At 41.2% G+C, this 144,179-nt stretch overlaps 4 protein-coding genes across 8 annotated transcripts; 2 read left to right on the top strand and 2 right to left on the bottom strand.

The window, feature by feature from the left end:
• Nucleotides 1-43,965: 43,965 nt before the first annotated feature.
• Nucleotides 43,966-52,736, bottom strand: abhd5a (abhydrolase domain containing 5a). Its single transcript, XM_053431947.1, has 8 exons — nt 52,550-52,736; nt 51,902-51,943; nt 50,297-50,382; nt 49,778-50,153; nt 47,967-48,121; nt 47,543-47,654; nt 47,180-47,366; nt 43,966-46,200 (listed from the first exon to the last, which is right to left on the bottom strand). The coding sequence occupies exons 1-8, from the start codon at nt 52,579-52,581 to the stop codon at nt 46,111-46,113; spliced, it is 1,080 nt and encodes a 359-aa protein (XP_053287922.1). The 5' UTR covers nt 52,582-52,736; the 3' UTR covers nt 43,966-46,110.
• On the top strand, nt 52,662-79,342 carry ano10a (anoctamin 10a). Of its 3 annotated transcripts, none has more exons than XM_053431946.1 (14): nt 52,662-52,837; nt 55,524-55,679; nt 55,751-55,948; nt 56,599-56,733; nt 58,070-58,189; nt 59,014-59,198; nt 59,396-59,780; nt 61,423-61,478; nt 61,576-61,650; nt 61,774-61,962; nt 62,097-62,288; nt 62,627-62,755; nt 73,806-73,922; nt 77,992-79,342. In XM_053431946.1, the coding sequence occupies exons 2-14, from the start codon at nt 55,541-55,543 to the stop codon at nt 78,031-78,033; spliced, it is 1,962 nt and encodes a 653-aa protein (XP_053287921.1). In that variant the 5' UTR covers nt 52,662-52,837; nt 55,524-55,540; the 3' UTR covers nt 78,034-79,342. The 3 variants fall into 3 exon arrangements, with proteins under 3 accessions (XP_053287921.1, XP_053287919.1, XP_053287920.1); XM_053431944.1 differs by lacking the exon at nt 52,662-52,837 and adding an exon at nt 53,212-53,300; XM_053431945.1 differs by lacking the exon at nt 52,662-52,837 and adding an exon at nt 53,371-53,427.
• A 2,511-nt stretch (nt 79,343-81,853) lies between these two features.
• snrka (SNF related kinase a) lies at nt 81,854-118,615 on the bottom strand. Of its 2 annotated transcripts, XM_053433090.1 has the most exons (8): nt 118,374-118,615; nt 116,835-117,548; nt 97,108-97,249; nt 88,543-88,755; nt 85,356-85,487; nt 84,314-84,512; nt 84,048-84,151; nt 81,854-83,761 (listed from the first exon to the last, which is right to left on the bottom strand). In XM_053433090.1, the coding sequence occupies exons 2-8, from the start codon at nt 117,421-117,423 to the stop codon at nt 82,594-82,596; spliced, it is 2,547 nt and encodes an 848-aa protein (XP_053289065.1). In that variant the 5' UTR covers nt 117,424-117,548; nt 118,374-118,615; the 3' UTR covers nt 81,854-82,593. The 2 variants fall into 2 exon arrangements, with proteins under 2 accessions (XP_053289065.1, XP_053289066.1); XM_053433091.1 differs by lacking the exons at nt 116,835-117,548; nt 118,374-118,615 and adding an exon at nt 109,208-109,329.
• Nucleotides 118,616-121,620: 3,005 nt separating this feature from the next.
• On the top strand, nt 121,621-133,764 carry pomgnt2 (protein O-linked mannose N-acetylglucosaminyltransferase 2 (beta 1,4-)). Of its 2 annotated transcripts, none has more exons than XM_053433385.1 (2): nt 121,621-121,922; nt 130,208-133,764. In XM_053433385.1, the coding sequence occupies exon 2, from the start codon at nt 130,279-130,281 to the stop codon at nt 132,085-132,087; it is 1,809 nt and encodes a 602-aa protein (XP_053289360.1). In that variant the 5' UTR covers nt 121,621-121,922; nt 130,208-130,278; the 3' UTR covers nt 132,088-133,764. The 2 variants fall into 2 exon arrangements, with proteins under 2 accessions (XP_053289360.1, XP_053289361.1); XM_053433386.1 differs by having other exon boundaries at nt 130,205-133,764.
• The last annotated feature ends 10,415 nt before the right edge of the window (nt 133,765-144,179 follow it).

The following is a 144,179-nucleotide window of genomic DNA, read 5'->3' as shown; positions in this document are numbered from 1 at the left end:
AAGATAGGAATCAAATGTATGATAAAAAATGAACAACGAGCCTGGTCATGAATTTGTGATGCTGTGTCCTTTAGGCTGTAAACCGGCTGCAGGGTTGGCGCCACCGGATGTGCGTGAGGGTGTGATCGAGGGAAACTAGTGCGAGACAGTGACGGAGGAGGTCGCAGGGTGACTGACTGGTTGTCTGCCTCAACGTGAGCTGTCATCGCACAGTTGATCAGACTCGTGTCCATTCACTCACTTTCACCTGGGGATGATGCTGTTCTCTCAACAGTCAGATTGGTGGATTGCAAACTAGAGCTGTTTAGGCTCATGAGGTTATGTTCATGATTCAGTCTTGTTCGCTCTACATTAATCGGATTACTTTACATGAGTTGAATCGATTTGTGTCGTTCTTATGGTATTGTTGTGACAGATTCAGCAAATGCTTGTATCTTAAGAAAGGTATGTAAATGATGTGGGTAAAAATGGGTAAATTTGCCCAATTAGCGCACCAATGAAACCATATAAGGCTTCTTCCTGCCCCATATGTCAGAAATGTTGATTCATGGAAGTGACATCAAGGAGTAAAAAGAAGTTTGGAAATGAAGTCCTGCTTTCAGAGATCCAGACAGGGAAGTCGATAATGTTATATCAGAAAACTTCTTTATCTGTGGGTCACACAATACCACTAAAGTAAGGAGGAACTGGGAAAATGATTGTGAAAATTATCCCTATAACATTGTCACAAATGTTTTTATGAAAAAAAAAAGAGCCTTTTTATGAATTTGGGCCCCTGCCCCTCTAACATCCTCTGCATGTCCCTGTTGGCCGTTGCCTGCTTCTAAATGCTGCAGAAGGATATGCTAATGTGGCTATGTCAATGTGTGCATCTGTGTGTGTGTTTGGGAGGGTAAAGGTGGTGTGACTGAACGAATAACTACTGAACCGTGAAGGAAGGTGAGTCAGAAAGGGTACGTGTGTGTGTGTGTGTGTCTGCGTTTGAGAGAGAGAGAGAGAGAGAGAAGGAGAGAGAGAGAGAGAGAGAGAGAGAGAGAGAGAGAGAGAGAGAGAGAGAGAGGAGAGAGAGAGAGAGAGAGAGAAAGCACTAGTCCAGCTTCTCTTCCGGTAGTAAGTGTTTGCCTGGTTCGATGTTCATTTCTTCTAAATGATAAGCCAAAAAATGGCTGTACTGGTATGAGCACATTTATTAGGATTTTTAAAAAGAAAGATATTTCTGTGACATAAGAACTTACAATTGTGGAAAAATGAAAAATGATTCTGTAGCATACTTTTAGCTTTCAAATCTAGTTGCTAATCTCTTTATTACTAACAGTGGCCTACATGTGTGTTCATCATAGTTAAAATAAGTAAAATCAGAAGAGATAACTGTGGATGACGTCGGCTACAGTACATTGTACTCACATAATGAAACTATTTATACTGTTAGATTAAGTAAGATTTGAATAGGAAAACAAGTTGTAAGTGTCCACATCTTTGTCCTCCATTTACATCTTAAACAATAACAGAAGACGTTAGTTTGATGTTCAGAACTAATCTTTTCACTGCTTTTGCTGTTGAATCAAACCCAATTATAACAATGAGCATAGCTATTATCATTGTCATTAAAACAACCAGACAGTGCTTAAACACAACAGGAACAAACCACTGCATCATCAACCTGCAAATTATTCTCTCCTCTTTTTCTCTCTTTCCCCTCACTTCTCCTTTCTCCATTTCTTTGACCTCAACCCAGGCAGGTGCCTTTTTCTTAAGACAATTTGGCACTATATAAATAAAGTTAAATTAAATTGATACGTTACATTGGAGTTGATATCACTCGTCAAACCTTGTGCCACGCGGAGTGATGCAAATTCCCAGCTGCCTTCGAGATGAGATATCGATTACCAATCCACCATGAGCCGTCACAGTGGAGTGTGAAATTAGTTCTGCCTATATCACCATGTTCAACGGACAGCCACTAGCTCTACATACTTCTGAATAATTAGTTTCCTCCTGTTTAATGGTAGAGAGATATTCAGAACCTCTAAGTGCAACACATTGCAAGTGTTCAGTACTTTTTAATAAACAAAGTCTTCATTAATTCAATTTAATTGCTCGGGTGAGCACTGAAGCATCCTGGCTGCTACAGACTGAGGCTTCTGGGAGAATTCCCATGACATACTTAACACTTCTTCCTTCTTCTCTCTTCGAAAATAATTTTGTCTGTGGTCTGTGCTTTCTCTGTCTGTCCTCACTGAAAGTATCTCTGACTTTAGAGCTGCAGGGTCCAGAGTTGTCATTATTATCACATTAAAATTAAACTATAACTTCATTTTCACTCATTGGACTAACTGATGAAATGTTTCAGCTTCATAATTTCATGTTGCAATTTCAAACTGCTCAGAAATAGAAGATAAACAGAAAGTTCTCATTTTTAAAATCTAAGTATTCATACCAAGTGGATAGATTAGATGCTTTTCAGTACTTGACTCAACATACAAATGAGAACGCATACAGCAGATTCCTTCCAGCCTCTAGCACCATACGGTGCAGCTAATGGGTACAAGGGCTCATTTCGACAGGCTGTGTGATTGACAGACGCACGAAGAAGCCCCTGCAGTCTCGCTGCCACTTAAACGACGCCATGTTTCGTAAGAGGAAGGTCGGAAACCAACTTTTATCTTTCCTCTTGTGTAACAAATTGTATCATTAACCTGTTTTACCTTCATCAGCAGCATATTAGTTATTAGCTCTGCTTGAAGAAAACAACACTGTAGGAGGCTTTATTCTGTCAAGTGTTTCCCAAAGACTCAGATTCAGTCACACAATACGCCTGTGGTTTTCTGCTGCAGCACCACAGCACAGACACAGTGGCCTTACGTGTCAAACTGTGTGTATTTTGAATCACACTTCAGAGGTGTGTGATTGTGCACATGAACTTATTATTGATCTGCATCTGTGTCAAAAGTATATCAAGAGTGCATTGATGTCTCTTCTGCTGTTTTTCAATTTTCTCATTATGTCATTTATCAACTCATATCAACTCCTGGACAGCTGACTCAATGTTCTATATGATTCCAAGATGATTATCATGTGCACACAAGATAAAATAATATCACCTTTCAAGGGTATGGGCAGTCGGAGTGCAATGTTCCTTGCTCTACAGTAATGAATTTGTGTAGTTGTAGTTATGAAGATATTGCAGCACGTCTTTACTAATTTTTATTAATGCTAAATTCATGATAAAACCTACGGTGTCTGTCACAATAGAAATGCCTGCAGTTAAAGCTAGGGTTGGTAATCCTGGAAAAGTTAGCAAGAGGAGGCCACACTTTGAAACAATGCGACCGTTACACCTGGTCCCCACCCATCGGTCCTCTCATCGAAGCCACGCCCACATGAACATGTCCTGCCTGACACCTGCACCAAGCCGACATTCCCTTTCCTAACTTCTTTGATGACTGTTTTACAGCATGTGTTTGAGAACTACAGGTATACCATGGATCTAGCCTCCTCTGATTTACTACCTTCCCTTTCAAAGGGGAGACAATGTCAATGGTTGCTTGCAATGAAGCTTCTGTACAGTTGACAAAGCCATCAACTAATGTTGAAGAGTGAAGTTTTGGTAACTTTACTGTACCTTACTGACATGTCACTGACAATTATTTCCTTAAATTTGTTTACTCTATTATCTTAATATTCAGACCATAATTCATGTTTTGTCCTAAAATGTCCCAAATGTCCAAAATCTGTGATAATTATTGTAAAGTAAAATTAACAATAGAGGTCAGACAAAAGAGGGTTTGGGGGAAATATTAATAAAGTTCAATATGGATGCAATATGGCAGAACATTACTAAGTTTGAGAGTAAAACAGTGAGTGGGGTTATTTGCATGGATAAAACCACTTAAGTCTATTTGTGAATTGAGGGCAAAACTAAGACTATCATTAGCAACATCTATATGAATGTTGAAATCACCTATTATAATGACCTAAGAACTAGCTCAGATAAAACGGCTGACAATTCATATATGAAGAAGCAGGTGCACGATATATAATAACTACTTGAGCTGGTTTTTGTGATCACCAGCTTGGATCTACGAGGCTGAGGATTACACTTGTGTGTAATGTTAGGAGACTCTTTTCACATTCACATTGTATTGCTGTAAGACAACCTGGACAATCCGAAATAACAACTTTTAATCAATACTGATCATGGTGTTTTGTAGCTTGCGGAGTGGTGATTGTGTTTTGAGACCTCTGGAGAGAGAGCCGCTGAAGAGGCTGTGAGGATGGAGGGGGAGGAGAAGAAAGGTGTTATTTTTACACAAACCTATGATACATCTGCAGTATAGACACCACTCAACAGAGCATCTCTCGTGTTTTACCATCTCTGTCTGTCCTTGAATGCGTACAGTGTGCAACCATTAACTGAAAAGGGTTTCTATAAATTGTGTCACAATGGGCCTGTGTAAACAAATACATACATTTAACCGTGATATTTGAAGAAAAGCTAAATAAAACCCTTGACCCAAAAACTGCGGTTTTGGTTCAAGACATACATTTAAATATTTTAACAGTTTTTGATTTGTGTCCTTCAGAGCAGCTTCAACTCAACAAAATATAAGTAGCCACGTCAGCAAACCATCAAGTTGTTTGCATGAATATTTTTTTCTGTGTGTGCAGTGCTAGTTTGTGCATGTACCCACATTTCATCTCATTATTAATCCAGAAATTTACATTGAAGAGGCCATTAGGAGACTGTGAACCCACTCCTCTGCCTGTGTTATGATTACACCAGCTAGCTGCTATGCACTTACCCATTAGGAACATTGCTAACAGGGCAGAGATAAGAGAAGTGCGAGTCGGAAAGATTCTGCTCACGCTGTAATGATGGACCGACTGTTGTCGGACTGTTTTTGTCCATTTCCCATATTTACCAAATGTGGCTTTTAAGTAAAAATAAGTGTGTTGTTAAATTGTTTACCTGGACTTTGCTGTTATGCAGCCTAAAAGCCTGTCTTTTATTGAAATGACCTGTTTCTTGCATTAAAGTCAGCCAGGAGGTTGCCTGTAGTTGTAGTGCAAACACAAAATATCTCCCTTTTAGAAGCCTGAAAGCTAAATTAGATTGCATCCATTTTTTATTCAATCTGGCGCATTTACATGTTATTGTTTTACGGTTTTTGCACCGAACTATAACCCTAAATTTAGCTGTTCTTTAAATGTATCAAAACTAATTCAAACATTAATTCACATTAACATGAATTAGTTCAACATTAAAAAAGTTGTCTTCACTTGACATTTAGTGTGAACACAGTATCATAAAACAGGTTTAGTTGTTTTTAAAGAATTAAAATACTTTGTAGCCACACCCTTTCTCAACATTGACAATATCACAAGGGGTCAAAGCACCAAATAGTCATTCATATTATCTCTGCCATCTCTTATTGTGCTTTGCATTTTTCAACTGCAGTCTCTCCTGGTTGACCTAATTCTAATGCTACCTCCAGTTAGTTGTACTGATGTACAAGCAGGAATAATTGTCTACCTGGGCACGGTCGCATAATTAGCTAACGTTGACATTTTGGCATCACAGCCATGCTACTTCTGCCTAATTTAAAGTTTAGCTGTAGCCAGGGTCCAGCGGGTTCATTCAACATACGCTCTCACATCTTTTACTCTGCTCTATCTTTTGTCAGTCTGATCACGATTAAGATAAATGGTGCCTTCCTTTCTTTTTAAACAAACGCCTGTTTCAATGGACAGACTGTGATTGACAAGTCAGCGATGTACAAAAATGTGTGACTAGTCATTCCTGTTGGACTGTGCTGTGGGATTTAATGATCACAGGTTCATCTTTATGAAGACAAAAGGTAGGGTATAGCCAAACCATGATTTCTGACAGGCAGGGATAAAACCTCATTACTGCTCTTCATCGAGGCTGGAGTATGAACCCATAAGAGGTTGTTCACAGACTGGCTGAGTCATACAGGACACACAGGAGGAAGACTTGTTCAAGCTACAGTAGGGGGGGCTGAGGCCACTGGCATGTCAATTAAAGAAGAGGGGAGATAATGTGGAGCAGCATGAAGAGGATGTCTTCATCTGTGTACTAAGTGATATCATCTCATTGTCCTTACAGCTACAGGCAGAGGGAATACAAAAAGCCTCAATTACTTTAAGAGTTACAAGAGGTGTTTGTGTATTTTGATGTATTTCCCTTCACACCTATTTTTGAGTGAGGACAATAAGAACCATGTCAGCTGGGAATGATGTGAACATGTATTCCACTGGTGTTTGGCCACATATGATATCCTCATTAACTTAGCTTATAACACTTAGTTATTAATGGGTATTTGAAATTATTCATCTTCGAGTCAAACCATATACATCACAAGCATGCAGTCTTAACCTTTTAATTTGTTGGTGCATTGCTACATATGTTAGAATATTAAGGTCAGTCCGTGAAATTGTGTAAAATCATGGGTCGATCCATTTATAACATCACTTGTATTCTCATGAGCTTGATCTGACAATAAGTAAAATTCAAATGCAACAGCTTAATAGAGGTTCTGGAGATTAAAGCACCAACAGGATCATATTATTATTGGAATTCCTTTTTCTTACCAAGTTGAAAGAATCTTCAAGAATCTTCTGATCATCTAATGTGGAATGAAAATTTGGAAGAAGACAGAAATGTTTTTTACCACAGAATTGCTTATGAATACAATCTGAACAGTATAAGACACTGGGGATCGTGGTTGCCTCAGGCCCAGTTAATGGTGGTGGGCAGGCATCATGAGACAGGATCTCTTAACAGGAGAATCCCCATTTTTCTTCAATTGAAATTAATCAAGTAACAAACACTCTTCACTTATGTTGAAACTAAAACGTTGCCTCGGGGTCATTGCATTATTGCCAAATACATTTCAGATATCTGTTTGAGCATGGACTTAATAGAAATGCTATAATTTTCCATCTAGTTTGCATAAAACCAGGGTTTCCCCCAGTTCTTTATAGGCCTGGCGGGCCGCCAGGCTTTTCTCCCCCCCCCTGCCAGGCTAAGCGTCGCTTGTTTATTTATTAAAAAAAAAAAAAAAAAATGTTATGCACCAGAAACATGATACCAAAGACGGCATTGCGCTTTTAACCGCATCTGGTGATACGGTTGAAACCGTAATGGCGACATCTTATGGTCAGTATGTGAACCCATAAGGTAAGAGGTCAGGTGTATTTTCCATCACCTGAACCTCCAAAACACGACCTGTCTCTACCACGCAACAACTTTCACGTAGAAAGGGTCAAAAAACCTTGGACTCTTTCTTTTTCCGGAGTCAGGGGAGCACTGGAGGAGACGATGAGGCAGCTCTTTCCCCCACGGCCAAGCGGAGAGCATCGCCAGCGAGCCGACCGAGCCGCGGCTCGATGATGAGCCAGAGCTAGTTAGCGCGTATGTTAGCGCGTCGGATGTCAGCATTTCGAATGTTAGCTTGTCGGATATTAGCACGTCGGATGTTAGCGCGTCGGAGCAGCCTGCTGCGAGCCGCGATGGGAAACATCGAGGTAGCGGATTTAACCCAAAGTTTAACCCAAAGACCTCAGGAACAGGCTGCAGGGGAAAAGCCTAACTGCCTGCCTCCGTATAAAAATAAATGGTCCCTCTGTGGCTGATCTTGACTACAGTAAGGCTCTGGAGGAGTTCTTTCAGAAGCTGAGACGGATCACTTGCAGTGATCCAACCTGCACCCTGTGCAAGAAGTATAAGAGGTCACACAGCATACCTCTTCAGGCCCTGAGTTCCCTGTTCCCCCTTGGCCATGTTTGCACTTTTTATTTATGTTAATTTATTTTACTTTTAAATATGACCAGAAATGGCTTGTTTTTTTAGATTCACTTAGATTTTACTTGAAAACGAATTGATAATATTTATTTTTATTTTATTTATTATTTTTTGTGTTTGTAAACTGTATTATGTAATGTTAATAAGTATTGTTAATAAATGTCTTACAATAACAATTGTCATACTTTCAAAATTCCTGTCAACTTTTAACTTTTTTTTTTTACAAAAACACGGTCGGCCGCCGGTCGGCTTCTCTAGCGGCCCTACCACCAGGCTTAGCAAGTTTTCTGGGGGAAACCCTGATAAAACCTTTTCATTAGAAATTGACAACATGTTCTTTAAATATGTATAATATGAATAACAGTTCAACAAATGAATTAAAACGGCTATTGAAGCCCTGTGTTGTATCTGCAGTGTGCAGTGATATAATGCTGACAGTGAAACCCACAACTGCATCACCGCAAGCGAAGCCACCGGTTATATTTTGCAAACATCCCTCCAAGAAGACCACAGGTGGTACTCTCTGTTGTGTCTGGGTGTCCTCTGCCTTTAATATGAGACACCAGCTGTCCACTTGTAAACTCCTTTACCTTCTCACCTAGTGGTGAGTCAGCCTCCCCCATTACCCTGAAGCACTTCCCCTCCCTCTTTCTCTCTCTTTCCCCCAGCACACCGACCTCTGTCTGTGCCATATCAGTCACCGTGTGATCAGAAGTGAAGTGGCGATTAGTACAACTGTCATAAGAAAAATCAGCATTGTCACTATCATCAGCATCATGGCCAGTAAGAGAAACAACATCATCTATGAGTCAGATCACTACGTCACCAGGCTGAAGAATACTGTATGATCCACTTTGGGTGATTCAATCTCAAACAACAGCAGATACAAACCTTGTGCTTGTGAGCTCATGTCCACTGGTGTTTTACTTAAACATCTGTGTCTCTCCAGATGTCAGTAAAACACTCCAATAATGAGCTAGTTGCAGCTGCAATCTTCAAACTATAGCCCTCAACCATCATTTACATATGTACAAAATAGGCTTCTTTCACAGCAGGCATGCTCACTGGGGGGGAAAAAACAGACGTAATTATGAATAAACACTTATAAAACACAAATAAAATGAATGATGACAACATTTTGTTCCTCTTGCCACTCTGTTGGCTCATCAACCACCGCTAAGACAGGGCGGCAGAAACTACACTTACTTCTGGCTTTGCAGACTGGTTCTATGGGTACATGGAATGTCCCCTCTCTTATGGAGAAGGTAAATGGTAAATGGTTTTGTTTTTATAAAGCGCTTTTCTAGTCTTGATGACCACTCAAAGTGCTTTACAGTACAGTTTTACATTCACCCATTCACACACACATTCATACAGTGCATCTATTCGCAGCACTTTGTTATTCTATGGGGGCCATTAAGGGTTCAGCATCTTGCCCAAGGACACTTCGGCATGCAGATGGGTCAGACTGGGGATCGAACTGCCGACCTTCAGGTTGGAGGACGACCAATCTACCCCTCAGCCACATCGGGCGGCTGTGGCTGAGTGGTAAGGTGGTAAAGTGGTATAACCACATATAGTTGGGTTCACCTCTACGGGGTCCTGGCAACATAGAAAACTCCTGGAGAGAGGCTGGGTTCTCTCATTTTCTGAGTTGCCGTAAGGTGACAACCACTTGTGAGTGAGACTGGAGATACAAAACTCCATCAATTTAAGGAAGGCACGGGTAATGAGTATAAATTGACTTAACTGTTTGTGAGGTGATGTCATGGCTTTATGTTGGTGACCTCGTTCTCCTGTCTCCCTCTGTGGAAGCACCTTAAGCAAGAGCTAGACATGTCAGAATAAGGCCTTTTAAAATACATAAAATAAATATAAGTTTAACCAAATCTGGGATTCACCTACCTTGGTAAAACAGCCAGAGTAAGTTTCTACTTGGCAATAAATGCACTAAAAGAAACCCACTGACCAACCAACCAACCAGCCAACCAGCCAGCCAACAAACCAATTAACTAACTAACTAACCTGTCCATTGTGCTATATGGTGGTAAAGTATAGTCCCCATAACATTTTATATAACAGAAAAAATCAACAAATACCCTTTGAGCAAAATTAGGCAGGTACCCGCTGATAATTAACATTCAAAGAGGAGCACTCAAGCTCCTGTTGTCAGTTGGTGCAGAGACTAATTGCCCTCTCTCAAACACACTGACCTGTCTCACGACAACACTCCTTTCCAAACACCAGTCAGAGTAAAGCGGATTATAACACAATGTAAAGAAACCAATTACAAACACTGGGTAAAAGGCCAAAGTAGACCTATCATGTCCCTATGATTATTTCTTAACTGTCAGAGACACAAAGCAGAGAAAGCTCCCGGCCAGGTACAGGCTCAGCAACCACAAACTGGCAAGACAAGGAAGACACAAAATCTATTGGCAGCTATTGCTAGTCGACTGGTGAGATCGAGATAGAGATACACTCCCTCTTAATATGTAAATCAGTTAATTAAATTGGGAACATTTACCTTGATCAATTTAATGAGCTAAATTACATCTCAAAATAAAAATACTCCTAGGAGGAGACAGGGCATTTCTTACCGTCTAATATTTTCCATCCAATGAAACATGACAATGAAAGAGGTCAACGCACACAACTAATATTTTTTTTTACAAAGATGGTTTCTGTCATTGTAAGTTATTGTTATCAAACTGATGTATTTTTAAGAATTCATGTTCAAGTTAGGTTTTATGTTTGATGCCATAAAAATGGGGTGAAAGGTCTTGATTGACAGCTGAGACTGACTCATGTTTGTTAGTTGGGAGAAAGTGAAGAACCTCGAAACACACGTCTCGGATTCCACGCGATGTCATCGACTCAAGAAGACAGCAGGATATTTTGGCTCTATTTTTGTACAGTGGGAGGAGACGCATCTTTCCTCTTCATATACAGACATTATTATATACTTTCAGCCACAGTCCTATAATACATGTATGCATAGACATAAAATCGAATTTTCAAAAATGTATGGGAACTATATGATTTGTTACTTATTATTTTATTTTTAACCGCAACCAATGTGATTCAGCTACTTGAAATACTCTGCATTTCATGCCATAACTTGCAAGAAGCAACACACTGGAAACAATCAATCGAGTCCGGCAACACACAGGGCAGCAAATGATCCCACTGTGAAGCACACTGGGTTTGACTGCGTCTGTGTTTTTCACCATCTAAACTGTCGGTTCATCTGAGAGAGACAACCTTGAGCTCATTCCTCTGCAGCATTCGTACTGAATTAAGCATACAAAACGTTAAGACTAAATCTGTCACATATCACCTCATATTCTGAAGATTATTCTACTCACACATGGTCTGTGAAAGTCCAGAGACAGAGTCATTGCTGGCTGTGCAAATATAAAGCTCTAATGTTCTTTGGCATAAAACCATACATCATATTAAAAGTTTACCTCCTTTGGTTCTGTGTTTTATCTGTTTGTAACTGCAAGGCTTCAGAGTGAAGGATCAGTGCGAGTCTGACTGGCACAGAGAAAGGGCTGAATCACTGGAGCATATCTGTGGGCCAAACACGTGTTTGAACAACACACACACACACACACACACACACACACACACACAGATACTCACACACTAACATTTGGCATATTATAATTTTTTTTTTTAGAAAGATATCATCTCTTTAATCTATTGGTGTCAGGAGAAACAAATCCCAAAATCTAATTTGGGGATTTGGATTTAAATCTAAATATTACAATACAGGATAGTCCTCTCTAAATAATAACTTTAGTTTTATGGAGGTATATTGTTGCCACCCCACCATGATAACGAAAAGTCCGTTTTTTTTACTAAGCTAGATGAATGAGCTACCTGCTAAAGTACAACATTAATCAAGTCCTTTTAGTGTTTTGATATTCTATTTATGTTTCTCCACTAAATCTGTCTGTGTCTGGGTCACTTCCTGTGATGCTATGACGTAGCCTACGCGTAAATGTGCACCTCTCTAAAAAATGTTACTACAAGTCGAGGTGACACAGACCGCGAGAGCTGTGATTGGTAGCATCCGATTGATTTGAGTTGAAGGAACGAACATGGACGATGTCTTTTTTTTCATCAGTACAGTTCGTTATGAAAAGTAATTGCTCTTCAACATCCATCAGCTCCAAAGAATTGTACTACTTTCTTGATTCTTGTTATTCTGGGTTTGTACAATCTGGGTTGAATGCACTAAGTCGCTTTGGATAAAAGCCTCAGCTAAATGAAATGTAAAAAAAGAAAATGTAAAAACTTGTCCACGAGATTAACAGCTTCCGTTTTGATCCTGAAGACATTGTGCAGTACTTCCTTGGTAGTACCCTTCCCTCACAGGCATTGGTCGCCTACGATGCAAAGTACCATAGAGACCTGGCTACCCATTGACCCAGAGCCTTTGCTGCCCAGCCCCAACATCCTTCAAACCCCAAGTGAATTTAACACCTGGTCTCCACTTGGCGGCCAACCCCTGATAATGTTCTCCAATCAGTCGCCCCCGCTCATGGCTTGCCTGAACCTAGGTCATTCATCTTTGTTTTCCACCTTGCTGACCCTGCTCAACCTGATACACAGCTCGACCTACGTTGACCTAGGTCAGTAACAACCATATTATCAGAGTCTTGCCCAATTATCACCCGGTTGTTATTATTTCCAATCTTGTGCAGGGTCCTAGGTAACTGCTGCCCTTCCCAGGTCACATTTACAGTAATGCAATATGAGGTAGACTTGGATAGGTCACTTAACGATCACAGTACCAGCACAGGCAGTATGATATGGACAGACAACCCATAACACTCACATTTACACGTGTGGGAGTTTTAAAGTCTGTGTTCAGTCACTTATCAATATGAGATGAATTTCAATAAAAGGCAATCGTTTGTGATGAGGGAGCTGCAATATTTCCACAAAAAATCCTCAAGATTCAGTCAGCCACAACCATAAACATAACAAATTATACTAAAGTAGCAACACCCTAAAAAAAAAAACATCCTTGCCATTGTCACATGACGCAGGAAATCAGAACTGCAATCACCACTTGGCAGAGCCAGAGAGAATAGAGGATAAGAGAAACAATTATGTGGAGACACGGAGTAAGAACAGAGACGAGGGGAGATTTAGAATTAAGGAAAGTAAAGATGCAGACAAGGGAGATGTGGAAGACGCAGAGAAAACGAAGGAGGGAGACACAAAGAGAGAGAGGGGGAGGTGCAGCAGACTATAGGCTAAAACCGACTGCTGTGTTTAATTGCTGTAAAATAGGCAGTAAGCTTCTCTTCCCACCTACTCTTAGCTTTGTTAATATGCTGTTAGCCTCTTCTCCTCCTCCTCAACGCCCGGTCTCCTGACACCACACACACACGCACACACACACCAACACACACACACACACACACACACACACACACACACACACACACACACACACACACACACACACACACACACACACACACACACACAGCCTATACTTACATGCATGCACTCACAAATAGACATATTCTGAAGTAGTGACACACTCATATACCGGCTCGCATGTGCATCTTTAGAAAGTCAAAAGGGTCAAATTGACTTGCTCAGGCTTGTGGCTTTCCATGCACAGTGCACACACACACACACACACACAAACATATGACACCTATGTGTGTGTGTGTGTGTGAGAGCCCAAACTCACAAGTTTGAGTTTGGGCTCTCCAGTGAGTGAGCTGCCTGAGAGCAGCCTTTATGCAATAGGTGGCTGCTGCCGCTCCTCTTGTGCATCCACGTCCATTCTCCTTTAGGTGCCCGCCTCGCTCTCATGTCTCTCTGCAGACACACACATACACACACACACACATAGGTGGATGCACATCCACACACGTGCATTCAGTTTATTTTCTCCCTGTCTCTTGTCTCCCTCTACCATCCACCCACCCTCCCTTCCTCTCCTCTCCTCCCTGCCACGCTCCCACTCCCCTGCATGTTAACAGAGCCACAGGATGCTGAAGGCTCTAATCAACGCAGCACAATGCACATAGGCCTCTGTGGTGGAGATCGCTTTCCCTTCCATCTGATCCGCCCTGCTCTGACTGGCTGCTGTTCCTGCCATCGGAATTTCGCCTTGAAATTGGAATTCTTCTCACCTCATCTCCTGCATCTTTCTCCCTGCATCAAACTAAAGGACATTTCCAGATAAATGGCACATCAGCATTGATAACGTGCAACCGGCCAACGAGACATTTGGCACTGTTGTGTATGTTTTGACCTTGGTGTGCTACATAGCGTGTGATAATTTTATATTTAGAGTCAATTCAAGACTACCTGTTTCATTTGCCGTTACAGTAAATTTGGCACAGTTGTTTTTAAACTTTGTTCGTAATATGGGTCATGCTTTTAAAATAGCACACTAGACTATTTATAGAGATCCTCACAATACTTCTTCACTTTCAAGCCTTGAACAGAGTCCACTGTCATTCTTCTTTTACATTTTTCTTTTTACGACTGTGCCCCTGTAACTCTAAACCTCCAACAAATATGCTTATGCAATACGAACTAACTAAATAAAGCTAACACAGAACATGTTGAAAAACAGAGAACATACAGTATCACCAGACAGGACATTAGGTCATTGTCCTGTGTGTAGTACAGGAACATATAAGTCTACTGGGAAAAAAAGGTTGCCAGTGTAGATAATCCATTCAATTATGGAATCATTTCTTCAGGTATTTAAAAAAACAAACATTTCCTGTCATTGTAGTTTCTGGTTTTCAATCATTAATCATTAATTCCTGTCTATGGCGCTTGCCTTTTTGTTTTTCTGCCTGCTCCTTGCCTGTTCTGGACTGAACAGGCAATAGTGAATAATCTTTTTGACCATGAGTAAAGACATTGGCTTTTTTATCTGAGCCCTCATTACTCTGCCATTGTCACAAACTAACAATGTTATAATAACAATAATACTTATAATATGATAATAACAACACAAAAATACTACAACTAATAATAATCTTGACAGTGAATGTTGTTTTATATGAATTAGGTATATATGTTCTTTTCCCTCTCCCTGCACATAATTTTTCTTTTGTCATCTGTTTGTCATTTCAACTTGTACACTTCTTGTAAAATAATAACTTAACCCCCTTTGAGTCTTGCAGTATATTAAATTTCTCGCTTTATTTCAAATTTCTCAATACCAAGAACTCTCCAGGTGGTTACAGCTGGGCATTAATGGCACATATGCTGCAGACAAACCATACACAGTATATGTATTATACTGCATTCCCTCTTTAGCACAGGGAAAAGCAATGTAATTCATCAGATCTCAAAAATAATATAAAATCCCCTTGCAGAACGATGCTGGAAGAATCATGAGCCCAGAATAATAATATAAGGTTTTTCCCTTTTCTTTTCTGAACTTTCAGCCAATAAACCTTCATCGGAGCATACATACACCTAAATATCTATATTTATTTTATTTTTATATTCACTGTGTTCCAGCTTCTCTTCGTAATTTACAACAAATCTGAGTTTCATCTGTATGTCTCACATGGGGGCTGTACCACCAGGGTGTGTAGTGCACACTGCCAATGATTTCACTGTGACTGTTTATCTTTGCCTGTCTGTTCATTCTTGAGTTAGACTGATGCCTTGAAAATGTAATTTGCTGACGCTGCACCGTGCATCCTGGAAGGAGTGAATGATTATCTCATTGTGCACTTGTGACTCTGCATCATAACCTTAACCACAGCGCCTTTGTTGCACCCATCATCCCCCCGCCCCTCCTTCTCCCCTCTCTCCACCCCATCTCTCTGCGGCCTTCTATCACTTTCACTCCCTCATTTGGAGCTTTGACAAAAACAAGTCATGCTCCTTCACAGCGAGCCACATCCAGTCGGTGGTATAGACTTGGGAGACGCCTCTTATTGTGTAACAGGCTGTCTGCCCATCACAGTGCTGTGTGTAGGTGTACAACACTGTGGCACTTACATATAGGAATAGTTCACTGCATTAAAACAGCCCTGCACACATTTCCTTTAGAAATCTATACAGCAGAGGAGGCATCTTCCCCAAAAATGTTTTCTTTTCTATGCAGTCATATAATAAGGGTCAGAAATATCAGCCTGCTGTATATCACCTTCAGTGTGAGTACGCATTCACGTATTGGGTGATTTTGATAAGAAAAACGAATTCAAGTGTGTGCGTTTGTGATAAAATGTTATAGCCATAAAATTTTGGTTCCACTTTTACTGCTGTCCTATATGTCATCTGTTTTTTTCAATCATTGATCACGGTTGTCCGTATTTTTGTGTAAATGTTAAATTGTGCTGAACATGTTCGAAGACTCCGATACACACTCTGAAATCATTTTATTATTATTTTTGTTTTAGAGGAGGTTATTATTATTTGATTATCTCACTCGATCACAAAGTTTATCGCCCGTGGTGCTTCAATGCCCCCCTGCACGTCTGACATGGTAGAGCAGGAAGACAATGACAGTGACTGTAATGAGCTCGACAGATTAAATGTACACAGGAGTCTGTTATATGAGTCCGTGGGTTTCTACAGTGTTTCTCCAGCTGGAGCAATTTAAATCAGAAACTGTCAGATTATAAATGAGTAAAAAATGTATTATATAAAGGTGTTATTGTGTGCACTGGGGAAACTACGGTGACCCTGAGAGCTCAACGAACAGCAACTTAAGAAAACACAAGTTGACAAAACACAAGCAAAGTAAGAAAACATCTTCATCAATTTCACAACACAACACAACACATTACAGAAACGCGCAGCAAATAGACAAACGTGCTGCAAATAGACACACGCGCAGCAAGTAGAGGAGAAAACACAACGGAAGTGTTTCCAGAGGACAGCTAAAAGTGATGGACCCCGCCCCCTCTTCTGAGCGTGTGGGCGGGGTCGGAGCCCAGGGAACGGTGCGCTAACACACACACACACACACACACACACACACACACACACACACACACACACACACACACACACACACACACACACACACTCGCCCACTCCTGGTATTTCATGATGTTCTGATACGATGATGATTAAAAAAATGAACGTGACGTTCACTCACGTTCATCATTACGTTCACGTTAATAATATGAAAACTGATTCGCTATGTTCAGCGTTCGCGAAACATATGCACAACACTGAACTGTACAACCACACACAGAGGGGCTGAAGAGCCGCGTTCGGCTCCAGAGCCGCGGGTGGCCGACCCCTGTGTGGAACCGAATTTGTATGGTGTATTGGACGTTTTTGTGGCAGCAGTGTCCATCACTTTTAGCTGTCCTCTGGAAACACTTCCGTTGTGTTTTCTCCTCTATTTGCTGCGCGTTTGTCTATTAGAGCGCGTTTCTCTATTTGCAGCGCGTTTGTCTATTTGAAGGGCGTTTGTCTATTTGCTGCGCGTTTCTGTAATGTGTTGTGTTGTGTTGTGAAATTGATGAAGATGTTTTCTTACTTTGCTTGTGTTTTGTCAACTTGCATGTGTTTTCTTAAGTTGCTGTTCGTTGAGCTCTCAGGGCCACCGTAGGAAACACAGGCTGCAGACACACAGCACTAATCTGTTAAGAGTAACACTGAAAGCTTCAGTTTACATTACTGACAAGCTATTAGTAAGATCAACAGACAAACCGTCCAAGGCACTTCATTCACCGAGCTAAAACTGAGCTTGCACGTTTTATCAGTGATTTCCTTTGTGCACGTTCTGCAGACGAGGTGAAGATTTCCTCAGTACTCTTATTTAACCAGAGCATGAGCACACTTCACTGACAAAACCAGGATGCCGCGCCTGAGAGACTGCTTGTAACTGTGTTTGATACGTGGTATTAACTGTGATTTACTCCTAAGCGTTCTAATCCATCTGCTTTCAGTGATAATTAAAGCTTGACAAATGTAAAAGCAACCGTCATTAGTAATCATTTCAGCGACCTCGAGACCAGCAGCTCCACTCCACCTGCACTATTGTTGACATACTGGACTTTCTGGTTGCTGCATGTCATTGTCACTGTAACCTCAAGCTAAATGTGATCGAGATTTATCAAGATGGAATAACTATTCCCTGGGTAGAGACAGAACTTTGACATTTCCGTACATAAGGGGAGAAAAGGACCTCATAGATTGTTTGGTGCCATTAAAGCTCAAAACTAACCGATCAAGACCAACACATCTGTGTAGAAGAAGAGAAATCCACTTCTGAGTATTGTTGTGAAAGACGCGCTCTGCTTGACTGAAGTGCTGTGAAAACAATGTGTGACTCAAAATGGAAGAAATATTCCACAGAGGGTTTTTTTTTTTCTTCAAAAAGCACAAAATAGGCTACGAGCCCACGACAATGCCTTTCCCCGCCGAAGAGTGGAGCCTGGATCTCAAACAAAGCCCCAACAATTGCAATCAAAACACCACGGCTCGCCTCAAATCCAGCTGGTATAAAATGCCTCATTGCCTCTGTAAGTCCTGTCTGAATACAGTATTCACCCTCACCCCCCTTCCCTCTCCGCATCTCATGGATCTCCTATCTGTCTCACAAATCTCATTCCCAGTTTGTATTCAGTGATCTGAGGGAAGTTAAATAGAATATGTGGCTCCTCATCGAAGCTGGGGGGGCCGAGCGGGCTGTGGCGTTGTGCTGCCATCGCCGCCGCCACTGCGCCCGTGATGTGTCGCCATTTCACAGCAGCGAGGGCAGCTACTTGGGTGAAATTATGGGGCTATTGATTTCCGAAAGAGAGCAGTTTTACTGAGAGCAGCAGAGCAGGACCAGAGGCAGGATGGAGGAGCAGAGTGCTCCTGCTTTATTAGCTTATAGTGTGGTATCCACAGCGCCCTCCTCCAGCCTGCTCTCTCTTCCTCTTCTTTTTTATCTCTCTCTTGCCATCCATCTTTTCCTTTCTTTAACCCATGCACCACCTCGTATTTTTTTGCAGACCTCTCATAAAGTGTCAATGGATCCATCCCTGCCTTCATTAGCTAAAACACTTCCTTTTACTCTCTTGTTTTGCTTGAAAAGTCGTTATGATTCATCTGAGCCTGGGGACATCGGCTGCGTCTGTCTCATTTCTCTCTCTGTTGCTCACACAGTTCCTTCCTTTCCTTCCCTATCTTCTTTATCTCTCTTCTGCTACTTGAACCTTTAAAGTTGTAAGTTGCGCATCATTCCAAAAAAAGATTGTCTCGTTAGGTCCAGCGCATTTTCAATTGCTCTTTTCTTTTGCCCAGTAACACAGTTTTGTGCCACGCCCGAGGTAGGCTCAATCACCAAGACGCACACTCATGAGAACCCTCACATAAAGGCAAACAACACAGTTTATAGCTCCCGTATTTTTTTATGTTAAACGCTCCGACCCAATCACAGAATGTGGTGTTTTCCGTGATGGACTTGAAACATACTGCTTAGGGCAGCAGGGACGCAGTCAGACAGACTTTCTCCGTCAGTGTCAGATGCTGAAACCCAATTGTCTGTATCCTCCCAGATATTGCATAACATGCAGCGAGAGAGCCGGAGCAGCCACAGTAATTAGCCCATTAACCCTAATGTGTCTAAATCATCTGGACAGGGAAACGGCTTAATGTGGAGCAGCAGCAGAGATTCCACTTTACAGAGCCCGCTTCGACCTGAAAACACACATTATGACCGACATGAACCCATCTTGGGTTTATGTGACCTCCACTTAGGGTTGTACCGCTGCGTTGACCGAATCATTTGTCCATTTGTTTGTTTAGTTTTAAAGTAATTCTGATAATTGATGAATGAGCGTGAATTTAAGTATCAGGCTGAAATGTTAATATATTTTATTTTAGAAATATATATCCATAAAGATAGGCCAAACCACACTTTGTTCCTAAGCCAAGAATTAGACTCACAGAATGTTACCTTTTATATCTCACTTCTTAAGACACATCTTTATATTAAGCTTTTATCAGGCAATGTCTATTGCTTATATTATCTGTATTATTAAAAAATATATTATTATTTCTATTCAGATTGTTGGTGAGTTGTTTGTTGTAAAGCACTTGTATTGAAAAGTGTACTTTGGCATTGAATTTGCGTAGGTTTCTACAATATACATATATTAAATCCTTCAGAATAACATCGTTCCAAACATGAAAACATTTTGTACTGCTGGATGTTCACTCTGAATGGACAATTTTTTCATCATGTGTTTTATTTTCATTGCAGTGGATTAATCTTAAAATCCGAAAAACCTAAAAATGATGACAGTCTTGAGATCCTATTTTTGACAAAAAACCTGACTTTAGCTATTTTACATAAATGAAAAAAATCATACCAATGAATTAAGTAATGCTTTACAAGATTACAAACATGTATATATGTATTTAAATTTTAAAATCTGGTCTCAGCAAGACAGGATCAACAAATCAACAATTATCAAGGTGTCGCAGTAAAAGGATGAAACTCAAACCTACTGTCCTTTAATTATATTTGCATTACAGGACCCCCTCACCTCCAACCCATTCCCCAACCACGGCTAATATTACACAAACACATAGGCAGACATGCATACACTTCCACCCCCTCTCTAGTGATACATCCATTTCCTCTCCTCCCCATCGCTACACTCTTAGTTGGGGTGTGTCCTTCCATCTCAGTGTCTGGCTGGGCTCTCGGTGGGTAACGGGGGCTTCCCATTGCACTCAGCAGCAGAGCTGTCCAGCCAACACTCTCCCTCATTACCCCCATGCCTCGTCTTCCTGAAAATGCACTTTTAAAACACCTTAATTGCATTGGGGAGATAACCCCGTGGGCGCAAGACAGGAAGCCTTGACCATATAGAGCTTGAGGGGCTGGATGAGTGTGTGCGTGTGTGTGTGTGTGTGTGTGTTGGGATGGGTAGGTTGGAGGGCTGAGTTCTTTTCGTCAAATCAATGGCCCATCCAGCGGCTAATGCAGCTCTGGGCAACTCCTCAGGAAGCATTAAGTCTATTAGTGCAGGCCTGGCAGTAACACATACTCTCACACACACACACACACACACACACACACACACAGATGCAGTGGACACACACTTAACCTATCGAGGATGGCTACACACTGATGCATTCACATTATCTGAAGATGCAGAAGAGCTGAAACAATTGAGATGTTGGTCAGAAATGCACTTGCAATATGTGCTCATGCTTGTTATTTTCTCATACTAGTGTGTGTGTGTGCGTGCCTGTGTGTGTGCCTTTGTGTTCTTGGGTGTAGTAAGACAATAAAGCCAAAGCTCAGCCCAAACCAAACCTACATATATGGTTAGCAATTGAAGCTGGGACTGACATATTGTTGGGTCTGTGTTTGTTAATTTGATTGTACGCATGTACACAAAATAAATTAAGAGTTAAACTGCATTTATAATTAATAGGGCTGTGAAATGATTAAAATTTTTAATCAAATTAATCACAGGTTTCTATGGATTAATCATGATTAATCACATTACCGATTTTCTCGGAATATTTTTGTGAAAACAAGATTTATGACATTTAACTTTTCTTTTGTGCTGCAACTCAGCAGTTCTTCAGCAGTTATCATTGCTTTTCCATATGGAACATTAATATAATCTTCATCCTAAACAATATTCGGGCTCCTTAGCCATTGTGTGGTTGAATAAAACTTTTTTTTTTAAAATCAAACAGAAATTATTTGAGCTTCTTAGCCATAGGATGGTTGACATTTTTTATATTTTTTGTCACACAACCATTAACCACACCATGATACAATCTAATGCCTCTAAAGGCCCTCTTAGCTACTCGTTCTTTAGCCAGTTGGTGAGGCAAACTAACTTGTTTAAATTCTCTGACAGTAAAGCTGACCGCTTCTTTTGCACAATGTGTCCGGCGAGTGAGTCTGGTTTGGCGCATTCCACTTGAACGCCCCTCGCCGACCAACACATGCTTCGCGTTGCGGTGGTTAGGCGGGTATTGCTACGGTGAAACGATAACGTCTTCTCGCAGAGTGTGCATATCACCTTGGTTTTACTGAATGTTCGATCTTTGTTTTTTTGGAACACGATCTTCCCGTCCAGAAGGTCCTCAGGTTCATCAGAATTATCAGAGCTGCCAACTTTTCAAAAAACCTTGGAGTGAGATTTTGTCGGGGGTGACCAACATTTTGCCGCGCACACAGCCACACACGTTGGTGGCTCAAATATCAGGGAATTGTTGGAATTTGGCGTTGTATCCATGTTGTTCGCTGCATTCTGGTGGCCTTTGGGGCCCGAAGTCGTTGATAGGAGCGGCCGACTGGAGATGGACAACATTGGTTACATTCTGTGACGCAAAGACATAGCTGAAGGTCCACCCCCAGGAAATGTTGGTTTAAGTAGATGTTGTTTCCTGCATTCTAGTGGATTTTTGGGTGGTATGCTAAAGATGTGCAATACCTGAACTTCTTCTGATTCATGTTCCTCTGATCATGACTTGTAGGGCCTTCTAGCCTTGAGCTGAACATTCAACCAGAAAACTATTGTTGTGCCTCAATGACCACAATATAGCCTAATTAATAGACCTTTGTTTAAGATTTGACCAAGGTAGGTTGATTGACATTTTGATTACAATGGTTTTCAACTAATTCTGAACTGAAACCTAACCTATATTTTAAATAATTGTATTCTTAAGAGCAGTTAATGATTTATGTTCGCCTCCCACCACACTTTCTATCAGACAAAAAAGTGCAACAAATAAAGTGCTTAAACAGTAGGCTTTTTAAGCAACACAATGGACCCTCTTCCCCAAAATAAAATTTGTCTGGAGCCGCAAAACATATTTGATAACAAAGCTAATAAAGTTTTATATAAAGTTATACTATACTAAACTATGGTTTGTTGCATTTATGAAATTATCGAACAACAATAAAGAAAACTGTTGACATTTGATTGATATTTTTACCTGTTACAACAAAGGAAAAACCAAACGCTTATGAAGAGAAGAAAATACACAGGCAAGTGTCGGCCTACTTTGAAATAAATTAAACACAGACCTTTGTAGGGTTATTTGAGTCCTCCCCGTATTTGTGGAAAATGTATGAAATAAGAAGTACCCTATTTTTAAATAAATAAAAACATATAGCTGCAGCCTAATAGCTTAAAAATATATATTTTAGTTGGCGAAATATTTAAACGAAAAGTGAGAGCAGGTCAGGCTGGAGGCGGACACAGAAACTGCAGCTCGGTAGAAACCAACTGCAGCTTCTGCTCTGATCAAGACGCTGAGCTCTGATCAGCTGAGACCAGAGAAACTCTGTGTTTTCACTGTTTCCACTGAGCAGCCGGTGAGTCAGTGACCAGCTCCTCCACGTGAAGGAGCTCTGGTCTTGTGTCTCTGAGCGAGTGCGCGGGGCGGGGGGCGGAGCCTCGGGACCGGTGCGCTATCTGGGGCACACACACACACACACACACACACACACTCGCCCGCTCCTGGTACTTCATGACGGCCTGATACGATGATGTTTTAAAAAATGATCGTGACTTAGTCAACCACCAACATTTTCGTCTCGTCTCGTCAACAAGTTAAAATAGATTTAGTCATGCGCTTCACTTCAAAGATCCAGGTTTTTTTTGGCGTGAGAAATTGGATGTGTGGCGTGAGTGCGTGTGAAAACATGCAAAAGCGTGTGTCACACGGCGGAAGCGTGAGAGTTGGCAGCTCTGGAATTATCCATGTTGTTTGTTTGTTTGAATGGCAGCTGCCGTCTGACTGCATTAGAGCGGCAACTAGTGCAGAGGCGGCGGAATTGGAAGGTCCTTCTGCGCATGCGTTAAATGCGTTAAAAAAAACGAATTAATCCTGTAATTTAATCATAACGCGTTAACGCGTTATTTTTCACAGCTCTAATAATTAATAAACACTATACATTGTTTTAGTCTGTGTGATTTGTAGAGACAGTTGTTCTGCTCTAGTGGTTTATGTGCTTTGCAAATACGGCAAAAGAAAACAATCCAAAATCCCTTGATCAGTTCCAACCCTCTCACCTTTAAGGCGTAAAAACTAGAAATAAGTTAACCAACAAACACACGTCAATACATTATGTTTCTCTGAACTGTGAGATACTTAAACCAGTGAGATGTTAACCTGCCTTACTTCATCTGTTCAGGCTCCTTATGCGAATAAAGCATTTCAAGGAATAGTTTGCTGAAATTTTTTAATTCACTCATTATCCACTCACCACTATGCTGACGGAGGAGTGGGTGAAGTGTTTGAGTTTACAGTGGGTAAAGGGTAAACAGTGACTCTAGGTAGTATGGAACAATGTAGCAAAAACATCATGAATATGTTAATTAGCCAATAGCAGCATTTAGTGGTACTTAGTTCAGGCTTTAGCATCATTTTAACTACATCTTCAATTTCACACATTGACAAAACATGGTCCACACACACACACACACACACACACACACACACACACACACACACACACACACACACACACTCGATTGTAGTCCTGTTTAGTAGAAATAGGCCCTCAAACACATCTGAATGTGGAGCAGTGCAGTCAGAGCCGGACTCACTGAACAGCCTGGCAGAAGTGAGGACTGAGCCTCGCCCCTCTAACCAATTAGAGAAGGCCAGAGTCAGGGCTGGGAGCTCTCAGCTGTCATTCAGTGTGCGAACCCACTTATCGTCTGCTTCTCTCTCATCAAGGCTTCCAAGTCCAGTTGTGGCAGTAAAGGGCAAACGTGAAAGAAGGTGCACTTCCGAATAAGGTGAGGATCTGGATGCTCTGCTGCTCCGACCAAATGCACACAATGATAATGATTGTGTTAGAAAGAGGTTTGTTGGATCTGCAACAGCTGGACTCCTGAGTGAGCTCCTGATTCCTGGATGAGGGAAGATGTAGGTGGAAAGAAATCATTTCCTCTAATGACTCATTTGTTCAACATACGTCATTTGCCAGGTTATTTCAATGAGACGGATTAACAATATTATCTAATTAATTTCTTCTTTTTTCCTCCATGATTTGATTGATGATTATTCACATATCACATAGGATGGAATTCATATCTTAATGTATTGCCTGGGTTGTTTCATTTATTGTGCGTCCCTTTGCAGCCATGAAGTGCAGAATTTGAAACATCACTGAGCAATAATTGGATATTTGTGGATGAACGTGGCTCAGGAGGCGGAGCGGATCGTCCACCTCCTGGCTGGAGGTTGGTTGTTCAATTCCTGGCTCCTTTTTACACCAAATTATCAGCCAACTCGACAGCTAACATAGATTTTTTTAACATTGTGGAACTCACTGCAACATCTTATTGGCTTTTTGATAAGAGTTAATCAGTTGCTAGCTTTAATCAGTCTGCCTTAATGACCTCTATTTTACCACTTGCCATCATGTAGCTCACTGCAGCCGGTAAAACATATAGAGGTTTGTGTGTCTGATGAGCAGAGTTGAAGCTGCAGTCTAGCAGCTGAGGGCTAATTTGCATTATCATAAAACTCTGAATACTAAAAAGGCGAGGCGAAAGGCTTAATAGTGCATGCACACTTTTTCCAACAAAGCCTTGCTGCACATTTGAACAGAATATGTATTCACACCTGGCTATAGTAAAGCCAGCAGATTGGAATTTCAGTCAGACATTTCTCAAGCAGAGATGCTATGGATGATGAAATTATAGATTCATGGAAAAGGTGAAGGTCCCACGAAGGTGACGTTGGCATCTTGACATCTATGACATATTTACATATCCTTTAATAATCAGATAAAGAGTCCAAAAGCATAAGAGTTTATATTTTATTGCTGCATTGGCTACTTATAGGAATAACTTATTATTGAAAATAATGTTTTCAGTTATAATAATATCTCAGCAAATAATAAAGAGACCATCTACAACACATTGATCAGAAAATGATTCCCCTTCATATGAAAGCGTGTCTCTGAGGATGTATGCCTCCACCGACCAGTGCAGTTTCAGTCTGCATTGATCTTTTTCTTATGTAGTGTGATTGTATAATTAAAAGGAATTTAAGGTTTAGTGTGTAGAATTTAGTGACATCTAATGGTAAAGTTGCATGTTGCAGCTGAATACCAATACTGAATACTCAACCCTACCCTTCCAACCACGAAGGAGAACCTGTGGTGGCCTTCAGTTGTCATAATAATCTCAAAAAGAATATGAGCTCAACAAGTTAAGCTTTGAACCAAATTTAAGGATATTTCCTCAAGGTATTTCTGAGATTCTGCATTCACCAGACCAAATTCACACCTTGAAATTTTCCTTGGCATAAAAGGTAAACATTGCATTATATACAGTGCATGTGATGCTACATCGCTCCTCCGATGCCTTCCATTAGGTGTTCTGTTACTCTCCTCCCAATGAAATTAAGTCCAATATTCACTCTCCTGTTAGCTCTGTTTTAGTCTCTACCAACTCTTTGTGTGTTCAAGACTCCATATGCTCCACTATGTCTGCTCTTTAAAGCTGATTTGTGATCATAGACATTCTGAATGCATGCTTAGTCTAGATAAAACATTTTTGTTCTTTATGCCAATCCAACAGTGCACCAATACTTTAGTACTGAAAGTTTTGCCGGTCACTTTCATTATCTGTACAACCTTGTTAGCCAGTAAGAAATTCTCTGTTATCCTGAAAGTCATGCCAGCAAGGCAGCAGAATGTCTGATTATTCCAAGGATACTGCATCCATATAGGAAAGGCCTTTTCTTTCAGCCGATACCTCTTTGGGTAACAATACAGGAAGTTATATATTCCATAGGCATTCTCTAATAAGTGACACAAAATGCTATACTAGACAAACCAGATCCACTGGTGACCTTATGCTACAATATATTAGACTATTGAAAAATAGCCTTTTTGCTTACATACACATTGTCTGTACCTTAGTACACATGACTAAATACCCACATAAACTAAACGTTGTGTAAATGCAGTGTAACACAGCTAAATGTCGAGACATTACTAAATCTATTTGCAACATTACATTTAAATCATCTGCGTATGTTCTTGTGTGTGGTCCACTGCACAAAAAATACTGTCCATTCAACAGAATGACCTCACTGCTGTTCACAGATGAAGCAACTGTGACCTAACAGTGTTTAGAATGCCCGATATGTCTTTAAAGCAGCCTTAGGGTCATACCAGACCCCATCGACCTCAGTGTGAATGGATACCATCAAATTTCACGAGCGGAGACGTGCATTCAGTTCACAATTAATTATATTTAACAATGGTGGGGACTACAATGGAGGACCCAAGAAAGAAAAAGAACAAACAAAAAATTGGTAAAAAAAAACTGTATTTAGTAATTTTATAAATGCTAATAATAACAAAATAACAATGACTGAGACCACAGTGATACAACACACTTTAACCTCAATAGCGTGGACCATTATGTAGGCAGCGTACTTAGCACGGGGAGATTCTATCTCAAACCCCCCATAGACACAACCACGTGAGCACACGGTGAACACTACCAGTGCAATTCACCTCGAAAGGACAAAACCACAACACACTGTTCAAGTGACCACCGCCCTTCAGGCCCACCACACTACATGCAAAGTGCTGTGAATCGCACAACTGCTCCCCGTTGGTCGTCCAGCTGCCTCAAACAAGGAAAAGAGTGAGAGTCAGCTTGCTCAGGGTCACAATAAAAGATTTATAAAAAACAATCAATACAAATTAGAGGTTGAACTGTCCATCTGGATTGTGATCCACAAGTTGTCGGACCAACAGTATAAAATCAATCCAGAAACCAGTGGTCAGACTGTCAGACAACACAGGTGTAGGCGAAGCAACAGTCTGGTACTTAGTCTGCAAATAGGGGGAGACAAGGTCAGTCATCAAATTGCAACCAAATATTACATTTACTTTACATTTCATTTAGCTTACGCTTTTATCAAAAGTGACTTAAAATAAAGTGCATTCAACCATAAGGGTACAAACCCAGAACAACAACATCAAGAAAGTACAATTTTCAAACGACAAAGTGCTATATATAAGTGCTATTTAAGTGCTACTAAGCGCCACTTTTTTTTCTTTAATCAAGGTATAGTCGGAAGAGATGTGTCTTTATTCTGTGATGGAAGATGTGTCGACTTTCTGCTGTCCTGATGTCGTTGGGGAGCTTGCTCCACCATTAGGAGCCAGAACATCCTGAATCTTCTCTCAAGCTGAGACACAGCCACCAAACTGAATATATGAGACACCTCATTAGATATCAAGCAGAAAAATGTAACATCTCTTTCTCCCAGTCTCCCTTACCTGCACAAACACCAACGTCTGCCAGGCTCGGACAAGATGCAGTAATTGATCGCACCAATCATTACAAAGGCGGGGAGCTCTCCAATCCCACCTATCAGGGCGGGGCTCCAACGCCTAGCTGTCAACCCTCACGCAACATTTAAACGATATGACATTATGTCATGACTTTTCCATCATCTGCTAAAGAGCCAGTTGTGTAAGTCAAAAATTGTAGATCGCAGGGTTCATCACAGGTATGATTTTAAACCTGCTACATTAATTCATATTCTAAAATAAAGCGAAAGAGAAAACTTGTGAATAGTCACCGCTCGTGGAGTCAGCGGGTGCTGTAGAGGGTTTGTGAGGTCTGCTCTGTAGTCAGGGGTTGCAGTGGATGTCGTCAGCACAGACCTCTCTGCCTCCTTCAGAAGAAGTGTGATGAAGGGTTATCCTGACATCAAAGATCACGCTGACCCTTGCAATGGTCACGCTTTGTACTTGACACATTCTTTCTCATTTTGTCATATTCTTTAGTTTGTGCATCTATTACATCTATTACAGTACACTCAACATTCATGAGGGGCCATTTTAGGGGTTCAGTATCATGCCAAGGACACTTCGGCATGCAGATGGGAGAGAGTGGGGTTTGAACCGGCAACCTACTTGTTGGAGAACCACCACTCTAACCACTAGGCCACACCGCCCCTTTCTATTTATAGTAAAAGAGCCTCAATGCATTTTGTTGACCAAATCACAAGTTGACAATTCCTATGTCACCTGAACATAAGACATGGCATTTGATAGAACACTTACATCGTGCAGGCCAAGTCGTGATCTGGAGTAAACAATGGAAGGCTGACCCCTGTTTTCCCTCATTGAGAATGTAGTTATCAGTAAGACAGGAAAGCTTTACTCTGTTCATATTCTGAAGCACTTTCTCAACTACTGTTATAAATATGGCATCTGCTGTGGCATTTATGGTCTTAGCTGCTGGAATGCTCTGCCAGATTTCACTAGATGAGCTCAAACGTTAAAAGCAGATTAAGAACTTTTCATCTGCAGATTTTTATTTAGCTTTGATTCATTGTGGTTGTGTCTTTAACTTAATTTGATTATTTCGACTGTAATAAGTACTCCATGTAGACTTTTGCATATTTTTCTGTCAATCACTTTTATATTTCCTTTGAAATTGAAGGTTTTTAGAGCTGTTTCTATAAAAACAGCTTCCAGCTGTGGCTGAAAACAGCATCACGAGAGGAGTGAGAGTGAGGCACGGCCGTATAGTTGTGGTCTGGACAGACAATCAATGAGCTGAAAGTCTCTATAAAGCTCTGCAAAGCTGAGGTGAGCTGCAGATTCAGCTGATAATGCCCTGTAAGTTCATCAGTAGCAAAGACACCTTTCACTTTTCTTTTTTAACATTGCTTCCATATTGTCACCTGATAACCTGATATTAGCTGAAGGAACTGAGTGAATATCTGAATCAGCCTTAAAAAAAAACATAGATTGTGATATAGTGCTATAGTTTGTGTGTAGCTGGGAGCGTATATTACAGTTTTTCTCGATTGCTTAAGCACGATTTTCAAAACAGGGCCCATGTTTTCAAAACACTACATACAATTAGCACAACCACACACCCAATTAGCAAAACACTACAGATCCCTTGCAAAATTAAACACTATTGTAAAAACTATACACTTCTTTTTAAAAACCACACTTTGTTACCATATGAAACACACACGTTTCACATTACTATACTCTGTTTGCACGAGTTACACTCTGCTGTGATAAACCTAAAACACTTTTAGCACTTCTACTTCCCTATGATTAGAGTAGGCTACTATCAACAAAGTACAAATATAATGTAAATTCACCAAACACTACACAAGACCAATGTTGCAGACTGAAGAAACTCATTTATTTCTCAACACGCCCAAAATGTTGACAGAGATTCATAATACTGTAACCAAACGCAACTTTACGTATTGTAAGTTCAAAAAAAAAAAACTCGACATTGTCTCTTCACCTAGCTGGGTCTGGCCAGAGAATTTCATCAACATCGCAGGCAATGTTGTCATTAGAAAGACACCTTGGAAAGAAACGTCTTGAGTGACAAATCCATCCTTGCATTGCTGCTACCTCCATCTGGTCACAGGCCTCCTTAATGGCTTGGATGAGGGGTACCTCAGCCTGGAGACGGAGATCATATACCTTCCACCGTCATGCCGAGAAAAACTCTTCTATAGGGTTGAGGAATGGAGAGTATGGTGGAAGATATAGGACGGTGAAATGTGGATGTTGCTGAAACCAGTTCTGAACCAGAACAGAGCGGTGGAAAGACACATTGTCCCAGACAACAATGTATTGCATATGATCGATTTGATTTGCTGCTGTTATGTTGTGCAATTGGTCCAAGAATGTAAGTATGAGTGCTGTGTTGTAAGGGCCCATATGGGCATGGCGGTGGAGGACCCCATTCTGTGTAATGGCTGCACAGTGTTATATTACCCCCACGTTGCCCTGGGACATTGACTATAGCCCTGTGGCCAATGATGTTTCTTCCCCTCCTTCGTGTTCTCTTCAGGTTGAACCCAGCCTCATCTACGTAAATGAACTCATGCTGGATCTCCTCTCCATCCATTCGTAAAACTCCTCGTTCTCCTCGTTCTCCTCGTCCTCCTCGTTCTCCTCCTCATCCTCCTCCTCCTCGTCGTGCTCTTTCTCTGACTCTTTCCATTGTGCTTGAAGAACGATGAACTCACCTGCTACTTTTTATAGTGCTTACACACCTGATTGGTGTGTCTACAATTAAGCAAACGAGTGTTTGCACACCGGATGACTGTGTTGAACCAATTGGTTGGACGGTGTGGTAATTTGACAGTCAGTGTTTTGGTATTGCAAGGACGTGACTTCATGATAGATTTTTGTGTGTAATGTATGTTAAGTGTGTTTAGTGTTTTGCAAATCACTGTGTGTAGAGTTTTGCAACAAGTGTGAGGTTGACGATGTGCTTATAGTTGTGCAAATATGGGCTGATGTTTTGCTTCTTGAGTGTAAGGTTTTGCTAATAGTGTACTACTTTTAATTTTAGTGTGTAAGCAATCCAAAAAAACTGTAAAACATGACCTATTGTCCTCTATGTTGGCTACAACCCCTTTGTTATAAGCTTGATTGTTGCATGCTGTAACTGTCTTATAAATCAAACATTTTGGCTTTTGTTCCTTCTTTCGATCAATGTTGGTTTTAGTTTTTATCCCTTTAAGTGCTTGTGGAGGCTCATCAGACACAGGGAGGAGAGCCAGCCACCTGAAAGAGGTTATGTGTCAGGCTTATATTTCATGTATGATTGAGGTACTGAGTTCATGTTTGTTGTTTTGATTTTTGATTAATTAAAAATTATGAAACCGGTGAGTGTCCGTCATCTGGCTTTTGTTGGTAGACCCACAGTGGCAAGTGACTTTGCCACGAGGCTTTACTAAGCTAGTGATCAAATGTCTTTTTCTAATTTCTTGCAGGGTCTTTAAGTGTTTTTGTTTTTTTCAATATCTTTGCCATATCAAAAATCTGGTCAGTGATGGTTCTTCATCATAAACTGACACTTTGACTTTGTTTGGTTCTTGCAGCTCTGCAGCAGCAACAAGGCTCCTTGCTCACAAATACTCCCTCTGGATGAGATTTCAGCTTCTTAGCTCATTCACCAGAAAACCAGCCTAAGTAACATTGTCTATATGTTGGAATGTGGTCTTGCCAAAAGTGCTTGGTGGTTAGAAGAAAACCACAATGTTTTCCACTGTAATGACACACATTGGCCCTTTCCATCAGAAAAAACGTTTTGTGGCAAACGAGTAACAGTGGTTTTTCTCTTACGTCAACAAAAATATGATTATTTCTCCGTAAAAGCCGGGCCTTCCACATGTACAGTCACCACGATGCATGTCAGTGACGATATTTAACTCTGATGGATAGATAGATCCCATCTGATGCATTTCTCCCTGGCTGCAACTTGTCTAGCTTTTCTTTTACCTGCATATCTGTCTCCACACCTACAGCACCTGTCTTCCTGTCACCAGCCAACATCCCTGCTCTCAGCTGGGACTCCCTTGGTTGCTATGGCAACCCCACTCGCGGGGCTCTTCGAGCGCCTCACCTGAGCAGCTCCAGCCTCAGACTCACAGACGTGCTGTGGGCAGGTGTGCACCATCATCAGTATCATCGCCGCTATATGGCGATATCACCATGGAGACCTGAGTCTGTGTCGCTGTGGGTGCTGCCTCGCCTGGCAGATGCTGGGGGGGGGGACTACACACCTCCCTACCTATACAATATCATCGGCATCATGTATTATGGATTTTTCTCCCCCTTTGTTTGCCGCTCCCCTGCTGTCGATTGTAGCTGCAGAGTATTTTTAGGAGTGTATTTCTGTTTGCACATAACTTAACACAGCTAGCTTCACATTGATTTTGGCATGCCGGATCTCGCCTGCTTTCTGTCGGTCTTCCACACCTCCCTCTGCCTCTTTACAGCGTTCCCTTTCCATTTATTCTCCTCGGATTTCCCTCCATCTGTTTCCCTCAGCCACCATCCCCATCCTTCCGACTCCTTCTCTCCGCTTCTGGCACTTTGCAGTCTTTCCAGCACTCCTTTTCTTCTATTCATCTCTCTTCTTCCTCCGCTTTCATATTCCCTGTGCCATGTCACAGCAGCTGAGGGCCTGCCATGAGCAGGATACGTGTGTGTTTGTGTGTGTGTGTGTGTGTGTGTGTGTGCGTGTGCGTGTGAGAGTGTACAAAAGGACCAGCAGTCCTGTGGGGTGGGAGGCACAAACAACGTCCACTGGGCAACATATAGTGTTTTTCCAATGTCGCTGAAACATTGTCATGAGAAGAAGTGGCTGTGAAGGTATGAGGGGAAGAAAATGAAAGGGGGAGAAAGAGATGAAAAGACGGCCAGGAGAGATGCTGCATCTTAGTTTATCTCTGAAAAACCAAGAAAAGAATAAAAAGTATAGTAATTGTTTAGTAATATTGTAGTAACGCTGCTTTAATGGATTATGTATTGCTTTGTGTGTGTCTGTGTGTGTGTGTGTGTGTGTGTGTGTGTGTGTGTGTGTTTGTGTGTGTGTGTGTAGATGAGTGACATAGCGAGTGGGTGTGTGTCTTGAGGCTTGTGACTGGAACAGAGACTAAGAAGCATATTGACTGTTCCTCAAAAGTGAAGCCAAATCATATTGATCGCGTCTTGCTGGCTGACTGCAGTATGGGTCATAATTGCCATCCCCTCCATGTTTGTGGATGGGACAAGGACCAAACTAAATAGTCGAATTACACAACAAATAAGTTTCTTTCTTGGTTGTTGATGTTCCTTCCAGGGTTAACTTTAGAAGTAAGTTTGAATTACTATTTGATGCTGTAAAAACTGGGCATGGTCTCATCAGGACCTTGCAACTGCACAGACTATGGCTTCAAGTGACGTCTTCAACGCAAGACGGCAGCATTCAGATCTGGGATATTTTGGCTTCATTTATGGACAGTGATAGAGAATCCATCTTTATATATAGCCTTTGGTTTGAAGTTAGCAGTACAGCTGAGATCTAGCGGGGAGCTGTATGTACAGTTTAGGCTGTTGGCCAGTTGATATATGCTACAACGCCTCAAGACCCAAACCTAGTTCCTGTACTCTCCCTTCTGTCAGACGCCCTGGTCTGTCTCATTACTCTCATATGCCATGACTATCGATGTTTTCAGACATGACCTCAGAAGGATCTCTACAGTTTTGTGTTCGGAGTTTGCACAACACATCAGCAGAGGATTCACAGCTCAGTGTTCACAGTACCGATGTTTACTCAACATTGAAGCCCCCTCAGTAGCTTTACTTTCTTTCCTCTGGCAACACGTCAATCAGAACATTTTGAAACAAGATGGCAAATATTGCAGTGAATTGCACAGTTACTGATAAAGGTTGCAAACAGTATGAGGAACAACACTGTGTGACTGTTTGCCCCTGACATGTGAGCCCAGCTGCATGAAATACCTGAAACCTGATCCGAAGTGACTCTGCAGCTCAAACATCCTGCTCTTTGCCTCTGCTGGGTCGATTGCAAAGGCCAGACAGAAACTCCTAGCTGTGAATTTAAATGCTTTTAAACAGAACGGAGAGAAGCATAACACACAGCTCGAGAGACAGGTTTGTGTTTTCATGTACAGGTGTGTGTGCGGGGCCAGTGAACTAATTCATTCATCTTAAAGTTTAATTAATCCGACAGTTCTCCGTGAAGTCGTCAGTGCTGTTGGCGGTGAGGAATTACAATGAGACAAACTAGGCGCTGTTTGACGGAGCGGTGATGCTCCTCTGACATCCCAGACACAGTTAGAGGCTTTCAGAAAGGGCAAGACTCTGTTTTGCAGGAAACAAGGATCGACAGAAAAAATAAACTGAAAGAACAGTTACAAATGAAGCAGAGACAAAACGGACTGGACAAATGTTTAGAAAGTCCATCGATACTGCTTATCCTTTAAACATGACAGGGAGACTGGAGTCCGTCCCGGCAGTTTGGCTGTAGCACCAAATAACATTAACATTTCTATTTCCTGAATCACAATTTATTTTTACCTATAAGCTATACATAGGTGATGAAACAAAATGAGTTATGTTAGTGATTAAACCGAAAGTAATTTTTTTTTTTTCGTTTTAGTGTCTTTGCTTCATTGTTTTGATTTTACAGTCCGCATCACTCTCATCCTGTTTCAAGCCACAGTAGTTTCTGTCTTCAGTAAAAGAAGTCCTGATAAAACCGACCCACAAACCAGCAGATGTCAGTTAGCAGCCAGTAAAGGAAATGAGTGTTTCTGGCTTATTTATCTATTAAAGCCATGTGGCCGCTCAGTAGATCAGACATCATTACCTCCAAGCCTTTTTAAACTGAACGTTTTACCATTTTAGAACATAGGACAAGATGGAAAATATGCCTTGTGTGTTCTACCGCACTGATTAATGGCCACCACCAGTTGATGTTAGGGTATGTTGGTTTATCTACCCTTTATTTAGACTGGCAGGCCCACCACAGGTTGATCAGACCTGTGTACATGTCCCTAGCATTGTGGGGCCCAGTTAGGATCTTTACTCCTGATCCAGAGCCATTGACTCCACAGGGCAAACTATTGCTGTTGGACCACGTTGCTCTGCCTCATCAACAGCTTCGTCCCAGGTTACTGGCAATTCTACAAAGTAGGCGAGGTGCAGGGTGTTGGACCAAAACTACCTATCTGCTTTCTTACCACTCAAAATCAACTTCTTCACACTTAATGCATAATGAATGAATTTTAGGTAAATGATAACCAGTGTTGTGCATGAACGAACGCAAAAGAACGCGTTCATTGAACAAGTTCACTTTTGTGAGAACGGTAAACTGAACGCAACTCAATGACAAATAATGAATTTGAACGGTGAACACGTTCATATTTCAGCGTCCTCGCTTATAGACGACAGGAAACTTCTCTCTTTATGTGTAACTTTATTAAAGTCCAGCGAACACGACACACCTCTTGTTGTAACTCCGACACTCCTGTCATCCACTACTGTGTTCTTCACTCCCCTTCCTCATTCACCCTTGACATGCCAACTCATCAGCCAATGAGAGCCTGTCATGCCAGATAACTCACCAGCCATTGGTCTACAACTCTCACTTGCCCCACCCCGACTGGTTCACTGAACCTCTGGAAATCCCAATACTTATTGACATGGTGTAGTTAGCTGATCATAAGTCATAATAAACACATAGCAGTCAAACAGAACATAAACCTAACTACCAGTCCGTTACAATATTATCTGAGGTCTAGCTAAAACGTTACGGAATGTCTTCCTTCTCCTGAGGAGAGACGCTGTCTAAATCGAATGCTTGCACCATGTCGTTGCTCAGTGCCCGTGAAATGTCCGTGATGTAGCCTAACCTGAACCAAGCAACTCAACTTCGCACTACGTTACCCCTGATTCATCGCACACACACATGCACACCAAACAAGCAACGTATTCCAAGTGTTTTCTTCTTTGGCCAGTGTCTCGGCTCCGAGCCGTAGTCTGGAGCTCGGCTCCCGGGTTATCTTGGCTCGCTGTCCGGACCGCTCCGTGAAGAAGGAGGAGGAGATGTTTCTTTACTTGGAATGCGGCCACTTTATTTCTCGGATATACAGCAGGAGCAACACTCGCATCACCTGTAGGTGCTCCGTCACTTCTCGTTATAAACACACTTTTAGGGTCTCTTCCCACAATACCCAGGTGCACTACGTCACACACTACAAACTTTCCTTAAAGGGGCAGGCCATACCTGCAACACAACAGCTCTGGTCTCTTACAAAAATTGCTCACTTTCCACCTTAAACTATGAAATGAACTGAACTATGAACTAGTTCAGAATTTAAATGGTGAACTATGAACGTGAACTATTCATATTTACTTGTGCGAACTGAACTTTGAACTAGTTCATGAGAGGTGTGAACTTGCACAACACTGATGATAACACAACATAGATTTGTCAGAGTGGGTCTGCAGACAACAGCTGGTCCTCCCTTTTCAGCGCCATTGGGCGATGTCAGCTGTCAATCACTGCCATAGACCATTGTCAATTTTAGCTCAAACATCCTGCCATCTGGGTGCCAACAGCAGTGAAGGTTAGTGATTGTCCTCCTTTGAACTAGCCACTGTAGATTGCTATAACACCTTTGATTCACATTGTGAGTAAGCTCAATCTGTGAATGTAAAGATGAACCAGACCCCATTTGACTATTTAGGGTCAAAGAGGGTTGAAAATAAGAGGAGACAAGTAGGGTAATGTGTTTAAAAGAGATAAAGCTCAGTTTAGTAAGGGGCAGGTTACTCTATGGCTTTCACAGCTCCAATCACAAACACATTAAGAAATCAGAAGCAAATACACACACGAACAAGCTACCACATCTTCGTATTCAAGTTTTGTTAAGCCCCCTGCTCCCTTGGGGCATTACAACAGCGGGTGGGTATTATTTATCTTTTTCATGACCCTCTCATTCCGTCGTACATACTGGAAACCCAAAGGGTGGTGTTGATTCATAGACCTAAGACATGGTGACATCAAATTGGTGAGGGAACAGCTGAAAATTCTGCTTAAGCAAGCATTTTAACAGCTTTTAATTTTTATTTCTGGGTGTGTGGGTCTTGGAGGCTTCACATCTCATCTGAGGCGCCTCTCAGTAACGTGCCACCTCCCGGATTGCTGTGTCACTGTGCCCGACAAAAATGATGACTGGAGCTTACAGTCATCGCACAGGGCGGTGCCACTGACCTCATTCTGCTGAGGTCACAATCGAATATATAGTGATGATGATGATGATGATGATGATGATGATGATGATGATGATGTGTTCATTTATAATGTACATTCCAGCATCTGTGTGAAGAAACAGGGGTGTATTTGAGACGGGTACAAAGATTTTTCAACTTTTAGTAAAGGTCTAAATACACACACACAAACAAAATATAACACAAAAACAAGCATGAACATAAAGAGGCATTCCTTTCCACTGTTACTAATTGAGGACACATACATTGTAAAGTCCTAAGCCAGTTATTGTGGGTTTTGGGACAGCAGGGGAGTGTAAATGGATTCGCTCATCCCCAAAAAACACCAGAAGTAAAAAGTGACTGATAGTATGTTAGTAGTAGTAGAAGGATCTATGTCCCTGGATCAGCAGAGATGTGCCGGAATACGCCACAGGATCAGGATTAATATGGCATTATCATTGCCCTTGAAGAAACAAAAGTGCAGTCATTACACAGAGAAACATGGATGATGGTTCTGTGCTTAGTCTGTTAAATTATATCAATTGGAATACGTTAATACATGTATAGTGCCCCTTTCTGGCAGATTTAGGATTCTATCTCTGTAGATTCACACCCATCTTCAAATTTCTAATAAAACAAAAAATCTCCTTGAATGAGAGACAAAAGGGTAAAACGCATAAAGCACCACAGAGACCAACACAGGGGTAGTCACATCCAAACAGTAAAACTGAACCCTATGGTGCTGCAGCACAGATATCACTCACGGATACCACTTTAAACAATACCTGATGAAGTTGTCATACCCCTGGTCGAATGTGCTCTCACACCTTGATGCAACAGCAGGCCTCTGCCCTGGGAGGCCAGAGAGATTGCCTGAACAATGCAGTGAGAGAGCTGCTGCTAAGACTGTGTTTTGCCCCAGGCTGTGTTTGAAAAACAGGTGTGGGCAAGGGACAAAATCCTCAGAAAGTCCAGAGGATCTTCGGGGTTCAGTACATGTCTGAAAGCAGCTAATGTTTGTAGAACCCTGTGGCTCCCCCCCTCGTTGTTTTTAATTTGCTATATAAATTAATCTGGCTTGACTGACTCTGATTGACCATGGATCACAGACTTCTGATAATTAAGTCTGAAAACTTTTGACCACAAATATGAGATATTATAACTTAACTTATCAGGTCTAATTACTTCTTACTAAAACTGGAGAACTGTAGTGACAAGAAATACACACTTTCTACACTTTTAATCTGTGGCTATAAACACATGCAAATTAAAAAGGAAATATGAATTTACAAAGATTAAGAGTAAAATACAAAATGTGTCCCTCTGTCTGCTCCAGTTTTATTCACATCAGACTGAAACACATGGTTCCTTCTACAGAACCTGGCGTACATACATTTCTGATGAACTCAACATTTTGATATCTGGGGAGAAAATAACATGCATAGACCTCCTGGTTTATTGATTATATAAAACATGAATGGACATTGATCGGATTCAAAATAGAAATGGTGATTGTCGAATAATTCAGGCAATAAGCAGAGCAATGTGCTTTGTAGAGAAAGGCTGATGCATCAACATTTATGGTTCTGCACTGTATAGCAAAGCGAGACAAAGTCACAGTCTAAATGGTAATGCATTTGTGTGTGTGTGTGTGTGTGTGTGTGTGTGTGTGTGTGTGTGTGTGTGCGTGTTTACATGTGTGTGTTTTGTGCGCTTGGTAAGTCACAGAAGGTCTAGTCTGCCTGAGGGTGGTACTCACTGATCGGTGTGAAAGATATGGGGGTGGCACTGCTGAACCGCCTGAGAGGATACTCTGTCTGAGTTCTGAAATGGAGGGATGATAGAAAAGACAGAGAGAAAAAGATATACCCACACATACAGGCAGCAGGGGAGTACCTGATCGAGTGAGGGGGTAAGGAGAAGAAGTGAAGAAAGGAGAGGAAGGGAAGGAGGGAGATAAACGCCTCAGAAGGGGGGGGGGGGGGGGGGGGGGGGGAGATAACGGCAGATAAGGAAAGCAGCAACGAGGCCGAAAGTGAGCGAGTGAGACAGACGCAGAAAGAGGGAGATATAGAGGAGGCGAGAGGCTGAATTTAATAAATTAGATCAGGCGCCTTGTCGGTTTCCTAGCAACCCAGACAAGATGAGGCTGGTCTGGCCTGGTCTGTGCTCCAGAATAAAGGTCTTTCTCCTGCGCCTCCTCTTCCATCTCCCTCCGCCTTTTCTTCTTCCTCTTCCTCACTTCCTGCTCACTCGTATCAGCACTAGACACAATAACTGCTCCAGTCATTGTTACAAACAAGTATATTTAGAAGCAGAGTCATGTCCTGAAGGCAAATGGTGCCATTGATTTACAACTGAGACACGGAGGCACCTTACAACATCCCTCTGTATACTTTTTATAAAATGAAATATGAATTTGTTCCTGTGAGCCCTCTAGATACATACTTTTTAATTGTACATTATTGCATACCATAATTCAAGCTTTCTTTTACATCTATAAAATACAATACTATTTCCAATACCACATTAACGTTGTCAGGGGCTTTGTGCATTGGGGGCAAGAGCTAAACTTCTGTAGGCAAATTAATCCACTGGGACGGGTCTGACTTAAAAGGCGATCAATTGTATTGTATCTGGACTGGATTGGATTAGAACGCTGTTTAACCATTAAACTAATTTAGTTTTCTGTGGACTCAAACACTCCAGCCCTCTATCGGCATAGTGGTTAGTATATGGGCACATTTTCATTTTTGGGTGAGCTATCCCTTTAAGTCTTCCCCACCTTGAGACTCTGTGATTCCACTCTGTCACCTGCGAAGACCATTCTCAACATGTATTTACCCAAACTTCCTGATATACCTTCCATTCCCATTGAATATCATCATGACTCTGTGGAGGTTTTCAGTGGTAGTGATTCAAAGAGCATGCCCTCTTCCTGCCACCCCACATACCATGTAATTGTGTGATCGAGCTGCTCCCGGGAGCCCCTCTCCCTTCTAGTTGGCTCTATAACCTCTCACATGCTGAAAGAGAAGCTATTGAAAAATACATTAAAGACTCACTAGCAGCCGTAATGGTCTTTGTCTTCTCTTCTCTGTGCTGGGTTTTACCCGAAAGGCAAAACTTTCCTTTCTTCAGTTGAAGTCTGTGGTTTAAATAATGCCACGATTAAGCACAAATACCCACATCGATCCATTAAACTCTTGAATCTCTCCAGGGTGCCACTATCTTTTCGAAGCTACACAATGCCTATCCTTTGGTGAGAATCAGAGAGGGGCACGGGCGCAAAGTTGTGTTAAATGCACCACTGGGTCACTTTGAGAATTTAGTCATGCCAATCAGACTCTACAACCCTCCCATTATTTTCATCGATGTAGCGTCTGGCTGACATATTGATCATCACTTTCCCAATGAACATGTTCACCCATGTCCGACATGCCCTGCAGTGAATCCTGTGATTCATCAGCACAGGGCTCCCATGATTCAGGAGACAAAGCGTGTGGTCCACAAACCAGAGGGTCGTCTGTTTGATCCCTGTCTCCCCCAGTCTGCATGCTGAAGTTTGCTATCGCAAGACCCTGAACCCCAAATTGCCCCTGATGGCTGTGCTGGCAGTGTATGAAAGAGGTGCGATAGAGAAAGTGCTGCACAAAGATGCACTGTATGAATGTGGGTGTGAATGGGGGAATGCAAAAACTGTTCTGTAAAGTGTGCTACGGCAGCACTGGCAGCTTTTTGGGATCCATCGTCTTAAGATTTTTGGGGTTTGCTAATTTTTGCAGCATTTTTGGTGGCACCTAAATCCTTTTACTCCCTCAGTCATGGATTAGATAAATGCTTACAACACTGAGCTGTTCTCTGTCCGTACTCTGATTTGAGATGCGTATCCGTCCAATTCTCTCTTCATTCCAGAAATTTATCCTACACAGTGGCCCTGAGAGTCAATACAACAAATTTTCAAAAGATACTACAACACTTGTGGTAATTGCTATCTATATTTTCCCCATGCACATTTCAATGCAACTATTATGCTTTTTTCTATCAATATTATCAAGGCTGTGAACAAAATAAATAAAAAAACTGAACAAACTTAATGCTTAAAGCAAAGATAATCCAGTATTTCAAGCATAGTTTCATCTGTGTGTCAAAATGCAGCATGATTGCATCACAGTGATCTGAATTGTGTTGGCGGCCCTCTGCTACTACCTCGATTAACAAGGTAAGACAACAATCCCAACTATAGTTGACTGATTTTCTGTTCATTTTATTGCATTATCCTCAAGTAACTGTGGACTTGTTGATGGATAACGTGTGTTTTTCTTAATGGCATCTGCCTGGACACTCTCTCAAATAGAGGAGCCCAGTTACTTTCCCAGGTATGGAAATCTTTGAGTCAAGAGCTAGGGACTTCGGACGGTTTACCTTCTGGTTGTCATTGCACCAATGGCTAGGCTGCATAAACAAACATCTGTAGGATACTCTACGTTATGTCGTAATTGGGTTGGGTAGAAAACTAAGACAACTCCGTCTTCAGTTCAACCAGTTGCTGCTTAATTGCATTGAAAGGAGCTAGTTGTCGTTCATTGGAGGTTATCCTGATACATTACACTTTAAGGAGACTTAGAAAAAATACACTATACAGCTAAACTGGCCCCAAAACACTTTTAGGAGGAGGTGGGAAATGTTGTCATGGAATGAAACCGTCAGCCTAATCTACTGTCCTAGCAATCCAACTTTGGACAGGCAGCCGGTTAATGGATGGCATTAAGGGTTTTGCCTAGGGTCATGTACAATAACTCAGTTAATACAGCTGGGTGTCATCTGCATAGCAGTGGAGATTTGTGTGGCGCTGGCTGATGATATTGCCAAAAGGGGCACATATCAGGTGGAAAGTATCAGTCCCAGCACAGAGCCTTGTGGGATCCCATCACTCACTTTTGTGTGAAAGGAAGAGTAATTGTTAACATGAACAAAGTAGAATCTGTAACTATGATTCAAACCAGCCGTGTGCAGGTTGTATTACTTCTACCAACATGTTCCAGTCTCTGTAATAACATCCTGTGATTGATGGTAATTGCAACACTAAGATCAGCAGTTCATAAAGGTGACTGTGGCTGAGTTTTGCATAGTGGGCAACAAGCTGAGACAGAAAGCTATCAGGCAGCATGCATGTAGCTGACAGTGCCATCTTCTGTGGAGGTTTTGAGCAGTGGACCTGCATTTGCTCCTAGTCAGAGCACAGCAGAGTAGCTCAGATCTGCATTTGACTAAAGCCGTGTGATAGCTTTCTGCTGGAGCATCTACAAGGGATGAAGCAGCAGAGAGGACAATTTCTAAATGACTGAAACTACATTGCTCTGCTCTCTTCAATTGAATCAGTATTCTCTCTGCACGCTGCTATACCGCCAAGCCTGTACCCTTATCACGTCAGAGAATTGATGGCCCACATTTGGACCTGCTTTTCTGATGATGTTGCACCTTCGCTCTGATTTGACTCCGACTGGATATGTGAAATCTCCGGCTCCACTAATCAATCCTGTGATTCATCAGTGCGATATTCTCAGACGGGTCTGTAGAGGCCCCACCCTTCCATGTTCTGCTTAATGGTCTCATGTCAGAGGGAGGATGGCATTATTGTTGCTTAATAGCGCATACCCGGAGGTGTGGTCAAAGTTAATTGCTTGATAACCAACTAATGCTATCAATAAACCACCATGAGAGGCTGAGGTTTCACAGTCTGGTTGAGAGGGGATGTCTTTCGACACAGTCAAGTGGACAGACAAATAAATTCTCAGTATGAGGCAGACACCTTGTATGATGTAATATTCTTATACAAAAGCATAGCTCTGATGAAGCTCCTTCAAGGAAAAAAACAAGAATCCTTCCAAGGCTAATCAACATTGTAAGCGAACTTCATTATACAAACAACAATCATTCCCTAAATGTCTGAGTGGGACAAAAAGTGCCTTCACTGGTTCCATATGACTTGGAAATAATTTCACTTTAGTTTGCATATTTCCCATTTATCAACTAAAGAGGGAGAATAAAAACAGATAGGATGTATTTTACGATCAATATATATATCAATTTGAAATCCGAATCTGGATGGAAACAGAAGAGAACATGTACATCTGCTTGAGATTCTCAACTTATATTCTCTTCAGATATCTTTCAGTAAGTGCCAATATGTAAACATATCTAACTGTTGGTCGTTTCCAGTTAACTGTCATTAAAAATGGAATAAAAAAGGTGGACATGGAAAGTGCCAAAAAGATGAGACAGTGGACAGAAGGGTTCCTCATCTACACATGAGTGTCCTCTAGCGGCTGGGTTGGGAAACTACAGAGGCTTTTGCACAGGACTCATTTCTCTCACTGGCAGTTGGTTGACAGCTCTGAAATGATAAGGGGAGCTGGAGGAGAAATGTTGATTCATCAGTCACTTTCTCCCCATTGAAATGAAAAGCAAAAGAGGCAGAGTGGCAGAATGAATGTGTCGCATCAAAGATTAAATACATGATGCAGACACAAGTTAGAGCTACATTCTTCATGTGTGACACAAGACAAAAGCAAGTGGACCATAACTCTACTATGGCACACATTTATTTATATTTACATTTAAAATAAGTAGAAATTTGTGAACGGTCACAAAAGGGAACATTTTTGGAGGAAAGATAAAAGATGCAATACAAATTTCTTTCCAGTTAACAATAACAGCTAAGCGACTGGCTCAGGACAATCAAAGTCAAAAATACAAAGTCCTATTTCCCTGTGACAAATGACTTCCAATATCAATTCACAGTAGGAGCATTATTGACTTACTTCCTTCAGCTTCTTTGAATGCTGAGTTTGCGTATTTAATATTATGGAATAATAACATAAGAACATTAAATTAATAAAATCACCTTCCTAAAAAACTGACAGGCCTAAACATATTCTTTCCAAAGTAGCAGCAGACGAGGTAGAGAGGCATGTGAGTCCATTAAATAAACATAGAGGCTTAGTAGACATTCCATTGTTTTCTTTAAAATGACAAGTATTTCAATTTACATTGAAACACTGCAGTTACTCCCTGTAAGGGGCACATCAGTTATTATGTTGTCAGACATATCCTGACTATTAGCCCTAGTAAGTGTCCATCTCAATCGCTAGATCCTACAATTCCCACAATGCCACCTGATACCTTGTTGAACCTTTTCATGCTTGGTATACCCCCAGAATGCAATCTGTTATAAATTTGTAGAGTGCAGAAAAATAGAAAGAAAACAGTTAAGTGTGATATGTGAAGTGTGTGTGCATACACTGCCACGTTGCACTGTCACTAAAATAGACAGACCCTTGTTATAAAGAGAAAACTCAGAAACCTATGTCTGCACATCAACCATGAAAAAAACAGGTGTAATAGTGACTATGTCAGTTGTGCTTACAGTTTACAAATAAGAAATTTCAATGAACAGTTTCTCTAAAATGCTTTAAAATGATTGTGTTTTTGCTTGAACTCTCTGAGATGAAGATTGTGTATCGAGGGCTTGTGGGAAAAAAGCATCAAATTGTGGGAATTGTTGGGTGTACATCATCTTTAAGGTCAGGAACTTAATTTGTAAAGAGTCTTGAGTAAATGCTTGTTATGATTTGGCGTTATACAAATCAAATTGAAGTTGTATTATCATTTGGCCCTAACTTCATTAATACTGTATGGATCACTTCTGTACAGTGGTAAATCTTTGGCACCTCTCTACTGACACACCGTCCCACAGGCAAACTGTACACTCTCTGCGGGCTACAGGAAAACAAAAGTTATATATTTCATAGTTTTCAGCTCATTTCTGGGCTAGACTAATACTAATCTTGATTCATTCACAATTAATGCAGTTGAAATTAAATTTTACTTAAACTACAGAGCATGAAAAAATCCCAGAGAAGAGACGCTACAGAAAAGAACATTACAGGCAGCAGATTCATTTATAGCCACTTCCAGGTGCTGATGCAGTGGAACTATATACTGATGAGTATATTTCCTGTCTGTATCAGAATATATGGAAGAACCACAATGCACAGATCAAGCTCTGTACAGGAAGTGTAACTGAGCTCTTTGAATGCACTGACATTGATTCTGTTTCAGTCTGATGTACTTTAGGGCGTACTAGTTATGATATTTTCCATATAATTTATATATATAACAGGATGAAATGAAACTCATAAATTGTTAAATGTATATTTATCAGTTATATACAAATTATTGCACATATTTGTATAAGGAAAACAGTAGGAAATATTAAAGAACACATATGGACGAAAATGTGCTCAAAGCTGACTGAAGGTTGTTTCTTCACTGCATTGGGAGGCAGTTCTGAGAAAATACTGTGTGACTAAAGCCGAAACAGATTAACCAAGACGTCACAGCCGTGGTTTGTGCTTTAGAATGTAGCATGTGACGTCTGCCCCTATCTTCGAGTAGGAGCGCCGTTAAGTAGCATTTAAGAGTGGACTTGATCCCTCATATCATATTTACCAAATTTCTAAGAACATGACTGAATCCCCTAGTCAGTAGATACAACTGGTGAGCATCAGTGTGATCCTCTTTTTAGAATATTCCTATGTACAATCACTCCTTAATCCTGCCGTGAGGAATTGGAAGCCTGTGGTTCTACACCAGCTGCCTAGGTGATGTGCGTGGAGTTACTGGTGCTCCCCTTTTTCTCCAGAGTTCAATGGCATGGCTCGTCTCTGCTTCAGGCCACTTTTTCACACGCTTGCAACACTCTGTGGTTGAAGTCCTGTGGCTGGTCGGCATACACGTAGTGTCCGGCTCCACGGATCGTCTGCACAGAGAATTTGGTGAGGAAGAGAATCAGGTGACTGGAATCAGGAAGCTACATATAGAAGCCACATGAGTGCAGTTTGAATATAAAAGCCATGGTGTCTTTGGTTTAATAATCTTATATTACAGTTCTTCTATGGGAGCATACTGTATCTTAATTGGACTTTTCACAGCAGATCACTCAGGACGGATGTTAAATCCGCCTCGGGACAGGGACTTAATAAAGGTTCAAATTAACATACCAAGTCATTTTAATGGTTTTATCTGGGGGGGGAAATGTAATCAAAAAATTCAATTTTTATGACGGACCTGAGTTTTTAAGAGAAGGAAGTAGATTAATGGAGTTCCCATCATTCACTTTACTATAGCTGTCCTTTTCCTGTTGGTACATGCCAACATGTCTCTGAAAATATATATATAAAGCTGACGTTATTGTATCAAGTGGGAGAGAAGGATTATCCACTGCATTCAGCAATGTCAGCAAGTCTCTCTGTGACTCTACGAACCGAAAACTGAACTGTACTTCCATTTGCATTCATGAGGTCCGGAGAAGAGCAATTTGTTTCAGTACAAACTGTACGCATGTGATATTCTTCAGTGTCCACAAAAACAGGCATGTTTCCCAGAAACTGCAAAAACTTTGGTTGAACACCCAATTCTTTGTATGAGCACAAGTAGAAAGTGATGACTTTTAATACATTGACTAATAGTTACATTAGCCTTAACTGTAAAGCTTTTTCTGACTTTTGATCAACAAATACAATAAATACATTAACTATTATATGCTATTTTAGTCATCAGGAGAAGATGTGTAAAAGCTTATAATATTTTGCTACAATCAAAATTGACTGAAGTTTATATATTTCTGTCATTAAACCCAAAATATCAAGGGAAACATGTTGTCTCCCCAATTAACACCATTCTGAAATATGTGCGTTAATTCATTTCCTTTTCTGTCCACCAGGACACTTTAAACTCACAATGATCTCCACATGAGAGTGTGGCCTCATCTTTTTGATGGTGGAGCCAGAGTTGCTGTCGACACTGGACCGGGAGCCGTAGATAATGGTGATGGGGATTTGCGGCTGCAGCTGGTCCATCCTCTGCAGCATTGGTCTCTTTGCCCAGCCATAGGGAATGGTCATATTCTTAAAAGCCGTTTCTCCGCTGTGAACAAACAAGCAATTGAACATGATGATGTCAAGACATAAAAGTGAGTAGTAAAACTGAAATGAAAGTCAACTACAGCAAATGCAATGAAGTGCTTTCATTCCAGTTGTTTACATGAGCAGCGAGAATGAGGCTTGTTAGGGAAACAGTAACAGAGGCAGCGAGAGACAGACCTGGGGGTCTGCACATTCAGGTGGTAGATGTACTCTGACACAGTGTTGTCACTGAACATGGAGGAGAACTTCTTCTTGAAGTCAGGTCTCAGAGTTTGGACAAGGGTGGGACCTGTAGGTGCCAAAGAAGAGATGCTGGGACAATGGGAAGGGTCATTGTGCACAACGGTACCAGGGTTTCACCTTAAATTATCTTCTGGACCAAATCATAAGAAATCAGCTTTACAAGAGTAGATGCGCATTCATGTGCTCATCATATCGCAAGTATTGATAAGTTGTCAATCACATATAAATTTTGTACAGCTGACAACATATTTGCTATTTTTCAAACATTGTCAGTCTATGCCTCAAATGTTCTCTTTTACCCTGTATTCATACCCTCTTCTTTCATCTATCTTTTACCAAGTCATTGCTCCAGTCTTACCCAGTGGTCCGACCAGTCGCAGGCCAGCCAGGGGGTTGAACGGGCTGAACATGGCTCCGAGGGCTTTGATCCACACCGGGATGGGACGGTCAGACTCTTCTGTGTCTGGGCGCTCAGGGAAACCCCAGGGCTCCACCAGAACTATCTGCTTTATTCTGCAGGTCAGAGAAAAAATACATTGTGTGCTTTTTGGACTATTTAATGTTCTGTTATGGGAAATATATTAAACAGACCTGTGAATATATCTTAAAATAAATTAAAGTGAAAAGTTCAACATTTTGAGAAATAAGGTTTGTGTAGCTTGTGTGTAAGGACTGGAAACCGGAGGACACAACAAACCTGCATGCTCTGTCTAATGGTAGCAAAATCTGCCTACAATTAGCACTAAGCTAAATACAAAATGGACAAGTTATGTCTTGTTTGATCACTGTGGACATAAAAGCTAAGAGTAAAAATTATTCTTCATCTTATTGTCTACCAGAGGTTGCCAGGCAACCATCTGACATCTCGAGGAAATCAAGTGCAAGCGAAGGTAATGGTGTCCTGGCACCAGCTTAATTAATAAGAGAAACAAGTGTGTGAGGGTCAATTTTCTCATCTTCTGTAACTTTAAGCCTTAATGCTGCTATGGCCACGTGGACCACTTTGTACCCCTGCTTCTTCACCTTCTCATACTCCTTCTTCCTGATGTTACTGTCAGCTGGAATTGCCAACTGATAGCAACTGTCTCTGGAGCCTAAAACCCCACAGGGTCTTGTTGTTCTTAACCACTTTCCATGATTGGGACTTGGGTACTTCTAATCCAAACCCAGAAGTGTCCATATCCATTCTTTGCCCTGATCTGGTTCAGGGGGTTCAGCCATATGTTGAACACGCTGGAGGTGACCTGTATAATGGCATTAAGGTTGACTTTCAGGGTTGTTTTCCCATAGCCACATTTATTTATCGATGATGGTTTTCATAGCGCTGTTAGCCTAGTAATTTAACAAGCAATCTAGTATCCATGTATAAGGCACAGAGGTTTTCTTGTAGTCAATCAAGGCTGTGCAGATTTGATCTGTCTAGTCTTAGAGATTCGGGCGATGATGACTAATGGCCTTTCTGAGTTTTGCTCACACAAATCACCAAATGACAGGAAGAGGAAATTGTGAATTATTATCCAAACTGTGGTTCAATTTGATCTACTGTACTTTTTGTAGCTGTATGAGCACAGTTTTCCTCTGCACTCAATTCTGAACTTCCACATAAAGCTGGTTTTGATGATTCAGTTAAAATTCAACCATCAGACTGCTGTTCCTTGCCTTGTCTGTTGTAGCGATCTTGTTGTGCTTTGTGAGTGCAGTTGAATTCTAATTTCATTCCTTACGCCCATAAATAACTGTGTGGAGAAAGATGGCCGCGGAAAATTATCAAGTAGTTGCCATCAGTGTTTACTGTAGCCCGTCTAATGAGAATGTGCGGTGTTGAAATCAAAGCAATTCTTAATTTGTTGTGTCATCAATTATTTTGCTATTATTTGTCAAAAACTGTAGACGACTCTGCTCTGTGCATGGCAGGATACACATATAAAACACTTGTCTGTTAGATTAGTCTAATAAACCTGCCAGCTACCTCTTAAAGTTGGCCAGAAGGTCTAATTTGCTTGCTTTGAATGTTCCAGGGTGAATCACATCATCTTAGCGTATAACTCGTTAAACTGTTATCACACTTAAAATTGCTCATATCAACCAGGTCAGCCCAAATGATGAAATAGTGTTAAGTAAAAAATATGGCTTCAGTAAGATAATAGAAATCACGTAAACTCCACCTACCTGCCTGGATACTTAATGGAGTATGACACAGCCAGGTATCCTCCCAGGTTGTGTCCCAGCAATATCATGGACTCCAGACCCATTTTAGCTCTCCATTGCTCAATAGACTCCACAAACTGGTCCTCTACCTCCTTTGTGTCTGAAGAGAACCGAGGTCTGCTGCTCTGACCAAAACCCAGCAGGTCCAGAGCAAAGACTGGCCGACACTGAGAGAGAGCATCCAGGTTCTGGGCCCAAAGACCCACACCAGCGCCGAACCCATGGAGCAGAACCAAAGGGGTTTTCTCTTTCACACGGACATTGCTTAAGGTCAAGGTCCACAGCAGGTTGTCACTGGATATGGGGACATACTTTTTGGTGAAAGAACTGTCTACACCTGTCAACACAGCAAAGAGAGGAATGACAAGGTAAATTTGAAAAAAGATGATTAAAGATAATTATTTCCTTTCACCACCTGAACTCCTACAGACGATGTGGTACAAACATGCACAACATTAGAGGCGTAGGACTGATCCTTACATCGGAGCATCATGTCCTCTGCAGCCTTTAGCTGGCTCTGAGAAGAGGGGCACCATGATGGGAGCCAACCGGGGATCCAGCACCACCTACACAGAGAGAAGGTTTATGAGCACCGTCCTCATGAACTAGAGGGTATACAGGGACACTATGTCACACAGAGATGGAGAAAAAAAGATAAATAAATCAGCTGATTTTAGGGTATGAATTCAGGAATTTTATTAAAAACAACACATTACAACTTCAGGACTGAATGTTAGTTAGTGTTTATTGTGATTATGAGCCTCAAATCCAAAATCCTCTATATCAGCTGCTCAGTGTTACTCTGAACGAGGCAGAGGGTACTTCCCAAATATCATAGACGATGGACACAGTGTGGTTTTAAAGTTGTAAAAAACATGGATGATGAAAGATATCTTTTGTTATTTGGTTCAATCTCGGACTTCAATACGATTTATCGTTTTGACAGCTCAGTGCAGCCTGATGAACTAACAACGTGAAACAAAGTTTCTGCAGGGGAACCGAAAGGCAACCATGACCTCATACCCACAGTGACTTCATGTGGTCCAGTCCACACACATTTACACCACATGGATTTACCCATTTACTACATGCATATTCTCACTATTACCTCCACCTGTAAGTGACTCTAAATGAAATTCTCAATTTCATACACACGTGCTACATCCTCCTTACCTTGTAATGTTACTGTGTCTGCACCTCCTACACAGACTCACCTGCACCACCTCTATAAATTCCTCTGCTCCATCAATAAATTCATGTGTTTAGGAAAAATTTACATTTTATGTTATCTGATAAATGTACTTTGTTGTAATTTTGTATTGTTTGCTGACTTAAAAAATCCTCAAAGATCATTATTATTCATGCATGTGTTAGATATTTCACAATGAGTGATGGATAGGTGTTTCTAATATTTTGACTACCCTCAGTGATATAACTGGACTAAACCAAATATTATTAAAATAATGAGTTTCCCAGCATCACAAAGTATGACCTACAAAATAACTAGTTTTGTAAAAAAAAAAAAAACTTCATGAAGGTAGGATTTTTTGCAGTGCTGTTGATTTTGACTGGATTCATTTTTAGCCACAGAGGAATTACCTAATAAACTGCTAACTGGAAATTGCAGTGTCCAAAGTGATAAACCAGGAAGTTAATCCAAACAATGTATTGCGGGTTCCTCTTCTCCAACACCAGAGATGGACAAATGCAAAGTACAGCACCATGTGTCCGTGTCTGATATTGTTTATTGACAAAAACCTAATTGGAAATTCACAAAATGACACATCTATTACCGTGTGTTTAGAAAGTTAGCCATGATTATGCATCAATAAAAAGTTTAACTGTAGTTCACTAAATGTTTCTCAGTTCTCTGAGAGGTCAATTACTTCATCGCACTTGTGTAAGTTACACCCTGGAACATTGTTGGAGAAACTTTGTCCTTCAGCCTTCCAGTGTCAAACTCTGTACCTATATCATTCTGCAGAGAGAACCTCCTAAAAAAGTAAGAAAACCTCCTTACTAAGAGGACAGGGACTTGATCATTAACAACAAGAGCACAAGAGATGTGTGGACACTCAGACTTACTGTATTGTTTTGTCCACGTAGCTCCACAAACTGCTGACCACACTGTGAACACCAACAACAGACATCATTCTCTGAACAACGCTGCAGCCAGATCATGGTGAAACAAAAAGTGAAAGAAGTGGACGAGGACAAACAGCAGCGGCTGAGTAGTGACAGGGTTGAGTTACAGCCTTGAACATCTCTATCTGTGCATCTCCTTTGTGCCTGTGCAGTGCATTGGCTCATATTCAATCCCTTTCACTGTATATAAAACGTTTACACTGTATGTACTAGTTCAATTTCATAAATATGTTTAATATTAGTTGCCCTATTATTACTTTACGGATGTCTATTTTTTGCTGTCTCCTCTCAACTATAATCTATGACAGATCAAGTGTGTAAACGTACATGTGAGCTCGGTATGTTTCTCCCTTCAGTGTCATGTCAGTGTTCATGTGTGTTAACTTGAACTTCAGCTGGTGCCGGACTTTTGTCAACTAGTTCAGCTTTGCCAGTTTATGACATCATGCAGGTACATTTTCCTGGATTACTCAGAACTACACAGAACTACTCAGAACTACACAGAACTACTCAGAACTACTCAGTACCGCTGTAATAACGATTAGACGTGTTGACTGTCGCTAATGAGTGTTTGGAGAAAGTACTCACCCTGTGCTCACTGTCACCGCTTGCTCGGCCATACTGCAACAACACTTCTCGCGTCACGTGTGCTGGCAGCCTTTTTACATTAGGTCACAATGAATGAAGACGTTTGATTTACTGTCTGGGGAGGAGGGGTAGGAAGGCCCCGCTCCGCACACACGCCCGGGAAGCTTCAGTCCCCGCCCGGGTCGGCGTCTCTTTTCTCGTCCGCGCTGATAAACAGGCGCACTCAGCGTCAGAAGCGTAATACGGAAGTAGCTGCGCTGTCAACCCCAAACAGAGAAGAGGGCTGCGGTGAGTAGAGCAATAACTGTTGTTCTTCATTTGGACACATGAACACATGTTGTGTTATGTCCACACGAGCAGTGACATGAACTGTAAAAGTTACAGTAAGAAGACGTTTGCGGATGTGACTGCTCCAGTCTATGGCACTGTCTCGTCCTATGGGTGCAGGAGCCTCTACACACACACACACACACACACACACACACACACACACACACACACACACACACTATAGAGGTATGACGTTTATACAACAATCTGACTGTTCACACATCAGCAGCTCAGCCGCCCCGAGGCAGGAGCACACACACACACACACACACACACACACACACAGACACACACACACACACAGACACACACACTCACACTCACACACACATAGATCAGGGTGAGAGCCAAACTACAGACACACACACACAGAGAAAAAGAGAGTACAGAGCTATACAGAGAGCGAGCAAGAGAGATCAGGGTAAGTATAAGGCTACATATTCTCACACGCACACACACAGACACACACACACACACACACACACACACACACACACAGAGAGAAAGAGAGTACAGAGCTATACAGAGAGCAAGCAAGAGAGATCAGGGTAAGTATCAGGCTACATATTCTCACAAACACACACACACACACATTAAATGTGTATTCCTCATAGAGAATGAATCCTGCTCTCTTCCCTTTAATGCTTTCGTCACTGACACGCCTCGCTGCCACATAACCCACCCGCCCTCCCCTGACTGTGTGAGTCGATCAGCTGTTTCTGTCAGTAGACTGTCTGTCATCTGTTCCCCAGGCCTCAAGCCTCACAGTTTATGGATCTGCGATAAATCAATTGACCGTGCACATATTATCATCGATTTGCCTGGTGATGATGAGCTCATGCTGTTAGTCAGAGTTCAGTGTACATACCGGGGTGGAAACACCCTGACACTCCTTCTGTAAACCTATGGTGCAGTTAGAAAAGTTCTTCCTACCTGGTTTATCTGCAATGAATATTTTATAGTCATTGTATTTCAATGAAACTGAATTTGCTTCATCACTGTTCACATTGCATGTTGTCTATTTCAAAGGTTTGTTCAAAATAACTAAGCTCTGTAATTCCGCTCAATATTAAGCTAAATAATCTGGTGGTGATTGACCATGTTGCCAACTGCTGCTGTAGTTTATCCGAGGATGTGGAAGAAGACATGATCAACTCGGTCCGCAGACTGACAGTTAGCACACTGTCATTTACTGCTACAGAGCACTGGTTGCCTGTTAATTAAATTTGTATTAATATTTAAGGAATTGCCTGTACAAATCAAACCCAACTGGGCACTACACTTCCCTGGGCATTTAACAATACTTATACCAAGTGTGAAGCAGATAAGTTGAACAGTTTACAAGATATGTGCTCTACACACAGATAGAAAGTCTGTGGAATTAATAGGTTGATTATTCCCTTTATTTTACACTTTATTAGGAACACGATGGGTAGTTCATCTCAAACGGCTTCAGTACTTCTTGTCATTGATTTCACAAGCTGTGATTCGCTGATTCCCATGCTGACGTGACTGCATCACATCATTTCTGCAGATCTCTTAACTTCAAGTTCATTCTGCCAATCTCCTTCTCTACCACATCACTAAGGTCTTACTGAAGTTAATGGAATTCCCTATCGGGGAAACAGTTTAGGTTTACTTTGTGCCATGGAGTATTATCCTGCTGGAGGTAGCCAATAAAAGATGGTAAACTGTGTCTATAAACAGGGTCAGCAACCGTACTCAGATAGGCACTGACTTTAATATGATTGATTGGGATTAAGGGTCCAAAGTTTGTGAAGAAAACATTCCCAACACCATTACATCATCATCACCAGCAGCCTGGACTGTTGACTCGAGACAGTTTGGCTCCATCGTTTCAAACTGTTGACTCTAGATTCTGAGTCCACTATCTGCAGCCTCATCAAAAATCCAGATTCGCTTCCCAGTCGTCAACTCTCCAGCTTCAGTGAACCTGTGTCCAGTGCAGCCTCAGGTTTCTGTTCTTGCAGGAGTGGAACCCGGCGTGGTCTCTGCTGCTGTTGTAGATCGTCCACCTTCATGTTAGACCTGTTGTTCATTCTGAGTACTGCTCACCAAAATTGTAAAGAGAGGTTATCTGAGTTACCGTAGCCTTTCTGGTGGCTCCAACCAGTCTGACCATTCTCCTCTGGCCTCTCTTATCAACACAGAACTGGTGTTCACTGGATGTTTTTTATTTTTGGCTGAGTAAAAATTCTAGAGATTGTTGTGGCTGATAGGATATTAATCGCCTTGTGAAAAGGTTGAGTCATTCCTGTTAGACTAGGCCCTTTGTTCCACATTATCACTGCTCTGTTATATTATTCTTATTATTTCTTTTGATTGAACTTGGTGCACACTTGGATTGTTTGGTGTTTGGTAATGAATGTCAGCGATATCAGAGAAATTCAGTGATTATCATTGAGCTCTGAACATTATGTGTGAAAAGCCTTTGTTTTTGTTTACATCAGCCCCAAAGTGTCAAGTGGTCAAATACCAACAACAACCTAATTAAGTTTCCAGAGAAATAAAAAGTGTTTTATATCTTTTTACATTCAGGAAATTACTTTAATCAGATTTATGGCTGGGAAACAAATAGAAGACCACTTCTTCACTTGTCATTTCACACTTCTTTCCTGTGTAGGCACTCAGGGAGAAGGGATGTCGCCAGAGACGCCATCAGTTGACAGCAGTGGCTCCACGTTCACTCCTCTGGTGGTGGTGGAGCTGGCCTCAGATACCAAGGAGGAGGCAATTGGATGGCTGCTGGGCAGGATAAGAGACAAACAGCAAAATGGAGGTAGAGTTCTTCTTCTCTCTCCTAACATTTAATTTTTTCATCCAGTGTTTTTAATCCTGCCATTTTCCCAGGTGCTGAGATGCTGGTGGAGCAGCTGGGCCCTGGGGTCGGGGCTCAGGAGAAGCAAAACCCCAACATGTTCCTCGTGGGGGCCTCCTGGCAGAGGCTGCTCTCTGGTGCTGAGGAGGTGGGCCTCTTCAAGGAGTTCACTGATGGATCCATGAGGGCGTTCACCTCCAACAACAAGCACAACTTCAAAGACTATAAAGGTGAAGTTTAGGGGATTCTGCATGAAGGCCGTTGTTTGGTTTCTGAATTGAACTCTGGACACTGCTGTGATGTTACGTGACCCGTAACTGTTTCACCACCAGGGTTCTTCTATTAATGGTATTTGAAAGCACCCTGATTATAAAACCCTAGTTTTATACTTATTTGTTTATTTGACCAAACAATGATAATTTATCAAATAGTGATATTTCATTTCTTGATTAGCTTGTCGACAGAATGAATAATCTTTGTCAATTTGAATTTAAGCAAACATTTTTCTCTGTTATATATCAATGTTAATCTAATCTCTTTGGTTTTTGGACTTTTGATCAGACAAAATATTCATAGATGTCTTGGCTCCGAGAAAATACAATCCATATAATTCACTTTTTTATTTTATTTTGAAGCAATAATAATTAAATCATTATTGTATAATTAAATGCTGCTGGAAATTGCCTGTTTGGAGCTTTGCTGAATTATACCCACTTTTCTAAAGTAGTATGTCTAATCATGAAAATTCTTCAAAAGTCAAATGAATTGTAGTTTCAGAACAAACCGTAGTCTCTGTAATTGTCACACTGCAGTGTTCGTTTCACTCTTACATGCCTGTCTTTTGAGTGTCATGGTGACTGTTTATCTCGGACCTGCTCAGGTGATGGAGACAGTTTCCTCAGCATGGCCGAGTGCCAGTACATCATTAAACATGAGCTGGACACGTTAAGAGCCAAAGATGAAACTCATGTTCCAGGATACACGCAGGTCAAGCTCTACCCTGGAAAGTCCATCGGTAAGTGATTGTCCACGCCTCTAACTAATTCAGGCCACTTTTGGCACCATTGGTTGACATGTGGTGTCGCTTTGGCAAACAGCAGCAGATTGCCCTTGTGCCATGCTTCCTTGCGGCCTGTGGGCTGAATGTGGAATGTGGTCCAAATCTGGGCCGAAACTCTTTTGCTAAGTGGGGATCTTTCCTAATGTGTCTGGTACAAAAGCAGATGTGGTTATTTTATCGATACAAGTTCTTTGATTCTCCTATAAATTAACTACATCTCATTATCATCATCATCACCAGAACTATTAACACTCAGCTAATCAGTTAGTCCACTCCACTTTCTGATAAATATTTAATCAGAAACATTCTCTGGCTCAAGCTGCTCTTCAGTGAATATGAATTACTCCTTTCTTCTGTTTTTGAAATTTTCATAAATATACAAAATTATGGTTTATGGTATTTGTTATACAAAATAAGTAATGTAGAGATGTCACCTTGGACCAATGAATCACTTAATGGGCCTGTTTCATTAATTGTGCTACAGACTAAACCCTGATTTACTTGCAAAAATATTCAGTGAATCAATGCAGAACAGAAATAACAGTTAAATGTTGTTCTAAATGGATAATGAATGTTTTTTAATTATCTGACACCAAACCTATTGTGGTGCATATGCATTACATATATTTAGTTATTATTGTAATGATTATAAGTTGTAATGAAATAAGGCAGTAAAACTCTGCCTTCACCAGACTAAACACAGTATGTCTGCCTGTGTCTGTTGTATGGAAACAATAAATATGCAAATGCCGCGAAATATTCCCAACATGAGATAAGAAAGCAATGAACGTTCAGTGGAGATAGGCTTCCTCTATTCAGTGGCTGTCTTTGAAAAATGGTGTTAAAGCAGAATGTAATCATTTTCGACAAATGATGCACTCAAGAAATGGCAGATAAAATGATAGAGTTTTCATGTACTTCTACTTAGTCACTCCGTGTCAGACAATAGGAATTATTGCTATATAGACAGTGCACTGTGGAGAATGGGCTAGCTCCTATAGTAATTATGTGCCTGAATGTAAAACTTATTTTTTTAAAGAAGTTTAAGCTGCATTTTTAATTGTTGAGGGAGTTCAGACAAACAAAAGTGAGGGATAAAAATGCAGCAACATCTGTCTTTAATTCAAACCTCTGAGCTAATAAGTCTTTATCAAAACACCTTATTGTGACTTTTCAGCTTATCATCATTTAGATTATAAAATAAGATCAGTTTGGTTTGATAGTGACGGTGAAGTACATTCATTACAGAAAAGTCACCACACAGGAAGTAACTATTTTCTTTCCATGTTAGTTCGCAGGATGCAGTCCAAAGGAATCTTGATCCAACTGTTTCCTATCCACGAGAGGGAGGAGCTGAAGAGACTGTCTTTCTCCTGGTACAAGAAGGTGAAGTTGTCCCTGCAGCCTCTTGGTAAGTGGAAGAAATAGCCAGAGTGTGATCTGGGAACAAAATTGGGGAGTGTGGGTAGTTTTTTTTGAAGTGTTGATTATTCATGAAAATAAATCATGGACCACAGTAGGTCTATATAAACTCTATTATTTGATAATGAACTATAATAATTTTTTTAATGACCTAACTTTAACTTTGCAGGAATATTTCAATTCATACATATTCATATTTATATATTTAATAGATATTTAATAAATGCAATATCACACTGTCCTGTCAACATTAAAATGATAGGCATTACTTATGGTCTATTGGTAAAGTAGAATTAATCCCTTATTCCATTGTTGGCTGTTTTTCATGGTGTTCGCTGAAGTGTGTTTGGATTAGAGGTTGTACTCTAGACTCTAACCTACCACCACCCATTTCTTTTAAACTGAACTTGCTGTCATGGCAGTTACTCTGATGTTGGGCTGATTTCTGGATTTATAAACCGGTTGCCAAATTGTTAGTTGAGCTGTTGTTTGCAACCTGCTGTCATCCTTTTAACAAGCAGCCTAACCGACAACTCAGGGTGAACATACATAAATGTTTATTAAGATTAGATCAGGCAGTCTTCACCAGGTTCGGTGAGGTAAAGTTGTGAAAATGGAGTTGTCCCCCCCCCCCCACCCCTATAGTAGTGGATTAATCCTAAAGCTGTTCCCCCTTTTCTACTCATGAATTGTCCAGGCAATGAGGATATATGCCCCAACCATTGACTGGGGGTCTAGAGTTCCAGCTCAGGGCTGTTCCTTACCTTGATGGATGTTTTTATTCCTCTTCTCTTATTTGTCCTCTGTCCCCAGATGACATCAGGCACTACTATGGTGAAGGCCTGGCCTTCTACTTTGGCTTCCTTGAGTACTTCACCTTTGCCCTTCTGCCTATGGCCCTCATCGGAGTACCTTACTATCTGTTTGACTGGGAGGACTACGACAAATATGTGGTCTTTGCTGTGTTTAACTTGGTCTGGTGTACTGTTATCCTGGAGGTACGGACAGTGATTTTTCAGATTTTTAAATAAACCAAATTCATACTGTCATTTTTACTACCAGTCAGCGAACTTGACTTTTAAATAATTTATATACAATGAAGTGATAATAAGAGCAGATGGATGGTGTAAGCATATTTTTGTCATAGCTTTATTGATTTACCTCAAACTGATCAGCTGAACCTCTCCTCCACTAGTTATGGAAGCGGGGCAGTGCCTCACTAGCTTACCGCTGGGGCACACTGAGCAGGAAGAGAGCCTTTGAAGAACCTCGGGCTGGTTTCCATGGTGTCCTTGGGTTCAACTCTGTGACGGGCCGCGAGGAGCCACTCTACCCCAACGCCAAGAGGCAGCTGCGTGTGTACCTTGTGTCCCTGCCCTTTGTCCTGCTCTGCATCTACCTGTCCCTCTACGTAATGATGATCTACTTCCAAATGGAAGGGTGGGCACTGACAGTGCACGACGAGGATCCCACATTCTGGACCGGCATACTGTTGTTCATCCCCAGTGTTATCTACGCTGTGGTCATAGAGATTATGAACCTCATCTACAGATATGCTGCGGAGTTCCTCACAGAGTGGGGTGAGTTGTTACTTGACACTGGAGTGTCGATACAAAAAAACATACATCAAATCAGACACTGACATCAACTGATACTCTAAATCATTTATGAAGCCAAAATCCTCGACACTATCTGTCTCCTGAATCTCAGATGTGACATTCAGCTTCTTTTAACTTAAAGGACAGTGGATATGTTCAGGTTTAGGACCTTTTGTTTGAAAAATAAGCAATTTAAAGATCTCATCTTAAAGGTTCAGTGTGTAAGATTTAGGTGAAAGGGGTCTATTAGTAGACATTTAATAAAAAATAATCCTAGTGATGTTTTCACTAGTATGTTTCCTGTAATGATTGTTCTTTTCTTTACCCTAGAATGGGTTCTATTTAAATACTTTATATTTACATTGCTAGTGGGTCCTCACTATAGAGGCCACCATCTTTTGTTACAATAGTCCAAACTGGACAATCTTATCACCTTTTATGACAACTGAAGGCTACCAGAGGTTCTACTTCAAGTTTTGAATGGGAGGGGGAGTTGAGGGGTATGCAGCTGCAACGTTCAACTTTACCACTAGATGTCACTTAATTCTACACACTGAACCTTTAAAACCTAAATAAGGTTTTGTTGCAACTCCAGATAAAATCACTTATTACATCACAAATATTGTTTATAAGCTTTTGTCCAAAGTGTTTTAAGGGTAAGGATAATACCAGCATCATGGCTTATTTGGGTCATTTGCAGAAATATTATTTTTTGTGAAAAGTGCAGAATGGTATTTTCCATCAGTGTTCTCAGGACTATTGGGACATGAACAGACGTTTCTTGACTCTTCTCTTAGTTTTGGTCTCTCAAAGTTCTCTCAGATTCATTTATTGATAATACAGCTTCCATGTTGGTCCACAAATTGGTATTCTAAGTCAAAAACCTGTGTACGTGCACAGAGGTTTTAAGGAGAAAACCATCATCCTCTTCAAGGAACCATGCACCTGCACATGTTTCACTTATTGTCACTTATTCAGAAGGATCAACTCAGGTTTAAAGTTGGCTGGAGCTAGGCTATTAGTTAAGTAAGGTCACAACTATATGCACCAGTAAGAATAAAGGAGGAAGTCATTTAATCCGGCAAGTGCAACAAGATAACATTGTGAGGGAGAAATGTAAATCCAGCCCAGTTTGTAGAAGTCATGCTACACCAGCTGCCATGAACCGGGCCACTGCCACAAGTGCAACATATTTCATTGTATCAACCCAGTCAGTGAAACACAGTTACAAGCTCTGTCTCAGGTCACGGGCTGCAACCTGTCGGAGACCGACTGCTTCATAGCTGCGCGACTAGGCTGTCCCATTTCAACGGTTCCTTCAAATGCAGCCGACAAATGGATCCTTCTATCCCAGAGACACAAAGACTCATCCACTCACACACACACACACACACACACACACACACACACACACACACACACACACACACACACACACACACACACACTCACTCAAGGGTAATAATCATCATGTGACTGGTAATAATGACAACAGCAACAACAAAATAAATTATCCCACAACTGACTATTGTGCATGATGCATTATATGAAGTAATGAGAGATGTGCTGTTTTTTGGGGCCAATCCTTTGTTTTCAAAGTCCCTGTTTCTCCCTTTGTGTTTAGAAAATCACAGACTAGAGTCTTCATATCAGAATCACCTGGTCCTCAAAGTACTAGTTGTGAGTATGAACGACTTACTTATCTTTTCAAAAATATTTCATCCTTCAGTAATCAGAGTTCAAATTATCATCACTGGCTTCATCATTATCTCTTTAGTTCAACTTCTTCAACTGCTTCGCCTCGCTCTTCTACATCGCCTTCGTCATGCACGATATGGTGCTGCTCAGACAGGTATGTCCTCCCTCCATCCACCCTTCTCTCATCCTCTCTTATTTTACTTCTGTTTCTGTCTTTCTATCTTTTTCTTCCTTCACTCACCCCACCTCTCTCGTCTTCCTCTGTGTGTATGTCCAGAGTCTGGCCACCTTGTTGATCACCAGTCAGATCTTGAATCAGTTCATGGAGGCCTTCCTGCCTTACTGGCTCCAGAGGAGACGCAACAAGAAGATGATCCACAAAGTCCAGAAGAGAAGAACTCTCGAGGACTTAAAGCTTCCTTTAGCCGACCAGGTTCGCCTGGAGGCAGAAATGAGCACGTACTTGGTATGTTTACATCCTCCCTTCTCTTATTCATTGTTATGATTTAGCAGCCTTACCCTTGAGCCTAACCTTAATCAGGTCTGTATTACTGTTTACATACGTCCATGTTGTCTTCTGCTCTTCTATCCCTCTCTTAGGGTACATTTGATGACTACCTGGAACAGTTCCTGCTGTTTGGTTATGTCAGTCTGTTCTCCTGCGTCTACCCTCTGGCTGCCGTCCTGGTGGTGTTGAACAACATCACTGAGGTTTACTCTGATGCCTTCAAGATGTGCCGCGTGTTTAAACGACCCTTCTCCGAGCCAGCAGCGAACATAGGAGTCTGGCAGGTGCGAGCAAAGACAGCTGGATATGTCAACACTTAACATTTTTAGATTCACATATAACAATATGGAGTTTTTTTTTAAATAAAGGAGTCACAGTTATACTTCACTGTGGTTAACCAAATGTTCAGCTTTATTCAGGACAATAAATTATACAGACTCCCTCTGAAATATTATCTGAGTAAGCTGTCAATGAGAACATTATACTTCCCCGGAGACAAAGTTTAGTTTAGTTTGAGTTTTAACATTTACTGTGCAGGTTGATGAAGAACAAGGGAACACTTACTCCATGCTGTGGACAAATACTTTCCATTTTTTGACTGTTTTTCTGTTTCTTTGCTCAGCTCGCCTTTGAAGCCATGAGTGTGATTGCTGTTGTGACCAACTTTGCACTGATCGGGATGTCTCCGCAAGTCAAGGCTTATTTCCCTGAGTCAGAGACCCAGCTCATTCTCTGGACAGTGGCTATTGAGGTAATTCATGTTAACATACAGTATATACACGAAGGCACTCCTATGTACATGTACACGTCATCTGAGCTGTATTTGCAGGGCATTAGTGGTATACTGATTGTTCTTGTTTGACATATTATAAAATGAAGATCAGCACAGGGGTGATGCCTACCCTATGCACTGTGCAAACACCAATCAGGCAATGCTAACTTTTTTATGTAACTAGAATGGCACTCAGGGAGCTCATTCCTCCCCCAAAGCACAACCGTCCCCTTATAAAACCACATTTAAATTCACTGGTTCCAGCTTTCTTTGAGAACTGCACTAAATTACAAAATGTTTATCTTGCAATGTAAAACAAGTGAAAAAAAAATCCTCTGTCCATCCCCGACCCAGATCAACATCAAAACCTAATTGGCTCTTTCCTTACCCATGCAACATCCTTCCAAGCTTTTTGGCAATTCGTCCAATAGTTTTTTTGTAATTCTATTATAGCTTTTAGATAGACAAACAAAACAAAATACAACCTACATGAGAGAGATAATTTTTTCATCATAATTACATAATTTATACCCTGTGGTGAAAAATGATTTGTTAATCACAAAAAAGCTGTAGATTGTGTTTCTTATCTTTTTGGTTACAAAAATTAATGCATTACTAATATAAATTACATAATTTCCTAACTTCATAATGATTTTTTGATTTACGTAAGCTTTATGTTGTGTCTATAGTCTTGAAGGAGACATGGAAACCTGAAAAATCTCTCTTTGAACTATGCATGACATCATTTTCTGACTTCATTGTGACTTCTTTATGATGTCACTTATCATGTGACATCATATGATTGTGGATAATTTTCTGATCAATAATGCCCTGCTTTTGGCTACATTGGTGCACAGACAAGGCATCACTTGTCTCATAGCAACACAACTGAAGCCCAGCCAACTTCTAAGTCTATAAGGGACAAGTCCATTTGAGTTTATAATGGGGAGACCCTTGAGAACTGTCCAGTTGGGTCAAAACAACCACATGGGGGGGTTGAGTGAATTGACTGAAACATGGAGACACAGCGCTGCTCTGTACATGTGGGTAACTTCTAGTACAATACTGTAGTTGAGGGGCTGTTGAAGATTATTGCTCACTAGATGGAGCCAGAGTCCATATGCAATCCACACAGACCTGTGAGCGATTAAGAGAGCCAAAGACAATGAGTGAGAGGGACAGATTTTATGTGCATGTGCGTCTGCATAAATACCTGTCAGACTGTTATTGTTTAGGTGTGTGTGTGTGTGTGTGTGTGCGAGCGAGGGTCACATACAGACAAATAGGGGGCTGTATTGAATGGGGTGGATGTTGCAGGGTGGGTTGTCTTTTCAGGAAATTCATACAGACACCTTTTGTTTGTTTATGCTCTAAGGGGGATACTTATTTTAACTAGTTGTTGTCTCCGAATGTAAAATGCTCCATAAAGTCCACTGTAACTCATTGTGTGGCAGTTCTCTGCTGGGGAAGAAACTGGGTCATATTGATCCACTGCATGTTTCGATTGAACGTGTGGTCCGCACTCACAGAGGTGCCTGATGAACTCCTCTGTTCATGGAAAAGTTGTTCACTATGTGTGATTTTCTTTTGCTCAGCACCTTTCAGGATGACCCTGTGTTCAATCAAACCCTCCTCTCTTTGGGTTAGATATTGACTGAGCCTCTCTCTATCCCTGAGGCCGCTGCAGGTTGAGAGCAATGAATCCATGAGTGGTGTTTTGTCCCAGGAACCCCCTTTAATGGTCCGCCGCCATTAATATTGTGGCTGTCCTGATTGCTTACACTATAGGGGAGGTGAATCATTGATATAAAACCTATGTATTCATACTTTTACCAAATGTCATAAAAATCAATACAATATCTGTTGAGATAATTTAATCAACTGACCAACAGATCCACAGCATCCTTACAAATAATATTTAATCTCTGACAGATTCATGGTGGTCTGACTCGTATGTACATTTTCAGGTGTCCACATTAACAATTGGCAGTCTTACAAACCATTAGTCCAAAATCCAGATGAGGGACTGAAAGTACCAGTTATTCAGTTATGACTATAGAGGTAAAGTGACTGTAGTTTCTGCAACGTAATTTAAAATGCTCTTGTTCAAGCGTCTTTGTCTGCTTGTTATCCAGGCTGGCCTCACTAGCAGCAGCGCCAAAGCATTTCCCACCACCGTGATGGACAAGTCATTTGAATGAGTAACTTCTTCAAAATAATGACTTAAAATAATGAGAAATCTTCCCTTTATATGGATTTGGGCTTAAAAGTCTCTCTAACTTTCCACACAGACGTAGAGAAAGCAGCTTGTAGATACTGTTGTTAAATGTGAGCTTCGTTTACAAATGACCAAGTGTATTAAAAACATGTGAGGTGTATTGGTACAGATTAATGTATAACATGTGACATTAGGTGTGACAGACCAGTTTTACAGCTGGAATGAGTTAATAGACTTTATTTAGAACACGTGAACCTTACTGGATTTTCCTTTCTGAATTCACTTTGTTGAAATACTTGATAAACTTTACAACTCTTATAACCACGGGGAGGAAGTGTCCTGGAGGTGCTGCATCCGTGCCTCTCGCAATTATTCATTATTTTCTGTTGTGAGCTGGAAAAATAGACCCTAGTGATAGTGGAGTGGGGAAAATAACCAAGTTTGAGACACGCGGCTCATGGACTCGGTTGACAAATGACGAGACATTACAGTCCCCCTTCTTAAGCAGCTTAACTGAGACCTGGTGCAAGTGTCCACTTTGTCCCATTTATTTAACTTTTCTAAACGGACGATCCACATTTCACAGCTACTTCACACCATCAATGTCCTGCTGTTCACATCTAAAAGAAGAGCCAATCCTAGCACTTCTCTCTTTAGCAGTTTTTTATTTCAGTACAAAAACATTTGTGGCACTTTTGAAAGCCGCAACACTGTACTGTACAGCCACTGCAGAGGGGTAAAGAGCCGCGTTCGGCTCCAGAGCCGCGGGTGGCCGAACCCTGTGTGGAACAAAATTTGTATGATGTATTGGACGTTTTTGTGTCTCCTGTGGCAGCAGTGTCCATCACTTTTAGCTGTCCTCTGGAAACACTGCTGTTGTCGTTTCTTCTCTCTTTGCTGCGCGTTTGTCTATTTGCTGCGCATTTCTGCAATGTGTTGTGTTGTGTTGTGAAATTGATGACGATGTGTTCTTACTTTGTTTGTGTTTTGTCAACTTGCATGTGTTTTCTTAAGTTGCTGTTCGTTGAGCTCTCAGGGCCATCCTATGAATGCCTTCTAGGGGACTGATTGAAAAAGTTGTTATCCACATTTTGTATGATATCATTGTTCATCACTTTCTATCACAGCTTATCTTTTCGCTCCTTCTTTGTGATGCTGCTATGAACAACTATAAACACATTTTTCACACAGTCTCTCTAGAGACATTCATAGTGTTGCACACAGTTATTCAGATAAAAAGCTACACAAATAGCTGTGTAACACACGATAGAGAGAGCACAAGAGGAAAGCTACTCTCTCAAGTCTGCACAGTGTAAACGGATGTGAATGTTGGGTTGTCCGTTTCGGGCAATAAACAATAAAAAGCACAGATACCTTCGGAAGAAGGGGAATAAGTCTGAACATCTGACATGTAGTTTTAAATCCAGCTTTACTCAGTTGATTTATATTCCAAATCCGGCAACTTACTTTTTATCACTTTAATGATACCGTGACCTTAACTGCCATCTTCAGAGCAAACGTAATATTTCAACCTAACAACCGAGTATGTTGAAAGAATTACAAAATCTTTAGTTTGTTGATTGCTCCATTTATTAGTTTTGTATTGTTTAGTCTGGGTTTGATGTCCAGACTCGAGGAGCTGCTAGCAGAGCTGCAGGCTTTCAATCCTGCTGATTACTCTGCCAAGGAGATGGTAGGACATGAAAGTCTCAAACTCGTGTGCTAACAGTGAGCGTATCACTGCTCATCAATCCTGTTCCCTCCATACCCTCCTGGGCCGAATAGAAGTGAACATGACTTTTTATAGCAGTAGACTGCATACTGGCCTTAGGGGTGATGTTCTCTATGTGACTTATACTCTGCCCCATCATGAAGAAGTAGAGAAGGTGAGGTGCTGCTCTGGTGAACACAGGGAAAAAAAGGAGGCCAGCACCCTGTGTTAGATTATAACCCTCTCCCTCACCATATGCATGTGCGTGTGCGTGTGCGTGTGTGTGTGTGTGTGCGTGTGGATGTGTGTGTGTGTCAGCAATCCATCCCGTATGTGATGACACATCAGATCAGTTGGACCTGTCTGTGCGTATGTGTGCGCTCTTCGCTTTAGATTGTACAACATGCCTGAGAGTGAAGGCTCAGATCGGTGTAGAGATAGAAGTGAAAAAGAGTGAGCAAATGAAAAGAAGATGCAAACAGAGGAGAGAGCAGATGGAAAAAACGATCAGTGAGGAGGGTGTTGACCGAGAAGCAGAGAGGTTGAGGGAGAGCGAGCCATGATGAACCTGAGTCACCACATGATTGTACAATCCAAGCACGTTCCTTCCTGTTACCGTTCAGCAAGATGGCTGCTATATACACTCTTCTGGAAAATTCTCTTGTTTCAGTAGCAGATAGTCAGAAAGAGGTAGACAAGAGATTAAAAAGGCATATAGAATTAAAATAGAAATAAAATAAAATTGCAGAATATGTACATAATACACCCTTCACTATGTTGTTGCTATTGTATGTAGAGCAATGGCACAGGATGATCGCACGTGGCTGTTACTGTATTTCTGCATTAGTATAAGAAGATATTAATATAAATAAATAATAGATATATGCATATTAGACTATTACTTAGGCAGTTACTTAAATAGATATAATATATATATATATATAATAGGAGTACTAAGAGGAGGGCATATGTTGCTATTAGCAGAACATCATCATCATCATAAGCCCAGCACTCTAATTTGATTAGTGCCGAGCATCAGTCACAAATGTGTTTTTCATCCAACAGTTTCAAACGTCTTTATATTTACCATTGTTTTAATCTCCATTGTTTAAATAGAAAGAGAAGATTGATTCGGAAGTCACTCAGCCCCGGTTATCGTGGTTATGGGGTTGTGGCGGGGGCAGGTGGGACGGCAGCGTCTCCTCGCTTTCCAGCAGCAGTGCTATGATACCTGGGTAATTACTTTGTAGGGCTTACACACATCACTGAGCAGTAACCAGGCAACCGGTCAGCCTGCTTCAGAAACAGAGACGCTCTTCCAGAGTCGCAGGTCTGTCTGGTATAATCTACTCATTTCGCTGCAGCCGAGCCAACAGAACTGAATAAACTGAGTCTGCTCACAAAGCTCCTCAACAGACAGGCGGTGTGATCATGACCTAATGGCACAGTAGAGTGAAAGATTAAACCTTTATATGGGATGGAAGTTGATGTGTATAAAAGCAAGAATTTTTTTACTTGACAGAAAGCTTTCGAAGACAAATTGCCGGTGTCCTGTATGTGCATGTTGCTGATGACTTGTTGACAGGATCAAGTGCCAAAAAACCTTATTATCTTTGCATCTGAACACTGAACTAAACAGACCTGCGCATGACATTAGTATGATTTACGTATATGTCAATTAACTCCAAGACATCTACAACTCACATGGTATTACTTTACAAAAATGTTCCCATTTTTTTGTTAAAGGGGACATATTATGCCCATTTTACCACAGTTGAAAGGGTTCCTTGGGGTCTTAATGAAATGTCTGTAACATACTTTGGTCAAAATACCACAAGGATCATTTAAAACAGCACCTTTTTACCCTGTCTAAAACAGCCCTCCTCAGATTGACCTGTTTTGAGTGCCCAGCCCCCCTAACATTACATTACATGTCATTTAGCTGACGCTTTTGTCCAAAGCGACTTACATTTTTAGTACACTCAACATTTATGTGGGGCCACTTAGGGGTTCAGTATCTTGCCAAGGGCACTGCGGCATGCAGATGGGGAAGAGTGGGGTTTGAACCGGCAACCTTCATGTTGGAGAGTGCCCGCTCTACCCCCTTTGCCACACCACCCCCGGTGAGCCCGGCTACAAGAGCCCCAGCTCCCCAGCGCAGCCCCGCAGTGGGAGAATTGGGAGCTTGAGCTGGCGCAGCAGCAGCATCCTTCTACACTGTTGAGTCAATGTTTAGAGGTGTCCCGGGGGTCCCTTGTTTATGCGGCCACTTAAATGTCTGACGGGTAGCAGCAGCGTTAGCTCGCTCGTCCAAGGCCATGTAGCGAGACTCCCTACATGGGCATGGTGTGACTGTGGCGTTTATTTCGGTCGTAATCCCATTTGACGCACTCTAGCGTATTGTTTCTGACACAGAGGAAACACAACAAATCGCGGGAGTTGTTTTTTTTTCAGAGTTTTTGGGACGGTAGACATGCCAGATACCCAAATTAACGTGTAGAAGCACTACAAAAGTGGAATTTTCATAATATGTCCCCTTTAAGCAAACGTGGATCATTCAGCTCGTCAACTGCTGCCATCAGTGTTGGACTATTCTCACAGTTTATCACAGCAAAACAATCACCTCAGGTTCATGGGTCTGAGCTGCTGGAAACATGCATCAGGAGGAAGAGGTGGTCAAAGGAATGGCTTCATGTCCCACAGAAAGATGACCACAGTGCTGGTTGTAATGCTGCATTTCCCATTCATATCTGTGTGTGTGGCCCAACCAAATAGTGAGTCAGGCTAACCCATCCATTGCCACGCACCTGAGTTGCAGGCACTGCTGTAACTGAGTGCGGACTAGAAATGGGACACTTAAGGGTTCATAAAGGGGCTTGTTTGGGTGCCACCAGGAAGTTAATAAGTGCTGCCATGGGACATCTGCAGCCGCCAGGCTCTTATTAAATGTTGGCAGGTATCTGTTGAAATTATAGCTCCTCTCGCTCAATGGATCCTCAGGTAGTAAAACACTTGTTTTATGCTTCTTGCATTTAAGCAGCTTGTCTATTACTGAGGGTAAACATCATATGTCATTATCGCATTTACAGCACACAGTCAGGTGTCATTTCTTTGATGCTATAGCCTGAATTAGAGATAATTAAAAAGGTTTTCCAACATATTTAAGTGATCTGGGGTCATTTCTGCTGTTTGCACCTGACCAGGTAGTGGGCAGTTAGTTTAACAGTAGGATGCATGGAGTTATCTTATATAAATGTTTATTAGAAGAAGTTACCAACATTTTTGTATTATGTTGTATAAGTTATATAAATAAGGTTTCATTTGTTATTATGTTCTTTTCATTGAATTCAGTGTGAAATATTAGCACGTTAGCTGATCCCAGCCAGGGGTTGGGTAAAAAGGTGCTGTTTTAAATGATCCTTGTGGTATTTTGACAAAAGTATGTTACAGACATTTCCTTAAAACCCCAAGGAACCATATCAACTTGTGGTAAAATGGGCATACGATGAGTCCTTTAAATCTTAAATTGAATCTAGACCTATAAAATCAAAAAGTAATATCAGCAAAGACAGAATGCTTGTTGGCACTCCACAGAAATAAAGTTCCAAATGCTCCTCTTCTCATATGTATATGTCAAATTGTCTGTATGTCCAAGGTTATTTTTAGCAGCCCACCACAGTAATTTTATTACAGACTATGTTTTAGATAATCAGATTAGTTTTAACCCACTGACATTTGTGAAAGTATCAGACCTGGAATCCCCTATGAACTAGTCTAGGGTCTTACTGTGAATGGGCTTAGGGAACTTAATCTTCCAACCTTACATTATATAACAGGACAGCCTCACAGTATTGGTTTGTTGGAAAACAATGCTTGTGTTTCTCCTTGTAGTAATGTTTTGATTATTATTGGCTGGTGTTTAGTAACACTGGGAGGAACCTAGTGTTATCACTTACATAGTTTATTCTTATGCATGGAGGCATTTTATTTGATTGTTTCCAAAATATGTGTGCTTCTGAAGTTTTTGCTCTTCAGGCTCTGAGAGTCAGTTATTTCACTTTAATGTAAATTCATGGATGCAAAGTCCTAAGTCTCAGTTTTCATTTGAGTGTGTTTACATCATAGAAAACCTTCACCTTGTAAATTCTTCCTTTAGTATTCAGACTCTGAGATTCAGCCTCATTCACTCTAATGTAAGTAAATGTACACTGCATTAAAGTCCCAGGTCTCAGCTTTAATATGAGTAGGTTATATCATAGAAAAAAAAGTAATTCTACATTAGCAGTGTCTTAGTATCTTCCGTGGTGATTGTCTCCCAGAGCTTCACTCCAGCCTCCTTCAGCTTTGATTGTGGTGAAGTGTTTCTGTCTTTAGTCTGTTCCTCGGAGATCAGGTGACTGACTCTGAGAGTGTTGAGGATATTCCACCTCATATTAGATTCACTGGAGCCATCCATGTCCAAGTCATAACAGAATCAGCACCATGTTAGAAGGACGGGGTAGTGCCATTGAGCCGCTCTTTTCCCCCCACTGTCTTCTTTCCATCAGTCTGATAAAGGATTCCCCATTCACTCCTTCACACACACATTCATAATTTGAATCTATGTGCATCACTTTCTCTATCATACATCACTCACACACTTCAGGCAGAGCTGTCAGTCTGGAGTTCAGAATGTTGCACTTTTGCATAAGGAGTTTGCGAGACAGAGATCGAACCGCCGACCTTCTGGTTAGTGGACAACCCGCTCTTTCTCCCAATCCACATCCGTCTCAACATATACAAACAGCGTATACGCAGCTTCTTTAAACTTTAAAACTTTAAATAGCCAAGTGTACTTACTTTTAAACCCTTACAGGACTGTTTTTGGACCCAGTGAATTCAAATGACCATATCACATGCTCTCTATACTTTATTAAAGACTTGATAAGACACTTTTAATGCTATATTTTATTTTAAATTGAATGTAATGAAGCCTGGAGACCAACACAAAGGCCTAACTGTCCAAATACCCAGATAGTCTCTCATGGACCATGACTGTTAGTGACAAAATAACATTATTAGTAAATGTAGTTCAGTACATTTTATGCAGTCACTGTGAAAAACACTGAGAACGATAGTTTAACCTGTGAGTTGAAATTGCATATTCCGTTCCTGTCACACATGAAATGGCAGATTTCGTTGTTCTTCATCAGTTGGATTGATGGAGGATTGAAATGCTAATTTTCCAATTAACAGTGACAGGGTGCCATGGTTACAGTATTGAGTGCTGAATACTGAGTAGTGGAAATGTCTGCCAGTCGTGTCAGCAGTTTAGTTGCCTGCTCCCATGACTCAGTGTCACACTCCTCAGGTCAGGACGCAGGCTCGTCTGAGGATGACTTTTATTCTCTGCACCAAAATGGACGAGGCAACATTTCATATTTAGGGAGTCACTTTTGCCTTAATTAGATACTTTGTCTTTTGTCTAGAGGACTCCTCAGTCATTGTGAAAGCACATGATGAATTATGTACATGAAGGAGATCAGCTAGGTCAAGTTCCTTCGAAAGCTTACTGCACTCAGTGAAGCAATGACAAAGAAAATACCTCTCAAATGTAGCATCTGTAGTTTTATCACATGCATGATGTCGGACAAAACAGAATTTATTGTCAAACCTTGAGTCAAGTGGCGTTTCACATTCTCCTCCCAGTCTTCACTCATCATCCTCTGGCTCTCTGCATAACCTTGTGCTGCTGAACGCTCCGAAAAATATAAATTAGCCCTGGATCGCATTAGCAATCAGCTAAGAGCTAGAGTGTTTATTGCGCACTTTCAATCAATATGTCAAGTCACTAAGTTCAGGGATTTCTTAGCTTCTTCTGTTTTAATTAGCTACTGTGCTGACTGGAATGACAAAATGTCTTCGTCTGTGAAATGCTGCTCCTGAGTATAAACTGTGAAACGTCTTCATTACCAGGGCTCAAAACCGTCAATGCTTTTCTCATTGAATGTTACGTGCACATAACTAGTATGTAACATCCATCATTGGACTGTTGGTGTAGGTCAGTTAAGTCAAATTAAAAGTTAAATGATGTCCGTCTTTGGAGATTGATTTCAAATTGTATATGAGCATTTAAGCTTAAAATCTTTCATCTTACTCCAATCCATTTGTTTGATCAGCTTGAAACAAAACCTTGTGTTCCACATACTGGACCATACATGAGTGCAGTACTGGGATAAGGAACAGGTTCTGAATCAGAGGAGCTGACGGCAGTTGGCTGTCCTCCAGTGGGTGTGTTCTTCATCCCTCTGTTCAGGAGGAAACACACTGATTGAGTGGTGTGCAGGTCAGCTGTCAGTCTGAGACGAACTGAGAGGAACAAGTGTGCCGAGCAAATACATGTCCAAACAAACAAGCTGCATATGTATCTGCTCATAAAACTTTATTAGCAACACAACCCAACAACACAACCCAATACTGGCTAGTTCCTTCATTTGCTCCAGATTCAAGAAGATGTTGGAAACTTTTCTCTGAGATCCTGCTCCATGTGCACATGACTGCATCACATAGTTTCAGGACAAACACACGTGTTCTTTAGCTGAGTCACTTTGCTTTGCAGAGTAAAAACTCAAAACCTGCTGAATGTTTGTATTTGCTTTTAACTGTGTAAACTGAATGTATTCATATAATGGCTGCAATGGCTGAATGCTTCTATAGACCAGAGATGAGTTTGAGGATGAATTTAAAGTTAAAACGTCTCCACACGCGATTGAGATCTGTCTGAATTCCCCCTTTCAGTGAAGATGGTTCTAGTTTAGATTCAGAGAATCATCAGACCCGAACCCAGAACATGTCATCAGACATACTCTGACCTCATGGTCTCTTTTCAGAACAATGACTATTTTTGTCCTCATTTAACTTCAAGGACATTTGTTGTGAGACTTGTCTCCCTCGTCCTGACGTCCCACTTACTCACTGTCCTTGTCTTCTGTTCTCTGTCTTTTCTCATCATGCTGTCCTGTTCTTCAGCTGAATATAAAAATTACACAATGGTTTTATTTAATATATGTTTTAGTACATTATATTGAATCTATGCAATGTGTCTGGTTGTGTGTTTTCAGCACGGACTGCTGGCCATCAAGTTCATCCTGACCTTCCTCATCCCAGACGTTCCCAAACACATCCAGATCAAACTGTCACGTCTGGAGTTCGAATCACTGGAGGCCTTCAAGAAAAAGGTAGGATTATGTGCTAGAAGTATTTCCTAATTATAATACCAATATAATTTAGATATATGTGTATATTTTTATACATGATTTTGTATATAAATAAGGAAAAATATCAGTATGCTGGTATAGCTGCCACATGCAACAGTTTTAAAGAATACAAGAGAATAGAACATTTAGTCTTATTGCAGGGTAACAAATAATGACATAGACATATTATAATAATGATTGGTTAATCTAAATAACGGCAAAAGTGAATACATTACTTCACTATATGATGTCATGTTCTGACTTCATAGTGATGTCATAATGACATTATTCCTACCATTTAGGTAGGAATTTATTTATTTTTTGATGTGTATAAACCTTAGGTCTGGTCTATCATCCTATTGGATGTAGAGATACCTGGGAAAAGGATTTTTTTTTAATTATGCATTACATACACTAGGGATACCCTGTACGGATTTTCTAATTTTTCGGTATTTTCCAAAATATTACTTAACTTTCCTTAATACAAAAGAAGATTCCCAACAAGTATTTCCAGTTTTACATTTTTGAATTTCACGATCTGTGTGTCAGGTTTTGGAAATTATAAAATGAGATATATATGTTCCGTGTGTAGGAGTTCACACATGATATCAGAGTGGACTAAGATTTGAGAGTTGCGTTGAGAGAGATGAAACCATTTTATCAGGTATTATCGTGGAGTGATTTACTCAAACATGCATTGGAACACATGTATGCAAACCCACACAAACACACACACACGCACACGCCCCTTATGAACGCTCTCGTGACTCCGTACAAACACACTGGAGTCAGTGTGGAGATCTAATGCATGTGTCCATTACATTCAGCTGGTCCACTGCTTCACATTGAGCATGAAGAATGAGCTCTTGATGCCTGTCCCAGACCACTTTGCTGAAGACAAATGGTGTGCCCTATGTTAATAGTATTGATGTGGCTCCACTGTAAAGCATTAGCTCGCTGGGCCCCGCAGACATTAGTTTGATGTGGCCCGACGGGGCTGAGTGCTTCTGTGATGAGCTCTGTGTTCATCATCCCTCTCACGTGGCTTCTGTCAGAGCTCCGTGTCGTCACAGGTTCAACCCTTCACTCAGATCCTTCACTGGGTTTATCCACAGGAACCTATCCTGTTTCCTTAAGGCAGCTTCACCATTAAATCACATGCAGAACTCAGTCAATGAAGGTCACAGTCTTTTGGAGATGGTTGGTCTAGCCGACTGATGTGCTGTATCCCACCTGCCTCAGAGTGTCAGTGAAGTTTGGTTTGATCACTGTTGTTGTTGTTGTTGTTGTTGTGGTCTCTGCAGAGGCAGCTCCATGGAGGGTGAGTAGCTCAGTCTGTGTGTAAGTTTGGATGACGCCGGGGTGACATCATGAAGTAATATTAATAATATTAATAATTATAATCTCGACTTCTTATCTAATCTAACTCCGATGTGTTTGTTGTGAACCTGAGATCTAACACACTGGGTTGTGGTTGCGAGTTTGATCCAATATTAATATCATCTGAATTAATTGTTAGATATATTAATATAATGAATTGCAGTGGATTACACAGTTTGTTTGTCGTGAGCCTTTAAAACCAGGCAGACAGAAAAGCGTTGTGAGGGAGTCAGAGCTACATGAAGGTTCATGATGAGCCTCTTGTTGTTGACAGAACTTTGGACTGTTGTGATCCTGTCATTAACGTCTGCTGTGTTTGTGGTGCACACAAGGCAGGGCAAATATATGCTAGTGCCATATTAGGGATTTAAACCATCAGAACAGTGCAAGTAGAGAAACTGCTCCTTTACCTTCATCAACACAAAATGTGTTCTGGTGATTAATTCTCCAAATGGAAACCAAACTTTGAAACTGAACCACAGGCTGAGATCCATTCTGAACCAATGGGATTGCGTCTCTCCTCTGATCAGAATCAGAATTCTTTTATTTGCCAAGTATGATTGCACATACAGGAAATTGCCTTGGTGTCGTTCGTTGGTGCACTGAACATAAAAAAGCAATATAAAAACAACAATATAAAAACAAATTAAAACAACAATATGGAACAAAAAATATACAGTACCAGAGTTACAGGCACGTGAGTTGCTAAGGTGCAGAGATTGGTGATAGTGCCAATAATATATCAAGTATAAATTATGTGCAAGGGGGTTGGGGGGGGGGGGCAGAGTCAGTGTGATGCAGGGGGCTTGTTTGTGAGCCTCACTGCCTTCGGGAAAAAACTATTCAGATGGCGCGAGGTTTTAGTCCTGATGGCCCGGAACCTTTTCCGGATGGGAGTCTCTGGAAAAGGAGGTGATGTTTGCATGAACGGCCGATCACCGTGTCACATCTGAAAAAGTAAACGGCTGAGAACAACACACAGCGTGAGAATCGTCCTTTCGCTGGATCAGTTGAGAACGAGGAGGCGTCACTGATCAGGTGCCGTCCGACTCTTCATGGATAAAGTCTAAAGAGCAGGTTAACCACGAGGAGGGTTTCAGCATTTATTGATGCTGTGAGTCATGATTATCTCTTAATCACGTTCTAAAATCACGACCAGAGCATTTTCATTTGTTTAAGAGCGATAATCTGCCGTTACACCCAGGTTGTTCCAAAACTAGATAACATACTGATGTGGGCCACTTCAGGCAATGATGTGGCCCTGCTCACCTTCTTGTGGCCCGATCAAAATGGAAGTGAGCCTTAAGTGGACACTTTGTAAAATGTGGCAAAAATATTCTAAAACAAATGTGGGATTTTTTGGGGTCAAACATGCGGTGCTCTAAACAAGGTCTTATCTGGATAGGGCCACTTTAGGTTCAATCCAGATTAGACCTTGTTTAGACCATGTGGTAAATGGTGAATATGGCCCCGAAGAGCACTTAACAAATTTGGGCCACCACCTTTAGTTGAAAAGTGGTATAGCTATGGTTAATTGTGACCACCGAAGTGCCATCATCCACACCGATTCATAAATATATATGTTTATGAATCAATAGATCCATTGCTGTGATAATCCAGGTTGGAGGCTCCCTTCTCAATGGACACTGACATCCATTCATTTTTCCCCTCGGTGGAAGTTTCCAGTCTTTCTGCTTGTTTACTGCAGTTATACGTTCCTGATGAAGTCATCCACCCCCCCCCCCCCCCCCCATACACACACACCCGGCTGGGACAGATTCTTTAATAACATCCATCTCTCCTGAACCTTAGTTCTAACTCGCCTGCTTTGCATCCAGCTCGAGGCACAGAGGATTTAATTAATTTAAAAAGTCGCTCTGCCAAGATCAGCATTCAGGGGAAAGGGTTCACTTCAACACTGTGGACTGTAATTTATCAAAGAGCAACCAGGAGCTGTAAGAGAAGCCTCGAGGTCAGCTGGACCAAAACACTGTCCTCACACACACCTGCTCAGCGCTCGCCTGTCCAACCTTCACAGACGTGTGTGGACAGATCTTTGCACCAGGATCAGGTTGTTTATTAACAGTCTAATTCATCAGTCGTCTCACTGATAAACGGGCTGTCGGCAGAATGATTCAAACAGTACCTACCTGCCAGGAAGCTCAGTGTCCCTGTGCTGAGACTCAACAGACCATGGACGACATCCTCCCTGGGCGCCCACTAACTCTCCCTTGCTTTAACAGAGACCCTGAAGGAGACAGACACTGACCTGAACGGATCTTGTTGTATTTGTAGAGTTCAGTGTGAAGGTTGGTGTGTAAACTGTGATGTTGTCATGTTCAGTGACACAGAAGCGGTCGTCTGCTCCTGGTCCTCGTTGTGTTGGACTCTCTTTAGTGACGTCGCCATGTTCCCAGATCTCGGTTTTTATTCAGGATACAAATGATTGACCAGAAAGTACAAAATGCACACTGTGATAAATAATAAGAAGAATCTGGCTAAGTGAGCAGACAGTAAATAAGACAAGGACATGATCACTGCCAACTCCTCTAACGTCCCTGTAAGGTGCAGCCACACTCGACCACACACACTCTAACACACACACTGCCCCTTTGTGTAGTGAAGCAAATGACTAACACAAACATGTTTCTGTTTGTCGTGTGCGTTTCAGAAAATGCTCGAGGCCTCGGAGCTCCGGAAGGTGGTGCAGTGAGGAGGAGAGGAGAGCGTTCCGATACTGACGGACCTCCGGCGCCCCCCCCCCGTCACAGCTTTAACACAGCATACTATTGTTTACACTGATGTGCTGCTCACACACGTTCATAGTTTCTTTATTATAGCAAATCAAAAGCTTTATTATGTCTGATTTTCTGCACAGGTGAGCTGTGTGTCTGCAGGAGCATGACAGCACCACTGAGGTTAATGGTGAGAACGGGGCAAACGGTGGTTTAGTATTTAAAAAGAGCAGACGACACAGCTGTGCGCCACACGTGTTGCTCTCCAAATGAAATGTACTGTAACGAGCTGCAGTGTTAACATGGGACGAGTGGAGAAGAGTTGGGTGAAGCCAAGTGTTCAAATCACAGAGGGATGCTGTTCTCTGACAAAATCGACTGTAGCAAACATAGAGTTTATACCAGGACCTGAATGACGAGTTGTGTGTTAAGTGTGTTTCCTCCCTTCAGTCCATCTACACTAATGGTGACTAATGACCGTGTCTACCCAGTGAACTGACCCAATAACCTGCTGCTCACTCTTCACTGTAATAAGTGATGCTGACGTCGCCCAGTAGCACATTCGCTGCTTCCACAAATCAAGTATGGAAGCTGAGAATGTTCATAAAGATTTGAATGTTTTGAGCAACCCGATGGTTATTATAGTGTTTTACCATATTCAGTCACTACCGTCTGATTTGATATCCTCTGCTTTATTCATGCTTCATATATTCAGGAAGAAATTGAAACCACTGCACCTGATTGGATCAGAGCTTTGTCTTGAAGTGGTTCTGTTCTCTCCATCATGTGATCAAACAGAAAACCTGCACATTAAACCTTCTACCTGAATTTCTAAACCTGAAAAAATAAATAAAAAATGATATAACCAAAGCAGACGAATTCAAGCTTTGAAACACACAAAGTATTTGAAGTAAAAATGATAATTGCTATGAATGACATGGTATTTAAACATTCAAGTGAACACAGTTAAGTGTTCAGTAGTGATTAATACTCAGTCATGTGCTCTGTAACTTGTATGATACAAATCATCCTTGCGTCTGTATTGGAAATATCATGGCAACAAACCGTCGAGTTGATGTGTCTTATCTCAGCATGTGATGTGAACAGGGTCTTCTATTCTAATCAGTATCGGTTTGTTCCTTCCTGTCATATATTCGTGTAACGCCCCTGGTGCCTTGAAATGCAATGCCTATCTGAATATTAGGTTTTATATGCACTGGACACAGTCCACTGGTATTTACATCCACATGTGAAGCTGTAGAGAATAAAAAGTAGATTGAAAGCTGAGCCGCTCTCTGTCGTCCTTCGTGTCGGTTTAATAAACCGATAAACAGGGAAATGAAACATGCTCAGCTGCTCCTCCTGTGTGTTTGCATGTGTTACTGCAGCAGACCTGAAGCTCTACGCTGCCCGTGGATCACAGACATATCAGCTCGGAGTAAACTTAGAGTGTGAAGCTTCTGGGAAACTTGAGTGGAGCTGAATGTGCCAAGCAGCAGAGAGTGAAGCTCCTCAGTGTCGTGTAGCGTGGAAATCACCGCTGACTGCGTTTCAACACCTTCACTGACCTGGATCACATCCTCCAGTCCGAGTCCTGCCCCTCACTCACTGCTCCCTGATAAACGGAGTGGTTTAACACTGCACTATTTTTATATCTCAGCACCAGCGACAGCCAGGGGCCGGAGGCATTATGCTGACCGGCTTTCATTCCCATTCTTGTGAACACGATATCTCAAGAACGCCGTGAGGGAGTTTCTTCAAATTTGGCACAAACATTTCCTTGGACTCGCGGATGAGCTGTCTAGATTTTGGTGGTCAAAGGTCAAGGTCACACTGGGCCTTCCGAAATATGTTGTTATTCTTGAACTTCTTGAATATCTTAAAATCAGCTTGAGGCAATGTCTTTAAATTTGATACAAAGCTTCACTAGGACTCAAAGATGAACTGATCAGAGTTTGGTGGTCAAAGGTCAAGGTCACGTGAGCTGACGATGTTAGTAATGGGACATATCAGGAATCAAAAGGGAATTTCCTTCCATCTGGCACAAACATTCACTCGGACTCAAGGATGACCTGATTAGAATGTGGTTGTTAAAGGTCAACGTCACTGCACCTCTCAAACTCGTAGATGTAATACCTCAGGAACGCCTTAAGAGAAATCTTTTAAATTTAAATTTACACTTAAAAACTCACAGATCAACTGATCAGAGTTCCGCGGGCAAAGGTAAAGATCCCAGTGACCTTAAATCCAAAAAAAGATATATATAAAAACACATCCACAGAGCTGTATTTTAGTTTTTGTGATTTAAAAGGGTCACTTGTAGTAACAAGCCCAAATCTTAAGACTGGAAGGTCGTTCTCAGCCAGGTTGATTCAAACCTCAGAAGAAGGAGCCAGACGAACACATGGATGAGACAGTACTCCACATTTTATTTTTGGATATTACCATAGCTATATGTAACATCTGACAAGTGACAACAGGTCAACTACAGAATTATACACTGAATATTCCTGTCAGTTCCAACTCAGATGTTTTTTTCTTTTTCTGCTTTTTGGTCCAGTTACATTCCTGTGACTGACTCGCTCTGTTCTCAGTGTCACTGAATGTCAAACATTGAAACACATGCACGTCATTCACCTGGATACAGCTGAGTAAGACGACAGTCAGAGACCCGACAGTATGAATAGAATCATGGTTTTTCTCACACGGCTTTATTTTTAGCTGAGACACCCATACAGTAGTACTAATTATCATAAGGCTAGATGACTGTACAGCTATGCACCAAAAGGCTCACTCTGCTGTTCTAGATATAGAGAAAGAGCACCATATTTACAACTCTATGTACATTTGGTTTTCAAAAACAAAGAAGGAAAAAAAAGAGAAAAACAAACACTTAAAACCTTTTAAAACTCCCTTTTGCCTTTTCAGCCCAATGTAGCCGTTGTGAGGCAGCACAAGTCCGGAATAAAACAAAAAGAAACTCATCAAAATATTTCTGTACAGATAGCTGCAACACACAGTATAGCTTATTGCCAATGCCCTTAAAGAATCTCCCCGTTTCCCCGTTCTGTGGTTTGTTCACGTCTTGGTGAGCTCCTGTGAAGCTGCGAGTCATGAGCTTCTCCTGCTGCTGATTTACTTCTCACAAGCTCCCATCAACATCGAAAATCAGCAGATCACTCCAAAACAAAAAAATAAGGTACACGTTTTAAAAAATAAACTTTACTGTATCTACATACTCAACACATGAGTCAATGCGCTGCGTCCACACGTGCACTGAGCTCGGGGAGGCAGGCGAGTGCAGCCGGGACTAAAAGATGGCAGCGTACATGAAATCAAACTAATACAGAGTCAGACACAACCAATGGTCTGTGTCAGCAACGACAGCAACACAACGTCCTGAATAAAAAAATAATACCTCATATTAAATATACGGACAGCAGGAACATTTCCAACTGTGGCGAGCGAGAGCCTTGTTGCTACGGTCTCGACCACAGAGGAGTCACGCACTTTTAAAAACCACCAGTTTCACGGCTGAACTGTTTCCTCGATTCAGACACCGTCCAAATTTAAAGGGTTGTGACCAACACTTTGTCGGAGGTCAAGTGAACGAATGGAGCTAAAAATAATCAAGAGTAAAATATATTTAAAAAAAAACAACATAAAACAGATTGTCTGGGTGCAATGTGGAGTCCAGACTGGGGTCAGAGGTCACTCACATTCAAACCACCGCTCAAAGAAATCTAAAGCTGCCGACAACACTCGGAGAGCAAAGCTGGAGGAGGGAGGGGGGGGGGGGGGGGGGGGGGGGGTTGATAAGCGCTGCGACACCTTCTGCTGACTACAGGCTGCAGCAGTGACAGTGGTGGGGGTGGGGGGGGGGGGGAGACAGGAGTATTAGTCTGCACTCTTAAATATATTTTCTCCATGTCAAACATTATCTTCAAATAGCAAGACCTTTTCTGTTATATTGATATTTCATTCTACAATATAACTTCATCTTGAAATGTTACAAATATTTTTTACATTACGACTTCATTCTGATATAGATGGGACATTTCCTCTAAAAATAATTTTGGTGTTTTTGATTTTGGGGAATAAAACTACACGTTAATTCTAATCTGGAATTTTTTATTTGGTTCAATACTGAACTTTAGCCAAGGCCCCCCCCCAGCTCAATCAAACCCTCCAAATTTGAAAATTTTCTAAAAGCAGCATATTGTTAAAAAGAATTAAAAGAATGTTAGAGCCACTACTCTGAAAAGCACCTGGAGACATAAAACAAAGATAAAATGAAAACGATACAAGTTAAAAGCAACGTGAACCTCAGACAGGACATGGAACAGATCAGAGTGACAGAGGAGAGGTGGAGAGAGAGAGAGCTCAGAGACGACAGCAGAAGATGTGAGCTCAGCTGTCTGCTACAGCCAAACACGGTTAGAATGTGGAGCATTACTGATTTGAACAAGAGGGGTGGGGGGGGGGGGCTGAGCGGCATGTCATCCAGGAGGGAGAAGCTCGGTTCTGAGCTCCGAGCCTCAGATGACCTGGCAGCAGGTGGCCGGAGCTGAGGAACAGAGCAGACCGTCCCTGGAGCCTCCGCCGCGCTGGATGTTCACAGAGATGGTCTTCTCGCACAGAGGTAGTTGAAGCACGCCCCGTTTCAAAGCATTCAGGTTGCTGTGAGCGTTCCTATCGGCGGGCCGGGCCTGCGAGCTGGGGGAGTGGTGTGGCCCTGATTTGCGGTGGTGGTGCTGGGCGGAGTGGGAGCGAGGCAGGGCGGCGGTGGTGGGCAGAGTGATAGTGTCCAGGCTCCCGTTGGAGCCGATGCACATCCTCCAGGCTGATTTCTCCTGGATTTTCACGCTCCCCCCAGAGAGACTGCAAGGGTCTATGATTAACTTCCCAGCTCGACCCCCCCGGCCTCCACGGTGGTGCTGCAGCTGCGAGCTGAGGCACAGACTCATCAGCTTCAGACTCTCCACCAGCTCGGCGCTGCGGCTCGCCGTGCGGGCGGAGCGGGACAGAGAGCTGGGGGAGGGGCTAGTGGTGCTACTGTTATTACAACAACTGGAGGGGCTGTCTTGTCCTTTATTACCCCCTCCTCCTCCTCCCCCATTCCCCCCGCCCCCACCGCCATCTCCCCCACCTCCGCTCCCACCCCCTCCAGGAGGACTCCCCCGGTCCGGACCAGAGGTTCCCCCTCCCTCTCCAGGAGGCTTCCCCTGCCCTGAGCTGCTGCCACCCCCATTCCCCCCCGAGCTGCCAGGCGGACCCTCGCTGCTGTCCCTTCTGTTCCAGCCGTAACTGAAGCCCGAGTCTTTATCCAGACGTCTTCGGTGGCTCTCCGAGTCATCGTCGCTCGTCTCGGAGCTGGAACACGACGACCCCCTCCCCTGGCTCTTACGCCGCTGGTATCGCTTCTGCGTGGACCCCGGGGATGAGGAGGAGCTGGCCGCTGAGCTCAGGCTGGTGGCGTTCCCTGCCATGTTCATCTTGAGGCGGCTGAGTTTGGGCGGCAGGCCCTCGTCCATGTCGAAGTCGTCGTCCGACTCCCCTTCCTCCTCAAAGATCTGGTTGAGCACCGGGGCACTCTTCCTGGAGGTGAGGCGGTTGGTGATGGAGGGAGGCTTACGGCGCAGGATCACCTGGGTCGAGCGGGGAGACGAGTCGCGCTCTTCCTCATCCTCTTCATCCTCCTCCACCCTGAACAAATCAGACATGACTTTTTTATTGCAGCAAAATATGATAACAAAGCCCACACAATGTATGTTAGCAGCACAGACCCTCAACTTTTAAGAACTATGTACCTGTCAATACCTAATGTGGTCCCCTATCTAGTAATTTTTACAAACTACAATTAATCAACAATTAGTATTTTAACATGGAAAATAATGATAATATTGAAATAATCAATAGTTTTACACCCAACCAGGTTTTGTGATCATGAACTTACAAAAAATGCTTTTTCACACAAATAAACCGAACCGACCTGAAGAGGCATGTTCTCTGCTTGGCTCCTGCTGAGGTGGAGGCACTGTGGGCCCGGACGGTCCCAGAGCCAAGAGAAGGACCCGAGGCGGCAGCACCGGCTCCCTGAAGAGAGATTTTATAAAGAACAGCCAAAAACATTAAAACTGGTTACAAGAAGCTGCTGAGTGTGAGAACATCTGGCAGCAGAAACAGCTGTAGCCATATGAAGATGTTCGCGTAAAGTATTTTCCCTTCTGGAGTCTAGTGTGATGAAGATGTCGGTACCTTTGCCGACGGTCCTGGTGAGTCCGTCACCGTCTCCTCCCGTCGGCCCAGCTCCATCAAGCCTTTGGTGCGATGTCCGTTGAGCAGGCTCTCGGTGCTGCGAGCAGGGGACTGGGGGCCTCCAGCGATGGAGATGGAGGACGCTGCCAAGCTGTCCTCGATGTCCTGGTGCATGTCTACCCTGGTGGGCCAGGACTGCCTGCACATACAGACAAGACCAACTCTCAGTTTCAATTGTCATAAATGTTCGGTTTAGAATTGTTAATCATCTCAAACTCTTTACTGTATTTGTCGTAAAAACTCTACCGCTTTAGATATAAGATTTGTAATTATCAGTTTTCAGCTACAATAGTCATATAGCAGAGAGTTAGTCATTATGTAACCATATGCACATTATATTCCAGACTGTGACTGTGCAGTGTAATCTAAGCTTTGTGTTTATAACCACTGATATGACAGTAAATGCAAAGTCCAGGGTAATGGTAGCTCAGATGAGAATTCACCTGTACTGAAACAACTGAGACTTCAACTAGTCTCCAGCACTTGGGTCTTTATAGGAGACTTGAGGTGTCTGCTCTGCTGCAAGCTCAGTCACTGGATGAACCACAGACTGTATATGTCTTCAGGTACAGTTAAATTGTACCTGCTCTATCTGACTTGCAGAAGCGAAGATAATGTTCTACTATCACAGATGAGTCACAGTTGGTGAAACAAGACACTGACTCTATCACTGCAGTATAAACTTCTCATTGAGGTTTAGATTTTGAGAATGTGTGCAGGTCAATTGATCGATGGATTTAAGTGTGATCTTTGATACCATGGATTTGGTGCCTTTAGCCCTGACACTGTTCAAGTCTTACATATCTTATGTAATGTTTTCTAATGTGAAAACTGGAGCACCCCTAGGCACTGTTCTTGGCCCCCTCTGCTTTCCTCTCTTGACATTTCACATCTTGGCCAAATCATACTAAGTCATGGAATTCAATTCTACAACCATGCATTTTGTTGTTGATCCGACTGAGTTCTTCCAACTTGGATTTACCTGAATTGAGCCTTGATGTTGCTGGGGCTGGATGAGCGGGTCTGGACCTCCTTCTGCTTCTCCCTTAGGATCCTCTCTGCTAGCAGGTAGTACGTGGCTGTGATGTGATTGTATTTGTTGGTCTCCAGGGCTCTGAAATAATCATAATCATATCACAAACATGTACAAATGGAGAGCACAGTATACAAAAACAGGAATCTGTAGTGAATGTCACAATAATTAATATCTATGCGGAAGTTTGAGGTTGGATTTGTTCTACATTTTTCAACACGTCTAAGGATGTGACAAACAAATTCTTTCTCGATTAATTATTTTGTACGTCAAAATAATCTAAAAACTACACCTACTGGAATTTCACACAGACTGAAGGGATGTCTGTCCACTCATGATTGAATGATCCACATGTTATAATCCCAGGTAGGAATAGGGCCAAAGTACAAGAGCCTGACAAATTTTTGTGGCAGACGTTAATGCCAGTTTAACATGTTTAATGATGCAATCAATTTATACAGTGAATGAGAACTGAAATGCCATTACATGATTTAGGCCAGATCACATGGAATCTGATATTTTTCAAATCCGATTTGGCCAATTTCATATGCGTTTCAGATACGGATCAGATTATTTTAAATGGGACCTCAATCTGTGATGTGACCTGTATCGGATTTAAATGAGATTTTTGCGTCAATCTAGATTGACATTCCTCGTAATTGTTTTGTAGGGGCGAGCGGGAGTCACTCGACAAAAACATGGAAGACAGCGGAAAGTACCTCATAAGTACTTGGGGCCCCACGTCTGTACAAGCAAAACCTGTATCGTAACCGGTCTGTGTTTGAAAGCATATTAAAAGAAAAATGAAACGCTCAAATCTGTGTTCTCAGGCTCTGTGTTTGTTACCGAGTTCTTTTCTATGTTTACTTCCGTACACAGCATGCTGGTCACATCAGGGCCATGACCAGTTCATATTGGCGTCTGATACTGGCCATATTTTAAAATATAATTTGCACAGCTACATGAAAGAAATCAGATCTTGAAAAAAATAAGAATTGAGCCCAAAGGCTTGCGCTGTGAACGTAGCGATTATGCCTCAGGCAACACATGTCACTGGTGCAAGTATAATGAGGTACAATACACCAATGTATCACTTGGGCTCTAGTTTATACTGCATGTGTGTGATTTTCTCCTCAATAAACTACAGGTAGCTCTGTAGTGAAAGATAAAATTGAGTGTGAACCTGAACTCCTGACTCGGAAATCAACAGATGTTCTCTCTTTGATTCTTTTGATGTTTTCTCAAGCAGCTTTTCTCTTTCTCAGCATGTAGAAGCACAACAGGTTTATCTTATAGCTGCAGGGGGTTAGAGTCAAAGTATAGAACTGAAAATGCTGTCGGCATGCTGCAGGCGTTCTGCTGGTGTTGTTCTGCGTTACATGGCTCCTCAAACATAAGCCCAGCAAAGTGAGATAGAAAACAGTTGACACCTTTGAGCCTAGTTTCCCCTGATTAATTTGTATGGGTTGTACTTACAGCTGAATTACAAGATAATCCCTGGATTTGTTTTGATACTTTTCCCAGTTCTTTTATATTACATATTTGTGTTTAACAGCAACTCCAATGCTGTTGATTAATTGGATACTGATGTCTTAAAACACTTTTTCAATAAATACAAATATTAAAGGAAAGAACAAGTGCTCAGTTTCCTCAACACCTCCAAGGTACCTCTGCATTGTTTTTAAAAGTACTGGAACTATATTGGAGTGATGAAACTAGAGGTGGATGATCCTGATCAATCTTGCAGATGTCAATGCAGATTAAAACAGAGATTTTAGGATGTTTACACTTGGTCTAAACATTTAATGTGGATCTACAAACCAACAATTGTGTACCGGATGACTGTGCGATTGTGTAATTGGGCAAATTATATCATGCATCTCCATCATAGGGCTCTAATTCGGCCATTTTTATGGCAGTGTTTTTTTTTTTCTTCAGTCAGATATTTATTTAAACAAAAGTATCTGTAAACTTTGTTGGGCGACCATTGGAACTCAGAGGTTATAGAACAAATGTATATAACCATTTAAAAGAGAGCCCATGCTGATAGTGTTTCATCGTGTCTGAACAACTCTACTCATCTGCATCTCATTAGGTTCTGAAATACGCGATGTATTAGAACAGTCCAAAATATGATAGATGAGCAAATAACGAAAAGTGGCTGGTGTGGCTGGGACACTCACACCATATTCTAACTAAATATGGTGTTGTTCAAAGCTATGAACATCATGGTATTTAAGATGCAGACTTAAGATGCACAGTAATATCTGCCAGTGACTTTTCAATGAGGAGATAAATTACCAAGGGTGCCTGTGTATTAAAATAAATCATAAATTCTATATATACACATAAAGACGGGGGGATTTTGGTTGTTAAAGAGACCATTCCCAGCCAGAAGAGAAAGGTTTCACCATACGAGGTGATCAGTTTGGGGGGACTGAGAAGTGCCAGAAAAATTCTGCCACAAGGATGTACGACTCATTACTTTTCAATCATTTTTTAACTATACCAGTACCCATGGGAAAAAAGGTGCAGAGCAACCACCTTGTGCTAAAAAATGATAAAGCAGCCATTGGAGACCTCCCTTAAATATCTACAAAGTGATTTTTAATAAGCTGGAAATAGCATATACTGCTGTAAAATTTGAAGAAGGATTAACTATGTCAAAAACTGGATATCACCAAACCCCAGTCAGCGCCGAGTCAGGTTTGCAGAGTCAGGTTAAGGTATCGCCAACTTAATTATTCTACTGGCTCAGACTCAATAGATGAGGCTTACTTTTAATCCACAGCTGGCAGCAATGACACGGACGAGGGTAAAGCTAGCTCTCTTTTCCACTAACCCAACACCACACTGGCTCTGGGACACACTAAAAGATTTCCCAAAGGTGTGTTGAACATTGAAAGATTCAGTTTAAAAGCTCTACACCCAAACATAGAGCACAGACCACAAGTCTTTAGGCCTTGCATATTTCAATTTCAGGAAAAGCTGGGTAACATCAACCTATATGTTAGCAATGTCACCGACAATGTTACCAACCAAGGGATGCTCAGGCGATAATTGAGGCCTAGGTGAGTCAACATTTCACAACAATGTCACTGTATAGTGAGAGGAAGTGAGGCCAGTATCAACTTACTCGACTATGGCTTCACGATCAGCGATGTCTCCCAGCACCATGCGCTGGATGATGCTGTTGTGTTCCTCCTCAGAAAGGCTCTTGTGGGAGACCAGGGGAGTGTTGTATTTGGTCGCTGGCGATGGGTCAACCCCCTGCAGCCAGGTGTGGGTCTCAATTTCATCCAGGGATGCTCGCCCTTTGGGGTCCCGCTGAAGCATTTGGTCTATAAGACTGGAGCCATGAGGAGAAGAGAGGGTGGAGGGACAGGGAGGGGCAGGAAGGAAGGAGCAGAGAGAAGAGAGGGAGAATATATTTTAACTGACTCGAATTTTAATGAAAACAGAAATCCTGTAAAAGAAAAACAGCCAATATTAGATTAATTGACGAGTGATCAAGGCATGCTATCTCCATCTTACCAACCAGACATTTTGTTCTAGTTGTAGCTGGTTTAACTGGACAGAATATATGAGTTACTTCAGAACAAACAGGTGCAGCTGGCTGTTGAAGGCCAAATCTGCATGCTGGTAAAGTGCTGGTTAACTTCCCCCTTTAGGGCTAAAGATCTCCACGCGCTCCACTTCCTGCTCCTTCAGCCTCAGCTAACAGACCCATCAGGACCATATAGTTTATACTTGACTCTTTCATTTAAATCATCATCTAAATGATGTTGCTGCTGCATTTTGTATTGAGGTATTTTTATGTGAAATATTTTGAGAACTGCCTTGTTGAAAGTTGCTGTATGAGTTAACACCCATCAGATCGGAATTGTTTAGCTTTGTTTTCATTCATATCTGGAAGAGAAACAAAGGATTAGCAGCTCGGTAGATGACATAAGTCCAGGGTATATTTTGGGATTGTTAATGCACCACATGCTGCTCTGAATATTGTGATTTAACTCTGAAGGATTCAGACCACAAGCCCTGTTCCTGCTGCTGGTAGCACACATGCACTCAGCCAGTTCAAAACCACAAGAATTGCAATCAATTATCTATTTCTGTGTGGGCAATTGTTGAAGTATTTGGATTTCACATATTTTACTATCCTCTGCAATTATAAAATGAAAAGCTTTATAATTGATCATCTTTAGTTCTCTTTTCTTTAGTCATTAGCAATCAATTAGCAAGCAATTAGCTTTTGCCATGCAGTAGGGAGAGAATATAGTGTCTTCACCAACAGAGACATCACTTCCATACCACTTTCCTCCCTTTTAGATTTCCTTCATGTGGGTTTAAGGGTGCCTAACTTAAGTTTAAAAATATCTTACTAGTTTCTGCAAGTCCAGCATCAGATGATATTAAATGACAGAACATTGAAGTGTACTCCTCTGCACCTGTGCCAGTACATGCTCAACCTTAGTTAATACCCTACTTGAACTCTAGCGTGAAAAGTGATTTGCAAAAGGCTTTTAAATGTGAAACTATAGCTGGTGAGGCGGCAGCTTAAATTCCACAATAATTAAGCTGTTAAAAGCTGACAATACAGTTTAATAGGATAGGGAGGGATATGGAATATTGTGGGTATACTGAAACTAATAGGGGGGTTATAGAAATAGAAATGCAGAAAATAATCTGACAAAAAAAAACAATCTGTGTCAAAGAAACATTGATCACGCAACTACAAAACTATCGGACTAATAGTTATAATATGGATCCGGCCTGGTAATGCTTTGTTCAGTAGGTGCAGTTTCTATTAAACCCTTGTTCTGTTAGTTATGTGTCCAAGGAGGCAAATTACCCACAACCCTGCAGGCTGACTTGGACCACAAGTGTAAGTTTAGGGTGACTGGGTTATGAAATACTTATACTTTAGGCACAGGGCTTATTATGACATCTTCACACACACATATACCCACCCACATATTCACACAGAGACAAAAGCTGAGAAAACTGTGCAACCAGCATCTAATTTTCGCTCCACTGAATTAAATCATTCCGACTCTATCAAATCCCCAATGTATTTGTGGTAAAGTGTGACCAGACTGTGGGATGGAGGCTCCAGGCTAACAGGCCGACGCTATCTGTCAGTCACACTGGGGATTAGTAAGAGCAAGCCAGGCTCCCTGAGGCCGACAACCAGCAGCAGCAGGAGCAGTAGGAGCAGTAGGAGCAGTAGGAGCAACAGGAGCAACAGGAGCAGCAGGAGCAGCAGGAGCAGCAGGAGCAGCTTTGTCAGTCTGCACACTGACACATTACAGTTGCTTCAATAACTAATTTCATTTAACAAACCTCAAATCCTATGACATATAACTTATTGTGTATAAATAAGAGTAATGCACACATCAATACAATAGATAACACGTTCAGCTCGATAATTTTTAAATAAAGATGTTATTTCACTTACTACCCTGTATTCATCAACAAGAACTTATCAATGACAGTATATTGACAGGAGAAGAGGAGACCTCACGCCCACTGTGTTGCCATGAATCTAGGAAGATGCTCTTCAAGATAAAGAATGTATTGCTGTCGACAGTCTTGTTTTATACTTCTGTGTAGGACCAGGGCAAAGCCTATTTATAATTCTGTAATTACACTGCCAAAATGTCATTGGAGGAGATTATAGGACAGAGGGAGGCTGAGTTCCATCTGCCTGTCCAACCATTAACATATGCAGAAGTGACTCATTACCAAATGGAACAATCACAGTTGTTGTTTGTGTCAGTGTAATATTCAGTTACATTTCTTGAGGGGGGTGCATGTCGTGCTACAATGTAAGCTATGGTGCAGGGTTCAGCAAAAGGTATGTGGCTGTGTTGTACCTGTGGCACTAATTAAATGCAATGTCTGTACAAATGCACAAGTTTAGAAATTTCACTATCTTATCGAAGAAGCAAACTGTTGCTGTGAAGGCATCTTGGCTCGTTGTGGAGTGTTAACACCGCTCAGAGGAATAACCTTCACTGCCGGGAAGAGTTGTGTCATACAAGATCTGGAAGAAAATGGGAGTTTATGGTATAGAGCTATCAATCAAACCACGATTGATAGCTGTTTATGTAACATGTTAATAGACAAACTACTAACCTGTACAGACAATGGGTTCCACCTCCTGTGCGCCTTAGCTGTAAGTTTATATTTACTGTGAGATGTAAAAAGTAAAGCTATCCTGTCTCTGTTGTTATGTTCTCATGTTCTGCACAAGTATTTGGTTATAAAATAATAAATAAGTAATTAATGTGAAGTGACTGCAGAGCAAGATGTTTGTGAATTATTACATCCAGTGTTGATTCTGTATTGATTTCTCCTATAAAAGGGCAATGAGCAATAAGCATGTCTATAAAGTGCAAATCAAACTCACTACAGCACCAAGTATAATGCAGTTTAATGACCACTCAAAGCACTTCACACTATGAGTCACATTAACATTCATACATTCTTCTATATTACACATCCCATTCACACTCATGTTCAGAGTCTCGCCCACAGACACGTCTGGGCTGAAGGAGCCGAGATCAAATCACTGACCTACTGATCAGTGGACGACCCGCTCTACCTCCTGTTCAAACACAAATTCTGGGATGTACAACGTGTGAGCGCCATGATGACAGTTACACATCCATTCACAACAACTACTCACTTGTGTTATTTTCATTGACATTTACCTTCTAAGAACTGTATGACTGACACTGACAGTCCCGAACCTTAAAGGTGTACACTTAGAGAATGTGCAGACGTAAGCTGCTTTGAGACATGTACTGAACTCAGGAGGATCTCGAGACTGTCTCCAGAGGGGCTGCATGTGAGAACGCAAACACTGTGTGTGGGTGTGTTGATGACATTTGTAACACGCAACGGACCCCAAAAAGAGAAGGAAAAACAAAGTTCTTAAAAAAAGTGGTGCCACAAAGACATTAGACACCAACAAAGATGTCAAGAGAGCTTTGGTGATACGAGCCGGTGTCAATATTCTGTCAACAAAAACAACTGATCTCCACTGCAGAGTTATAGACTGCTCCCTCTGCCTGCGGATCCACCCTTCACCTGAACGCTCTGGAGTGGGCGGACATTCTCCAGAGTTCATGTCTGAAAACAGCTATAACAACATACCACATCTAAGAAGCAACAGATAGCCCACCAGTGATGCAGAACAAGCAAAACGCATACGCCCTCTTGAACTCTTGTTATACAGTTTGTGGTATTCTAAACAAAGCTTGCCTTCCCTACAAATGGATGTCATGTCTTATTCCTCTCAGGACCGACACAAAGAGACTGTGCCTAAGAAGAAATCCCATAAGGCTGTCAGCCTGTATTTTCTCCCTCTCCAGGTTACAAACACTCACACTGATAGATTATAGTACGAAAGAGAATTAGGGTCAGGCATGAGATGAAAATTGAGAGGAGAAAGATTAGTCACTAGAATAAAGTGGAATTGTTGAGAATAAAGCCAAACTAATAATTAATAATAAATAATTATGATTTTGTTTTTGCATTTTAGGAATAAAGTTAAAATGTCGAGCCACTGACAGCTATGCAAGCTGCTGCTTTTTAACCATTTCCCAAGCTTTCTTGTGGTTTGTCCTTCAGAAGAGACAGTTTGCGAGACAATCACTTAAAAGGCGCTTGGTGGGGGTTAGTGAGGGTGTAAAACAAACATATTAGTCCAAGTTATCCTTGAGTTTCATTTAAAAAATGCCAAAAACAAACAAAGATTTGTGGGAGGGTGTAGGATTTCAGAAAGGAGCTGGTGAATAATATATTAATTGAGATGTGGAAATGCATTTTGGTGAATCAACAGGGAATAGAGAGCAGAACGACACGCGCACGCACACATACACTCACACAGGCAAGTTAATGAATGAAAACAAGGAGAGAAAACCGTGGAAAACTGTGTTGATCAAGTGGCATGACACACAAAGCAGACTACAAATAACAACAAAAACCAACCCAGGTGGAAACTCAAAGCAAATCCCGTTTCAAACTGAGCTCGTAGAACAAAAAACTGATTTCACAACTGCTGGAAAATAACAAAGGAAAAGAGGCAACAGAAACCTGCCCTTCTCCCCTCATCACCTACAAGACTCTAAATGTCTCCCTCTCTCCACGGGCTCTTGAAAATACATACTTATCTAATTAGCACAATAGCTCACATCTAGAGATAAGACATTTGTTTGCAGATAATGAAAAAGATGTTAACTCTCAATAATGCAGGTTGAAGTCTCCATCGTCTCTATTGTAAATCAAAAGTAAATCATAAGTGATGTAAGGAAAGTTGTTTGTACACCTTTAACTGAGGCCAGACAAATTTTGATAAAAAGAGCTGCTTCATACTACAATGATGTGAACATTTAGCAACGACAGCTAGAAAGCTGGTGGTTTTTCCTGCTGTCTCCAAAAACTGATCAGACTGAGAAGAGAAAAGGCATCTGAAAACCATTACAGGTTTGAACTTGTTCAACATCAAAATAACTTTCACTTTTGTCTTTCCATTCTCTGACTCATGCGTGTGGTTTCCCTCAGAGAAACACACCATAGCTCTGAGTTTATGACCATTCTTCACTTCACAGTCACCAAACATCAGGCAGCGTTCAAGTTATGTTTTCCCAGTGATACTGAGAGTAAATGCTGCAGAAACAATATGTTCCTAGGGCAGCCAGAATGTTTACACTATTCTCTTTTATTAATCATGATATGAGCATTAAAACTAAGTCTTTTCTTTCTAGTTGTGTCAGTGGCTCTACACAGAGCTACATTTCTTGATGGAATTGCAATAATGACGGGCAAAGGCCAATACTTCCTAGTTTTAAAAATGACATTTGACAAGTGGTGGACCACCGATGTGAATGAGCATTCAGTGACTGATTGACCCATCCGATTGTGGGTTTATTAAAGCTCTGATGCAGCACATAAACAAAGTCTAAAATTAACTTAAACTTCATTAACCTCACATACAAGGTCTCTTTCAGACCGGCGCACCGACTTCTGAGTTCACAGTTTGACAGCAGGACTGGGGTCATGGTCTGGCACGCCTGCGGATGAGATGTCCCAGTCCGATAATATGTTCTCACTCAGCTTTGATCTCCAGTCTTAATCAAGTCAATTACAGAATTTCCAGACAGGTGCTGCCATGCGTACGACCAACAGCGTCTGGAAATCTAAAATCATGACATGGCTGGATAATTCGCCACGGACTGACACTGAAAATATAAGCCTGAGACGCAGCATGCAACAAATAGCTCCACCGCACAGAAGTCGGAGCACATCAGATTGCTCCCAGCTGCTTCAGCTTAGCACTTCAATATAGTCGGATCTCTACTTCCACTCAGAGAAGATGAGTGTTTATTTCCTGTGTCTGAAAATAACATGATGCCATTGCTCTTAACCATGAAACCCACTCATTCCCATTCTGTCAATTCAAGAACATATGGGCATTAGATAGAAAAAAACACGTAAAAGTTTTTACCTCTTAGAGTTTGGCTATGTAAACAACAAGATGTGTCTGTAATAATCAATTCTGCAATAAGTTGTCTGATGGTGCTATAAAAAACACTAAATAATTGTTGTAATTAGCAGAAAGCATGAAGTAAACAAGGACGTGTACCCAGAGTAATCACCAGTGCCTCATTAACCTGAAATAAAATGTGAAATAAAAATTGGGTCAAGTTTAAAGTATTAGAAATATTTTCTCAGTCACGGCTAAGCATCGTTCTCTCTTCAAAAGTTCACCCAGTCTATCTGGAGATAACTAATTTACACAAACTTAAGATTTGGGATCTACTAATACTAATATTATGCAATTGATTATTTATTTGCCGTCCTGCCAAACTTATCTTGAATGGGGAGCATGTGCTGCGTGCAGTTGGATTGTGCTGTTCAGCAGCTGGGCTGCTCAGACTGTGTGAAGAGCTTTACTCTGTGCCAGCTACTGGAGCAAATTGGTCTGCAGGGGCTGGAATAAATCAGAGGGTCTACTGCTGTGTTCCAGTGCTCGCTCCACTTTACCATGCAGACCACTAATCCAGAAGCTCAGGGAGACAGAATATTTGAGTTGTTCATATTAAACTGTAAATATTTGGTAGAATTCTGTCTTTAACATTGCATGAAATAACACAGCAAAGGCCCATGAACTCTACTATAAGTCATTTGTTTCTTTATCGCATGTATTGACACTTCTAAATATACAGTTCTGAAGATTGTTAGGGGGGCAGGGGGTGGCTGTGGCTCAGGAGATAGAGTGGGTCGTCCACTAACCAGAAGGTCAATGTTTTGCTCCTCCACTGGTCTGCAGGCCAAAGTGACACTGAATCTTAAATTACCATGACGATCTACCATCTGTGTTTAGGTCTGTGTGTCGATAAGCACTTACAGATGTTTGGAAACTTTGTATCACGATTATAGTGACCAGAATTATCTGCATTATCGCAGAGTTGTTTAAATGTGATGAAAGTTTTCCAGAAACTGAGGTAATTTCACAAAGTTTACATTTGAATAATATCACCATTATGAACAAAAAAGATGGTGATATTTCAATAATGGGTGGAGGAGAGAAGGTTGATAATTCACGCAAAGAATTGGGCGACAGTATACAGATAGCAGATGTTAGCTACGGCCCAAGCAATAGCAACTCTCCTACTGTAACAGCTCCCTCCTCCATATTTTTACAAAACAAAACAAAAAGGGCACATTGCTTGCTGCCCCTGTGTTTTGGAGACTTCCAAACTTTGGTTGATGCCTGACAGTAGCAATCAAACTGTCACAATAATTAAATATGGTATAAACAAAACAACTATCCCTCTAAATTTGACCATGGTCTACCAGGAAATCAGTTACTGTTTCAATCCTAGTAGCACAATGCATTAACCCTTACTGCTAGCTGAAAATTATTATCATAATGATTGTATCAAAGACATCTGTACTATGATCTGGTATCTAGAGCAAGCTAACTGCAGTATGGTTTACAGGTCGATGCCCTGACTACAGACTGCACCTTAGATTAATGTGATTGGTTGTTCTCCAAACCACATCCAGCATGTCGACCGTAAGCCAGACACAGACAAAGAAAACTGGGATTTATCCAATACACACAGGGATATGGTGGTAAGTAGGGCAGAATAGGAATAAATAAAGCCCAGGCAACCAGCAAATAAAAAAGAGAAAGGTCTGGTGCAAGTCTTACTGTTACCCTTTAAGACTATGAAAATAACAGTGTAGATAAGACCTGATCGATGTTCTCAAGGCTCAAGTCAAAAGCTGTTTTCAGACATGATTGCTTTTCACACATGCACATCCCAGCAGGTGGTTCTCAACAGCAATAAATCCTCCACATTATTCCTGCGAGAGGTGGAGCAGCCGGGTGCAGCAAGCAGAGGCAGGAGGTGACGTATGAACTCAGCCGCTATCACCACAAACTCTCTGGAAATCTTTGTTGGTGTCTTCTACATGTGTTACACCTCTTTTTAACAGTAGATATTTGTTGACTAATTTTTCCCATCAACCCTGCCACTCGCTCGCAGTGAATCCAGCTGGGGATTCCCTGCTGTGTTCACACATTGAATCCGGCTGACTTTCAACGGACTTAGGTTTTAATGGGTTAAACAATGACCACAAACTGAACTTCATCAGATTTATTCCTCTAAGTTCGATTACTCACTCTTCGCAGGCCCTGGAGACGTGAGCTGGTACAGTGTATTTACAGTCCATGATCATGGTGAGGGTCTCGCTGTCGTTTGCTTCCTGGAAGGGTGGCTGGCCACATACCAACATGAACAGGATCACACCCAGACTCCAGATATCTGAGGAAACACAAAGAAACAATCTTAATTCACGTCTATTGTTTTTCAATCAGAGAAGCAATCATGGTCGAATTATATACAATTATTAAAAAAACAGCATTCAGTCAGAGCAATCACACACTGTCCTTGGCCCATAGACGGGCTGTTCTGAGGATGCAATTTGATTTATTTATCGAACATAGATTCCTCAGTTAATTCTACACAATATGAAGGTATTGTGGTTGTTCAAGGTGATATAAGAAGCTTTCAGTTGCAAAGGTTGATAAGACTGTTAAATTGTTTGCCTAATATTATGGGAAATAAAGCAACAAGAGCAGATGTAGCAATCACATTCATTGTGACATAGAGTAATGAAATCTCACTCTGACCACAACATCTGACTTCTACGAAATAAAGCCATCAGCATTTTGATGTGCTCAAACTTCAATAAAAACAGTTATTGTGACATATTGAACCTTCATGCAAAATACACATCTATAACTATAATACTAATTGGCGTCACTTCAGACGGTGCTGGGGTAGGAAGAACGTCTCCGTTTTTTTTTTCTTTAGAAGAAAGTGTGGGACTGTAATGGTGGAATAGACGCCACAGTATTGAAACGAGGAGACAATTAAAGGAAGGGGATGTACTCAGAGGGCCTGGTAAACAACGTAGAGAGAGGGAAGTTTGGGGGGAATGTTCTGTAGCAAATCAAGGTCACTTCCTCCCCCATCTTCTCTATCTCCTCTGATTTTAACCAGCCTGGTGCAGGAGGACAGTACAGGAGTGACTGTCTGTATATATATATATATATATATATAATGTGCCTATTTCATTAAAACCCCAAACAACTTCTCATACACAGTGCTCTCATACAAATGTGTATGTGTAAACATTACGATGAATGTCAAGTCAATTCATCTGTGTGTATCTGCTGTTGCTGGGAGCACAGAGAGAAAATAAACCATCAGTGTGCAGAAGCACTGGCCCGTACAACCAAAAACATGCACACGCACACTCCTCGCTCCAGCAGCGAGAACAGTGGTAACACAACTAACAGCAGGAGGGGTGAACACCTTCCTGTCATTCTTATAGTATGCAGAGTCCGTAACTCCCTCTCTTACAGACACATGTAATATATCTGAACAAACATTACAATTATATCTCCTCATAAACATTTGTTAATTAATGTGTGCATCATCATCGTCTGTCTCCTGTCTGCACAGAAGCAGAACCAACTCACTTAGACTGGAGGGGGAAAACCGACATTACAGCAGCTCCTATTGGCAGCGCTGGAGTAATTACCGTGATCAGGTTTTTTAAGTAACTTTTTAATTAAGCTAAAATGCTCAGATGCCCTCAACACTCAATGGGTTTGCAGTATTGAGTCCTAATGAAGTATAAGAAAAAATGCCAGATACTAAGAAAAAATCTAACGCTGTAAGACTACATTTCTTTCTTTCAGAGACATGATATAAAACATTTCATATTGATTCCTAAATGCTTTTAGCTGGAGGCTCAACCTTGAGTTAGCTATCTCTCAGCAGGAATGCATTCTACATTACACAAGCCCCGTCTTTAGACCTGACTTCGCTGGGTTTGTGTAGGTATTGCAGGTCTTAGCCGAAGGCCAAACACTACATAATTAAACTAAGTGAGTGTTCAGAAACGGAACAAGATAAGCTGGACTTATTCAGGGAGAGCGCTTAGTGGTTTGAAGTGAATAGAATTTGTTTGGTTTGGATTTTAATACTCTCTGTCAAGTAACACCTATCTGTTAACTTATCCTCAACTCCTCTCCAGCTCTGATGCACGTATTCCCACAAATGAGTTCTAGTTCAAAGCAGTTCATTCAGGATTCTTAGCACCTGAGAACAAGTCTTTGTTTCCAACAGTTTAGAGCTGAACCAATGTAATCAAGGGTGTGTCAGTTACAGAAGGTATTGCATAATGCACATCAAAAGTCAACAGTAGTAGCAGGAGAGTTAATTGTATTAATGACCCCTGTTTGTAGTCTATTTATCAGCACACAAATACACATTCTTTTTTTAACAACTGCCTTGTTCATCGTCTCTCTCCTACTAATAGACTGTGACACACTCAATGCTGAAAAATACATATTGGGTTTAAAACCAATTTATTTTTTGTCGAAGAGCTTGAAATGATTCAGAATCATGTGCACCAACTGAAGTGTGGCGAGTGCCTCTCTCCTCCGGTCTGTCACAGCCAGCGGGGTCATCAGCACACAGGGTACAGGAGATGAGTGTCCCTGAGGCGTATTTTAAACCAATTCCATTTAACCATGAAGTAGTAAAAAAAAAAAAAAAAAAAGATCATGTAAACCCTTGCACCAGCATATGGGGGTATTTGCTTCTGCCAGTGCTCCACAGCTGAAGCCTGCTCCATACGGGCAAAGTGACCACAAGCAAAACATGGGCTGGATCAGTTTATCCTCTTAGCAACAACGCATGGGTAGTGATTCACAGCAGCAGAGGACAGAGGACAGGAGGACAGGAGGACAGACTGATACCGACTCATGTCTATGTTCTTCTTGACTTGGCTGTTGTGAACATTACTGTTGGTGCACTAGAAATGGTATTGATAATTAATTTCAGATGCGCCAAAAAGCCAAGACTGAAATGATGCAGATCAGAGTGACAGGCTCATACTGTATGTTAAAATAAACTGTCCTTCACAGGCGGTAACGTTGTCTGAGATTTTCCAAGAGAAAGTCTGAAAACCAAACATTAGTTTTGGAAGTAAAACAAAAAAAATGATGATATAACTTGTTTATTGTTATTGCTATTGGAGATACATTTATTTACCAAACTTTTGCTTGCCTATTTCATTTAATATGAATATAAATGCTACAATTTGTTAAAATGTAGTTTTTCTAAGTTTCCCAGCTGCCTATGCTATCTTTTATGCTAATTGACACAAGAACCTTAAAGTTGGGTGATGCTGAACTACAACAAGTGCAACAAAAAAGGATCTGGGTCATAGCAGGGCAATATAGTCTGTTCCTGTGTACTTTGGACATTATTACAATCCTCCACTGTGGGTGGTCTAAATGTCTCCTTTCAGTGCTGAGGCATCCAACTGTCACAAAGTCTGATAACCAGCACTAAACAGAGGTTGGCTTGTACTTTGGGCAAAGGCCAAAACACAATGCAGCCTATCATCATACGTCAAAATAGCTGCCCCTATTACTTTCAATAAACCCCACAAAACAGCCACTGAAGATTTTTTTACCTATTCATTTTCCTGCTCCATGTGTGCTCCTAGTGCTGTTGGTGAGAACACGTCCTAGTTGTGCTTGGGGCTACACTCTGCCGAGGGCTTGTTTAAGTTTCTTATTACTACTTATTTCCTACTCTCCTTCTCTATGTGCTCACAGCAGGCAAATTCCCAATAAAGCTGTTATCATATGCATGATTTTTTTCAGACATAAGAATAATCCTACAACATTACTGTAGACTTTGAGTATTAAAAATGTACTAAATGGAGTTTATAATAAGTTGGGAACATAGTTAGGCCCAATAAATAAAATGATATATCAAGTCTTCATTGTGTATGGACACACCTACAACTTAAATCAGTGTACTCCCACGCTGATATAACCGGCAGCAGCTTAAAATAGAAAGTGTAAACAGGAAGAAGCAGCAGAGAATGTCACATAACATAAGTGGAGGAAAACTTGGTTTATAGTGATAACATTCAAGGAACTACTTTATATAAACTGGCTATATTTAACTTACTGTAACGACAGACTAGTGATGTATGATAGCACTAATGTCCTTTCTGATCCAATGCTAAGTAAAACCCGGGTTGATACAATACGATACTTTGTAGGAAGCTTCTACAAAGAACTGCTCTATGCAATAGAATCACCTGTGTCCGGATATGTGTCAGCACAAGTGGGAGGGGCTTAGTGGATCAATGTGCAGCTCTGCTTTAAAGACAGATTTCCCCATTTAAAAAGGGGGAGGTAGAGGTTCTGCGGAACACTTCGACTGAGGAACCCTGACACATTCTGGACGGGATGGTTGGTCCTTATGAGTTCAGACAGACCGTCTTTGATTGATAATTAATCCTAAAACCAAAATATTTGGGATATGAAGTGTCTACATTTAGTCCACATCTGATGAAGCACAGCTTAAACTGTGAAGATAGCTAAATCCATTAGGTGCAGCCAAGTAAGCAGCAGGAGCCCACTGGCTTTAGTTTGCATAATTTTCAGTTTGACATCAACCCCTCTCAAGCAATATTTGCAAAGCACGCAAAAGGAAAAACACCCCAGCCATGTTAATCAGCAGCAATTCTACAGTCTGTCACCAACATTTACAGAACTGTCAAGCAGAAGTGCACTAAAACGTTCTCTTCAGGCCTTCAGACTCTTACACTCACACACACACGCTCTAATCACATTAACATGAATGGTGCTGTCAGTGGCAGGCAGATAGAGTGGACAGGGCACTTCAGGTGACAGATGTAGATCTGCTTAAGACCTATATCTGTCAAATACAAACGTGGTGGTGCTCCATCACCTGCTAGAGACTGCTGTCCAGCTTTCCCTCTCATGTGTCACAGGTCTTTCCTTTAGTGTGTGGTATTATATAAACAATCCAAAAAATACCAGTCACAAGTTTAAGAACACTTCTATTTTCATAATTTTATGTCTCATTGTATATGTTTACATGTGTGCAATCTTATGAATACTGACCTTATTCTAAATCAGCATTACTATGATTTTGATGTTTACAAGAGTTGCAAATAGAATATTCCGGTCATCTTTCCATTTATATGTTACAGAACATCATCTTATGATGACTCACATCCACACTATGTGCGGTCAGTTGGCATCTTCCAGTTCGGCACTAACAATCAAAACCTTATGGCCGGCTCACGCAGGCAGATAACATGGGAACCAAAATGAACTAAAAGAAGTTCAAACACAATGCTGCTCACGCAGCCAGTGAGAAAACCACGCCTCATATCAAGTGTGCTCTCTACAACTTTGTCAAAGCAGATGCTGACAAAATCTTTATAGATAGAGTTAGGTTTTTTGGAGTATGTGCAAAGCACTTTACTTTCTTTTCAACTCTTAATTAACTAATTAACAACTTTAAACTGTGTGTTTTCCAAGATAAAATAGACTTTCTTTCAGTGTGTTATCTATGTGGTTATTGTATAGACACACACACAGCATGAAGAGACATGTTTGACAACTCTTAATGTGCTAATGATACTACTCCAACCTACAGCAAACCGTAGAAAGTAATTAGAGCTTAAAAATGCATCGCATAACAGACTGTACAACTGACTTTCAGTCAAAAACATGGTAATTCTTTAGTTCCTGTTTAGAGCCTCCATAATTCATCTTCTATTCATCAATTTATTACCAAAGTGATTGGTATTAAACGGATCAAATCATAATTTTACCATATAAAGAATGCCACAGACAACAAAGAACAATATGCAAATGAGGTCTCAGAAAGAATGAGGGTTGAGACAGACGGACATGTCACAGTTCTAGATCTCTATATTAATAAGTATGAACCTTCCTCAGCTGACTGAGGTACAACAGGCTTTAAGCACATGGAAAATAACAGTGCCTGTACTTATTGTGGTGGGATATGAGGTATTTTTATTTTTAATGTTGGTTGTATCACTGGGGCATATTTATCCTCCTCATCCTGCCAGTGATGGTAAGATAAGTAAGATAGGAAGATCAATAGATGTGAAAAGAACCACGGCACACAGAATACAATGACGTAGACAGCACATCATTGGATCGCTGATTTGAAAAAGAGGATATTTTTTTTGGCGTAAATGAAAGAATATGTGATTGATATCTGTTCACATGTGGGGTTAGTGTGTGTAATTAACAGATGCAATGAGAAATTATGTGAGTAAGACAGAGAGAGGAAGGGAAAAAATAAATAAGCTGGCTCTCAGTGCTGATGCTGCTGAATATGGATGAGAGCCAGAGAACCAGAATAAAGTGCAAGTCTCTCCCTGGCACCTCCTGCCTCATGTTGTCTTCTATTACCATGATGGCTGGGGGCTTCTTCCCTCATTTGAATATCAAAGACAGAAAAATCCCTTATTCCTAAACCACTCACATAGCATAAATATCACCTTTATTTAGAATTATGGACAGAAAAAGTATTGTCACTATTGAATTATATTAATACTTATACATATTTCCATTAGTAACTCTATGGTCTCTAGAATGTCACAATTGTTAATGTGTCAACCGATTAATTTGCCTGTTTTGTTTTACCCATAAAACAAAAACACCACAAAATATTTTGTTTACTGTCACATAAGACTTGAATTAAAGCCATACATTTCTATGACTACCAACTCGTCAACTTGCAGGAAATGAAGTGACTATCTCCCCGTCTGTCCCTGAGATAAGGTGTTAAATAGTGGCCAGAAGTTTTTGCAAAACCGCCAAAGTTCAAGAGAAATTTTGTGCCAAATTTAAGAAATAGCCTTGAGGCTTCTACTTAGATATCGTGTTGACAATGCCCAAAGTATGAGGTCCCCATGACGTTGATGACTGACCACAAGTATCAAATATTTGAGTCCAAGTTAATGGTTGAGCCTAATTTGAAGACATTCTCTCAAGGCGTTCCTGAGATAATTCTGCTCATAAGAATGGGATTAAAGTCCATACGGACAAACCAAAAATAATATGACTTCTGCCAACGCCACTGTTGTCACCAGTGCGCAGGCTTAACAAGAGAGAGTCACATCCATGCTCTTGGCTTTAAGGGGCTGGACTACTACACCCATATTTACAGGGGTCAATGACAAAGGTTCCAAAAAGGTAGCCTAAGGGTCTTTTAAATTATACATAATGCATAATTACTAAGAACTTGGAACAGTGAGTAATTTTTTTAACTTTATTTTTACCACCCAAAAAATGTCAGGTGGTGCAACCAGTAATTGTGAAAATATATTTTATGTTAAATCTTTGTCATGTGAAATAAATAGTAGTACTAGTACAAATATTCAACTGAATGCATTCATAACCAAAGCAGGTCACATCATTGTTAGTTAGCAACTGTTTACTAACTTTTTATAATACTATTTTAGTAAAAGTAGTAATGAAACAAAAACAAGAAAAATCGCGTAATCACAAATATCATGTTTGGTTAACTACAGTGCAGTAATATGATTTGTTATGCTGAAATGGACTGTGATTTAGTTATTTTTGTGTTTAATACAATTAAAACAAACTAATATTATTGATAGTTTGCACATTCCAGCAACACATGCTCATCAGAGCATATTGTGTGTCATACTATGTAAAATAAACCACATTAATCAAGACGTTTTCTTATTTTACTTTGAGTGTGGTTGCCACACATTATGCAAAAATTTACATGACGTGTTTTGTGTCTATCAAACAATGGGTCCTTTGGACAAGTTATACCGTGTAACATTGAACCAGTTTAACACGTTACAAACATTTAACATGTACTGTTGTATTAACCCTAGCACTACTAATTATCATTACTGATAATAAACCCTGCAACAACAAATTTAAATCTTTGATCAGTTTGCTACCGAAAAAATATTTGTGCTCTAGTTGCAGCTCAAACAATAAACTAGCGGTGCTTTTGATCTGGTAATATAAACATTTGAAATTGTGATTCTGAGAGAATAGTGTGTTGTGGGACTAAAACCGTGCTAGGCCCTCGAGGGACCTGCTACACTGTGAAAGAAAACGATGTGGCTGCTACAACCAGGATTGGACAGCAGCATATATAACCCTCCATACAAACACAACCAAATACTTTTAGACTTAAGCTTAGAGGCTTCAGCATTACAACTAGGCCTGTCACCATCATTACTATCGGCTTATCGTCCAATAAATAAACATGAACTTGAATGTTTTGCTGACCTCAATGCATTGCCTGTTGTGTTTACATGAATGTTTGTTACAGAAAAATGTCACTGTAATTTAGTGTTTTCATTCACACAGAGCGAAACAGACAGTGAATCACAAATGAGATGGAGTGAAAACATTTTGTATTTAAGCAGGATGAGATGAGAGCCCTTAAACTTGATTAAGTTGTTCCAACTACTTTTTTTTAAGAAGAGTGGCAACAAAAAGGTGAGAATACTGGGTTTACACTGTGTTCATTATTACTGCCGCTCGTTCAGAACTAGGGCTGACAGGGCGTCCGCATAACCATCCGATCCAGTTTAACAAGATGGTAACAAATATCCACTGTCAAATATGTATTCAAGAGCAATTTTTGTTATTAGAACCAGAGAGTCCATTTTAGTTATTGTTTTGGTTGTGTGTGGCTTAAAAAAGTCAGAATTAATACATGTATTTGTAAGATGTGCTCTTTAAAAGGGTGTAGTTGCAATATTATATTATCATATCAGTGGTATAAAATGGTCCTAAAATGATGATTTTTGAATATATATGTTTTTTGATTGCTGACCAAAGTGACTGAAGCCACAGATGGAAAGGAAAGTCGAGGCAGAGACCCCAGGGACCCCAGGAGTACTACCTCACACCTGGCCGACTCACATTCAGAGCATGTCACCATAGTAACACTCTGTTGCTAAATGAGCCTCTGTCAGGCCTGGCGAACATAAAAACACATACACACTGCAACACAATTACATGGCATCCCTACACACCACCATCTGATAGTCTCAATCTCACACAACCTGGGGAGCCATGTAAAGCTTACATTTTATCAGCTATGTTACCGAGCGATTTGCAAACAAAACCAGCTTAAAATGCATGTCTTCACCAGCAAAACAATCAGCGTGTAAAAAACTGAAAATAACAATATAATGTTATAAAAATACATTTCCGCATTCTCATCTTGGCTTCAACAAGCACCCCAATGTAACAAAAAGCACAGAGTAGCCTGTCGCGATAATTAAAATATCGACTTATCACATAATATATAAACATTTACTCGATAATTTTGCTAACCTCGACATGGGCATCATGCCGGGGGCTGCATGGGACGCTCTAAAAAAAAATAAAGAAACAGTTTTCTATTGCTCGTTTGCACGTGAAGTGTATGATATGTCTCTGTGTGTGTCAGTTAACCTCGTCAGGGTGGGCATCCTGTTTCCAGTTTGTGAGCAGCAAAGCAGAGAAGCTGAGATCTCACACACTCAGGAGAGATTCTCTAAAGGCAATGCCAGAGTGGCCTAAATGGTGGGAATGGTCTCTACCTCTCACCACCACTTCTTTGTACACCATGCTCATGTCTCCCTTCTCTTCCCAATCTCATTTCTGTATCCCTGTTTACACACACACATCTGCCATTTAGTGAACACTCCCTCCTACTGCTCTGAATCACTGCAGAGCCATGGTACTTTAATTAGCGACTGTGGGATTTGTATCTTGGCATATTGTCCTCTCCTGCTCTGCGCTGATAAACCACCAAGCAGCTTGAAATGACAGCAGCCACAGCACCAATAACAGGGGACCATGTTGAAGGAACTGGAGCACAGCCCTGAGAAATACTGTAATGAGTAGTTTAAAGCTTTTTAATTGAAACATTTCTTAGCACTTAGGGATCAATGCAAAACAAATCCTCTGGCTGAAGGTCCTGGTCTTACTGGGGCCCTAAACAAACACATTTGTAAGCCAATAGCATACGTGGTTCAGGGGTCAGGTAGGAACCTCTGAACCACGTATGTGATTAGCTGTCAGACAGCCCAGTGCTCCCAGTGAACACCTTTAAAAGCAAAGCTTGACGCTTACTTTTTATAAATAAGCACACATGTTACTGCGTTGAAACTTATCCAGTTACATCATAGATTTAAGGCAAAGAATTCAAATCGAATTATGTGTTTTATTTTATGGAGTTAAACAAGGACACATTTACAAGAATATTTTCTTTCTGAATGACGAGGTGTTTTTTTTTTTTAGATCAATTTGATATCAGAGAGCACCTCTACCTAGACCAGAGGATTACTCAGTTCAGCTGAGGGCTGTTAACTGATTGATCCTTTGGTTCAAAAGTCAGCAGCAAAGCTTCCAGAGAGAGACACACGTGGGAGAGACACGCGCAGTGAGACACAAATGCCAGAGAACGGACATAAGAGACACATGGAGCCGAGTTGAGCTAAAAAGTCGAAAGGACAGCGTAAACTGCCGAACACTTTGAGTTAAGTTTATATATTGTGTCATATCGCGGAGCCTTAAGTGTCACACAGTTTTATGTATTAAACCAAACAATATTATCATTATCAATCTTGATTTCTCCATCTACCTCCTCTTATAGAAAAACTTTTCCAGAGAGTTTGATTACCGTTGATGTACCATTGTTGAGTGTAAGAATGTTTAGTTGATCAAGAACAGTCACCAACATTTAAACACAGTCATCTTTAGAGCAACAGACAGCTTCAAGTTGAACAAGACATACTTAAAGTCATCCCACAAACATGTTTTTCTGCATATCAACAAGCCATTAAATTATCCGTTAGGCAGCCAACTAGGCCTATCCAGTGGCCTGTGGTGATAAAGGGTGATAGGCCTCATTGCACACAGCAACACCACCTATAATTTGTCATGGATCACTGAAAGGAATAATTACATTTAATCACCTCCGTGCCCTTGCCTGCTCACTGTCTTCTCTTTACAGTTGGATCACGAGTAAGGTTTCCCATGGAATTAGATTTTATAGGCGATGGTAGTTGCCCCCAATGATATAGACAATCAAGCAGCTCTGTCTTGGTAAGAACTAAGACTACACAATTTCCTTTCATTGTGTCTTCTAATTTATAGCCATTATCTTAAAAGGGGGCCTGTCTAGTTAAGTCATTATTTGGATTTTAGTGATCAAAATACATCATGTTCGCTTCAACTGGCAGTTGATAGAGACACAGAGAGCAAATGAGCTGACAGCTGGCTGATTCAATGTTTCGGCTGGCTCACCAAACGCTGGCCAGATGAGGTACAGTGCTGGCTGCGTTTTCTGGGCTGTGAACTAGTGGATAAGTCAACCAGAGAGTACCTCTCCCACTCATCAGCTCACTGTGTGTATTAATAGCAGATGTGTCAGATCCAGAGCAGTCTAGACATCTGCCAGCTCAACCTGGACTAGTGTTCAGGAAGTGGAAAAGATGACAGGAATATAAGACAAGGCAAAGGAAGATGGCCAAGTCACAGTGACGTTGAAAACAGATACTGATGTAGAGTCTGGCTGCACACTCTGTCACATATCACACACCTCTACTGCCTCCAGCTGATAACACACAGCCCATGCTGTAAAGTTTGGCTACACATCCTGGCAGCAGTGGATGATACAGCTGCAATATGATACAGTGTATCACAGCATTTCCACTGTTAACAGTGGTAAACCATGACACTTTAATATCTCTGGAAGGCAAAGAGCAGCATTGATTACATGTCTAAAATGCTGCATTTGTCCACTTACATAGGTTTGTTGTGCATTTTAATACTTTATCTTGCAGGGATAGAAAAAGTTACTGTTTTACCAACAGTGTCTCTGTCAGTACATAGTGGACTTCAGTAAGTGTAATGTCTTCAAGACAAATGGTAGCTATTGGTAGCCATCTCCTATTTGACCAGCCAACTACCTACTACATTGAAACATGAATCAGCAAATTTGCAGATTAAGTCAGCTCTCAAGCAAGATTGTTCAACGTTTGATGGTTCCAGCTCCATAAGTGTGAACATTTGTTGATTTTTTTTGTGTTTGGTTATGACAGAAAAAGCTATTTGATGGCATCACATAGGCCTATAGAAAAACGGGACCAACAATTCAATCAAATCAAAAATAATATTAACTTAAAGCATTGAAAATTGCTAAAAACCAAGGCTGAATGAGGGGTAAGGGGATTCAAACTATGTTGTAAAGGCATCTGTAGCTGCAGAGAAAGCTACAGAAAGCAGCAAGTCTCTCATACATTGCTCTGAAAATCAGACAGAAAAACTAAAACTGCACAGTACTTACAGGTCAGAAATCCAAACTGTATCAATCAAACCTCCACAGACACATCACAGCTTACGTCAAGTCCAAACACTAATTGGCACATGTCTGCCCACAAAGTGATGAGTCCTACTCTTGGGAACCACACACCCTAGAAGAAAGTGAGCTAATGACTGCTGCTATTACCCAAGTGTCAGCTTCCTTTTGCTTTACAAAGACAGTCTCTTCCTGAGGGCCACTGTGGTAACCACATCGCAGCGTGTGTCAACCTATCCCTCTGTTGGACTAATACAAACTTCTGTATCAAAGATTAATTGATGGATGATAAGTGGACAACATTGACAATGATAGATAAATCAACATTGCCACTTGGGTTTAAAGGTGTGTGACTTAGACAATTGCCACACACATTGTCAAATGTAAACATAACAAAACGCCTAGGATTAATATTATACGATACACTAGTCTCAAAACTAGGGATGGGCATAATTAATCGACGATCAATTATTGATCATTAAGAATTTCGTCGATGGCATTATTTTTTCATCGACGAAAAAAATGGATTTCGTTATGTGGCAGGCGGTCGGAATATCCGAGTTGCCCTGAACGCAGCACAGTGAGGATGTTAGCAGCTTGAGGAAGAAGCCTGAAGCTAGCCTCCGCTGCTCGCTCGGCTTCATGTCCGCACACGGACCGTCAGTCCACGGGAAAGGGAACCCGGCGAGACCCGGTTCTGTGTGAGGGGTTCCGGGAGTTAGAACGGGACAACAACCAGACTGAAAGGTCGAGAACCGTCAAATCCAGCTAGCTCCCCGCGGCTAGCTGCTCCTCTCTCATCAGGGTTTAAGAGTACAGCATATTTTCAAGTTTAACTGCCACAAGAGTGGTTCATCTTGTAATAAGATCTCAATGAGGAAACACTGTTTTTTCTATTTTCACTGCATTTTAATATAGCCTATAAATAGTGAATTTTAATATAAAAATATTAATGATTAATCGAAAATCGATCGTTAATTCTCCCAACAATCGATTAAGACAATTTAATCGAATGCCCATCCCTACTCACAACCATTTTTCAATTTGCTGCCTTTTTTGTAAGGTCAAAACATCTTTTTCACAAGACTGAGCATACACAGCCGTGCCAGCAACTCTGTGGGAATATATTATGGCATACTGGTGCTTTGACCTGAATGCAAACATTGGCCAGTTAACATGTTCTCCATGACAATGTTAACATGTCGATGTTTGGCAAGTAAGATATGAACTACTTACGCCATTCCTAAATTACTGTTAACAAATGAGGACGAAACACAAAGTACTGCTGAAGCTGATGATAAAACCCTAACTTTTTCCTTAAGGTACACTAGCACATCATTTAGGTACACCTACAATTTTTCACTGTGCCTTTTGGCACCGCAGTAATACACCTACTGTACCTGTTCTTCACAGTTCCCTTATATATTGGTGATTTCATAACTGATGCTGGGTATCACCACTGATATCCAAAAATGATTTGATTCCGATTCCCAAGATCTAGATTTGATTTCCAATTCGATATCGATTCAGTTTAAACACAAAGTAAATTTCAGTACTGTTCTGGTCCTAATAATTTGTGATTAGTGTAACTTGTGAGAGATATTTGCGATGCTCCCAAATACCTCTCAGATTTGTTGACCTGTTACTTGCCCTCTGGGCTACTGAGATTTGTGGATTGAGCCCTGCTGGACTGACCAGTATCCACACTGTGGAACTCTGCATGCCAACTGAATTGACAATGGCTTTTATTTATACTAATTTTTTATTTTAGCTTGTGTATCTTTGTAAAGCATTTTATAACATTTTTAAGAAAAGTGTTATATAGTTTGTTTAATATTATTTATAATAGTTGTTATTTTGGTCTTGAACAACGTGGGTGACAATTGCAAACTGAGCCATACATGTAGTGTGGCTAAACATTTTTAGAGTATAAGCCAAGAGTTTATTATTAATAGATTTAAATTATTGATGTAAATTAGTTAAAATCTGAAGACAAACATACAAGTTTACTGGAAGTACAGTCTACCAGTGGAAAACAGTTTGTCCTCATGACTTGCAGTTTGCACGATTTGTCACTTTTCATCCCCTCCATTGATGTGTGTCAGTTTGCCTGTCTGCCAGTCTCTCTCTCACTCTTGGGAGTGCAGCTGGCTTTGACTAATCCCCAACATTACTGACCAACAGCTGACCGTTTGCTGTCTCAGCCAGTGTGCTAAATTCTGCCTTTATCCTTCTTCCACTTTGGAAATCGCTCACACACACAGTTGTACAGGAACATATCCGATTACCCACTGTCTTTAACTACATTTCTATGCTTTTAAATAAATAAGAGCGAATGCGAGAGAAAAACTAAGGTGGCTTTTATGGATACCAACTGTTATGGGTATATAGGAGCACGAACATGCACATTCACCGTAGAATTATAAATATTTACATTTTGTGTTCTTCTGATGCTCTTAGGAATTACATGCTCTGCCTGATATGAAGAACTGAAAAATACCAACTTCTGGGGTCATTTATAACATGGGTATTAATGGAAAAAGAACAAGATGCATTTGTTCCAGTCTTTCCATCCACATTCACATGCAACTTTCTCTTTAATTTCAGCTTCCCTAAAAGGTGTCCTCCCTTGAGTGTCACTTCACAAAGTTAAAGAAGGACACAAACACAGATGTATACATTTCCATTAACAGCAACAAACTGTAAACATCAAAAATTTCTGAGCAACTTAAATTAGACTGGACAATCTATTCAATGACTAGACATGTTCTCAAACTCATAATTAAAATAAGGCAGTGACAGCAAAACACCACAACACAATCCTGTGAACTTAGATTTCTAACAACAACAGCATAACTCAAACTGCAGATGTGACCAGGTGTCATGACTTCATTCGCATGTGGCACATAAACGTCTCTCCAAAGAATCAACTTTTAAGTGATACAGCTGTTATTGTTAGAGTACAGCAAGCACAATCGCATAAGGTAGGTATAGACCTGCTTAGTGTCTGTAAAGGTAAAAACGAATTGTTGATTAATAAGGGTAACTGTACGGCAAATTTTGTAAATTGCTTAAACATTGTTTAAAAAATGCGAGATAAATTTAAGATCTATGAAACTAAATGAAAGAGTGGAAATAAGACAGATTCACTGAGAAACCATCCTTGAGAGAAATAGTGTAAACCTAAAAAAAAGTTTGAGGACATGAAGCAGGAAATTAAGTTGTCTAAAATATAAGTCAAATGTTGCAGCTCTATATATTCCACAGAAACTTAAGTGATGAGAAAGAAAAGCATCAGGGACAATGAAAGCTGCTTGTTACTGACAGTTTATTCACCAGTAGGGTTGCTCCCTGAAAGTCAAGATTTAAATCATCAGGCAAAGATCCCTCAGTTGATTAAAACTCGTCAAGTCGAGCACAGTCATGTGCATGAGATACCCACAGACTCCTGATTGGGCTTTTTTCTGACTGTCGACACTTCTAAATGAAAATGTCTATTTCTCCGCTCGGAACATCCCCGCATGACACACATTTACCTTACTCATCTCACCCCTCCCTAATAGAGAGATTCACTAATATTATGTTTGGGCTGTACAAAGGTACAGATAATTAGGGAGCTGGTCTTTGGCCCAGGGGTGTGAAGCAGATGGATGAGTTCTAATCAACGACAGACAGTCTGAGTCACCACAGGACTGCAGCATCCTTCCTCCCTCTCATCCTCTCCTAGTACAAATAAAAGCATGGATTAACTGTTCTTCCCATCTCCAGGCAGCAGGAGACAGTAACCAGGACTGGAATTAAGAGCTTCTAGGTGCTGTCTAAAGACAGTGGTGAAGATGCCAAGACCTGCATAACAGCTCTGCAGTAGACAGGCACAGGGTAGTTAATAGGTTGATGGTTGTTTTCCATCAGCTCAAGTGTCTAACACATCACCTTCTGAGTTTTTTTTGTCTGCTTTTATACGTCAAGTCATGATCAGCTGGTTTATATGAAGAATAAATGCAGGGACAAGGAATGTAGTTTTCAAAATACAGAGAAAGCTATAATCACCCTGTGACCACTCTCATGAAGTCTACTCACATAGTAGTAGTGTATAGTACAGGCAATTATAATCAGTAGTTTGATTATATAGGGTGATGTCTTGCTTTCATGTAAAATCCAAACTCAAAAATCATATCCTGTCATGAAAGAGGAAGTCCTCTACTGCCTGTTACCCTGACGATTAAACACATCCGTAACATTGACTCAAAAGGACTAGTGTTTTGTGCAACAGGAAAACCAGAAATGATAAAGATAGAAGGGAGGGTGATTATATATATATATATATATATATATATATATATATATATATATATATATATATATATATATATAGAGAGAGAGAGAGAGAGAGAGAGAGAGAGAGAGAGAGAGAGAGAGAGAGAGAGAGAGAGAGAGAGAGAGAGAGAGTTTTTTTTTTTTTTCATTAATGACTAACTTTATCTCCAGCATACCTATAAATGTGTCTGTGTAAGTATACCAGATAAAAGGACAGATAAGGATGGCCAAAGGAAAACCAAGGCCTGGCCTGAATATGTGCTTTCATTTTATAGAGAAAAGACTGGAGCACACTGAGAGGACAAAGGCATCAGGTCCTGGACATAAGGCCTGCATTGCGTGTGCATGGCATGTGTACTATGTCTTTGTTTTCACTTCAACACCCATGTTAGCAGGTTAGAGAGGCTAGGCAGCCTAAGAAGACTCAATCAACGGTTTTTCACACATCACTCAGCAAAAAAAAGAGAAAATATATATATGACAACATAACATAAAACTGACACCTTTGTGAGTGAGTGAGGGCACTACTTTTCCAGAATGCTCACTCTGCACTAGTTCAGCAAAATAGCCGCCGTGCACATGAAACATCAGCAGTGTGTCTCAGGAGTAAGACAAATCCATAAAGGGTGTTGGTGCTAGGTGCTCCAGAGTTCCTAAAGTGTGCTGCCCCTACCAGAGGCACCTGATTTAGTTGCATATTGTTGGAAGATGCACAGAAAACACATTAAGCCCTTTCAGCTCATTACATTGATGTTGGAGCAAAAACACCAGTCTAATGCTCTGATCACAGCCACACAAGCTCCACACCGCAACACTTGACTAAAATGCACCGCACACCAGCAGAAAACACAGTACCAGAGATCGATGCCTTTAAGTACACTCAACTGTACGGCTGCAGGGGGCTGTGGCCACATAACACAGACAGAAGTTGTACCTCTGCAATTACTGTCAGAGCCTCAAAGTACATCACACACAACAAACACCTGGCACCAAGCACAGGTCCACTGATCAACTCTGCTCAGCACAATCAAGTTTATATGAATATATAATATATAATATATATGAATGGCAAACAGACACTGAACAAAAATGCAGATGGTAGTACGACATTACATAATAGCTCAACATACCACTCATAGATAGGCATGACACATGATGTTCCAAAAAAAACAAGACTCTGTATTTAATCTGATGTTGCACTGGAACAGTTTGAACCCGTAAGACCAGATGTGTATCTTCCTTTAGGTATGCGCACTTGGAAAGTTTTTAGATCTGCACTCGTTGTTTGAGACACATTCCATTTCAAAATGAATTACAATGTAAGCCAAAGGTGCTATACATGCTGAAAAATACACAAATCAAGTTTTTCAGCATACCCTCATATTTTTGGAGGTTATTTGCAAATAATGCTTTTACCGATCCCTGTTCCACATAAGCATAAGTTTAATGATGTTAACCCCAGTCAATCAGCTCCAAGCTGAGGTAAAGCTACCAATGTCTATGTAGGGGTGGGGCACCTACTTCACATACTTGACTCCCTTCATTGTGACCAGTTTCTATAACAGCACAGGATGCTGTGCAGCAATATACTAATTCCTTCAATGTCCAGGGTCGAGCCCAATATATCAAAGTTCTTACCAGGAATCATTATACGTCGGTTTATGTGTAAAGTTCAGTGAAAAAGTAAGCACAGTTTCATCATTCCCTCTCAGTTTATGAGAGCTGTAATGAAAAAAGCCAATTTTAGCTACTTGGCAAACTGCTGCGTTTGAATTAGGGATGGGCATAATTAATCGACGATCGATTAATCGATCATTAAGAATTTCGTCGATGACATTATTTTTTCATCGATAAAACTATTGAATGTTCGCTATGTAGCAGGAGGACGGAATATCCGAGTTGCCCTGAACACAGCACAGCGAGGATGTTAGCAGCTGGAGGAAGCAGCCAGGAGTTAGCCTCCGCTGCTCGGTTTCATGTCCGCAAATGGACCGTCAGTCCACGCAGAGGGGAACCCGGACAGACCCGGGTCTGGGTGAGGGGTTCCGGGAGTGAGGGCGTGACAACAACCGGACTGAGAGGTCGAGAACCGTCAAATCGAGCTAGCTCTCAGCAGCTAGCTGCTCTCTCAGCGGGGCTTAAGAGTACAGCAGCGCATATTTTCAAGTGTAACCAGTGAACGGATCCCGTTTAACGGCCGCAAGAGTTGTTCATCTTGTAATAAAGACCTCAACGAGGAAACACGGTGATTTTTCTATTTTCACTGCATTCTAATATAGCCTATAAATAGTGAATTTTAATATAAAAATATTAATGATTAATCGAAAATCTATCTTTAATTCTCCCGACGATCGATTAAGACAATTTAATCGAATGCCCATCCCTAGTTTGAATGCATTCCCTATTTTTACAAACAATCATGAGACCAAATTCTCAAAGACTCCCTAAGGATTAGCACCAAATGAACCACCACACCGCCTGAGAAACAAGTTCAACTGTGCACATCGTTGCCATCACTGACACTACCTGATGTGAGCGATATTATATCATGTCATGGAAAGACACACAATCCATCTGTCTGCACTCTGTCAGCCCTCATAGAAAATCAATGAGCCAGTTAATTTAGTGCAATGGGACACCCATGGACATCAGTGCTAGTAGAGCTGACCTTGTAACACATGGTCTGTGGCAGCCTGCAAAATGACCAGTGTCAAATACTACTGCAAGCATAGTGCTTGAGCACCCAGCTTGACATTTAAAACAATTCAAACTCTGAACATGTATAGTTGAATTGGGCCCTGGCACACGATTGACGGCTGCTCTGAATTGAAGCATTGAAAACCAAAGACAAGCCACGGTGAGCATAAGTCTGTGAGAAAACAAAAGTGTGAAACAGGTGCTAACCAGGAGCCGCACTGCCGACCACATTTCACCGCTGTTTTCAAGCTGAGTTTCAATTACACTTTGATAAAGATGCCCTGTTTTGTAGCTTGATTCCAAAAGCTGTTCTGAAAAAGACAGGGTTTTTGGGAGGGAGGGGTGTGAACTGAGGTGTGACAACACATTGAGGCGGCATGCAACAAGCTTTGTTCTTCCAACTGAAAACAAACGATGAATTATAAAAGATGAAATGACTACAGATCTCGGGTAAAAGCAATATATTTTCCTTAATGGTCTCGATCAAAGATAATGCTTACTTCTGTTGGTAAAGTAATATAACTCTCTGTCACATTCTAATGTACAGTATGACTCCTTTCATTTCTTTAGTGTCATTCATCAGCATGTGTGATTTCCATACCTACAGCTGGAGCATCATACTCATCGCCCAACAGTATTTCTGGTGCAGAGTATGCCAGAGATCCACAACTGGTTGTCAGCTTCTTCCCCGGCTGAAATTTATTACTGAATCCAAAGTCAGTGAGCTTTACCAGCCCTTGTTTCTCGAAGAACACCACATTCTCCGGCTTGAGGTCCCTGTGCACCACATGCAGCCGATGGCAGTAAGAGATAGCGTGGACAATCTGGGCAAAATATTTCTTGGCCAGCTCTTCGTTCAGGCCCTCCTCATGCTTCATGATGTAGTCAAACATATCTCCTCCATCACCTAGCTCCAAGATGAGGTAAAGTTTGGTCTGAGTGTCTATCACTTCATACAGGCGCACGATGTTTGGATGTTGGACCAGCTTCATGCAGCGGACTTCCTGAAAGAGGTGACCTGTGGCCACCGTGTCCAGCTTAGTCTTGTCTATCACCTTCACTGCAACTTTCTCGCCAGTGAAGACATGGCGTGCCAGCTTCACCACGGCAAAGTGGCCACGGCCCAGCGTCTTGTCAAGGTCATATAGGCCGGCAATTTTGCCATCATATCCCCGCTTGAATCCTGCCATAGCTGGAGCGTGCGCTGGGGAGAGGGAGGCCCCCACTGCAGGCAGAGACTGGTTGGCTGAGTTGTGTTGGTCCAACTTAGCTCAGTTCATCGAAGGCTGAAGGAGAAGCCCATGGCTCTGGCTTCCTAAAAAAAAAAGAAGATACATAAAATTACTAGTTGCAGTTGACAGTGGATTTCCGTGGAAGGGCACAGTTGACCATAAAACTGAATAGCACATAAATACAAATATGTAATAACAATGTAATACAAATTCTAAATATTTCCCCTTGTTCAGCTTATTGCTATATCTCTCCAATAATACTGAGGCACCTGCTCATTCCCATCGTGAGACGTGCAGAATAATGCTTGGACATATTGTGAAATAATTTGCATTGTACTAATACTTTTCAGAAGTAATATACAAGTTAGTGCATAGATAAACTGCATTACTTAATCCCCAGTTAGCTGGATACATTCAGAGGGACTTGAATTGGCTGCAGCTCTGACGTTAGCTCGTGTATCCTGATGTGCTGCTACGGCGAAGCACATTCAACTTTTCTGGATCCACACAGCAAAGATTTATACGGTCCCGCGTACGGTCTGATGTTGTGCTACCACAGCAGAGTTTGACAAACTAGTCCAGAAGTCTGCTGCATATCGGGGGCCCAGCGTGTAGCACAGCGACTGACGTTAGCCGAATGTTACCAGGGGGCTAGCTCGTCGTTCATTGATTGATCAGCGTTAGCTTCCTGGCAGACTGACGTTAGCCGCTCTCCGTCAGTAACGTTTAAACGATGGCGGCTAATTCACAAACCCACCCGACAGTAGTCACCACCCAAACACGTTTCAGCCCCGGAACGGAGCGCTGCCCGCACAGGTGAACAGGTGCTTGGTCAGATATCTCCCTGCTAGCCGCCGATAGCATGTAGCATGTAGCAAGCTAAAGTTACTACGACTCGCTGGGCTCACCTCTCGCAGCTTCTGCTCGGTAAACATAAAGCCCTGAGTCCGGTCTCCGCCGGGTGCCTGGGCTCGGTCGGCTCCTGGAGTGAATTGAGGGCGAATTATCAGAGTAGGCGGGGATGGTGCAGCCTCTGTGGGGTGACGGCGGCACGCAGGAGGTGCCTGTGCCCGGGGTTCATCCGTAAAACCAGGACTTGCATCGTTGGCAGAGGCAGCACTGATCGCAATGGTTGCATCCTCCCAGCCGTGGTTGCGATGCTGCCTTCACGTGCTTGAAAGAACGTGTCGGCTTTTCTCACACTGTCACACTTTTTCCTGAATTTCAAGGCAAATCACACACGCGATCCAAAAGTGCTTCAAGAGACACTCTGCATGACACAAAAATACTGAAACCAATATTTACATTTACAACAATCACAGTGTGATTTATTTCTGTATCAACAACCCAGATGGAATACTATTAATAATAATCAGATTTATTTGTATTACTTGTGCATTGCTTCTCGGCTTAAATGGGTTTATGTGTGGGATAAATTGTTTTATTCACGGTCACGGAGTTCGGAGAGTGACTCTAACGAAGAGCACTTGAAGGCAACACGAGCGCATCACTAACCGCAGCTGTGACGTCAAACTGTCTTTGAATGGGGAAAGGCTGGAGAAGCATTTAGAGAACAATAAAAACACGGTGTGTTCCTGGTGAGGGGATGACAGGCAGAATAAGGAGAGTTTTAAAATGACATTCTGAGATATTAATGCCAGGAGGTGCAATATGTTACCCCAATAGTCTTCAATCGAATACAAATACACAGACAACAAAACATGTGATGATGAGTCACATGCTCATTTTTGAATCCATTATTTTCCCTTCATACATGCATCCATTTCCATAGCATTTTCATAGCCTTTTCTGTTTTCGATCAATGGATCCATTGGATGTTAGTGTTGCGTGGTCTTCCCAATAAATGGCGCACAGTGACATCTAGTGACAGACAGAAACAGACCTTTGTTTTGACCTTTATTTGAGTTATTTTAGAATGATCTGGTTTTCTGTGACTCATTAAAAAATGTGGCGTTTGCTTGAAGGCATCACTGGCTACAATAATACATGAGTGAGAGGATATTATGTAAATAAGCATTGCAGTGCTTGTTCTAAACCTGACTGTGTGGAACAGACTCTCGTCATACGTGAGTCCTCCTCAAACCGTCTTACAATATATTGTAGCCTTGTTATTGTTAGTGTGCTTAGAGTTGTGTGCAGAGCTTTATGTTGAACACTGAAGTTAGAAAACTTTGTGTTCATCCTACCTGATTTATCTGCAGCGAAGATGTTATGGTTACAATGAAAACTGAATTGGCTTTATTATTGTTCATGTGTGTGGTTTATATAAAAGTTTGAATGATTTACTGAACTGCAGGGTTTTTTAGAGCTATGTAATTAAGATCATAAAAAGCATTGCAACAACAAAACAAATGTTGTGCTTTTGATTTTGCGAAACAGAAAGAGATTTAAGGAATGTTGTTGCTATGACAGAGGTTAGTACCCACAACACCTGTGAATGTCAGTTTCAGTCCAATATGGTGAAATAAAAATAATAAAACCTCAAAACATCTGGTGTCAATTTAAACTATGTGCCTGGTCTGCCCTCCACGGAGCTCTAATCACAAACATCATGGATGATGGAACAGATAAACAAAGTCGAGACAAACATGGTCACAAGAAATATGTATTTCACTTATGTGTTTTTCCAGTAAATTGCAATTTGTATTAATTAATCTGATAAATTAAATGACATTAATGATGGCCAAGTTCCAATAAAATGTCCCCTTACCCGTGCGAGCATCTGCTAGCTTTCGCACATAATTGGAATACAGCCATAATTTAGGATTTGCTGCATATCTGAGGGATGTAGGTCCTTCAATGTATATGCATGATACAGTTAAGCAGTTTCACATGTTACTGCTGAACAGGACTAGTTGAACTGGATATAGGATCAAGATATAAGGACTATGGTTTTGGAAAGGGATTCATTATCCAGTTGTAAGAGCTTCAGCAGCACTATGATTGATCAGGGTTAAAAATGATCCCCAATGCTGGAGTCGTCACAGTCCCCAGATCTAGACCCACAGAAACATATTTGGGATGTTTTGGTGAGACTTGATAATAGAGCTCTCTGCCACCATCATCAACACTCGGAATGACAGTTCTTTGAGGATCGCTGATCATCTCTCCAGCACACCTTCAGAATCTATGGTGTGGAGCACTGAATTTGTTTTGGATGCTTGTGGTGGAAACTTACCAAGTCAATTCATGATTTTTCTTTTCATTTACCATCTATCTTGAAGTATGTTTTTATGTTTTTTTGTCCAGGCCAGGTCTTTAATTTGTGAGCTTACTGAGATGGCTCCAGTGATTTTAATATGATGTCATGCCCAAGCAATAAAACGATACTGGCAACTTACTTGCTTTTCTTTATTCAAACTCAAGATGGGAGTGTTGCTTGCCACCACATTCTCAAACATGGAATTTGTCCTCAGGATATTTACAGGATTTAGTTTGACGGACAAAATCTACGGTGATATATAAAATATTTCCTTTTCATCACATCTGCTGAATGTGGCTGTCCAATTTAAAGTTAATAACATTAGACACGAACTTCTACCCCTACTGAGAAATTCAAAATGAAAACAACAGAGTTAAAGCCATCATAATGAGCTGTACATGTGTAAAAAGGCAACTGGACTTGCTTGTGTTTCACATCTGTCTGTCTGTCTGTCTGTAGGAACCTTACTTTTAAGTTTATGAGTCGGCTGGACCGCTCTACAAATTTTATAATTGATCTTATGACAGACCCTGGCCGCAGCTCTGTCAAGTGCACATCTAAGATCTGTGAACACTGGCATGAGTGCCTTTTTTAGCCCTTTTTTCCTTGTATATTTCTATGTAATGTATTGTTTGTATGTATTGTTTTTTACCATGTGGGCCTTGAGCCTGGAATAAAGTTTATATATATATATATATATATATATATAAACTTTATTCCAGGATCAAGGCCCCTATATATCACAAAATGTTAATGACTGCTGGATTATCATTGGTACGCCAATGCTAACATACGTTTACATTTACAGTTCATATTTATTAGAATGGCTTCACACAGTGACGTTTTCTTGTGAAAACAGACGCTTCTTCTGTCGCGCGTCAGCTGCCACGTGACCACTGGTGTCATCGCGAGAGGAGTGCGCGGGACTTCCCCTCGGCGGTAGGTGGAGACAGGACACAACGGACCGGAGCACAGCTCCTCTCTCTGCCGCTGACAGAGCCCCGGTAGCGCGGAAACAACACCGAGCAGCCCTGGCTGAAGTGTGGCGGCTCCAATGACTGAACCCGCCGGTGTTTTCTATCCATCAGCACCATCGGTCCGCTGGTGTTCGTCTTGTTCCTTCCTCTCCTCGTCTGTGCCCCTGCTCAGACCCTGACTGCTCCACACTGAGCCGCTGATGCTGCCTGAAGCAGCTAACACTCACTGACGAATCAACCCTTCACCGACACCTCAGGTAAGACCGATCACATTGTATCTGTTGATCTGGCTCTCAGGATCGATCCTGTATCCACATCTCAGCCTCACTGTCAAGGGGCTTTGCACATGTTGACACATCACAGGAAGGAGCGTGTCCAGCCGCTTCAATACCATTCTACTTGTGTCTAAAAATATAGCAAATAACTTAATGCATGTAGGTTTTGATGAAAGTGGATTTTCCTGCTGCTGTTTCAATGAATGAGTCGATTATTGTCACCAGTGCATGTTCTGGAAGAATTGGTATGTCCAGATTTATCATATCAATTTGATATATAAAGAATATTTTTCATACATTTTTAAATGGCTCAACTCGTTTTCAATCAACGACATTTCAATGCCTGTTCTATTCCAGCTTTAGACGGGGATGAGGAGGACAGCAGGGAGGGTAAAGTATGACCTCCAGTTAATGATCATCTATGGAAACCAGCATTTAAATGAAATACATTTTTTATTTGAAAAGAGGAAGAATACAATATTTATTCCACAACACAGCTGTTTGTAATATTCTTTTCACCAGTCTGATCATAGTAACAACTGTGTGTGTGCGGATCTTACCAATACAGCAGAACTGTAATGCACAAATTAAGTTGCATTAAAATAAGTTTGAGAAGACACTCCAGTATCCAGCTCCCCAGTGTTAATGTAAATAAGGGTTTCAGGTCTCAACTCCTGTGCTAAATGAACAGTTTAAGCAATTTAAACAGGCTCACAGGTTGACCTGATTTAACTAGCATCCTTCTGTCCGTTCCACAATGAGACACCAATGCTTTAAAAATGAAAACACCACAAATGCTGCCTGTATGGTATTTATATTCAATCGGCTCCCAGATGACATGTTATTTTATCTCCCTTGAGTTTGTTGTACTCTTCAGTGACTTCTTTGACGGAGACAAAATAAATAGGAATGACAAACTCTCAGAAATCTGTTGAAATCCGAAGATGTATTTATTTTAAATCTATTTACATACTCCTGCTTGTCTGTTTCCTTTGTTTTTCCTTCTCTGCTTCATGTCAGAAATCAGTAGGGATGTTGAACAGGGTCTTGTGTTACAGGCCTGCAGTTCTTCACATTGTATTGGAACTGTAGTCTGCATTTCACTTTAGGAATTATTCAAATCCAATCTGGGGGAATTTTTTCTTTCTAAAGTGAAATGCTGACACGTGCAGGATAAAATGAGTTTGGACCACCCTCTGTGAATCTGATATTCATGTGTTTCCAGCTCCTCTGGCCACTGGAGCAGAATTGACTTGCGTGGCTTTTCAAAGTGTCACAGTGGATACACTCACACAGTATGTGGTTCAGTGGTTGTTAGAAAACAGAATGTGCCATATCTAGAACGCACACTCTTTTAGGACATAATTTAGGCTCGTGGATGAGCTGAAGTGTTTTTCATCAAATCTTCAGCCTGTTCAGACCACAGCAGAGCAGGCTGTTGTCATTTTAGGTTGTTTCTGCTTCTTTGTTAAAACATGTTCCCACAAAATGCTTTTTAATTACTTCCAATTAGAAACTTACACCCATCTCCACTTCTCTTGGGTTTTGTCTGTGTGGTTGGCAAATGTACCACTTTATGAAACAATGGGGGGGGGGGGTTATACTAATAGATGACTACTGTGGGGGTTATATCTGGTTGCGAAGTCAACTTTGCACTGCTTCATACAATTGGAGTTAACTAGATGTATAGTTAGAAAAAAAACTGTAAGTTTTCATCTTTTGTCTTCAAAACGGAAAGATACTACATGAAAGCACTTCCCTCAGTTTGGGTCACCTGTTATTTTCCATTGTGGGCTTGATCTGTTGTAACTGTAGTCACATTGAGTTTTTCTGTCTGTGTAAGAGTGATATTGATTTTAATGTCCTGCATTACCGGCCTGCTAGCTTGCTTAATTGATAGTCTTTGGGGCTTCTAGACACCTTCATACCTTAATATTAGCGCCCATGTTTTCCTTTTCCTCGCAGTGGTGCTCTTATGACTTGTATACCATATGTACAACTAACCCCAAGCTCATGAGTCAATATCCAGATTGGAATATATATGCCCTGAGGGTAGTTAAAAGCCAGCAGACCTCACAAGAGGTTCTGTCTCCCACAGAGAGTTGAACGGGATGAAAATCCTTCCCATTTCTCAGGTTACCCAAGTTTCTGAAATGGATGGTGTCAGCATCTTTAGAGCTCATGCAGATATCTTCCTGTGTACATCCGGCCATCCTATTCTATTTCGGTCCCTCTCTGGAATATTGCCTGTTGTCCTGAGGCAATGCTGAAGTGCTGTGCGGTGGTGTTTTTAGGGGACGTCCTTCTCAATTTGTTCCTCTTTGACTGCCTGTCACTTCCACACCAACATGCACATTCTGCAGGTCGTCCACATTAGCCTCAGATTCCCGTGTGCCTCTTGTGAGAAGAGACAAGATGCAGTGTACAGTCTTGGTCCACGGTCTATTTCAGACTGCAGAGAGGGTCATTCGTAGAGAACAATATAGCAAAAGATGAAACAAATATTACTGAATAGCAGGCTATCATCAGAAGAGTAATCAGTCTGTTTGGAAGAGGCGAGTAATCAGACATGTGATGCGTCTTAACGAGAGACCAAGGGCATTTTACGACACTCACTGCCAGTCATTGTGAAGCAGCTAGCCCATTTTTCACCACCCGACTGAATGTCATTACCTTTATGTAACAAAACTCTCTCTGTGTGTGTGTGTGTGTTTGTGTGTGTGTGTGTGTGTGCAAGCAGGTTTGAGAAAGAGATGCAAAGGGAGATAAAGGGTGTGAGACTCTGTGGTTGGGCCATTATTTCTCCATAGTGTCACACTGAGTTCCAAGCAGCTTGATCAAAGCTGACGGGCCACATTTGGTCCAGGAATAAAGACGACAATGGAGAAGGAGGCATCATCACAGCCAGAAGAGATCAGATATCAAACAAGCAGGTAGCGGGAGGGAGAACAAGGACTATATTGATATTGCTATCTTCTCTCTTTAATTCCTCTTTTGAAGAGGCCGGCAAGGGCTCTCTGATTTGATTTGAAAGGGGAGGAAATGGAGGAAGAATTACAGAGAAAGAGAGAAGGTTACCTCCAATATGGGGGGATGGTTAAACCAGGGAACAAATGAGCAGCTTCAACGCAAGACTACTGCTGCCACTGCCCTCCCACAGCCCCCTTAGCTTCGGCTTTCCAGGATTCTCATTAAAATTCAGAAGGCTCTCCAGTCTGCCCTGTGCCGCCTTCCACCGCATCATTGGGGTGCTTATTATCTCCAGAGCACACAGATATGCTAACCAGTAACACTGGGGAAGCCTGAGCTTCAGTAGCAGCCTTGAAGGCAGCACTGAGAAAGCGTTGAGTGACAGACACTCCACCTTGCATGGCGGTCTTTGAGAAAATATTTTATGTAGAATGATGAGGATTTTATGTCAACATGGTCCAGGAGATGTGACGGACAAGTTTGGGCTGATGGACGATGCCGTTGCCCATTGTTGGTGAACGAAATTCGTCACAGTGTTGATAGAAAAATCCAAAACCACAATAGTAGAGTTGAATCACATAATTTCCCAAATTCACGTAATTGAGTCAAACTTAGGTTTGGTAGACTTGTGTAATACAAGATGAGGGGGCACAGGTGTTGGTAGTGTCTGACAGACAGGTGGAGGCAAAGCACAACCTCAGGGTGGTTTGCTGTATCTGGATGGAGGAGGTGTCAGATTTAGATACCTGGACACAGAATCAGTGGGCTATTTAACATTGTACATACCCATTCATAGAATATAGATATTGAGCTCTTGTGCTGGGATAGTTATCTTCACATTTCATTATAATTGGAACTGCTGCCACCTTTTTCTTAATTTTAATATTTTTTATTCCAGGGCACTGCTGATCAGATAAAACGCCTCAAAATAGAGCTTGCATGAGAAAATGGGACAGTCACAAGCGCAGAAGCAGGCTTTGATGTAGAAAAGTGCAAATAATGTCCTGGGGTCTCATTTTTAGCTGCTGTGTTTAAATGGGGTCTGAAAGATCTGAAAACCTGTACACCAACTCTGACCCGTACATTAAAATATTTGGAAGATGGGAAAGTGGTGATGTAGATTTGAGTAGGTGAATTGAAGCCAAATGATTGATCCACTTTATCATGAACATTAAACCAGCAGTGTTGTTTGTGCTTGTGAGGCATAACTGCTCCATAAGCAAACATAAGTGGTAAAAGAAATGACATCTTAAAGCAATCACACTCAGATACCATTTAAGTTACAAAAGCAAGCGATTAATAGTTTTTAGTATCTTCCAACACCGTGCACGTATGATGTTTTTCATGACCATATGATGTTTACATATGGTTGTTGGGTAAAATCATTACTGTGATATAATGATATCCCAGGATGGAGGTCAGGATGCCACTGATTGTCGTGATCAATTTGTTCAGGTTTGAAGTCATCAATCCGATAAATACGTGCGTAATGCTGCGTGATTCACTGGCACTGTTTGAGGAGTACGTGAATAGAAACGACCACGAAGATTTCCTAGCAATGACATGACCGGCTCATACGCCAATTCAGATTCTCTGGAGCTGTGGTCTAAGATCCATGTGTCAGAAAAGAACTTCTTGTGGCTGATTGTTGCTTATTCACCATAAATATTGATCAGCGTTGCCATTTAACATTCATGATGTGCTTCGCATTGACCAATTATGGTTAAGGGCGTGATATGAGGCAGATCCACATATGCACGATTGACTTTGACTAATGAAGAGAAAGTTGCCCTCAGTTGGGCATTGGCACGCACGTGTGCACTTTGAGCATGAATCCAATTCACGTTTTACAAATGAGGCCCTAGTTCTCTTTTCGGGTCCTGCATGAGAACGATTTGTGCGTGCTATGGTGGCTTGTAGTGGCTTTGACATTTCCAAGCTTTCTATGTCTTGGCTCGAACAAACTCCAGAGGGCATTCACATGCGTCCCTGTGGGAACCAGTGTGCACTGAGAAGGATTAGACAGCACTGCTGGCATTGTGAGCCTTGTGATGGCCTTGTCCTTGCAGAGTGAGGGAGCATGCATCCTAATGTTAGCCTTACAGCTTCCTCTTCACACTTCACTTCACTTCATTTTGACTGCTGTGTCAGCACCAAGGGGACGCTAAAGTATCTGATGTCTCTGGTGCTTTAATTCACATCCACTTTGATCTCCATGGCATTTTGTCATGGGAAATACTGTAGCATTAGTATTTCTTCACTGGCTTATTACACAATAAGTGATGTTTGAATGATGTGAGATCAAATCTTGGTCTTCAAGACAAACCTGCATTTCTTCTTTTTGCTTTAGCCCATTTATTTGCATTGAGTTTTCTCCCTGTTGATAACATTTGCTGCTTATCCAGGGTCACTCTCTTCTTACATCCTACCTGATTCAAGGCAGACGGAAACTCTGACAGCCTTTGACTCTTGCTGTGTTGTTATTATTCAGTGAAGAAAAGCATCATACTAATGGTTAAAAATATATAAATATGTAAAAGGAAGCCAGGGCACTGAACAATAGTAGTGTTATAGTCATGTAGATGCAGCTCATTCCTTGGTCTCTCTAACCCCATCATACAAATAAGGTTGGTACAAAACACATCGCAGACAAAGAGTGGAGGTTTCTGACAATTGTTGTCAGATCTTGAAAACATGACCAGTTCTTAAATAGAGCAGCAATGATTAGTCAGTACGCAGAAAGCTATTTTGTAAATGTTCTGTTTTTAAAGCAAAGATGACAGACATTTTCTGTTCCCATCTTCTCCAACTGTATGATTTGCTGCTCTCTCTGCTTCTTATTTTTTTTTGCTCCAGATCACATCAAACATTACCTCAAGACATTTTGCATTGGAAGGTCAAGACTTTTCAATAAAGAAAAACTCAACCGTGCACTATGAGATTATCAGAGAAAATGAAATATCAGAAAATACCTTATTTTCGAGTGGAAAGAATATATTGTGTAAAGGGTGAATAATTGATTGAGAAATAATCTACACATTAATCATTGTTCATCATAATCCTTAGATGTTAAAAGTCCGGGGTAAGGTTTAGGTGGGCTCAATTCACAGATCTCAGTGGTCATGATTCAAATACTGTGTCATTAAATGTGAGAGGTATGAATGAGTGAGGTTGTTTAAGGCCTTAAAATCGAGTAATACAATTTTAATTTAATATGAAATCTTAACAGGGAGCCAGTTTAGAAAGGCAAGCACAGGGTTGATGGGGCCATGTCTCCAAGCGTGTGTTTTCAGTTTGCATTGTCTCCTCTCTCTGCAACAGCTGTAGCCCATGTGTCTCACTGAGCTTGATCACAAAGACTGACTCAATTGGCAGCGACATATTGTACTTGCTGGGATATCAAAAATAGCACAGGGCCTATACTCGGCTCCGGCAGAACAGAGATGGCAAGCAAGAAAACAGAGGAGGAATGGAAAGAGAGAGAGAGTACCACAACCATGGAGACAAAACAAAAATGCAAATTATGTAAGGGGATAACTGGATAATAACAGAATAATATAGTCTATAAACTAACTTGCCTCAATGATAAGTGCCTAGAAGTGTCTGGCTCATTCTGATTGGTCGGGACATTTCTAGGCATTTTTGCTATCATGTTTAGTGCCTACAAGTGTCCCAAGTATTGCACTTCCGTAACCATTAGTGTGGGTCATTGTTAGGCATTTAGCTTTAATTGAAAGTGATATATATATATATATATATCAATATATATATATATATATATATATATATATATCTTATAAATGGGCTGCTCGATTATGATAAAAATTATGATTATAATTATTTTGGTGAATATTCACAATTATACAACACAATTTTTCTTTATTATTATTTTTTGTGAAACGCATTTAAAGAAAAATAAATCATTTCGGCACCCAGGTTTAAAGATAAGTCTGTCTACACTGCCTGAGTGAGCAGGGAAGAACTCACCTGTCTGACAATCACATCACTTATTAATCAATGATGTCAGATCATGAGTCCGGATCGTTCCGGTCATTTTAACTCTGATGTCATGGCTGTGTGCATCACGTTTTGTCTTGTGTTGTGTGCGGCAGGGGAAGGCAAGCGTGCACAATCTTTTTTTTAAATGTTAAAATACATGTATCAAACTCTTAAACGAGTCAAATAAACCTCAGTACTGTTCACGTCCTACAAGCATGTGACTTGTGATGGTGTTCATTGTTAACATGTCAAGTGAGCACAGGTCAGCAGGGGAGTGAGGAGGGAGGACATGCGGAAGGGTAATATGGCATGGTACAAGGACACCAGGCCTATAATGTGAGTCCAACACTGTGGCAGTAATTTAGCAGTGGAGGGCCGTTGTCGTGTCCTGGCATTCAGTTGATCCTATGTGATCATATTAGCATTTCAATGTCATTATTTTTGACAGTGCAGCCCAAAAGTGTGATGACTCTACACAGGATGACTCAGTAGCAGCTTGAGTTGGTGTGAATCTCATCCCATGTTTCCTATCGCCTCTGCCATTAATGTGTTGTAAGAACAGGATGCCAGACTGAAATTGACACAAATGGCATCAACATGGGAGCAAGATCTGATTTACTAATTTGAACAGACTAGGATATGAAGAGAGAGGATGTTTTTTTCTCAAAATTTGAATGTCGGTAGAAACACAAGGAGGCAGGGACACATTTATGTTGAAAAGACATGAAACACTGCATATGTCCACTTAAACCCTCAGATAGTACTTAGCATGCTAGTTGCCTTGTGTGTGCAGGCAGCTGTTGGCTGTGCACTGTTGGTTTGATTTAGATCCTTCAATGACTCACTTGTTCCCTCAGTATGCAGATGAGTAGAGTTGAGGGCAATACTGTTGTTCCTGTCTCTGTACCTCCTCACAGTGTAATTTGTCTTGATATATCCAGGGAGGGTGACAGGTTCGGAAAATGTCTCATTTGTTCACTGAGGTAAACGACCACAAATCCCAAAGGTGAAAGCTGAAACCTGCAGTCATGAATCATTGGATTGTATTGCTTAGATATATAGCACTGCTTTTCAAATCCTCCGAATGGGAATCCACTAAGGACCTTTAGTAATTAGGACTGTTTGATATGTTCTTAGGTTGGCTTTATGATAAGTCTGTTTTTTAACTTGTGCTTTCTTCTTTTCCCTTCATTACTCTCTCCCTCCCTACACCCTGTCCGTTCCTACCCCTTTTCCACCTCTGCTCCACCCTCTTTTGTCTTTTCCTCCCTTTTTCCTATGTCGTTGTCTGGCAGCAGATGTCTCGTTGCTCCCCTCAAATGTCCGAGACCAATTGGAGGCCGGAGGTGGGTCCTCAGCAGCAGCAGTGATGCGGGCTTCGTTGACAGGCTGCAGGATGAGCGTGGGTGCGCTACTTAACGGACTGCTGGTCTCAGTGGTCGCAGCTCTGCTTTGGAAGTATTCCAAGCTGAGTGAACATGCTGCCCTCCTGGAGGAAGAATTGCACATGACACAACAGTCCCAGGAGCTATCGCAAGCCCACATCGATTACCATGTTGCCCTGCAGGCTCTTCAGGAGCATGGCACGCACATGGTCTGCACTGGCAAGATGCACACTGACCGCATTTGCCGCTTTGACTACCTCTGCTACTGCTCTGAGGCAGAGGAGTTTGTATTCTTCCACTCTAATTCCTCTGTCATGTTGCCTAACCTAGGATCTAGACGGTTCCAGCCGGCCCTGCTGGACCTGTCATCAGTAGAGGATCACAACACCCAATACTTCAACTTTTTAGAGCTCCCCGCTGCAGCTTTAAAGTTCATGCCCAAGCCGGTGTTTGTACCAGATGTGACACTGATCCTAAACAGGTTTAATCCTGATAACCTCATGCATGTATTCCACGATGACCTGCTCCCTGCTTTCTATACCATGAAACAGTATTCAGACTTAGGCGATGAGGCTCGTCTGGTGTTCATGGAGGGCTGGGGGGAAGGTCCACACTTTGACCTCTACCGACTTCTTAGCGGCAAGCAGCCACTACTCAAAGAACAGCTCAAAAACTTTGGCAAGCTAATGTGTTTTACCAAATCTTATGTGGGCTTGTCCAAGATGACCACTTGGTACCAATATGGATTTGTGCAGCCGCAGGGTCCTAAGGCCAACATTCTGGTGTCAGGAAACGAGGTTCGGCAGTTTGCTAGGGCCCTGATGGATAAAATGAATATCACCAGAGCGGATGAGGTAGAAAAAGATGGAGGTGATACAGAAGAGGGAAAGGAAAAAGTGAAGAAGGATGATTACATTGTTGTGTTCAGTCGATCAACAACGAGGCTGATACTTAATGAGGCAGAGCTAATTATGGCACTGGCCCAGGAGTTCCAAATGAGAGTAGTCACAGTATCCCTGGAGGAACAGTCATTTCCTAGTATTATCCAGGTGATCAGTGGTGCTTCCATGTTAGTCAGCATGCATGGAGCTCAGCTTATTACCTCACTGTTCCTCCCCAGAGGAGCTGCTGTGGTGGAACTGTTCCCCTTTGCTGTGAACCCAGAGCAGTACACACCTTATAAAACCCTGGCCTCCCTTCCAGGCATGGACCTTCATTATATCTCCTGGAGGAACACCAAGGAGGAAAACACCATCACCCACCCTGACAGACCCTGGGAGCAGGGAGGTATTGCTCACTTAGAAAAGGAGGAGAAGGAGCGAATATTGGCCAGTAAGGATGTTCCCAGGCACCTGTGCTGTCGCAACCCAGAGTGGCTTTTCCGGATCTACCAGGACACTATGGTGGATATCCCTTCCTTTCTGGAAGTCCTCAACGAAGGCAGGAAGACCAAGCCCAGCTTGAAGAAGTCCAAGCCGGCCAGCACAGTCCACCCAGGCCGAGTCAGAGAACCCCAATGTCAGACCACAGTACAAACCACTAATGAGGCTAAACTCACAGTATCCTGGCAGATCCCATGGAATCTAAAATACCTGAAGGTAAGAGAGGTTAAGTACGAGGTGTGGATCCAGGAGCAAGGAGAGAACACCTACATGCCTTACATCCTTCCACAGCACAACTACACTTTTTCAGAGAACATTAAGCCTTTCACTACCTACCTCGTGTGGGTCAGATGCATCTTCAACAAGAACCTCCTGGGCCCATTTGCAGATGTTCTTATGTGTAGGACCTAACAGAAACACCTTGACTGTTTGTTGCTGTGCAGTTTCACTCAAAAGTTGAGTCATGGTTGTTCCAGACAATCAATTTAGAGTAGTGAACTGCTTGAATACGTTTGTCCAGAGGAGTTTGGAACATGTCATGGCTTGTTCTTACAAATGCAGATGTTGTTGAACAGAGATGTTTTGCTTGACCGGCAGAGAGAACACAGAGACTTCTTAATGAGTTACAAAATATTTGAAGCACAGAGTCCGAACATAATGGCAACCATCATTAATGAATGGAAAGTGTATTTCATGTTCCTACGAAAGTGCTAAATCATTTCTCTACGGACAATACCAGAATTCAGATTTATTTATGTGCAGAATAATATATAACATGTTTTTAGTAATAGTCAAAACACTGGGTCTTTACCTTTCACAGTATGCAAAGTATTTTTTTTGTGGTGAGCAAGAGAGAAGATACTTTTTTTCATTGTTCAATGTCTACTGTATGTGTGATACCCGTGTGGCTTAGTTTTCCTATATATTATTTAAGTACCTACAGTATTGTTTGCCGAACTTAGCCAATACCAAATCAAAGTTTCCCCTGTCGGTACAGCCAATCGTATTTGCCATATTACTCTGTCGTGTTATGGATCTCTCATATGCAGTTGGGAACCCTCTCTCTAAAATGTGAAGGATTTTTTGTCAAGTACATTTTTGAATCTCTCTCTAATCAATCAATTTATGGCCCTGACTACAAAGAGCAGTGCAATATCAGAATACTTAAGGGTGTATTTTGTGATTAGAGATACTTCTCCTTACAAGTACTATCTTTAAATTATATGTTACGAACTGCAAAGATACATGTTTTTCTCTAACTGGAAGTATTTACAAGTGCAACAGTTATAAATTTATCTGGAAAGTGAATCTATTATAGTATGCTATAGTTATTATGAGGCAGACCCCTTCCTGTTATCAGCAGTATGCTGCTGGGCCACCGGATTTTACTGCCGCGTGTGAAGGGCATTTTCATCAAGATAACAAGGTATGTTAAGATTCCACTGCCTTTAACTCTGTTAAGTAAGATAATTACCAGCAGTGTGTGTTTATTTTCCTCTAATATATTTTCTAGTCTACCTTTGGAGATCAGACATCCAAAGCAGGCTGTTTAATTTGTTGTTGTGTCATTTGCAAACAACTTGCTGCTGGTTCTGTGCTGTAAAGCATATTCAACTTTTGGGCATGTTAATTGGAGGTGTTAGAATGTGGTTGTAGAAATGTAGCAAGACATCGTTTATGGATTGGCACAAGTAAACAATACACTGCCAGAATGATATTGTGTTATATTGTGCCATTATTAATAAAATGTCATTTTGATTCGGTCCTTTAAACATTACAATATCTCATTGTAATATTTAGTAGTTTGCCATATGTCCCTTTCCCAGGTTTTTCACTGAATTGATATTGTTTCCTCTTGGATGCATCTGGTTGCCAGTTCAAGTATAAGAGATTATTTTGAGCCACTGTTTGTAATTGCAGAATGTGATGGTCTAAATATGTGTGTGTTTGTATCATTAGCTAGATTTGTGTTCACTTTTCCGAGCTCAGTGGAGACATCAGTGAAAGAAGAGTATAGACGTCTGTTTTCTACATAACAAATAGTTGGAGTTTCTTTTTCAAATTGAATAAAGAAAACTTTTTCTTATATATCCGTTTTGTTCAAGCATTTTCTGTTTTATATCATAATGATGTTTAACTTAGCTATATGTGAATAAGCTAAAAACTGTATTTTTTGGGGGGAAAGGGGTTTCATCCAACAGATCTAATGGAAGCCTGTCCAAAAGACATTCCAGCACAACATGTGCCTAATGTTTTTGTGCCACAGTGTTATGAACTGGCTCACGGTTCAGACAAACAAAAATAGTAGGGAGAATACGTCGATGGTTTTCAGTCATCGCAGTCGTCTATCAAACTATTTACAAAAAGAAGAAAACAAGATTCTACTAAGTCGATAAAAATCTGTAATGTAATGTAGTGCATGGCTGAGTAGAAGATATAACCTGTTGAAAAGTGAACGGAAATACCAAACAAAACCCAGGAGCACATGTGGGAGCTGCAGAGAGCGAGAGCGAGAGAGACTGAGCCAGCCGGCTAAATAGGCTTCAGACCAGCCAGGTGAACCTCATCTTCCTGACAACCTCCACTCTGCTGCCACTTCCTGATGCTGGCTGTTCACAGATGCTGCTTTCAGTTGACGCTTCTCAAATGCAACAAATTAAAAAATTAAAAACCAAAAGAAAAATATCTCCCGGTGAAAAAGCGGTATCATACACACAGAGGACACACACGATGATATCAAGATACTTTTTATCGATAAAAACTGACATAAGTGTCTGTGTTGTCAAGAAAATCGTGTGATCAACACAGTGGAATTAATAAGTCTCTTCCTGCCTCTGCCTGCTGCACCCGGCTGCTCCACCTCTCGCCTGAATAATGCGGAGGATTTGATGCTGTTGTGAACGTGAACCTCCCACTGCGTTGTGCATGTGTGAAAGCTAGCTTCATGTTCTGAAAACAATTCCAGAGGCAATGCAGGGTTGGCACAATTATTCATTACACTCCATACAAAAGGAATCTGCTGCAGTGAGCCACACCAGAGACCCTGGAAGCTCCAGGTTCATTGATGGCAGCTGCTTTTAGCTAATTTCATTGAGAATTTGATAATATCCACTAACATGAAAAGGGCCTTAAGGTGGCCTCTGCTTTATTATCTGAACAGGTCCTACGGTTCTGCTTCCTTTATGCTACAAGGTTTCATGTGTTTTATACGATTACCACAGTCTGGGGCCTTGTAGCACTGCGGCATAGAAACAGGTGGAAAGGGCAACTTATTTTGCTCCGGGGCCCCCAACGGTTTAATTCAGCCATGATCCCATATTGCATTTCATGCAGGGCAGGAGAGCTCGTAAGAGGATTTTATTTATATCAATAAATTCTATAGCTCAGTATAGTTAGATTGAGAAAATATTTTAAATAAATACTAATTATCCTGGAAATGAGATCGTGAAAGTCATAAAAATGACATGAAAGTTATCACACAATCACTTTGGCAGGATGCAGATGTGTGAGTTTGGACAGATCTCAGCAGTGCTGCCTGAGTGTGATGATCAGAATACCAGGACAGTGTTCTGCAGTAATGTCCTATGCAGCCAAGTTTGACTATCTAAAATCAAGCTTTTGGAATCAAATGGAAGAAAATGCCCATTAGCCACAGGTCCCAGCATGACACTGATTCTAAACTACAATCACTCCATTACTCTGAATGAGACTGAAGAGCTGTTCCCATCTACTGTGTTGTGAGTAAACCAAACATGTCAACCTTGTTTGTTCTTGGAAACTGTTTCTGATAAGAGGATAGGGTAGTGACAGTCTTCAGCAGAGTGAGACAAATGATTTAAATTAACCATCAATCAGCCAATCATCCTTTGATCAAATTTATTTATTATTTTAGCTTAACCACTTCTTCTTGTGGGCTGGGGCCAATCCCAGCATCTATTTGACAGAATGTTTGAAGAAAGAAAATCTGATCTGGACCAACAGTCTACTGCAACTGATTTCCGCAGTGAGAGCACAGGCAGGCAGGTGACAAGACGGGGACGCTAGCCAATCATTTCATTTAACCATCTGAAGAGGATTTCAACAAATAGGATAAAAAACTTACCAACTTTACCATTAATACATTTAATCGTCAAGCTACACATCAAGGACCACAATGGAAAATCATGTTTGAACTTGCGTTATCCTTCACATGTTTCAAAGTCCTATCCCGGAATGTATGCACAGTGGAATCCATATAATGGAACCAGCATTGTGTCAAAGTGCACAACACCCAGAAAAACAAGCAAAACAGTGAGTAGATTAAAAATCCCCCAGCGGCGCAGTAAACTGTCCCCATGATGATGGACTATTTGTCCAGTCACAGTTCAAGCTCAGACCACTTCTGTTCTTCAGTTCCCACAGTGCTTTCTTTCTTTCGGCCAGCTTAACCACAAAGACAAGATGCCACCTGACAGGTGCAGATGTGCAGCAGTGGGCTCAGTGACAGTGGCCTGTTCCCAGGAGCAGGACAGAGGGCGGCCCACCGCAGTGCTGAGAGATAGACTGTTGTGGGCATCAAGGTCACATGATTGCATGTGTTTGGTAAGGATTTAAATAGTTGCATTGAATAGAACCCACCTCTTCTGAACACTTTTCAATTACCAGTCTGTCATGCAGCAACCCCTATTTTTCAATCTCAATGTAAAGTGATTTTTGAGCCATGTTAAAAGTGCTATATAAATATAATGTATTGTTCTAATAATTATTATTATTATTTGTATTATTATGTAATCTAAACAGTAGTATATGAGGTATGATAATGAGCATAGTCAAGCTTTTATACCTCAAGAAAAGTAGATAGTGTGCAGTGTATATAATGTATAAGGGAGGGAAAGAAGAATTTCCTCTTTTCCTTTGGCAAAATAAATATTTGAAAAACCCTCTAGAGTCGATTTATCACCATTAGGGAAGAGATTACATGAAATTAACCTTCTCTGCCCTCCACCAGGGTTTAATTAACACAGAGAAGTAGGAGCAGCTGTGACATGCAGTTAATAATTGGCCTTGTTTGTATTTTAAGTTTTTATATATATTACCACACAAAACTCAAAACACGTGGCTCGAACTCAAGGGCTGCCAGGCTCTTCTTCCAATCATCCTAACGATATGAGCACATGGGAACATGCTCCTGTGGAGCTGACCTGCTGCAACTGATGCTGCTGTGGCATAATAATCCCAGCAGTCAAGTGGGGTCAAATCAGATATATCTTTTAAATTTTTATTTGAAACTTTATTTGATTTCTGTCAATCGTTTAGCAAACTATTGAACGTAAGACTTTTTACATTTTTGATGGTCGTCCATGTAAATATCTGTTAATCCATTACATTGGCTTCAGTCTTACTATGCTCTTATCACATTAGGATGAAGGGTAGAACCTTCTCTTTAAGAACTTGTGTGGAGTGTATTTTTTCCCCAGCCCAATCCTTCCAGACAGCAAACACGTCATCTATGTGAGATCCCAACGAGAATCAGTGCATCCAGGACTCGGGTTTTGTGCTTCTGTTCAGGCCGGATGCAGAAGGAGATCCTATGAATGAAATGTCAGAGGTCAAATTTGAATGTCCTATAATGTTTTATCCATCTTAGGGGTGAAAACATACTGTTAATTATGTTTAGGTTGGATCTTTTATTGCAACCAGCTTGCTCAGTTGACCTCAACAATCGAGCAGCTCTATTTATATCTTGACGATTCCGATTATCTTGCCTCACTCTTTTTTCCTACCGTGTTCACATCATGTACACATCATAATAAATCAGGCCTGAACCCTTGGAGCTGGAAGAAGTAACTTACTGTATATGAGTGAAGTTTCCCAGAGGATTGTCTTTCTGTATATGCTCTGTATTCAGACAACAATGCTGTTTCCCCTCTCACGCTCCTCCAAAAGAAGAGCCTGGGCTCACTGATGGGTTTCTGGCTTTTCACAGAAACCCTGTGCTGCTGTGAGGAAGGGTATAAGGTTAATCTGTCTGTGTTTGAAGTCAGGTTTGTGCCTCATTGACTCTCTCCCTTTCTTCTTTCATCGCTCTCTTTATCTCTCTCTGTCTTTTTAGTGCACACATATAAATGTATGTAAGTCTGGGCTTTGAACTGGGTCTCTGTGTTTTTTCTTTGCTTCTCTATGATCTGGGTAATAAGCTTGCGGTGACTTTAGGGCTGTGTGGAGGGCAGAGTGTGCAAAGGTAAGCCACTGACTGCATAAAAGAAAACAGTTTTCACTTTATTGGCATAGAGAATGAACAATTTCCTTCTCTTTAAACGTGTCACCCAGATATAACCCTTAAAATGAGACCACTTCACATCTAGGGGATGCTGAAGAAGGCTAACACCATTGAATTCTCAAATTACAGGCATATCCTGATGGTCAGAGCTCATTTGAACATGGAGGCTGCTGCTCTCATGTCAGAGGAACCATGATGAATGCTCTCCACTCGGATTGGCTTGCCGTGCCGTTTTAGTGATTGCAGCCTTGGCACTGACAGGTTGAGACAGTCTGTCATTTCCCAACAGTCATTTTGACACAAATTCCACTGTGCTTCCTGGGAATAAGAGATACAGATCCCCTTGCTCATTATTATCTGTGGCAGTGTGTGCGTGTGTGTGGGGGGGTGTTTGGGGGTGGGGGTGTGTGTGTAAGAGAGTAAGAAAGTGATAGCAGTGCTCTCCATTGTTATAGACATGCACCTGAGGGACATGTTGTGTTTCAAGTCTGTTTAACAAGACAGCTTCGATTGAGCTCTGGCATCACCTCTTCATGAGGATGGATGACTGGAGAAAGCTGCTCTGCTGCAGCTTCTCTTCTCCTTTTCTTTCTATACATTCCATATTTGACCTATTTGTCTGCAGGATTCTTCCGGCTTCTCCTGGCGTAATGTAGTCACCATGTTTCTGTCATGTCCTGTTTCTTTTTTTTTCTAGGTGCAGGGTTAGAGTTAAAAAAAAAAAAAAATCTTTGAGAAGAGAAACAAAAAACACAGAAAAAACAGTGATGGACTAATATCTCTTTTCTTACAGAAATTCATCTCAAATATGGGCACTAAAAATGGATAGTTTCAACCTAGGCCAACTGCCAGGCTCCCATGCATATTTTAAATTATTAAAAGCACCTCTGCATGTATGACCTGCTATGCTTTAATATTTTACTACAAGGAAAACTACCTTACGCTGTGGTAGAGATTGATACCTTGTCTGACATCATGATGTGCTTTTTAAATGCAGTAAATAATTCACTTTTCTAAGTAGACTGCCAAAAGGAAATACAATTGGTTAAAATGACTCCCTGGTGTAAGAAAATTACAACCTTGAGTGACTGGAGTTATTACCTCAGCTTATTCGATGCATAGAATCACATGGTTGGGTGGAAAATAAATGTGAGGAATCATTTGAGAAGAAGGATGCTTTTAGCTAAGAGGAATTTGGTCAATGAAAGATGTACAGAATTTCTCAATGAGTATTCCTCCCTTCAGGAATATCTTAGCGCTGACATCTACAGGACAAAATCATTGGGTTATTGAATCAAAATGGTTTATGCTATTGAAAACATCAATGCAATCTACCAAGCCGACATATAAAGACAAAAGAGAGAAACTCCCTGGGAGGATACACAGAAACTAACTGTCTCAACTAAGATTTAAACCCAGAACGGTGCTAACCACTGCACTCCCGGTCCATCACTGTGTGTAGAGTTAATTATCTTGCTTGAGGGCTTCGCAGGTGAAAATGTAACAGAGAACTCATATAGAAGGGGTTTATTCTCTTGGGTGTAGGAGTGTCAGTAAATTGAATGCAAATCCATCAGTTTTTAACCAGGCTACCTGTGTCTGTGGCTGCTAGGTCTCCCCATAGTTCACAAGTCACTGCCTCACTTTGACACAGAATAGTTTGCATGCATCACTCAACCATAGGCCGATAAGAAGAACACCAAAAGAAAACACATCTATCACAGACAAACAACCACAGACAATGACAACCAGTGAGGGCAGATTCAATCCCAGGGACTGACACCAGGTCAGGAAGCACTTTCATCTCATGTTTATATTCATGGCCCTTCATGGAACAAAGAGCTCAATGAAACAACTGACTGTGGACATTAGTAGAAGTACAATTGATGGCATTAGTGTTATTAGACACATTGATTGCATGTTATTAATGTTGACAAATAGGTAAAGACAGAACAGAAAATCCATGTCTTGTACAGCAATAGTCAATATGTCATTCACTTTGAAATGTATTTAATTTACTGCCATACAAACACACCACTCTGCAGCTTTAACTGTCTGATCAGAGCCAATCTGTAATTGTGCTGACACACATATGTGTTTCCAGGGTTACCAAAGCTTTACATAACTGTGCAGTAGTTTGCACAGAATCTTTATAGAGTTGAATCCTGAAAAGTGCATGATCTGCAGATGAATGCAAGATTATAAAGAATGCTAATGTCACATCTACTTTCACAAAATCCTGTGGGTGGCCAGAGTCTGCTTGGAAGCACATTGTAGATATTTGTGTTGTTCACATTAAATGTCTATCTTCTTGATTCAGTGTCAATAAAACCAGAGCAACACTTTTTACAGTGTCTGTATCTTCTGCGTCTACTTCAAACAAGACAGATTGAATGATCATTTAGTAGCCAAGTGTCTGAAAGCTGCAACTGTGCTGCTCACAGCGAAATGAAATAATAGTCTTTATCAAAAGAGTAAGATAACAAAAAAAAATGTCTGGTGCCACAGTCAGTTACTGTGTTTGTTAGCGTAAAAATAAGTTCTTAATGGAAGTTACAGATTTGTTCTCTTCTTACACATGCATACACATCAGTGCATGTTATGAGGTCTGTGTGGGCAGTTTCCGGCAGCTTAAAGGAAACAGTGAAGTCAGTGGTTGACCGGCTGCCATCCCAGAGACACAGGATCTGTCAGGAGCACCAGCTGTGCCAGCCTAGTTGGCAGCTCCTCAAGCAACAATAGCCTGGACTCTGAAACCAAAGCAGACAAACCAGGGTGACTTCATGTCACCCAGCAGCCCATGTTCCACAGAGAAGCTTATTTTCATTATTCATAGGCCTGTTTTAACAAGAAACCAAAGAGAAGTGATGGTTTCAATATGTTTTGCTAACCATGGACTTAGGTCAAGTGAGGAAAATTGTGAGATAAGAAGAATGTATCTGCAACCAAATTGACTGAAAGACCACAGGTATCATCTTTACCAAGGGCATAGGGAAAATGAAGACATTATTATTCTTGTGGTGTCGTCAACAGGTTTTGCACATCACACCATGAGACTATTCAGCATTATTCTCATGCAGTCAGTTATTGATTAATCCATATTCATTTCTAACACTGTTCTATCCTATAGCACTTCATTAGCTGGAAGGTTAACGTGACCATCATGAAGGCAGTGCTTCATTTCTCTTTAAAGCTCTACTGATCAATATTTGTCCTGTTAAGAACAGATCAAATGACTGAGTAATGTCAAAGGGGTCACATGTTGTCAGTGTGTCGGGGCTGTGCTGTGGACATAACTTAAGGGATATCATATACTGTATATGTTAACACAAACACGTCCTGTTTGCCTATACGCAGCAACAAATTGCAAAATGGAAAGACGCTATTCTGTCCTGAGTCCTGCACTTTTTCCTTTTTTTCCAGAACATATTACTTAGACTGAGAAACACATGAATCTAGCCTAAAGTGCAATTGAGCCCACCATAAGCAGTCACTATAGCACGGTCAGTCCTGCAGGCTGGCGTGTGGTTAATGTGTGGCAGGCAGGGGGGTAATGCTCACCTGTGAAGAACTGACAGGGCGCCGCAGTGAGAGCAGTCTCCTCCACGTGAATCTTGACAGCAGCAGCATCGTATCAAAGGATCACAGTGTGTGCTCACATGAATGTTGGAGCACATAATCCTCACTGCAGCCTGACAGCTATGATCTAAAGCTGCTGCTGATTGCATGCAATCTGCATTAAAGGATAAAGATAATGTATCTATTTAAGTTTGTGTTATTTTGGATATCTAATAAAAAATACCCCAAATGCTAAATCTCTTGGCTGGAGGCTGACTAATTTTGGGGCAGGAAACAGTTGAAGGCTCAAACTGGTTTCTATCAAGTCAATTTATTTGTGTGGCTCACAGCCTGCAACTCCACCAATGTCAGTTAATACTTTCCATAGGGAAAAGGCTAATGAGCAAGTGGAGAGAGGAGAGAGTGGACTGAGAAAAAGTTCGGTAACGATAAGTGCAAGCCAGACATTGCAGAGTGTGTCCCCGAGCTCCTGAAGATGAAGCACGACTCCCTCTCTTTCCCCACATGGTTCTGTTCTGACCCAGAGCCGTGTGTCTACTTGTATATGATGGCAACTGATCGATTGATCTGTTTGATGACATGAGTCAGACCTCCATGGTTCATAATGTGGTGGCAATCAAGGGTTTAATTTCCATTAAAAAAACACATTCCAAAGTGCTGAACGCTGTACTGACCATGACACAGCCTGTGTAAATGAAACAGTGGTGATAATAGGTGACATCAAAAATATTGACAGTAATGTGTCCAAAGAAACACTGATATATATGTATATGTACAAACCACATTGTGTCACAACAAATTCAAATGTTTGTGTCCCTATGAATTAACCTATAATCTAAAATCTTTCTACATATTTTAGTGCAGTTTAGCTAATCTGTACATTCACATGATGCAGCAGTGCACCTGTCAATAACGGCATGAAAAATAAATTGATTTATTCATGTTGTTAAATTGCAATTTATTGATTACTAGAGTGAGCCAATACGAGTTAATACTCTAATGTTGGTGAGTGACTGAAATGACGTGGTTCCAGCAGCTTCTGTATTCCATACTCAAATAGACATCGATTAGGACTAGCTTTCAAATTTTGATGTGTATATCAATATGCAACTTTATCTGAGGTCAGATGATGAAAGATGACGAAGATTAAATAAAATTCTGTTCTGTTTTTAACAAATGTTAATCTATGGATGTACCCATAGCATTGAAAATTAAGCTCATGTAAATTTTTCACAAAAAAATATCCTCATTAGCTTCATGTCCTCTTTTCCCAGGGTGCAGGGTCTGTGACTCACATCCTCCGACCGGAGGCTCGGCTCTGCCTCTCATTATCGTCTATTGTTTTACTCTGCACCACATGATGACCTTCACATACTGCTCCATGATGATAGCTGTTATGGATGAGTCATGGGTGACTTGCTTTTATGTCTGTGATCTAATGTCCGTATCTGTCTGCTCCACATTCTCTTTACCTGTCTGACACGCACACACGCACACACACACACGCACACACCAAAGCCCTTTGGTCATTTTAAAGCATGCATGGGACACAATCATTTGATGGAAATGACTGCAAACAGGGACATGGCTAATGTGATCTAGCAGTATACACACGTACTTCAGGCATCATTAACCTCTGGGATGATTTATGATCATGACAGTAGCTTAGCTGCACAATGATCATACAATCCACCCTATGAAAAACTGAGTATGTTGGGGAGCCAGATGTAATACTGATACTGCAGCCCTGCTGAATAGTAAAGGACCTAAAAAAAGAGGACTACTATACATTCTCTTCTCATGATAACCAGAACTGTAAATACCTGAACACTCAGGTCACTCCTGTATTTCTGATGGTGTTATTGACTGAGTTCACGCAGTGCTTTTTGAATCACTCCTGTTCCAGTCGCCACCGCTGCAGTCATGACTTTACAGATATTGTTGCTGTAATGATCTTTGAACCTTCTCCAACATGCCACTATCAATTGCTGCGTGACCATGGCAACCACACAAACCACGCTAGGTATAAGACGCAGGAGTGAGTGATGCTCTACTTCCATCAGAAACAACCCGTCACCCCTACTCATCTAAGAGTTGCTTCATCCACATTAGAGACATTGCTATCATTTTGGTTTCCGTTCTGAACCTGCCTCACCAGTACAGCATGCAGGCTTCATAATGTATGTATGTATGAACTCTTCATAGAAATGTATGCAAATGAAACCCGGTTTGACGAGCAAAGTATTTAATGTGAGTGAGATCAAGTGGGGATAAAGAGAGGATCACACATTTGAACTGTTTCTCATTAGAGCCATTTATTCAGTGATGAAAGAGGGGGCCATGGAAAATGTCATTAATGCATGAACCACCAATACGAGTGGAATGATAAGATAGATAGATAGATAGATTACTGAGTTCACTAATTCGGCGGGTAACGGAGAACACGGCTCCAAGCGATATGGTCTGTGCATTTCACAAGACCCAAAAAATCAAAAGAATGTTTGTGACAGTCGAGCGTCAGAAATGTGTCGCTCAGACGTAAAAAGCCTCAGCTCTTGTCTTTCCCTAAAGACATTTAAGTTTAATTATATTTTTTTCTTTCATCTTTCGCTTCTATGCGCTTCAAAAAATATTGTAATAAAAAATATATATGTAGGCCCAGTTT

The sequence above is a fragment of the Pleuronectes platessa genome, chromosome 10 (genome assembly GCF_947347685.1).
Source record: "Pleuronectes platessa chromosome 10, fPlePla1.1, whole genome shotgun sequence".
NCBI lineage: Eukaryota > Metazoa > Chordata > Actinopteri > Pleuronectiformes > Pleuronectidae > Pleuronectes > Pleuronectes platessa.
This window is presented reverse-complemented; position numbering and strand designations above follow the sequence as displayed.

Coding starts and splice junctions, on each gene's coding strand:
- snrka (XM_053433090.1), bottom strand. CDS start 117,423: ATGGCAGGATTCAAGCGGGGATATGATGGCAAAATTGCCGGCCTATAT. Junction 97,250..116,834: donor GTATGATGCTCCAGCTGTAG/GTATGGAAATCA, acceptor GTGTTTCCTCAG/ATATCTGGAGTCTGGGTGTG. Junction 84,152..84,313: donor CACCAGGACCGTCGGCAAAG/GTACCGACATCT, acceptor ATCTCTCTTCAG/GGAGCCGGTGCTGCCGCCTC.
- abhd5a (XM_053431947.1), bottom strand. CDS start 52,581: ATGGCCGAGCAAGCGGTGACAGTGAGCACAGG. Junction 47,367..47,542: donor CTGAATGTGCAGACCCCCAG/GTCTGTCTCTCG, acceptor GTTTGTTCACAG/CGGAGAAACGGCTTTTAAGA. Junction 46,201..47,179: donor ACTCTCATGTGGAGATCATT/GTGAGTTTAAAG, acceptor TTCTCTGTGCAG/ACGATCCGTGGAGCCGGACA.
- ano10a (XM_053431946.1), top strand. CDS start 55,541: ATGTCGCCAGAGACGCCATCAGTTGACAGCAGTGGCTCCACGTTCACT. Junction 58,190..59,013: donor GTTGTCCCTGCAGCCTCTTG/GTAAGTGGAAGA, acceptor CTCTGTCCCCAG/ATGACATCAGGCACTACTAT. Junction 62,756..73,805: donor TCTGGACAGTGGCTATTGAG/GTAATTCATGTT, acceptor GTGTGTTTTCAG/CACGGACTGCTGGCCATCAA.
- pomgnt2 (XM_053433385.1), top strand. CDS start 130,279: ATGCGGGCTTCGTTGACAGGCTGCAGGATGAGCGTGGGTGCGCTACTT.